Here is a 144,179-nt window from a genome sequence, read left to right as displayed (position 1 = left end):
ACATTTTTCATTGGGACAAAAAAGTGAGGTGAAATCTTCTGAAGAGGAGGAAAGACAGCAAAACAAATGTCACAGGGGTGATAACCCTTCCCTATGTTTTCCAAAAAGCTTAGAAAAGATTTTTTGGCTGGAGCTAAACACGTTAAAAATGTTCAAAATTACAAACAGATTCTACTTAACAACAAACCTACAGTCCCTGTCTTGTTTGCACCGCCTGTATACTGCTGTTCAGAGTATATAGGGCCTGGTGGCCCCACACCTTTCCTTATTTTAATTTGGGTGCGGGGTTCCCCTTAATATCCATACAAGACCCAAAGGGACTGGTAATGGACTGGGGGGTACCCATGCCGTTTGTCTCACTGATTTTCATCCATATTGCCATGACCCGACATGACATTAAACCCGCAAGCAGTTTTAAATGAGATTTTTTCCTTTAAAAATGACATTTGGTGCAGGGACTGTTCTAAACATGGGAAACACGCGTCACTTTACAGGCATACTATAGACACCCCCCAGGTACGATATTTAAAGGAATATTTCACTTTTTTTTTTTTACTTTAAGCATCATTAAAATCACTGCTCCCGAAAAAACGGCCGTTTTTAAAAGTTTTTTTTGCATTGATACATGTCCCCTGGGGTAGGACCCGGGTCCCCAAACCCTTTTTAGGACAATACCATGCAAATTAGCCTTTAAAATGAGCACTTTTGATTTCGAACGTTCGAGTCCCATAGACGTCAATGGGGTTCTAACGTTCGTGCGAACTTTCGGTCCGTTCGCGGGTTCTGGTGCGAACCGAACCGGGGGGTGTTCGGCTCATCCCTATTCCTGACTACCTATCACACTGTTGAAGGCCCTGGAGCACCAGCATAGATCCCAACTGTCCCTGATTTCGAGGGATTGTCCCTGATTTTGAACAAAGTCCCTCTGTCCTTCTTTCCTCCTCACCTGTCTCTCATTTTGGATGGTGGGTGGTGTGTCCTACCAGATACGGCACCTCATCCCGAGTCGAAGATCTCAAAAAATGGGGGAAACAGGGGATGATGGGATTATTGCGGTGCCACCAAAATTCAAAATTACTAGAATGATATTTTATATAAAATCATTTATTTTATTGATATCAAAAACATCTAAAATGTTTACATGAAAGAGTACAAAAAATATACAAAGCAAAAACAAAAACAGAAATACAGTGCAAATAAATGACCGTCACCAAAGATGTTGAGGGGTGATCATAGTCTTATGTTCCCAACTAGTTTCGCCAAAACATTGGCTTCATCAGGGGAATGTAGAGATGTACTTCAGAGACTAAAACCACTATAATAAAGAAAAAATGCATTATTGGATCAACATAATCTTGTAATGCTGGAGGCAAGCCAATCGCATCGCATAGTGGTCAAGTTGCCGCCCCCCCATATCCCATGGTCTTCCCACCCCCCACACACCTAAAACATACCATGCGGGCTCCAAAACGCAAGGGGGACACCACCAAGACACTGAGAATGGAAGTTGCACTCAGCCCAGTATTTGGCTACAGGGGAATTAAAGGGCGCCTAAAAAGAGAAGTATAGCATATAAGTATTGAAAATTCTTTTAATTTTATTTAACAAAAGGGACCTAAGCCTCAATTACATACCCTAATTATATGCAAAACCAAGTCAGTTCATGTAAAAAATCGCATGAGTGCAATCAAAAGGACTGTAAAATATATTCAAGAGAGGGGAAAAAAAGGTATGGGAAAAATGATATTGATACACATAAATATATCAGTGAATTTCAAATTTGAAGGACATAGTGAAACATGTAGGATATAGTGAGTAGGGCTTACCGAATACGCATTAAATTAGAAAAAATGCATCCTATGAATAAGGTTCCGCCAATATCTTGGCTAAACGTTGGAACATTCAACGTCTAAGGCAACTAGCCACGTATTGGGAGGGACCTGCTTTCCATCAATATGGCGTAACATGTCTATGGTATCCTGAACATAAGAGAATAAAGCTGTCACATGGGGTATTAGGTATTTATCCACCAAGGCACTGGCGTTCTCTGTTAGACTTTGACATCCCGAAACAGTCGGTCATCCAGGGGGTTTCTTCACTGATTTATGCACTTTGGGTAGTGAATAAAAAGTAGGAATTTTGGGATCTGGATTAGTTTGATGTATATAAAAAACAAAAAATAATAAAATATAATATAAAAAAATAATTATTGATAATATGGTGACCTAAGTTCATGTAGAGACATGTTATAAATCAAATGCAATGTTTAATTTTGGACTACCATATCGATTTTATTAATGCAATTTTGTCATCTAATTTATACTTGTGTTGTTGCAGGCATTTTCCTCCGTTATCGCATGGCGGCCATTGCGGTGATACCATCTGTCCACCGCCAGGGCCACTCCACCTATGTCCCCGATCTGTCTGAATTATCAGACTTCCCTTTGTTCCTTCCGCCCTCCCCCCCTCCTGGGGCGTGCCATGGTGGGCCCAATGCACTGGGTGTTTTTACCCCCCATTCATCTGGGAACTTGTTTCACTACAGCCTTTGGCTGCATGGACGCCCAAGGGCTGGCTTTATTGTCAGCCCGCCCCTTCGGCCGGGACCATCGCGGTGTTCCAACGCCTGTTCATGCCTCCTCTCCCCTCTGTATCCCTTGGATGATGTGGGGTTCTCCCCCTTCTTCCTCTGGAGCCTTCCGTTGCACTTTCCCATCTGTCGATCATGTCGCTGGCAGTAGCTGCCATGTGACCGGACCGACGCTCGGACTTATGGGATATGTAGGCAAATGAGACTGGCAACTGCGCATGTGCCCCGCCCGCCTGTTGTCCGCTCCTGATCAGCTGATTTATAACATGCTGATCAGGTGGGGGTTTTAAAAGGCAGCCTTGCTCTCAGTGTGTTTTTTATCTCCTTGCTGTGGGACCATCCTGGGGAGCTGGCTACATATGTAAAAGGTAATAGATTCAACAAACTTTTTTTCATCACAGCAAGCATCTGTCATTATATTGCCACATATGGCTATACTGGCTGAACTTTCTTGCTAACAGTCCCTTTGTTATATGCATTGACTTTCAGACCATCTACAATAACCGGTGTTACCAGAAAGACTCATTGTGGAGGTTCCAACGTTTAGCCAAGATATTGGCGGAACCTTATTCATAGGATGCATTTTTTCTAATTTAATGCGTATTCGGTAAGCCCTACTCACTATATCCTACATGTTTCACTATGTCCTTCAAATTTGAAATTCACTGATATATTTATGTGTATCAATATCATTTTTCCCATACCTTTTTTTTTTTCCCCTCTCTTGAATCTATTTTACAGTCCTTTTGATCGCACTCATGCGATTTTTTTACATGAACTGACTGCGCTGTGAATCTCCCTTGTGCAACATTGAGTGCCTTGGTTTTGCATATAATTAGGGTATGTAATTGAGGCTTAGGTCCCTTTTGTTAAATAAAATTAAAAGAATTTTCAATACTTATATGCTATACTTCTCTTTTTAGGCGCCCTTTAATTCCCCTGTAGCCAAATACTGGGCTGAGTGCAACTTCCATTCTCAGTGTCTTGGTGGTGTCCCCCTTGCGTTTTGGAGCCTGCATGGTATGTTTTAGGTGTGTGTGGGGGTGGGAAGACCGTGGGATATGGGGGGGCGGCAACTTGACCACTATGCGATGCGATTGGCTTGCCTCCAGCATTACAAGATTATGATGATCCAATAATGCATTTTTTCTTTATTATAGTGGTTTTACTCTCTCCAGTACATCTCTACATTCCCCTGATGAAGCCAATGTTTTGGCGAAACTAGTTGGGAACATAAGACTATGATCACCCCTCAACATCTTTGGTGACGGTCATTTATTTGCACTGTATTTCTGTTTTTGTTTTTGCTTTGTATATTTTTTGTACTCTTTCATGTAAACATTTTAGATGTTTTTGATATTAATAAAATAAATGATTTTATATAAAATATCATTCTAGTAATTTTGAATTTTGGTGGCACCGCAATAATCCCATCATCCCCTGTTTCCCCCATTTTTTGTCTCTCATTTTGATCTGATCCATATAGTTGTATATAAAATGCACTATTTATCTGTCATACAGTGTTTCTCAGTGCTAAACCTTTCATGCGTTTTCTAAATTGCTGCCTTTGTAAATTCCAGAAGCCAATATAAGGGAATAGTAGTGGTAAAAAAGCACTTGTGGGTTTAACCAATAATTTTTTTTGTACAATTCTCCCTTAATGGGGAGCGTGGCAGGGGGTGTGTCCTATGCCTATATACTTTTGCTAAAAGGTGTCCCTCGTTCCTATCTCAGAAAGTTGGGAGGTATGCACCAGGCCAGTGGAAACATCCACAAAATGACCCCATTTTAGAAAGCAAACACTCTAAGGTATTTCACAAAGTCATTTATACAAGTTATTTCTCATGCACAGCATAGATATACTTAGAATTACACCTCAAAGCACATTGTGCTATACCTCCTGAGTTTGCGGTTGTGTGAGACTTTTTCACAGCCAAGTCACACAGAGGGGCCCAAAATCCAATATACATTGTTTGGGCGGAAAGTGGTTAAATTTGCAATTTTCATTAAAATAATTTGAATGCCCCGTACACACGGTCGGACATTGATCGGACATTCCGACAACAAAATCCTAGGATTTTTTCCGACGGATGTTGGCTCAAACTTGTCTTGCATACACACGGTCACACAAAGTTGTCGGAAAATCCGATCGTTCTGAACGCGGTGGCGTAAAACACATACGTCGGGACTATAAACGGGGCAGTAGCCAATAGCTTTCATCTCTTTATTTATTCTGAGCATGCGTGGCACTTTGTGCGTCGGATTTGTGTACACACGATCGGAAATTCCGACAACGGATTTTGTTGTCGGAAAATTTTATAGCCTGCTCTCAAACTTTGTGTGTCAGAAAATCCGATGGAAAATGTGAGATGGAGCCTACACACGGTCGGAATTTCTGACAACAAGGTCCTATCACACATTTTCCGTCGGAAAATCCGACCGTGTGTACGGGGCATTAGTGATCCTGCCATTAAGGTCCTTGTTCCTGTTATAGGTGACAACCTTCTCCCAGTTGCTGTTTTCAACGTGAATCCATAGTGGAGATTACAAGCGGTCCTGCCAACACACAATAAATAGGCATGGTCCACTGTCCTCATCATCAGGAAGCCTATCCAAAGCAATGATGTGCATAGTTGCCAACATCTTTGTCCAGTCCCTTGAGCACGGTCATCCTAACCCACTGCCCACACATATAAGGTCTTCCTTGTGGGCAGTCCCATCCAGATTATACTCCCTAATTGTGTGGGAACTGCCCACCCAGCCACATTCTCCTTAAAAAATGTCTGTGTGAGTTACTGCCCATGCTCAGTAATTTAAATAGGGTAATGATGTGATCTAGAAGACACTGCTGGGGACACAGCATTATCAGGATAGAGCACATAAATGTGGGATTGTCCCAGAAACTCTGGGACAGTTGGCTCCTATGGATGTGCAGTGGATGATGGGGGGAGTACATGTAGACAGGAAGTGACTGAATGATGCCGAAGGAGATCAGCAGCACTATGATGGGAAAAGGATACAAAAAAGCTGAAAAAGGTATTTTGTTAGAAAAAGGCAATTGTTCATTTTACATGGTGCACATAGCAAACTAAATATTACTCAGTGAGGATTTAATCCTTTTAAGGTTCACTTTAACATGAGTGTGTTAAGGCCGAAGCAGTGTGTAAGCAGGTTGAAAATAGCTAGTTAGGTGCTGTCCCAGATGGGAGGGTAGGAATTAATGCTTTCCCAGTTCCTTGGTCTTTTGGCAGGTTTTTCTCTGGGTCCAAATCACTGATCCTGTGTTATATAAGAGAGACAGTGGTCTGGGGCAGAGAGTTGGAGGTCGGGGAAGATCCATAGAGTTCTGGGGCCCATAGTGGGCCAGAGAGAGAGAAAGAGAGAGAGAGAGAGAGAGAGAGAGAGAGAGAGAGTGATCAAGTATCTGGAAGGGAATGAGGTGGAGAACAAAACTTGTGAGGAGAAGAAGGATGTTGCTCATTACCACCTTGATGTAAAGTCGTCAGAACTTGGGGTTCCCTGAAGGCACCAGCTGTTGGGGAGTGCCTCTGATGGACCCTGTAATTAAATGATTACATGTAATAAAAAATCGCCGGAGAGACGTCCACCTCTGAGCCTCCTGCAAGGATTCTTTACACAAGCAATGACCAGCCTCCAGGAAGGGCCTTCCCCAAAGGACCCGGGGTTGAGCTGCCATCCCACAGCACTCCTGTGATCTCTGCACCCGCACAGGAAGGACCAAGCTGTCCAGTGTAAGCCGTCATCAAGGAGTTCCTGCCTCCACCGTCTCCCATCATTGACCCTGGAGAAGAAGATGAGGGACCAGACAGTGTTGACCCATTGCTGGACCTGCCGCTACTGGATCTAATGATAGTACCTCTGCGGGAACAGAAGCCCCCCTCAGCAGACCCCACTTGCTCCTAAGACGACACCCTCCTGGAGCCACCCAAGAGGGATTTTTTGGGAGAGACTGATCTTTGACCTAACAGACTTGGGGGGCACACCCTAAAAATGCGTTTACATTCAAGATGGTGCTGCTATAAGACCGCAAACAAAACAAAATAGATTATAGCGCACACATACAAAAATGACATTTAAATCCTGCAAGGCTATTTAAAAACACCTGAACATATCTTTGACCTAGATGAGGAGTTTCCATCGTCCCCAGAACCCAAGGGCCCTCACCCATGTCCCCCTCTCCCACAAGTACCACAGACTGCTGTCTTGGCCCTGATGGAGCGTATGGGGTACAAGTATTTCTGGCTACCCGAGGCCTATCTGCCACAAGGGTTGCTTCACTACAAGACTTGTATTACCCATCTCGCTAAGTTGCAGAGATATATGGAAAAATATGGGAAAAGCTCTCTGGGTCAGGTGATTCTGATCCCACCCAGACCATAACCTATGTTGTGACTGAATCAATATTCCATGCTGGGCTTCTCGGGGTGATGTTGGCTCCTTGTGGTCACGTTGTGCTGCTTGATTATGTTTTTTATCCAATGGAGTGTGCTATAAGCAACTGACTGCTGCAATTGTAAGTGTTGAATGTTACAAATACATATATGATAATTGTATTGTTAATAACTTGTATAGGCATTGATTGTTTGTACTTATCTTCGTAGAGTTTCCTATATCCTATCTACCCCTGAGGAAGGAGTATCTCTAGTAAACTCCAAAATGCGTCGGGTGAAGGATTCTATTTTACATCATCTATTTGTAACTATTGCAACATCAGCATTAGCTGCCATGTATACTCCATTACATACTTTTTATCTGTGTATCTATAATAACATTTATAAAATTTTTTCTACGCTATTGTTTTTTCTATGCAAGTGCCGCTACAGTCCTACCCCAAGGGGACCCACTTTTCTTTTTGTACCCAATATGGGAGAAACATTTCCTTATGTCCCTAAACAATCGTTCTTACAATTTGAAGAAGAAAGACCCAAAATATATAGTATATCTGTGTGGGAGAAGATGCTTGTGCCAGAACACATGTGGAGCTTTGCTAAGCAGAGTGAGTACGTAGAGGTAGAGTTCCACAGGTTCTGCAAGCACTACAACACAGGATGATGTACTGACATAGACCAGGTGGAGATCATGAGACCTGATGAATACTTGGCGCTCGCTTGCCTATTTAAAGTGGCTCCAGAGACCAGAGGATTGCTTATGTACCTGCAATAGGGGTACATAATTGGTATATTGGTACAATAAGCTGGATTTTTTTTAAAAAGGTGAATTTAGCCTTTAAAGTGGATGTAAACCCGAATTTTTTTTTTTTTTTGATGTCACAATGTAGAGTATAAGATTTCCTATCGTTTGAGCCCAGTCTTGCCGCAAAGAGTTAATCCAGCTCTAAGCAATCCTCTTTTATTGTTCAGTGAGATAAAACTTGACAAACAGAGAGAAACGTTGTCAAATCCTCCCCCTTGCTGTGAGTGACAGGTGATTTACATATCTCGTGCATGCAAGACATGCATTATTTTTTAATTCCCACCCCTACTCCTTTCTTCAGCAGCTCTGCAAGGATTGGCTGTGCTGATGATTTGGCATGCTGAAGTCATGTGGTTACTTTCCTGTCTTTTCACTGGATGTTAGAGATCATAGCAGAAGTTCAGTGTAAGAAATACACAGGAGAAAATGCATATTGACAAGGGGAGTGTAGAGGTGGGCGGGGAGTCTACTGACATCACGACTCCACCCACCGAGCTCCAGACAACAGACCCGCCCACAGAATCTGCAGTTTTTCGGGTCTAATAACAGACAGAGGGGAGACATTAGACAGGTAAAGATACATGCAGGAGACATGTATATCCTTATAGATAAACCCTATGGCAGTAGATTAGAAAGGATGACATTGGGTTTACATCCACTTTTTACGTAAAGATTTTAAAGACTTAAAGATTTTAGGATTATACTTAGAAAAGTGTGATTTAGCTGGTGTTGATCATAAAATTCCATTGTAAACAGAGAATTGCTATTATAATGGTAACAGACAAATGTATTTACAATTTACCAGCAAGCCGAGGTTCTTAATGCACCTCTTGAGGCCTTTTTAGCTAACTAGTTTATGTTTTCCATGGAAGGGACTGTAAGCCATTTATGCTGGGAGTTGTTTTTCTGCAGCTAGGTCACAAGCTAAGCGAGAACTCAATGAGGGTTTAACACTTTTAAATAAACAAGGAAATCGTTAGCTGGTGGATCTTTTCACCATCTACGGAATAAACTGCATCCTGCATCTGTGATAGATGTTGAATTGTGTCTCTTTCAAGGTCTGCTATAGCTCCTTGCTGTTCTTGAGATGAGCAATTTTCATTTGATAGGTATTTTTGGCTTAGTATCAACAATCATACATTAAAAAAACATGCAATTAGTTTTAGAGCAAGTTCCCACCAGATGCAGTTCCGTTTTGTACAGTTGGGAGCTATGCACACATTAAAGCAGAACATATGTGTTTGTACTAGTTCACACCAGATGCAGTTCCGTGCGCTTTTTTCTGAACTAAAAATGCATACACAGTGTTTTCCATGTATTCCAATGGCTCTAGTTCACACCAAGGCAGTCAGTTCTAGGTCAGTTTCCGGTGCAGAAGCTGTCTGGAACTGACTGTTCTGGTTTGAACTAGAGCCATTGGAATACATGGAAAACACTGTGCATGCATTTTTAGTTCAGAAAAAAGTGCACGGAACTGCATCTGGTGTGAACTAGCACTTAGGCTGGATTCACACCTATGCAGTTTTAGTGCTTTTTGCATTTTGAAGATTTGCACTACAGAACGTGCCTAATAGGAAACCATGTTAAATAGACTGTAGTTCAAATCTACAAAATTCAAACAGCACTAAAAATGCATAGGTGTGAATCAAGCCTAAGGCTCGATTCACACCTATGCATGTTGCTTTTGAGCGTTTTTGGAGGTTTTTTTTTCATGCTTGGCACGTTTTTGAGCAGCGTTTTTGTAGCGTTTTTGTAGCGTTTTTGCGGCGTTTTTGCCGTGATTTGCGTTTTTTTTTTTTTTTTTTCATTTTTTTTTACAGTCTTAAAAAAAAATTACAAAAAAAAAAAAAAACGGCAAAAACGCACCAAAAACGCTGCAAAAACGGTGCACTTGCGTTTTTGATGCTTGTCCATTGAAATCCATTACATGCAAAACGCTGCTTTTTGCATGAAAAAAAGTCCCCGACCCTTTCCAAAAACGCAGAGATACAAAAAAGCATTGATGTGAACATGTTCCATAGGAACCCATGTTAAAAAATTCCCATGCATTTCTGCAAAATGCATCAAAAAACGCGCTAGTGTGAATGGAGCCTTAAAATGCATAGGTGTGAATCAAGCCTAACACATATGTTCTGCTTTAATGTGTGCATAGCTCCCAACTGTCCCTGATTTCGAGGGACAGTCCCTGATTTGGAGCAATGTCCCTCTGTCCCTCTTTCCTCCTCATGTGTCCCTCATTTTGGTCTGATCTATATAGTTGTATGAAAAATGCACTTTTTATCTATCAAAAAGTGTTTTCCAGCACTAAACCTTTCATCTGATTTCTAAATTGCTGCATTCGTAAATTCCAAAAGCCAATATAAGGCTAGATTCACACCTCTGCATTTTTAGTGCTTTTTGCATTTTGCAGATTTGCACTACAGTCCATTTAACATTGTTTACTATGGAACACGTTCTGTAGTGCAAATCTGCAGAAATGCAAAAAGCACTAAAAATGCCTAGGTGTGAATCCAGCCTAAAATAGTAGTGGTAAAAAAAGGACTTGTGGGTTTAACCAATCTTGGTTTTTTTTTGTACAATTCTCCATTAAGAGGGCGTGGCAAAGGGTGTGTCCTATGCCTGAATACTTTTTCTGATAGGTGTCCCTCATTCCCATCTCAAAAAATTGGGAGGTATGGTATTGTACAGTTGCACTTTTTATCTTTCAAGAAGTGTTCTAAATTTAGAAATTGTTGCATTTGTAAATTTCAAAAGTCAATATAAAGGAATAGTAGTGGTAAAAAAGCACTTGTGGATTTAACTAATCATTTTTTTTTTATAATTCTGCTTTAAAGGGTGTGTATTGGGGTGTGTCCTACATACTTTTGCTGATAGGTGTCTCTCATTCCCATCTCAAAAAGTTGGGAGGTATGATGTGCGTTTCTAGTGTTAATGTGATATCTTATAAGACATGGCACAGATCCAGTGTAGTAGATTATGACTACATAGTGGAGACTCAGGATGTTTACATGATATAAGACACTAAAAGGGTACAAGCAGAACCTATAAACTAATTTAAGCGGTAGCAATCAATACCAAAACATTCCTGTCAAAATAATTCTATCCACATTCAGATATAGGCAATACATAATTAGATCAAGCAATGTAACTGTAACTTAATATTAGCAGTAATTGACTTACAATTTAACTAAAATGCAAAGGAAAATGTAAAAACATGATTAGGAAAAAAAATTATTGGGTGAAAATCCCTCTTGAGTCTCCCCAGTGCTGAAGAAGCATTAGGTGGGTATTTAGTATAGACCAGTTTTTCCCAAAGTGGGTAATGCCTTCCCTTGGGGGCACTGGAATGATCCAGGGGGGCAGCAGTAACCTTAAGTACAATTGGATGACATTGAATAACATTAAGGAGGTGATGGAAGAGAAATGGAAGAGAAGAGAAGGGAAGGGAAAATGAAAGTTATAACAATTCTGTGGTCAAGTCCACTGACAGGTGGAAAGCCTACTTCTGGGCAGAAAAAAAAATTATCCCTTGCAGTGTGGCTGCACCCGCATTTGCAAGGGTTAAGTGCTTGTTTTGTCCAGAGGAGAAGAGAAACCTTTAGGCCCGGTTCACACTGGTGTGACAATCGGTCTGCACAAGTCGCATGACATGTAAAAATCAATTTTTCCCTATAAGAGCTGTCTTAACTGGTCCGACTTGTATCGGTCTGACTTTTGAAAAGGTCCCTTGGTCCAAATTGAGTCCGATTTTTAATTTAATTGAAGTCGCATCCAAGTCGGATCGGCATCTTAACTGTGCTCAGATGCAATGTTGGCAATGCAAAATGTCTTAGGAAAAAAAAAAAAAAGGCACGGGGGTCCCTCCCCAATCCATACCAGGCCCTTTGCGTCTGGTATGGAATTGAGGGGAAACCCCACACCAAAATTATCGTTGTGATTGATGTTGGAGCTACCACAGGGGACATTAGTCATTTTTAATTAAGGACTTGTCAAAAACCGTCTAATGTTCTTATTACACTACACAGTTTTTTTTTTTTTTTTGGGTGAATGGGTATGGGTACTATGTACCTCATACTCGTTCACATGGGGGGCTGGATCTGGAGGCCCCCTTGTTAAAGGGGGCTTCCAGATTCAGATAAGCCCCCCCCATCCGCAGGCCCCCACAACCACAGCCCAGGGTTGTGGGGAAGAAGCCCTTGTCCCCATTAACATGGCAGAGCCACCCACCCCCCCATGTTGAGGGCATATGGCCTGGTATGGTTCAGGAGGGGGGATGCTCACTCGCCCCTCCCCCTTCCTGACCTGCCAGGCTGCATGCTCCAATAAGGGTCTGGTATGGATTTATGGGGGGGAGGGTGCACACCGATTTTTTGCCAAAGGCCGGTATGGATTTGGGGAGGACCCCAGGCCATTTTTTTTTTTTTTTTTTTTTTTTTTTATAGTTTTTGGCGTGAGGTTTTTATTCATACCAGAACCAAAGGAATTGTTTTTAATGGTCAAAGGACAAGTCGCACTCATCTCAAAGTCAAATCAAAGTCAGATCCTGTTCATTAAAGTCACATGAAAGTCACATGGAAGTCGGACAGAAGTCACAGGGCAAAGTCGGATCGAAAGTCGTGTGAACTACTGTGAACCGGGCCTTATACTTACCCGAACTTCCACTCCCCAGGCAAATGATGCTCCATCATGATCCAGTGGTGGACTGTTCCTGCCGTCCTCACATCCAGAGCAGGGCTGAGTATGCTGTTCTAGGCTTATTAATGTCAGTACTCAAGACCACTAGAGTGCGGGGGTGCAGGAGCTACAGGGATCGGTCCTCTGTGGAGAGGAGCAGAGGATCGGTCAAGTATATCTGCTTTCAACCTTCCCCTAGGATGTAGGGAGACCTTTAGCTACATAAAATAACACAAATTTGTCATTGCATCTTTCTGTTTGTTGGCATAAGGAAGGTAGATATCCAGGGGGTGCTGAGTATTTTTTTTTTCTAAAAGGGGGGCAATAGGCCAAGTAAGTTTGGAAACCTCTGGAGTATGCATTTATTAAAATGTAACACTGAAAGGTCCACAGAAATATACTGTAGATAATATTTGCAGCAGGCAGACTGGTGGACTGGCAGGTGCGGGTACACGATAAGTGCAGAACAGCAGGCAGCCAAAAAGCTGGCGAGCAGACGGATGCAGGATTCTGGATGGTCAGGCAGGCAGAAGTCAGTAGCGGCCAAGCAGCAACGGTACGGAATTGGATCCAGAGTACAGTCAGGGATAAGCTAGGGTTGGTATCAGGTTGGCAGAGGAGGCACTGGAATGGTAGGCAAAAGACAGAGTCAGGTCACAAGCCGTGTCAGCAACAAGGAATCAAACGGGTAGAGTCAAACAGGTCAGGTAGCTGCAGGAACAAACACAGGATCAGGTCACAGGCGGTAGAAGCTGACAACCACTCAGCAATCCTCTGGTCTCTGGAGTAGCTTTAAATTTGCAAGTGAGGGCAAAGTATTCACACGCACTCACGCTAATGCATGTCTAGTTGTCATTCGAGAATTATTATGAGCAGGCGCGCGAGATAGGGGACGTCTAGTCGTCACTCGAGAATTTAATATGAGCATGTGCACATCTTCACACACGTCTTTGTGCATGAACATGTATACGATTTCTCTAACAAGTATGCATCCACATGCTATGTGTGGTTTTGTCCTATTCCCAACATTGTTATACAGTATGTGATACTATTAAACTATATATTATGTTACAGCCACTTCATTTGCATGTGCATGTGCATGTGTCCGTGTCCCTGCGTGTCTTCCAAACGTCTTCTAGGTCCTTACGCTGAATTGTTTTTATTCATCCTTGGCTGATAAGTATAGGACTCTCATAGCTAAGTAAGTTTTTCACACAATCTCTCCAGGTTCCTATATATAATATATCTATCTTCAGTTTACGCCTAGTTTCCATTGTATATTATTGTGTTGCTATGGCTATTTTTGTGATTTTTATAGCATAAATATATGCAACAACATTTGTTTTTAGAAGCTAGGCTACCCCTAGTCGTAAGCTAATTAACCTGTTAGGCTGGTTCATGGAGCTCATGCAACAGGAAGTGATGTTGGCAGGAAGTAGGGAGAGGGAACAAAGAAATTGAACATAGCCATTTGCTGTATTGAAACTTAAAAAAACGTACTTTAAAAACACACATATATATATATATATATATATATATATATATATATATATATATATATATATATATATATATATATATATATATATATATATATATATATATATGTGTGTGTGTTTTGCATTTTTTTTATATATATATATATATATATATATATATATATATATGTACCTTTAAAGTCCATGATTTTTCAAGTTTTCAGTACAATGCATTAAATTTAGGACGTGGCACGGTCAATATGCAGGGTACCCATGGGCCCCCAAATGGGTACTAGATTGATTCATTCAAACAATAGCCATGTGGTGGAGAGAAAGAAACTGGTAGTTTTTTGGCAGGACTCCAAGTATAAAGTTGTAGTCTGGAGAGATCCTGGATAAAAGGAAGAAGACTCCATCAACAGGAACAACCAAGTTAAGTTACTTTAAGTTCCCCTTTTTCTCTAGACAAGCAGCGGCTGAGTTGGGAGCAGGGCGAGACTTGATGTTTCAAATTGGTGAAAGGTAATAACACTCAGACATTGGTGGGAACTACTAGGACTGGATGTTAGCAGATTAGGTATGAATGTCTCCTCTTTTCTGTTTTGTTTGGCTGTCCATTAGGGTATTTGACCACTGGGAAAAATCAACCCTCAGATCTACTAACCGTTTGGAAGTATTACCTGCTATGATACCATCCAGTACCATAAGTTGGTTCCCATATCTGTTTTCTGAGGTTCGAATATATTTATCTTTTATGGTCAGAAAGATACTTTTGTTGATTTTTTGATTCTTGTCAGTCTAAATTCATCATCTATTACCCTTTTTTAGATAACCCTCAGCCTTACGGGGCCTGTATGTCCTTCTCTGTGATACACCAGATATCCCCGCTTATTTCAATGTCCTTGAGACACCAGGGTCGTGATCTCCATGACATGTTCCACAGTTCAGGTGGGGATACAGCGGGGGGGTATTCTTGGTCTAACTGTATCAGCAAGTTTATTTCATTTCTATTTTTGATGTGTTTTAAATATTGTTCCGATTATTAAATAGTGATTTTAATATACTGTTTTTCACCTATAGTTACCATGCTATGCAGTGGTTGTTGGAAGTCTCCTGAGGAAGCCATTGCATGGTGAAACATGTAGAGCAAGAAGTCACTGCTGGTTACTCATATTATGGTTATTGTATGCTGATACTGTGATGTTTTATACATTTTGTATAAATAAATGTATGTTTTTATGTATTTGATGAAGTTATTTCTTGGCACCCTAAAGCTCCCATATGCCCTCTTCTACCTATACAAGTTAAGTTACTGTTTAGTTTATACTTATCACATACATTGCCCATTCTCATTTGCTACAAAGGATAGATAGCTTCTGCACATGTATATTGGATGCATATTTTGTGATACTTTGTATGTTGTGTATTGTTTTCCTTAAAATTGTACACAGTTTGTGTATGTATAACATTTTGTGTAGTAAAATACAATTTAACACTGAAACAAGAAAAGCCGCTCCAGGTGAGTGAGTCTCTGGTAGTGAGTGAGTCTCCGAACGGCTGCAGACGTCCAGAATTATTTCTTTATGTTACAATTATACACTACAGAGGTTTTTAATGCTTCCTTGCTTTACCACAAAGTGACCTGAAGGCCACTTTCACACTGAGGCGCTTCTAAACTGTCAGTAAAAACACTGAGCGCTTTTGAAGAGCTTTCCATTCATTTCAATGGAGAGGGGAGTTTTTCACAGCCCTGCCAGCCCACTGCCCCAGTGTGAAAGCATTAATTGATTTTAATGGAAATAAGTTTTTGTGAGCTTTTTAGGCGCTGTTTTTAGCGTGAAAGTGCCTGAAAAGCGCCTCAGTGTGAAAGTGGTCTTAAAGACACAAAGCAAAACAATTATATAGACATGATAAAGATCTGATAAAGATCTTTTTGAAATGTGTTGGGTTTGAATATCTGCTTGGAAAAATCAGACGGACACTATTGCTATATACATCTTGCATATATTGAGGTGGACATGTAGATAAGAGTTTTTAAAAAGTATTTAATCTATGTTTTTTACTTTTTTAAATTTAAATTTTTTTAATGTTTTTTTTTTTTTTTTCTAACATAATATATTGTTTACTTTACTGTGTAGATATGGGTGCCTAAAAAGTCCCAGTTACCCAAAGTTTATCATATATTCTATGTAAAGTATTTAGCTATGCTTCATGTAGGTAAGAGCAAGGAAGATTTCAGGTGCCCATAATGCTCACACAAACATTGAGTGAAAAAAATATATATATATATAACACTACATTATATTAGTTTTTTGTTTTTTCCTGTATATGTTTTATACAATAATGCTTTATAAATGTGCAATAAACACTGAGATATTCTATAATTGGATCTTTAAGTAAGAAGTGTGACACTTAAAAAGTCCTGTAAAATATGTGTATATATATATATATATATATATATATGTGTATATATATATATGTGTGTATATATATATATATGTATATATATATATATATATATATATATATATGTATGTATATATATATATATGTATATATATATATATATATATGTATATGTATATATATATATATATATATATATATATATATATATATATATATATATATATATATATAATTTATGAGAACATCATCTTATATATTATCCCCATCCACTTGCTTATTCATATTGATTGAACATTTAAGATTGTTAGATCCTTTTAAGCAGAAAGATGCAGATTAACGTACAGCAGACAGTATTGCATTATGTCAGTTCAGCTAACTTCAAGAATATGCTTCCTATGAATTCACATGCCCTCTTTATTTTCACAGCTGTTACCAGCCTTGTTCACTGCCTTATTACGTGGGTGTCAAAGTAATAGTCAAAAATAAGCTTCAAAATGGAAGAATAATAGTTTTTTTTAATAGCTCCCATTATATGATTATCCTATTTTCAGATTATAGCATTTAATATGTGCCATATTATATAAAAGTGAAAATTTTCATGATGTTTTTCTTCCATTTTTTTTTTTCAGATACCAATAAACAGGACATATTATACGAAATCTAACTATTAATATATAAATGAAAAGGTTGAACAGGAAGACAGATAACATTGAAATCAATGCTGCTGTAAATATGAAAGTGGGTAATACAGAGACAGACATGTAACACAATGCATGCATGAATAATAAAGGTGAATCTAAGTTCCCAGTCAAATGTATTCTTTCTTCATATGTTGGCAGCAATTTATCGTTCCATATTTATATCCTGCTGTGTTTAAAGGCAGTTAAGTTGAGCAACCTGAGAATTATCCCTAAATGCATTTAATATATGTATTTCGCCATCGCCTGTTCTAAGAATCTCTGAATATGCTCATGAGCAAACTGACATTATTATTTTTTTTCCAGTTGCTCGGATGTGGACTAGGTTGGAGCCCTATGATTGCTCCAGCACAGCAAAACAATTTAGCTTGTACAGTGCAGTTCATCGACAGCTCTCAACATTGTAAAAACTTTACAAGAATAATTGAGGCTGGTCATTATGTTCGTTTGATTTCAGCTTCATGTTATTTCCCACCTGGGAATGTCACAAAGAAGGTTTTGAAAAGGTTAACGGTACTACATTAGAAACTATTTGGAATAGCTATAGGATGCCGTTGTCTGATGAACTGATTGATGAGGATTTCATTCCTGTACCCCAGTAACCCTCTCTGTTTCTTTTAGGGCCGGTTCATACTGAATCCCACAGGAATAGGTACAGTTTACACAGAAACCCACAGGAATAGGGCCGGATCACGCAGAATCCTACAGGAATAGGGCTGGTTCAATCCCATAGGAATAGGGCCGGTTTACATGTAATCCCACAGGAATAGGAACGGTTCACATGGAATCCCACAGGAATAGGACGGGTTCACACGGAATCCCACAGGAATAGGGCTGGTTCACGCAGAATCCCACAGGAATAGGACGGGTTCACACGGAATCCCACAGGAATAGGACGGGTTCACACGGAATCCCACAGGAATAGGGCTGGTTCACGCAGAATCCCACAGGAATAAGGACGGTTCACACGGAATCCCACAGGAATAGGGCTGGTTCAATCCCATAGGAATAGCTCCGGTTCACACAGAATCCCACAGGAATAGGTACAGTTCACATGGAAACCCACGTGAATAGGGCCGGCTTACACGGAATCCCACAGGAATAGGGCTGGTTCAATCCCACAGGAATAGGGCCAGTTCACATGGAATCCCACAGGAATTTACACGGAATCCAAAAGGAATAGGACGTGTTTACATGGAATCCCACAGTAATAGGAATGGTTCACATGGAACCCCGCATGAATAGGGTGGGTTCACACTGAATCCCACAGGAATAGGGTGGGTCCACATGGAATTCCTTAGAATTAGGACCGGTTCATACAGAATCCCACAGGAATAGGGGTGGTCCACATGGAATTCCTTAGGAATAGGGCCAGTTCACACAGAATCCCACAAGAATAGGGCAGATTCACATGGAATTCCATAGTTTTGCAGCCCATTAATTTGAATTAATGGCATGAGTAGAGGCATACCAGAAGTGACGCAATTGTGAAACGAGCTTGGAGCTCGTGGATATACGCCTTACTCGGCTTTTTAATGTGAGTGCACTGTATGTTGTTATGATTTTCATAAATTCATTCTAAGTTACTACACTACGAGAGAGCTCTTCTTCCTTTATATATACCCCTTTGAGAGGACATTAGAGGTGTAGCGATATAGTTGTCATCATCCCCCCAAACTTGGCAAAACAGGCAAAGTCCCCCCTTGGCTTTTAACGGTTGCTAGGGGCTATGGCCAGCAGGTTAACTGTGAAGGCGGATCTTGGTGGGACCTCCAAATGTAGCGGTGTAGTTGCCACTAGTAACAAACATCCACCATATCACCTGCCAGACTCCCATATATCACTTGCAGAGACAGTGAAAAGTCATTTGCTGTTTTTGTTTATTTTGTTTATTGGGGGGTACAACTTGGTTGGGGAAAGGGGTATATGGGATGCCCATAGAATAGATCACTTTGCCATCATATTTAGAAATGTCATAGATTAGCACATAATTTGAGCCTGAAGGAATTATGCGCATGTGTAACAGCTACAGTCTTTTTCCTGCATCACCATGCAGACCATTGCTCCTCCTCTGCGTAACTCCTGCAGACTATTGCTTCCAGTACACCCAGTAACGTCCAATTGGTTTATGCACTGAGGTCACTTTATATTTATATTTATTTTGATGGATATTTATTAGGAGTGATTACCTAGGTTTACCTATCACAAGAGTTCACGTCACATATTAGTTAGATTTAGTTAACTGTCAGCGGTTCACACGGAATCCCACAGGAATAGGGCCGGATCACACAGAATCCCACAGGAATAGGGCTGGTTCACTCAGAATCCCACAGGAATAGGGCTGGTTCACTCAGAATCCCACAGAAATAGGGCTGGTTCACTCAGAATCCCACAGGAATAGGGCCGGTTCTCACGGAATCCCACAGGAATAGGGCCGGTTCTCACGGAATCCCACAGGAATAGGGCCGGTTCACACGGAATCCCACAGGAATAGGGCCGGTTCTCACGGAATCCCACAGGAATAGGTCCGGTTCACATGGAATCTCACAGGAATAGGGCCAGTTCACATAAAATCCCACAGGAATAGGGCCGGTTCACATGGAATCCCACAGGAATAGGGGCGGTTCACACAAAATCCCACAGGAAAAAGGTTGATTTCCACAGAATCACACAGAAATATGGCCAGATGACACGGAATCCCACAGGAATAGGACCGGTTCATGTGGAATCCCACAGGAATAGGGCCGGTTCATGCGGAATCCCACAGGAATAGGGCCGGTTCATGCGGAATCCCACAGGAATAGGGCCGGTTAACGCGGAATCCCACAGGAATAGGGCCGGTTCATGCGGAATCCCACAGGAATAGGGCCGGTTAACGCGGAATCCCACAGGAATAGGGCCGGTTCATGCGGAATCCCACAGGAATAGGGCCGGTTAACGCAGATTCCCACAGGAATAGGGCCGGTTCATGCGGAATCCCACAGGAATAGGGCCGGTTAACGCGGAATCCCACAGGAATAGGGCCGGTTCATGCGGAATCCCACAGGAATAAGGCGGGTCCATGCGGAATCCCACAGGAATAGGGATGGTTCACACGGAATCCCACAGGAATAGGGCCGGTTCACGCGGAATCCCACAGGAATAGGACCGGTTCACACGGAATCCCACAGGAATAGGGCCGGTTCATGTGGAATCCCACAGGAATAGGGCCGGTTCATGCGGAATCCCACAGGAATAGGGCCAGTTCATGCGGAATCCCACAGGAATAGGGCCGGTTCATGCGGAATCCCACAGGAATAGGGCCGGTTAACGCGGAATCCCACAGGAATATGGCCGGTTCATGAGGAATCCCACAGGAATAGGGCCGGTTAACGCAGATTCCCACAGGAACAGGGCCGGTTCATGCGGAATCCCACAGGAATAGGGCCGGTTAACGCGGAATCCCACAGGAATAGGGCCGGTTCATGCGGAATCCCACAGGAATAAGGCGGGTTCATGCGGAATCCCACAGGAATAGGGATGGTTCACACGGAATCCCACAGGAATAGGGTCGGTTCACGCGGAACCCCACAGGAATAGGACCGGTTCACGCGGAATCCCACAGGAATAGGGCCGGTTCACGCAGAATCCCACAGGAATAGGGCCGGTTAACGCGGAATCCCACAGGAATAGGGCGGGTTCATGCGGAATCCCACAGGAATAGGGCCGGTTCATGCGGAATCCCACAGGAATAGGGATGGTTCACACGGAATCCCACAGGAATAGGGCCGGTTCACACAGAATCCCACAGGAATAGGGCCGGTTCTCACGGAATCCCACAGGAATAGGGACGGTACACGCGGAAGCCCACAGGAATATGGACGGTTCACACGGAATCCCACAGGAATAGGGCCGGTTCTCACGGAATCCCACAGGAATAGGGCCGGTTCACACGGAATCCCACAGGAATAGGGCCGGTTCACATGGAATCCCACAGGAATAGGGCCGGTTCACACGGAATCCCACAGGAATAGGGCCGGTTCACACGGAATCCCACAGGAATAGGGCCGGTTCACACGGAATCCCACAGGAATAGGGACGGTTCACATGCAATCCCACAGGAATAGGGACGGTTCACATGGAATTCAAGAGGAATTGTAACCCTAACCCTCCCTGTTTCTTTTAGGTCTGGTTCACACGGAATCCCACAGGAATAGGGCCGGTTCACACGGAATCCCACAGGAATAGAGACGGTTCACATGGAATCCCACAAGAATAGAGACGGTTCACACGGAATCCCACAAGAATAGAGACGGTTCACACGGAATCCCACAAGAATAGAGACGGTTCACACGGAATCCCACAAGAATAGGGCCGATGCACATGAAATCCCACAGGAATAAGGCGGGTTTCCACAGAATCCCACAGGAGTATGTCCAGTTCACACGGAAACCTATAGGAATGCTGTAATAAAATCAGAAGGTGCTTCAACAAAGTATTCGTTTAAGGGTGTGCACACTTATACAACCATATTATTTTATTTTTTTATTTTTACTTCCCTCCACCTAAAAGATTTCCGTTTGTTGTTCAACTGAGTTGTACAGTTTATAGGTCACATTAAAGATGGAAAAAGTTCTGAAATTATTTATCTTTGTCTCATTTTTTTACATCATAGAAACCTGACATTTTAACAGGGGTGTGTAGACTTTTTATATACACTGTATATACTATATATACACATTCAGAGGAACGCTTGACAGCTGTTCCAGAAGAGCTGTAAAATCTTTGTGAACAACATAATATAGGTAGCTGAAGAATGACACAGTCGAGATTAAACCTGCAGCAACAGATTGGCCATAAAATACAATATATTGCTTATATAATAATATACAATTGGCACATACCAACACCCCCTCAAGCTGCTCTATAGAGATCTCAAGAAACATCACCTGCAGCCAACACCATCATTTTTAATCATAATCTTTCTTTCTTCTATTTTCATGTGGTGATCCAGCCAGTAAGTCTGGTCCAGTCAGTGATGTTTTTCAAAAGAACAAGCTCTCCAGCAGAATGTATCTGTTACAGAGATGAGACAAACCATTTACCGCTGACAGGGGTGCTTAAAATTATCAGCTTTTATTTAGTTATGTAAAACCTAAAGGCGCCTCTAAGTGCAGCATTTACAGGTTATTCATAAAACAAAATGGGAGTAAAAACACTTACAAGATCATCATGCAGATCAGGCACATTATTAATGGTCGACATGCATTTGGGCATGCGTGATGGTGTGTGTGCGTAGCTCCGCCCTATGCGTTTTGTCACATCTGACTTCATCAGGGTTTTTTTGATGACATGTGAGTGTAACGTTTTAACTTATTAATAGAATACTGGTTTTAGAAATATTGCGCTATTGGAGTGTTTTTGCTTTTTGGACCGGTTTGTGGAACCAATGTATGTTTGCACTGCCATGGCCTGAGTACTGGAGCTTGCAGGATTTCCCCCCCAGAGGGACCCTCCTGCCTGTGTGACGCAGGATTGGTTATGCCTAAAGAGTGTGTGTTGACCACTCTTATTAGGAGGTCACATTCTAAGCATGAGAGTGAAGGGTGTCACCTGGCTTTCCTTAGGATTTCTGCTTTCATCATGGCTGTAGGACCTCTGAAGTTTCTATCTTTTTCAGCACTTATATTGTTTTATTTCACTGATTTTTAATTTTTTATTTTTTTTTTTCTTTACTCATAATATTGGAGTGCTGCACTATTTGCTTTATTATTTGGCAAGTGTTTTGTATCAGAACACAGTGCACAGCAGCTATATTTTGGTTGTTATCAATTTACGCTAGCGCAGGTTTCCTGCACATTTTTTAAATTCTCGTCAGGGCCGGGCCCCTCCTATTTATGAGCAGCTCTTTTCTTTCAGTGCACAGAGGCTGCTCAGCTGTCGGTTAATTACCAGCCACTCATTGTTTCCACAGTGACTCATCTGGTCACAATTACCTGCCTCATTAGGCCAGCCTACAGCCAGCCCCTTTTGGCTATTTAACCACTTACCGACCTCCCCACGTACATTTACTGCGGGGCGGCAGCTCCTACAGGCGAAATCAAGTACCTGTACATAATCGCCTCTTCCTGGTTTGCGGGATAGGACACAGCGGGAGCCAATCAACGAGTCCGCGCAGACCCAATGTCCATCTGGACCCGCTGATCGTTCAAGGCACAGGCAGAACGGCGATCTGCCTATGTAAACAAGGCAGATCACCATTCTGTGACAAGGGAAGACAGAGATCCTGTGTTTCTGCTAAGCAGGAACACAGATCTCTGTCTTTCCACAGTACAAGCACCTCCCGCACAGTTAGAAAGCACTCCCTAGAGACACATCTAACCCTTTGATCGCCCCTGGTGTTAACCCCTTCCCTGCCAGTGTCATTAGTACAGTGACAGTGCATATTTTTTTAGCACTGATCACTGTATTGGTGTCACTGGTCCCCAAAAAGTGTTACTTAGTGTCCCATTTGTCCGCCGCAATATCGCAGTCCCACTATAAGTCGCTGATTGCTGCCATTACTAGTAAAAAAATAAAATAAATAAAAATTCCATAAAAATATCCCATAGTTTGTAGACGCTATAACTTTTGCTTACACCAATCAATATACGCTTATTGGGATTTTTTTTCTTTTTTTACCAAAAACATGTAGCAGAATACATATTGGGCTAAATTGATGAAGATATTTGATTTGAGTTGAAGTGGTTAAACAGCTTTGCTCATTTCCTCCGTGCCCTTGCGTGGTCTATGATCTCCAGTGTGTTCCTGTGTACGACTTGGCCTGGCTGACTTCTCTTCCGATACCTGTTCCTGTTTTTGCTCCTTACTACGCTGACTTCTGGCTTCTTGTCCCTGCCTTGTCTGATTACCCTCATCTAAACCCTGGCTTCAGTTTTTGACTATGTTCCTGAACTGTGTTATTTGTGATTTTAACTGAATTTTCTGTCTCCGCTTGGTTTATGGTTCCTGACAATTATGCAGCTAAATACCTTATTTCACATCACTGATTTGCGGTCATGTGAGGGGACAGAGTAAGAACTGACTTTACAACTACTTTACGTCTAGAAAAACAAGAGAAGAAGATTTACTTACCCAATCCTCCGCTACTTCGTGCAGCTTATTCTAACCCACGCTCAAGCGGTCTAGGGTCCTGACATCATTAAGATCACAGCAGGGTCCATAGCCCTGAATTGGACGTAAGGACGCCGGGGTACAATCCACCACTGGAAAACCAGGGAAGTGGTAGATCAGGTAAGTAAATTTGCTCCTTCTTTCCCCTAGACCAAGGGTCTCCAAACTATCTAAACTAAGGCCCAGTTTATTGCCCTTTAGATTTTAAAGGAACTGGACTTTGACCAGTGGGAGTAGAAAATCTTCCAATCAGTGAAACAATGCCTCATGCTTGGTGGTTATTTTGAGTAAAAATATTAAAAAATGGTTAGTAGGAGGAGGAATAGTGCCCCATCTATGTCAGTGAAAGGAATGGTTTAATCAGTGTCATTAGGAGGAATTGTGCCCCATCATTAATGTCAGTGGATGGAATAATGCCCAATTGTTGACATCAGTGGGAGGTATAGTGCCCGTCATTGATATCAGTGGGAGGAATAGTGCCCCATCATTGGTGTCAGTGGGAGGAATAGTGCCCCATCATTGGTGTCAGTGGGAGGAATAATTCCCCATTGTTGGTATCAATGGGAGGTATAGTGCCCCATTGTTGATGTCGGTGGGAGGAATAGTGCCCCATCATTGGTGTCAGGGGAAGGAATAATGCCCCATTATCGGTATCACTGGGAGGAATAGTGCCCCATCATTGGTATCAGTGGAAGGAATAGTGGCTTTGACCAGTGGTAGTAGAAAATCTTCCAATCAGTGAAACAATGCCTCATGCTGGGTGGTTATTAGGAGTAAAAATATGAAATGTGGTTAGTAGGAGGAGGAATAGTGCCCCATCTATGTCAGTGAAAGGAATAGTTTTGCAGTGTCATTAGGAGGAATAGGGGCTCATCATTGGTGTCAGTGGATGGAATAATGCCCCATTGTTTATAAAAGAAAAAACAGTGCAGCGCTGAAAACAAAAAATCATAACACTAAAAATACATTAGGATAATATCTGGCACAGGAGAGACATATAAATAGTCCCAGTTCATATAATATGAGAGCAAAGGATGACGTAAAAAGATGACACCAAAAGGTAAAGATATTCTCCTCACTAGTGATCAGGGTGCTCGGAAAACATTGCAAATTACGTGCGTCCTCATTAGTGCCTCCACCACTGTATACAGGCTGCTCACCTCACACTGTAGACCTCTGAATTAACAGATAGGTCAATCAAGCATTTCCCACAAGGGTAATCAAGGATGAAAAAATGCCTCTAAGAGCTACAAGGATCGAAATCCAGCCCCTTCACAGCAGCAGCAGGATGACACTCTCATAGACAGTAGATAGGAACGTGGTGACCATGTAAAATCAATAAAACATAAATAGTGCTCTCTGATTGACTAAAAGCATCTTTTATTAATGTTGAATTGTTACTCACAAACAAAGCACTGCAATCCCACTGCTAGGATCCATAGAGTGTATCGAACGTCATATCGAGACAGAGAAGGCTGCAATGACTCCATGGAGTCCTACCGATACGTATTATATGAACTGGGACTATTTATATGGCTCTCCTTTTGTTTTTAGCTCTGCACTGTTTTTTCTTAAATGTACTCACCCAAGCATTGCTATATATTGACCTTGAGTGTTCAGCTGCTTACGTTAGGATTGTTCTTTGGTTTTGGGCTGACTGAAATCACATTTTTTTACTTTGATTAATGCCCCAATTGTTGACATCAATGGGAGGTATCGTGCCCAATTGTTGTTATCAGTATAAAAGACACCTGTCCACAACCTCAAACAGTCACACTCCAAACTCCACTATGGTGAAAACCAAAGAGCTGTCGAAGGACACCAGAAACAAAATTGTAGAACTGCACCAGGCTGGGAAGACTGAATCTGCAATAGGCAAGTAGCTTAGTGTGAATAAATCAACTGTGGGAGCAATAATTAGAAAATTAGAATTAGAATAAAAATAGAAAATAGAAAATGGAACACATACAAGACCACTGATAATCTCTCGATCTGGGGCTCCACGCAAGATCTCACCCTGTGGGGTCAAAATGATCACAAGAACGGTGAGCAAAAATCCCAGAACCACACGGGGGGACCTAGTGAATGACCTGCAGAGAGCTGGGACCAACGTAACAAAAGCTACCATCAGTAACACACTACGCCGCCAGGGACTCAGATCCTGCAGTGCCAGACGTGTCCCCCTGCTAAGGCTAGTACGTGTCCGGGCCCGTCTGAGGTTTGCTAGAGAGCATTTAGATGATCCAGAAGAGGATTGGGAGAATGTCATATGGTCAGATGAAACCAAAGTAGAACTGTTTGGTAGAAACACAACTCGTTGTGTTTGGAGGAGAGAGAATGCTGAGTTGCAACCAAAGAACACCATACCTACCATGAAGGATGGGGGTGATAACATAATGCTTTGGGGCTGTTTCTCTGAAAAGGGAAAAGGACAACTGATCCATGTGAAAGAATGAATGGGGCCATGTATCGTGAGATTTTGAGTGCAAACCTCCTCCCATCAGCAAGGGCATTGAAGATGAAACGTGGCTGGGTCTTTCAGCATGACAATGATTCCAAACACACCACCCAGGCAACGAAGGAGTGGCTTCGTAAGAAGCATTTCAAGGTCCTGGAGTGGCCTAGCCAGTCTCCAGATCTCAACCCCATAGAAAACCTTTGGAGGGAGTTGAAAGTCCATGTTGCCCAGCGACAGCCCCAAAACATCACTGCTCTAGAAGAGATCTGCATGGAGGAATGGGCCAACATACCAGTAACAGTGTGTGACAACCTTGTACAGAAAACGTTTGACCTCTGTCATTGCCAACAAAGGATGTATAACAAAGTATTGAGATGAACTTTTGATATTGACCAAATACTTATTTTCCACCATAATTTGCAAATAAATTCTTTCAAAAAACAGACAATATGATTGTCTGGATTTGTTTCCACATTTTGTCTCTCATAGTTGAGGTATACCTATGATGACAATTACAGGCCTCTCTCATCTTTTTAAGTGGGAGAACTTGCACAATTGGTGGCTGACTAAATACCTTTTTGCCCTACTGTATATAAACCTCGGTATATACAATCTCCTCTTCTCCTCCTGCACTTCCTTGCTTTCAGATTATCACTCCTCACTCCTCCAGCACATCACTTGCTGCATTTTCTGGACCAGCTAGCACTGCAGGCCTGACACCGGCTCAGCCAAGCCTAAGCAGGTGCCCTTTACAGGCAGGGACCGCGGGCCCCTATAGTGTAGTGAAATAGAAAATTCCTGTGCTAGCTGTCCTTGTGGCTACTGCTCCCATTACCACCTCTTCAGGCACTGCCAGACCTCCGGGCTGCAGCTGCCCCTTTCGTCTGCCTGGGCAACCCCAATCCTCCAGACTGGCTCTGCACCCATCCCAGACTGCTGCATCTCAGTCCTCTCAGGCGTGCTTCCCAGTCCACCTGACTGTGTGGCCACTCACCAACCCTCCTGGCTGCCTCTGTGGAACACCTGGAGACTTGCCAGGCTGTGCTCTCTTGCCCCTCCTGTGTCTCCTGGCCAGGACAGCTCTGTGGGTTGTAAGAGGACTAGAACCTGAGCCCAGGCCCAAGGTCACCCTTCCCCCCCCCCAGACTGGGGAGCTCCCTCAAAGGACTGGACAGCCTAACACTCCATCTCCTTCTTCCACCCGATCAACTCCTCCCCAGCTGGGCTGACCCTGAGTGTTTAAGGAGGCCTGCCCCCTGCCAATCCAGGTTAGGGATTGGTCAGGGCTCCTCAGAATACCCCAAGTGGCTCCACCTCCCCTTCCAGAAAGCACTAGAAGATTCTATAAACAAGTGGGAGGTCCTAGTGACACCTGTGAGTCACCAAGCTTTATTCTAAGTCACTCCCAACCCAGATCACAGAAACACACCCAGGCTTGGCTCCAGCCAAGCCTGGAAATTTACATATTCTCAAAGAAAAACTGCACTCCTCTTCTAGCACACTAGAGGGTGCTACACATCATTGGTATCAGTGGGAGGAATAGTGCCCCATCATTGGTGTCAGTGGGAGGAAAAATTCCCCATTGTTGGTATCAATGGGGGGTATAGTGCCCCATTGTTGATGTCGGTAGAAGGAATAGTGCCCCATCATTGGTGTCAGGGGAAGGAATAATGCCTCATTATTGGTATCACTGTGAGGAATAGTGCCCCATCATTGGTATCAGTGGAAGGAATAGTGTCTTTGACCAGTGGGAGTAGAAAATCTTCCAATCAGTGAAACAATGCCTCATGCTTGGTGGTTATTGGGAGTAAAAATATTAAAAGTGGATAGTAGGAAGAATAGTGCCCCATCTATGTCAGTGAAAGGAATAGTTTCGTCTGTGTCATTAGGAGGAATAGTGCCCCATCATTGGCATCAGTGGGAGAAATGGTGCACATTATTGGTGTCAGTGAAAGGACTAGTGCCCCATCATTGGTGTCAGTGGGAGGAATAGTGCCCCATCATTGGTGTCAGTGGGAGGAATAGTGCCCCATCATTGGTGTCAGTGGGAGGAATAGTGCCCCATCATTGGTGTCAGTGGGAGGAATAGTGCCCCATCATTGGCATCAGTAGGAGAAATAGTGGCCCGATCATCTCTATGCCCTAAGAAACCAGAAGCGACTATTTCATCACTTCTGGTTTCACTGGATGCGAACAAGCCATCACTGGCCTGTGAAAGCATCAGATCACACTGACCTTGGTTTGATCTGATGCTTTTAAAGGCAGAGGAGAGATCGGGGGACTAATAGACCTCAGATCTCTCAGTAAAGAGTACCTGTCTCTGCACATGCTATCACAAAGGATGTTGTTCATCTCTTCTGATAGCAATAAAGTTGATAAAAAAATTTTTTAAAGAGACAGTGTAAAAAAAAAACTACCATCCCCCATGCTTGCGCGCAAAGGCGAATGCACCCATCAGTCCCGCACAAATATGTAAACAGCAATCGCACCATACAGGTAACATCGCAAACATAATATCAAAAGCAATAATTCTAGAAGCATACTTCCTCCTAAAGTGGTAACCTGTAAAGGCTTTTAAAAATGTCCCCATGGATAATTCAATGTGCTGTAGTTTGCTGTCATTCCACAGGCGTGCGCAATTTTAAAGTGTGTCATGTGTAGTATCTATTTACTTGACATAACATCATCTTTTATACTTTATGAAAAAAAAGGGTATTATTATGTCTTTGTGTGCGCTAAAATTCATTAAAGTGTATATTTTCACCAAAAATTGCATATGAAAAACCGCTGCACAGCATGACATATAAGATTGCAACACCCACCATTTTATTCTCTAGGGCCTCTGCTTAAAAAATATATATAGAATGTTTGGGGTTCTAAGTAATTTTTTAGCACAAAAATGCAGATTTTTACATATATGTGATAAGTGTCAGAATTGGCCTGGTCTTAAAGTAGTTCGATTTTTGAGGGGCTGGACTGTGACCAGTGGGATTAGAAAATGCCCCAGTATCAGTGGGAGTACACAGTGCCTCATGCTGGGTGGTCATTGGGAGTAAAAAAATACTTAGCGCCTGCGGTCAGTAGGAATAGTGCCCCATCATTGGTGTCAGTGGAAGGAATAGTTTCCCATTGTTGGTGTCACTGGAAGGACTTTTGCCCCATTGTTGGTATCAATGTGTAGACACTGTGTACTGTTGTGATTAGCTGTGATTGGCCACATCTAATTGCATGGTACAAATGTGCTGTTATTGGCCCTGTCTGTATCATGTGATCACTGTGATTAATCACAGCTAGCAACACAATTGTTTACAATACATGGCATGAAAGGAAGCCACCCATTGTTTACAACTGTTAAGTGATCTGCTGTGATTGGTCACAGTAATCACATACTTTTTAAAAAAATGTTTTACTAGTAATGGAGGCGATCAGTGACTTAATAAATCACTTTTTTCTTTTTTACATACTGCCACAAGTGCAGTACAGAGTCATCATATAACTGGTTAAGTTATTTTTTATTTATTTTTTTATTTTCTTACATTTGTTTTTTTTTTTTTTTTTAACACACTGTGACCAGAACAATATAATGCTACCATAGTAAAATTACTACTCTGGGGAAGTGATCAATATATATATATATATATATATATATATATATATATATATATATATATATATATATTTACACATTTACACATTTTACAGAATTTCATTGCTATAAGCAAGCATTTTAGTGAATGAAATCAGTTAATTCAGTTTGTTTTGTTGTAATTAGCTGTGATTGGCCACAGCTAATCACATGGTACAGATGGGCTTTGATTGGCCCCGTCTGTACCATGTAATCACTGTGACCAATCACAGCTAGTGACACAATTGTATACAATACATGGCATAAAAGGAAGCTGTAATGACACCCTGAGTACGATAGGGGTTAAAGTCGTTTAGGACATTCCCTTCCCGAACACCAGGGCAGCTACCGAACATTTCCATCAGCCGAACAAGATACCCCTACGAATAACTCTCCCCCCAAATACGAGACAAAGCTCTGTCTTGAGGCTCAACCAGGAATCAACTCATTTGTTTTCACACATGGACACAACAGATAAAATAACTCAAGAGACTCTTTCCCCCCCACCCTTGGAAAAGAGGCGGGTTAAACTGTCCAATGACAATAGACACACAGGTCAGGTGTGTTCAAACTTCTTATTAGCACACAGTCTTATCAGCAAGAAGAGCTGCTGGAGGAACCCCCCCCCCCTCCATAGAAATACACATCCTGTGATCCAAGGCAGGCGGACACAATAGAACATTGGAATACAGCCCCACCCCAAACTAGCACAGCAAACAGTACACAACAGCATGAGACAACACACAATATATACACACAACATTGTGAAGCAGTCACTATTTATAATATAGCACATACAGGGTTCCCAGAGTTTTGTGTTTTGGGGGGACATGGACTTGAATCCAAAGTAACTTTAGTTCAGGGTCCCCAGGCATACACCTCACAAAGAGTATTGTTCCCTTAAAATCCAGGGCACATAGTCGAAAGGCAAGAGGTCTGCATTCAGTCCTCTCCAAAAGCCTCTGTCCCGGCTAGGTCTGTCACAGAAGCCACCCATTGTTTACAACTGTTAAGTGATCTGCTGTGATTGGTCACAGTAATCACATACTTTTAAAAAAAAAGTTTTACTGGTAATGGTGGTGATCAGCGACTTATAGCGGGACTGCCATATTGCATCGGACAAATCAGACACCTAGCTGACACTTTTTGGGAACCAGTGACACTAATACAGTGATCAGTGCTAAAAAATATGCACTGTCACTGTACTAATGACACTGGCAGGAAAGGGGTTAACATCAGGGGCAATCAAAGGGTTAACTGTATGCCGAAGTTGTGCTTAGTCACTGTAGGGGGAGGTGCTTTGACTGGAGGAATGTAAAGATCTGTGTTCCTTGTACACGGGATCAGCACATTCCTCTCGCAGACCTCCGCCTTGCCTTTCTCCTGAACAATCGGACGGGTCCAGACGGACATCGCATCCGCCGGACCCGCTGATTGGCTCCTGCTGTGTCCAATCATAGCGGGAGCAGGCCTCTGGCGGAGCGTCCCCCAGAAGTGTCAGGTCACGTGCCAGGTACGTGATCTGGCGCAGAGCGGTCCGCCCCGCCGCAGTAAATCTATGGTGAGTGGTCTGCAAAGGGGCAAACCCGAAACCAAAAATGTAATATATAGTAGCTTACCAATCATTAGATGTGGTGGTTCCATGGAGCCAAGCTCCATCTAAGGCCGGGTTCACACCTATACATTTCAAGTGCTTTTTGCATTTTGCAGATTTGCACTACAGTCCACTTAACATTGTTTCCTATGGAACACGTTCTGTAGAGCAAATCTGCAAAATGCAAAAAGCACTAAAAATGCCTCGGTGTGAATCAGGCCTTACACTTTATAATTTGTTTACAGCAAATAGATTTGTCCCTTTTGGGATAAAGGTTTTACATAACTAGAAAAAAAAAGCAGATCATTGTAAGCACCCCTGTCGGTGGTAGATGGTTTGTCTGTACCTGTAATGGATACACTCTGCTGGAGAGTTTGTTCTTTTGAAAAAAAAAAAAAACAGTTTTGCTGGCCAGATCACCAGATGAGAATAAAGGAAAAAAGGAAAAGGAATGCAGCCATCACATCTAAGAATTGGTTAAGCTGCAATATTATAAATGTTGGCTTTTGGGTTTAATACTTTAGGAATATATATTTGTAGCTGAAGCTCTTCACCACACCTGTATGATATTTGTAGAGATTTTTTTTTTTTTTTTTTGTTAAGCCAGAGTATACTGTCACTTTAAAGTGTAAACTTTATAGGATGTGTTTCTGTATACAGGAATGATAATCTCAGGGGAATGAGGGATCAGGGAGGCGCCTGGAAGTGACTCTATTCTGAACACTAAACACTTCAACACAACAGTTGTCACTGTGCGCTTTGGGATGCATGTACTGCGCATGCGTATCTGAACCTTCTGCCAGTACACTGCACGGATGTACAGACCACGCATGCGCCGGAAATACGTTCCCTGCCAATGAAGAGCGCTGTTTGGGTCAGTCACGGCCAGAGTTCAGTGCGCATGCGTGGTGCGGAATGTGGAGAGTTGCCGGTGTCCCGGGTGTTGGCGGACGGGAATAACGCGTTACCGTCTGATTCCTGTGAGTACGGAGCGGGGTTTTCCTGTTGGTGTACGGGGGGCGGTGTTTATATGTTGGGGGTGTGAGAGTTCTCTGTCACCAGAAGTCTGTGTACCACAGAGGTCTTCTTCACCCCCCTCCCCCACACAGAGGTCTTCTCCCCCCCCCTCCCCCACACAGAGGTCTTCTCCCCCCCCTCCCCCACACAGAGGTCTTCTCCCCCCCCCCCTCCCCCACACAGAGGTCTTCTCCCCCCCTCCCCCACACAGAGGTCTTCTTCACCCCCCCCCCCCCACACAGAGGTCTTCTTCACCCCCCCCTCCCCCACACAGAGGTCTTCTTCACCCCCCCCCCCTCCCCCACACAGAGGTCTTCTTCACCCCCCCTCCCCCACACAGAGGTCTTCTTCACCCCCCCCTCCCCCACACAGAGGTCTTCTCCCCCCCCTCCCCCACACAGAGGTCTTCTCCCCCCCCCTCCCCCACACAGAGGTCTTCTTCACCCCCCCTCCCCCACACAGAGGTCTTCTTCACCCCCCCCTCCCCCACACAGAGGTCTTCTTCACCCCCCCCTCCCCCACACAGAGGTCTTCTTCACCCCCCCCTCCCCCACACAGAGGTCTTCTTCACCCCCCCCTCCCCCACACAGAGGTCTTCTTCACCCCCCCCTCCCCCACACAGAGGTCTTCTTCACCCCCCCCTCCCCCACACAGAGGTCTTCTTCACCCCCCCCTCCCCCACACAGAGGTCTTCTTCACCCCCCCCTCCCCCACACAGAGGTCTTCTTCACCCCCCCCTCCCCCACACAGAGGTCTTCTTCACCCCCCCCTCCCCCACACAGAGGTCTTCTTCACCCCCCCCTCCCCCACACAGAGGTCTTCTTCACCCCCCCCTCCCCCACACAGAGGTCTTCTTCACCCCCCCCTCCCCCACACAGAGGTCTTCTTCACCCCCCCCTCCCCCACACAGAGGTCTTCTTCACCCCCCCCCTCCCCCACACAGAGGTCTTCTTCACCCCCCCCTCCCCCACACAGAGGTCTTCTTCACCCCCCCCTCCCCCACACAGAGGTCTTCTTCACCCCCCCCTCCCCCACACAGAGGTCTTCTTCACCCCCCCCCTCCCCCACACAGAGGTCTTCTTCACCCCCCCCCTCCCCCACACAGAGGTCTTCTTCACCCCCCCCCTCCCCCACACAGAGGTCTTCTTCACCCCCCCCCCCTCCCCCACACAGAGGTCTTCTTCACCCCCCCCTCCCCCACACAGAGGTCTTCTTCACCCCCCCCTCCCCCACACAGAGGTCTTCTTCACCCCCCCCTCCCCCACACAGAGGTCTTCTTCACCCCCCCCTCCCCCACACAGAGGTCTTCTTCACCCCCCCCTCCCCCACACAGAGGTCTTCTTCACCCCCCCCCTCCCCCACACAGAGGTCTTCTTCACCCCCCCTCCCCCACAGAGGTCTTCTCCCCCCCCTCCCCCACACAGAGGTCTTCTTCACCCCCCCCTCCCCCACACAGAGGTCTTCTTCACCCCCCCCTCCCCCACACAGAGGTCTTCTTCACCCCCCCCTCCCCCACACAGAGGTCTTCTTCACCCCCCCCTCCCCCACACAGAGGTCTTCTTCACCCCCCCCTCCCCCACACAGAGGTCTTCTTCACCCCCCCCTCCCCCACACAGAGGTCTTCTTCACCCCCCCTCCCCCACACAGAGGTCTTCTTCACCCCCCCCTCCCCCACACAGAGGTCTTCTTCAACCCCCCCCTCCCCCACACAGAGGTCTTCTTCACCCCCCCCTCCCCCACACAGAGGTCTTCTTCACCCCCCCTCCCCCACACAGAGGTCTTCTTCACCCCCCCTCCCCCACACAGAGGTCTTCTTCACCCCCCCCTCCCCCACACAGAGGTCTTCTTCACCCCCCCCTCCCCCACACAGAGGTCTTCTTCACCCCCCCCTCCCCCACACAGAGGTCTTCTTCACCCCCCCCTCCCCCACACAGAGGTCTTCTTCACCCCCCCTCCCCCACACAGAGGTCTTCTTCACCCCCCCCTCCCCCACACAGAGGTCTTCTTCACCCCCCCCTCCCCCACACAGAGGTCTTCTTCACCCCCCCCTCCCCCACACAGAGGTCTTCTTCACCCCCCCTCCCCACACAGAGGTCTTCTTCACCCCCCCCTCCCCCACACAGAGGTCTTCTTCACCCCCCCCTCCCCCACACAGAGGTCTTCTTCACCCCCCCCTCCCCCACACAGAGGTCTTCTTCACCCCCCCCTCCCCCACACAGAGGTCTTCTTCACCCCCCCCTCCCCCACACAGAGGTCTTCTTCACCCCCCCCTCCCCCACACAGAGGTCTTCTTCACCCCCCCCCTCCCCCACACAGAGGTCTTCTTCACCCCCCCTCCCCCACACAGAGGTCTTCTTCACCCCCCCCCCTCCCCCACACAGAGTCTTCTCCCCCCCCCTCCCCCACACAGAGGTCTTCTTCACCCCCCCTCCCCCACACAGAGGTCTTCTTCACCCCCCCTCCCCCACACAGAGGTCTTCTTCACCCCCCCTCCCCCACACAGAGGTCTTCTTCACCCCCCCCTCCCCCACACAGAGGTCTTCTTCACCCCCCCCTCCCCCCACACAGAGGTCTTCTTCACCCCCCCTCCCCCACACAGAGGTCTTCTTCACCCCCCCCCCTCCCCCCACACAGAGGTCTTCTTCACCCCCCCCCCTCCCCCACACAGAGGTCTTCTTCACCCCCCCCTCCCCCACACAGAGGTCTTCTTCACACCCCCCCCTCCCCCCACACAGAGGTCTTCCTTCACCCCCCCCTCCCCACACAGAGGTCTTCTTCACCCCCCCTCCCCCACACAGAGGTCTTCTTCACCCCCCCTCCCCCACACAGAGGTCTTCTTCACCCCCCTCCCCCACACAGAGGTCCTTCTTCACCCCCCCCTCCCCCACACAGAGGTCTTCTTCACCCCCCCCTCCCCCACACAGAGGTCTTCTTCACCCCCCCCTCCCCCACACAGAGGTCCTTCTTCACCCCCCCTCCCCCACACAGAGGTCTTCTTCACCCCCCTCCCCCACACAGAGGTCTTCTCCCCCCCCTCCCCCACACAGAGGTCTTCTTCACCCCCCCCCTCCCCCACACAGAGGTCTTCTTCACCCCCACTATACAGCAAAGTGCTACAGGAAGGACTGGTGTCCCCTGGGGTAGGGAGCGTATCCGGGGGTCCTGGGGATGGGGGAGCGTATCCGGGAGTGACGGGATGGGGGAGCGTATCCGGGAGGGACAGGGGAGCGTATCCGCGGGTGATGGGGGAGCGTATCCGGGGGTCACGGGATGGGGGAGCGTATCCGGGCTCGAGGGAGCGTATCTGGGGGTCACAGGGATAGGGGTGCGTATCCGGGAGGGACAGGGGAGCGTATCCGGGGGGTCACGGGATGGGGGGAGCGCATCCGGGGGTGATGGGGGAGCGTATCCGGGGGTCTCGGGATGGGGGGAGCGTATCGGGGACGAGGGAGCGTATCTGGGGGTCACAGGGATAGGGGAGCGTATCCGGGAGGGACAGGGGAGCGTATCCGGGGGTCACGGGATGGGGGAGCGTATCCGCGGGTGATGGGGGAGCGTATCCGGGGGTCACGGGATGGGGGGAGCGTATCCGCGGGTGATGGGGGAGCGTATCCGGGGGTCACGGGATGGGGGAGCGTATCGGGGACCGAGGGAGCGTATCTGGGGGTCACAGGGATAGGGGAGCGTATCCGGGAGGGACAGGGGAGCGTATCCGCGGGTGATGGGGGAGCGTATCCGGGGGTCACGGGATGGGGGAGCGTATCTGGGGGTCACAGGGATAGGGGGAGCGTATCCGCGGGTGATGGGGGAGGCGTATCCGGGGGTCACGGGATGGGGGGGAGCGCATCCGGGGTCACGGGACGGGGAGTGTGACCGGATAGGGGAGCGTCACTGGGGGTCATGGGGTGGGCACAATATGCGGGGAAGTGAGGAGTCTGAGAGATCAGAGCTGACTGATGTGTGCCTGACCCCATGTGACAGTGCTGGGCCAATCCCATCACAGGACAGGATATGGGAGAGGACGTGCTCCATACCTGGAAGTACTGGGAATTCACCACCATGTGACAACAATGAGCCAATCCCGTCACAGGAGAGGAACCAGAGTGAGTCACATCTTCCTTACCTGGAAGTACTGATCACTTACCTCTGTGTGACAGTGCTGGGCTGATCTGTCACAGGAGATGATCAGAATGAGTACATTCTCCTTACCTGGAAGTACTGGGCATTTATCCCATGGATGGAGTGATCCCCGTCACAAGAGGTGAGCGGTGTGAGTACATACTCCTTACCTGGAAGAACTGGGTGTTTTCCCATGAGTGTAGTTGCATCCTTCTTACCTGGAAGTACTAAGTATTCTTACCCAGTGCTGGGCCAATCCCTGAAAAAGATGTACATCTATGGAAGGAGCACCAGACCAAAAGATAGGAGTCCAAATTAATTTATTGATATTGTATTAAAAGACAGCCGATGCATTTCGGGAGTCAAAGGAACTCCCCCTTCATCTGGGTTTCAGTTAAGAATTAGAACCCTGAGTGGATTTAAAGTGAGGCTTTCCTGTTTGAATCTGTGCAGGGAAGCTGATTGCTGGATGAGGATTCCTGACAAGCAGAATCTGCAGTCAAAATAAGCAGCAGAAGTAGTCTTGGTTTGTAGATCCCTTGGCACTCCATCTGTTGTGAAACTACAAGTCCCATGAGGCATTGCAGGACTCTGACAGCCACAGGCATGACACCCAGTGACATGTTGGTATTTATAGTTTCATCACAGCCCTAGTACATCCCATTTTATATTTGCAAATGCTTACCCAATCTAAAAAAAAAAATATCACTAAACACACAATGAGTGCATACAAACGCCATATAATATGATACTGAGTTAATAAATAACACAGGGCTAGACAGATTTGTTTTGAATCTACGAGCCAGCTAAAAAAATGTTAGGAGCCAGTTTTTTTTTTGTTTTTTTTTTTTGTTTTTTTTTAAACTATACGGGTAGAACATGTAATATGTTCCTGAAGGTGAACTTCTCCTTTAACCCTTTCACAGCCAGAGCCGTGTACTTTTGTTGTTTTTTTTTTTTTTTGCACACGTTTAAAACAAAAATCATTTTAGACCGAAGATTACTTAAAATCTCCAAACGTTCTATATTTTCTAAAAGCAGACACCCTAGCTAAAGAATAAAATAGCGATAGTTACAATTTTTTTTTGTCGCACAATATTATCGCAAAGGTCTAGGAAACACAGCATTTCAGTAAAAAAAAACACAAATTTTAGGGAACACAAAAATGCAATAAATGACCAAATTTTTTGGTAAATTATAAAAGCCAAGGTTGCACCAAGTAAATAGATACCCAACATGTCAAACCTAAAATCAGTATTTTTTGCTAGAAAATTACTTAGAACCCCCAAACATTCTATATATATATATATATATTTTTTTTTAGCAGAGACCCTAGAGAATAAAATGGCGATTGTTGCAATAGTTGATGTCACACTGTATTTGCGCAGCGTTCTTTCAAGTGCAAATTTTTTGGAAGAAATACACTTTCATGAATTAAAAAAAAAACAAAACAACAGTAAAGTTAGCCCATTTTTTTTTTGTATTATGTGAAAGATGATGTTACGCTGAGTAAATAGATTCCTAAGGCGTGGAATGGCGACAAACTTTGGTACTTAAAAATTTCTACAGGTTACCAGTTTAGAGTTACAGAGGAGGTCTAGCACTAGAATTATTGTTCTCACTCTAACGATTGCGGCGACACCTCACATGTGTGGGTTGAACACTGTTTACATTTGTGGGTGCAACTTGCGTATGTGTTTGCTTCTGTGCGCCAGCACGGAGGAATGGGGCGCTTTTGTATTTTTTTTTTTTTTTTCTTATGTTTTTTATTTTTATTTTTTACACTGTCCCTTTTGAAAAAATAAAATTTCTGATTGCTTTTATTGCTGTCACAAGGAATGTAAACATCCCATGTGACAACAATAGTCAGTGACAGGTACTCTTTATGGAGGGATCTGCGGTCTATAAGACTCCAACTCTCTTCTTTTCACTTAAAAGCATTCAAAACGCCAAGTTGTTTTGAATGCTGTAATTTTTTAAAAATTTGGCACATTTTAGGTCTTTAGTAATCCGGAGGTGATGTCATGGCATTGCTTCCGGGCTGCTAGATCCGAGACCTGATCGAAGCCAATTCCGGCTTTGTTCGGGTCTCCAGCCAGCCAGCGGATGTGCCGGCTGGTCGCTCGGGCCTCCTGGGGGAGGACGGGAGAGCCCGGGCAAGCCGCGGGAGTGTGGGCGTTCCCTCCCGCTGCTTGTGATAACAGCCGAGCGGCTGCTTGGCCGCATTGGTTGTTATCACAAGAAAGCCGACCGTCTGCTCTAAAAAAAACTGTATCACCGTTACAACCACTTCCAGCCGAAGGCCGTATATTTGCGTTACGTCGGCATGAAGAGGTAAACATGTCGGTACCCTATGTGTTTTCTTTATCCGACACTTTAAAAGCCCCCCCCCCCTTAGGTCATCATTTTAGCTTTACATAAGTCTTGTGTTAGAATTATAGCTCTCATTCTGGTGTGCGCAGCGATATATATTGCAATTGATGTTTGCAGGCGCCTGTGCGTTTACGTTTGTATGTGCGTATATGTGGGGTTGGGGGACCCCAATTTTTTTTGGGAGGGGGGGGGGATTTTATGTGCTTGGGTGTATCTTTAATTTTTTTACAATTTGAAAAGTTTTTATTTGTTGACAGGCTTTCTTGAATGAGACATCCGGGGTCTAAAAGACCCGCATGTCTCCCCTGTGCTCCAGTGAATGTAATGTAATGCACATCACATTACATTCATTCACTTGATGGCCGGGGAAACTCTGAATAGAGACCTGGAAGTGACACACGTCACTTCCGGGTCAACGCCTAGAAGGGGAGGAGAGCAGTTGTGTGTGTGCGCTCTCCTCCCTCCCCTCTTCTTGGCGACACCCGCAGATGAGCAGGCGGAGCCTGGGATACATAGCAAGGGGGAGGGGGGAAGGGGGGGGCGCACGCATGGGGTTTGTGGAGATATCAGGCGGCACAAAACTTCTAGTTTCGATGGCAACCTGGTGCCTGGGGTTTGTCGAGCCCTGAAATAACGCATACATTAAAGCATATCTAAACCTAAAAACAATAAATATATTGCTGTATGCCAATTTGGTGGCTGCATTGATCATCTTCTTTTATCAGGCTTTTTTTTCCCTCCTTCATTTTCACCTGGTGACCCTGCAAATAACAGACTTTCTGGCTGAGGGTGGATACAGTCACTCGCTCTACTGTATCTGTGGAGGGAGCCGTGGTTGTCACCTGAGCTGGATCTCAAACATGTCCTTCTCTCCTCATCTCCATTAGAGGGTGGTGGGGAAGTTGGCATTTTACAAAAGGAAGATAACCTAGGGCTGGGAAAAAAAATCGACTTGAATCGAGTTGAGAGGTCAAATCGATTCAAAATTTAAGCAGATCGATTTTTTTTTTTTTTCACCAGGACCGGCGCTAACACCGCGCTGGTCCTGGAGCCGCGGGCAGGAGTTTTTAGGTGAGGCCACGGCTTTGGCTTATTCCGCGAGGCCGGACGCCGCGGACTAGGCCCGAAGCCGTGGCCTCGCCTAAAAACTCCTGCCCGCAGCTCCTCAGGACCGGCGCGGTGTCCAAAAAAACTCGATTTGGATCAAGTTTTTTTTTTTTTTTTTTTTTTTTGAGAAAATCACCCAGCTCTAAGATAACCTTGTGCGCTCTTACAGGAAGCGATAAGATTGATGCATTTTTATTTCTGTACTTGCTCAAAAGGTTCTTGAAAAGTGAAAACAAATGTAGTCGCCACATTTAAGGCCCCTTTTCACACAGGAGCGATCCAATCAGGTCTGCCTGTCAGTTTTTCATGGGGCCCCCATAGCAAGCAGCTTGTATGTACAGTATATTGATGGATTTTCTTTTATGCATAGTTACAGTAGGTAAAGAAAAGAATCACCCCCCCCCCGTTTTTTTTTTTTTTTTAAATAATCACATTTTGTTGCTTTGTAGTCTGAAACGAAGACGGACACCGTTTTTGTTTTTATCCAGCTGTAATTACTCAGTGCAACTTGTAACATCCAAGTGAAAGATATAACGCCAACATGTCAGAAAAAAACAAACAAATCAAAAACAGAATCATGGAGTTGGAAAAAGGATCACCCCCTTATGTCAGTATTTTGTTGGACCACCTTTTGCTTTCATTACAGCCTTTAGTCTGTTGGGATTTGTCTCTACTAACTTTGCACATCTAATCTTTTAAATATTTGCCCCCTCTTCTTTGCAGAACTGCTCAAGTTCAGTTAAATTTGATGGTGACCATTTGTGGACTGCAGTCTTCAAGTCATTCTATAGATTTTCAATGGGGTTTAAGTCTGGGCTCTGACTAGGCCATGCAAGGACATTCACCTTTTTCTCCTTCAACCACTGTGTGGTCATTTTTGCTGTGTGCTGGTAGGGGGCAGCAGATTTTCCTCAAGAATTTGATGGAATTTTGCCCCATCCATTTTTTCCTTCTATCCTGACCGTCCCTGCTGTGGAAAACACCCCCTCCCCCCATAACAGGATATTACCACCTCCATGACTTACTGTAGGAATGGTGTTATTTGGATGACGAGCTGTATTGGATTTCCTCCAGACATATCGATTGGTGTTGATACCAAATTTTATTCTCATCTGACCATAACACCCTTTTCCATGTGACCTTGGAATCTTCAGGGTGTGTTTTTGGCTAAGCTCAGTAGTGGCTGCATGTGGCCTTTCTTGAGGAGTGGCTTTTTTCTTGCACCCCTCCCATACAAGCCACATTTGTGAAATTCTTGTCACATGCACACAATGACCACTCTTTGTCATAAATTCCTGCAACTGCTTCAGAGTTGCTATAGGCCTCTTGGTAGCCTCTCTGACCAGTTTTCTTCCTGGCTCTTACATCCAGTTTGGAGCGATGTCCTGATCCAGGGAGGGTCTGTGTTGTACCAAATACCTTCCACTTCTTAATAATAGACTTCACTGTACTTCTAGGCATTGGTAAGGCCCTTGACATTTTTTTTGTATCTATCTCCTGACTTCTGCCTGTCCACAACTTTATCCCGGTGACTGTGCCTTGCCACCCATAGTTGATTGTTTGCTTCAGTTGCACTACCAGGGACTGAAATGCTCCAGGAAAGCTCTTTTCATGCTGAGCTAATCAAATGATCACAGTTGAAAGTCAAATGGCTTTGTGCACCATTGAGAAGGTAATTAGCTACACCTGATTGAGTTTCCAAGTCATTTTTTTTGAGGGGGGGGGGGATCCTTTTTCCACCTGTGATTCTGTTTTTTAATTTTTAAAAATTAAATTCTGACATGTTGGTGTTATATCTTTCACTAGGATGTTCTAAGTAGCACTGAGTAAATACAGCTGGATAAAAACAAAAACTGTATCTGTCTTCATTTGAGGCTGCAAAGCAACAAAATGTGATTATTTTAAGGGGGGGGGGGGTGATTATTTTCCATACCCATTGTACATTTGCATACTTAGGGAATGGACATGTATACTTACATTGCTTTCTGATCCCTCTGTAAGCTGAACATCACTGTATTAGGTGCTGCAATGTCAGTGATGCCACGATCTGCACCTTGCTCAACTAAAGAACATTGAGAAAAGTGTTAAGTGAATGGTACGAATGTCAACTTCCTGTGTTCACTAAGCAGAAAGGCAGTCGCTCAGCACAGGATCCAGAAGCTAGCAGTGATCACTGTGTTAGTGTTGCATATATTTTCATGTGACAACACTGAAGAAATGACACTTTACTACAATGTAAAGTAGTGAGTGTACAACTTGTATAACAGTGTCAATTTTCTGTCCCCTCAAAATAACTCAACATACAGCCATTAATGTCTAAACCGCTGGCAACAAGAGTGAGTACACCCCAAAGTGAAAATGTCCAAATGGCTCAATTGGCCATTTTCCCTCCCCAGTGTCCTGTGACTCGTTAGTGTTACAAGGTCTCAGGTGTGAATGAGGGGCAGGTGTGTTAAATTTGATGTTATTGCTCTCATTCTGGTCACTGAAAGTTCAACATGGCACCTCATGGCAAAGAACTATCTGAGGATCTGAAAAAAATAATTGTTGCTCTACATAAAGATGGCCTAGGCTATAAGAAGATTGCCAAGACCCTGAAACTGAGCTGCAACATGGTGGCCAAGACCATACAGCGGTTTAACAGGACAGGTTCCACTCAGAACAGGCCTCTCCATGGTCAGCCAAAGTAGTTGAGTGCACGTGCTCAGTGTCATATCCAGAGGTTGTCTTTGGGAAATAGACGTATGAGTGCTGCCAGCATTGCTGCAGAGGTTGAAGGGGTGGGGGGACAGCCTGCCAGTGCTCAGACCATACACCGCACACTGCATCAAATTGGTTTGCATGGCTGTCATCCCAGAAAGAAGCCTCTTCTAAAGATGATGCACAAGAAAGCCCGCAAACAGTTTGCTGAAGACAAGCAGACTAAGGACATGGATTACTGGAACCATGTCCTGTGGTCTGATGAGACCAAGATAAACTTATTTGGTTCAGATGGTGTTAAGTGTGTGTGGCGGCAACCAGGTGAGGAGTACAAAGACAAGTGTGTCTTATCTACAGTCAAGCAAAGTGGTGGGGGTGTCATGGTCTGGGGCTGCATGAGTGCTGCCGGCACTGGGGAGCTACAGTTCATTGAGGGAACCATGAATGCCAACATGTACTGTGACATACTGAAGCAGAGCATCATCTCCCTCCTTTCAGAGACTGGGTCACAGGGTAAACCCCAAACACACCTCCAAGATGACCACTGCCTTGCTAAAGAAGCTGAGGGTAAAGGTGATGGACTGGCCAAGCATGTCTCCAGACCTAAACCTGATTGAGCATCTGTGGGACATCCTCAAATGGAAGGTGGCGGAGCGCAAGGTCTCTAACATCCACCAGCTCCGTGATGTTGTCATGGAGGAGTGGAAGAGGACTGCAGTGGCAACCTGTGAAGTTCTGGTGAACTCCATGCCCAAGAGGGTAGCTGGAAAATAATGGGGGCCACACAAAATATTGACACTTTGGGCCCAATTTGGACATTTTCACTTAGGGAGTGTACTCACTTTTGTTGCCAGCGTTTAGACATTAATGGCTGTGTGTTGAGTTATTTTGAGGGGACAGCAAATTTACACTGTTATACAAGCTGTACACTCACTACTTTACATTGTAGCAAAGTGTCATTTCTTCAGTGTTGTCACATGAAAAGATAGAATAAAATATTTACAAAAATGTGAGGGGTGTTCTCACTTTTGGGAGATACTGTGTATATAACCTGGTTGATCCCCAGGAAAAAATATTTAATAAAAAGGTATAAATATCTTTTGCATAGTTAGAGATAGATATATCTATCTCTAACTATGCAAAAGATATTTATACATGGAATTCAGCTTTAACACACAGGGATTGATTGACTAAAACTAGCCACTTCAGCCCTGGAAGGATTTACCCCCTTCCTGACCAGGCCATTTTTGCGATATGGCACTGCGTTGCTTTAACTGACAATTGCGACGTTGTACCCAAATAATTTACACCCTTTTTTTTCCCCCCACAAATAGAGCTTTCTTTTGGTGATATTTGATCACCTCCTGCGGTTTTTATTCTTTGCGCTATAAACAAAAGAAGAGCGACAATTTTGAATAAAAAACAATATCTTTTACCTTTTTCAAACCTGCATTTCAGTGTGAATTCAGGGGTGATTTGAAAGACATCTGTACGGGTTCCTTTACAGATGTCTATTGAAACTGCCCCCCAAAGTTGCCAAAAGTAGTGCAGGAACTACTTTTGGAAATCAGTGCGGCGTGGCAAAGTCAGCGTTGCACTGTTTGGAGCAGTGTTGTTGCCAGCAATAGGCTCCGATTTGGCATGTCGAATCGCTCCGATGTAAACGGGGGCTCATTGTCAAAGCTTAATTGAACAAGCTGAAGTTAGAAGCTGATTTGTTACTATGCAGAGCTACACCAGATTCTGAGTGCTCTGGTTTTAGTAAATCTCCCCCAATGTAACCTTTTTAGTTTAGCCAGAATCTGGCTTTTTTTTTTTTGTTCGGTTAGGGCGGAGATGGATAAGGCTACACTTAACTTGCCTAAACCTCGCACTGGCCCAGGCCCAGAGTGCATGAAATATAACACTGATGACAGCTGCAGCTTTATTCATTGTTTCCATCACCCCAGCTGGGCTTTTTCTTTATTAATCCGATTGTTGTCTGATTTAATTAGAATAAACATACTGTGATTGAAGCCAGCATTTAAAAGGGCATATTTCAATTAATATATTTATGTACTAAACGGGGGTTTCTTCAATGATATTGTTTTTTAAATAAATGACATAATACTAAATAATCGTTATTGTTTTGATACTGTTTCGTCACCAGAAATACCTGATGTGATCTTGCGTTGCCATACTGCTGCTTCCACCTTTGTTTTGTTTTTGATGGTGCTCACTGTCCTAAACACAGTGCCTAAGACTCCTTTCACACCGAGTCGCTTTTCATACGCTTTCACGCTAAAAAAAGCATCTGAAAAGCTCAGGAAAACCTATTTCCATTAAAATCAATGTATTCTTTCACACTGGGGCAGTGGGCTGGCAGGGCGGTGAAAAAACGCCCCTCTCCATTGAAATTAATGGAAAGCTCTTCAAAAGCATTCAAATGTTTTACTGGCAGTTTAGAAGCGCCTCAGTGTGAAAGGGGCCTAAGTGTTTCGCACTTCTGCCTGGCAGCACTAGGGTCGTCCATTTTGAATGCCAACCATGACACTACCTGACTGGATTGTGCATGTTCTCCTTGTGCCGGTTTCCTCCCACACTCCAAAGACATGCTGGTAGGTGAACCACTTAAGGACCTGCGACGTACCCATACATTGCTAGACCTTCTGTGGTTATCCCGGCATGATGCCATACTGTTTTTACTCTCCCCGCCTTCCAGAGCTTGCTCGGGCTCTTCCGTCCCATTGGCTGACTCGAGCGACCAGACGGCATGTCTGCCGGCTGGTCGGACAGCCGAACAAAGCCAGAACCGGCTTTGATTGGCTCTCCACTATTGTAACCCAGAAGCGATGACCTGACATCGCTTCTGGTTTACACGGATGTCAACGGCGCCATTTTTAAAGAAATCAAAAGCATTCAAAAACACAGATAATTGGTGTTTTAAATGCTTTTAAGTGCAGAGGAGAGATTTGGGGTCTTGTAGACCCCAGATCTCTCCATAAATATTACCTGTCACATGGATATTGCTGTCAGCAGGATGTTTACATTCCTTGTGATTATGTAAAAAATGTGATTTTAAAAAAAAAAAAAAAAAAAAAAGAAAAAAAATAATAATTTAGAAATTTTTTTTTTTTTTAAAGTGCCCCTATCTTTTCTTGTTCACGCTTAAAGGCAAACGTATGCGTCACTCAAACAGCGATCATCCTGCCCATGTGAGGTATCACCGTAAATGTCAGATCATGGGCAGTAATTCTAGCTCTAGACCTCCTCTGTAAATATATAGTGGTAACCTGTAAAGGCTTTTAAAGCGCGCTTATGGATAGCAAAATGTACGTTGTTTATCGTGCGTAGTTTTAAAGAGTGACATGTTTAATATCTATTTTACTCAGTGTAACATCATATTTTATATTTTACTAAATAATTGAGTTCTGTATTGTGTTTTTTTTGCATTAAAATTAAAAAAAGTGTTTTTTTTTGTTTTGTTTTTGTTTCCAAAAAATTGCATTTGAAAAATCTCTGCGCAAATACCGTGTGGCATAAAAAATTGCTAAACCCACCAATTTATTCTGTAGGGCTTCTGCTTAAAATAAAAAAATATAATGTTTGAGGTTTCCAAGGGTACTCTCACACTGATGCGCTTTTCAGGCGCTTTAGTGCTAAAAATAACACCTGAAAAGCGCCTCTCATGCTGCCCAAGTGCTTTCACACTGGGCGGTGCACTTGCGGGACAGGAAAAAAAAAAAGTCCTGCAAGCAGCATCTCTGGGGCAGTTTGGGAGCGGTGTATAGACCACTCCCAAAACGTCTTGCCCATTGAAATGAATGGGCAGCGCTGCCGAATTACCTGCAAAGCGCTTTGTTAGCGCTTTTAACCCTTCGGCTGCTAGAAGGGGTTAAAAGCGCCTCGCTAGGGGCCGAAAAGCGCCGCTAAAACTAGCCGTGCTTTGCCGCCGATGTCCAGTGCTTTCAGTGTGAAAGTAGCCTTAGTAAATTTTCTAGTAAAAAATACTGATTTTTACATGTAAACAAGTGTCAGAAGACTCCTGTATCAATTGGTCCTAGTATTTGTGAGTTAGGGACCTTGGATTGTAAGCTCCTTGAGGGTAGGGACTGATGTGAATGTACAATATATATGTAAAGCACTGCGTAAATTGACGGTGCTATAGAAGTACCCACAATAAATAACGATAAAATAAATTTGTGCTTCTTTTTCAGTAAGATGAAGTTATGTTTATGATGGATCATGACATTCCTACAATAAGACCTAGGAGAATCCAGAACCAAAATGTAATTCACCGTCTGGAGCGTAGGAAAATCAGTTCTGGGAAGCCAGGGTCCCATTGGCACCAAGTTCGTATTTTCCACCAGAACGTCTTTCCCAATTTTACAGTCGTCAATGTGGAAAAACCACCTTGTTTCCTTCGCAAATTCTCCCCCGATGGCAGATATTTTATTGCGTTTTCTTCAGACCAGACCTCCTTGGAGATCTACGAGTACCAAGGCTGCCAGGCAGCAGAAGATCTTCTGAACGGGTATGAAGGAGAAATTTTGGCAAATTCGAATGACCAGAGGTCAGTGAACATTAGGGGACGCTTGTTTGAGCGGTTCTTTGTACTTCTCCATATCACTAACGTGGCTTCTAATGGGGAGCACTTGAATCGCGAATGCAGTTTATTTACGGACGACTGTCGCTATGTCATTGTGGGATCGGCGGCCTATCTTCCCGAAGAGCCCTATCCGCCTTTTTATGAAATCTACCGTAACAGCGAGTCCGTCACCCCCAATCCCAGATCCCCACTGGAGGACTATTCTCTTCATATAATAGACCTTCATACCGGCAAACTTTGTGACTCAAGGACCTTTAAATGTGATAAAATCATTCTGTCACACAATCAGGGCCTCTATTTGTACAAAAACATATTGGCAATCCTTTCTGTGCAACAGCAAACAATTCATGTTTTTCAGGTGACCTCAGAGGGGACTTTCATTGATGTACGCACAATAGGTCGTTTCTGCTATGAGGATGACCTTTTAATATTGTCAGCTGTTTACCCCGAAGTGCAACGCGAAACTCAAACCGGAATGGCAAACTTGTACAAAGAGCCGTTTATTAACTCTTTGAAGCACAGACTGCTGGTGTATTTGTGGAGGAGAGCAGAACAAGATGGCAGCGCTATAGCTAAAAGACGTTTCTTCCAGTACTTTGATCAGTTGCGGCAGCTCCGTATGTGGAAGATGCAGCTACTGGATGAAAGTCATTTGTTTATCAAATATACTAGTGAAGACGTGGTCACACTGAGAGTCAACGACCCATCGCAGGTACAGGTATAAAGAAATTCTTTCATTATTTCAATTGGGTGGCATTAATGGAAGCAGAGCAAAGTAATGTCTTACAGGTTGTCTGTGAATGTGATGGAGAATATACAGTATAGCACTTCTAAATGATAGATTTGGTCTCTTGTATGTTGAAATGACAGCACTGGCATCCAGCTCAGTAATTTATAAAGGAGAATTTCACAAACCACAGTTGAATATTGTGGACTGGAGGAATCAAAAGAGACAGGTGGTGGGTTTAATAAAGCCAGAGGTCACATGAGTTATTTCACAACAGCCACCAATTAGATTTAGACGTTTGGGCAGGTTTGAATCTGATTGGTGGCTGTGGTTAACAGCTTGCTGACTGCCCTATAGATTTACTGCTACAGGGTAGCTGCACCGTGCAGAATCGTGTGTGTGTGTATATATATTCATGAAGTAAAAATGTGTAAAGTCAATCAAATAATAAGTGACAGTAAATCAATTAGCAGCTTCTTTCTTATTCTAATTGTATTTCTATCACTCACAGTTTTTTCTCTTCACTCAAATAATCAAAATACATAAACAGTGCTGCGCTACTAAAAATATACAGTGTGCATAAAGAATACAATAAAGACATGAACTCAATCAACATTCCAGTCCATGAAACAAATAAGTGACACAAACAGAAACAATCCACCATTCTTGTGAAATGATCCAAATAAAATGTGCTTGTGATCTCCTCCACTCGGGTATTGAGCTGCTCACCTCACAGTTTGACCCCTGTTTCACCAGAGGGTCAAAGAAGTTCCCCTCTGGGGATATCACAAGGAACTGACGTGAAGCTGACACCGGAAGTCATCTATTTCATACACCTCCTCTATCTGGTTGGCAAACTCTCCGTGTGTGCAACAATCTATAGATATATAGATATAATCTAAAATAAATATATATATACACGCACAGAATGGCCCGATCTAGTGCGCTCCGTTTTTAATAGGGTTGTCCCGATACCACTTTTTTAGGACCGAGTACAAGTACCGATACTTTTTTTCAAGTACTCGCCGATACCGATTACCGATACTTTTTTTTTAATGTCACGTGACAGTCCCTTTCTCTGCAGCGTCAGCTGCACTGAGAATGAATGGAGAGGAGACAGCGGCTTCTCTCCATTCATAAACTGACACATTGTAATCACAGGAGATTACAATGTTTCAGTTATGTGAATGGACAGAGTCAGCTGACTCTCTCCATACACAAAGGAAGGAGGAGGGGGACAGAGGAACTGAGGGGGAGAATGGAGGGGACAGATAAGGAGAGCAGAACGGAGGGGACAGATAAGAAGAGCAGAACGGAGGGGACAGCTGAGAGGGACAGATAAGGAGAGAGGAATGCAGGGGACAGCGGAGAGGCACAGAGGAAAGGAGGGGGCACGGAGGAAGATGCAGTGACAGTCAGCTGTGACCGATCACAGCTGTATGTCACTAAAGCAGCTGAAAGCCGCTGGGGGAGAATCTTTGTATCTCCCCCATGCGCCGATCACAGCTGACTTCCAGGTATCGGTGGAAGCATCGGGAGCATTTGCCCGAGTACAAGTACTTGGGCAAATGCTCGGTATCGGTGCCGATACCGATACTAGTATCGGTATCGGGACATCCCTAGTTTTTAAAATCAATTTATTCCCATAAAAAAACTTTCAAGGTTCAACATAACAGTAGACATACTAACAAACGAGGCACTGAGAGCCATGCTAGTTGTACAGGCATAGATGCAAGTAAGACGGGATGGCCGCAGTGTGACGTTAGCATGTGGGCCCTGCTGACGTCACAATGCGGCCATATATGCTGGTCGTTGCATACACCAGATAGAGGAGGTGTATGGAATAGAGGACTTCCAGTGTCAGCTTCACGTCAGTCCCTTGTGATATCCCCAAGGTGAGCAGCCTAATACACAAGTGGAGGAGAGCACAAGCACATTTTATTTGGATTATTTCACAAGATTGGTGGATTGTTTCTGTTTGTGTCACTGATTTGATTCATCACCATTTCATGGACTGGAATGTTGATTGAGTTCATGTCTTTATTGTATTCTTTATGCACACTGTATATTTTTAATAGGGTGGAGCACCACTGTTATATATATATATATATATATATGTATGTATGTATGTATGTATGTATGTGTGTGTGTGTGTGTGTGTGTGTGTGTGTGTGTGTGTGTGTGTAATATAAATAAATATATATATATATATATATATATATATATATATATATATATTATATACACATGATTTTGTACTTTCGGATACGGGGCGCGCGCTGCTGCTGTGCATTGTCACAGCAGTAGCCTATCTGCGGGTGCAGGGCACTGGATGTCCACCGGCACCCACCGATCGTCGGGGAAAACATACAGAATGGAGCTCTGCACGTGTAAACAAGGCAGAGCTCCGTCCTGACGGAAATAGTGATGGATTTCCTTTTCCTGCTAGGGGTCAGAGACCCTAGCCCCCCCCCCCCTTTTTTTTCCTCTCATGGATCATAACCTAGGTAACTCTTGACTTTGGTTTTGGCAAAGGAAAAAGTAGAGGCTTTCCATAATTTCCCAATTTCCCAAAAGTCTGCTGTGAAGATCTGGATCATTAGATGAAACTGGACCTTGAGAAGGCTGGGCAGCTTTATATGCAAGAGCATGTATTTGGAGAGGGGAGAGATCCTGGTCCCGGGTAGTTTGGTCAGTAGACAGAACACAAGACAACTTTTTGGGACAGAACTCACAGTAGCCCACCATATCCTAAATATAACCAAAAACACTTTCCAACAGGTAAAACCTGAAAGAATCAAATTAAAGGATTTTAAAGATGGGTGGTCTCTCGTAATGATATTGCAACCAACTTTTAAAAACAATCAGCTTTAAATACTAAAGTGATATTAAAGTCTTGTTTTTTGCCTCCTCTGTGTAGTGGTTTTGCACAGAGCAGCCCCAATCCTCCTCTTCTCGTGTCCCTCGCCGGCCCTCCTGGCCCCTCCCTGCTGCTGAGTGCCCTCACAGCAAGCAGCTTGCTATGGGGGCACCCAAGCTGCTGCTCTGTGTGTACAAACATGGAGCCGCGGCTTGGCCCTGCCCCGCCCCATCTCTCCTCTGATGGCTCACTGACTTTGATAGCAGCGGGAGCCGTTGTGTGTCTCGGCCATTCCGGAGGGAGAGTCCCGGACATCGGAGTTTCTCGTGTAACATCGCTGGATCGAGATGGGGCTCAGCTAAGTATTGGGGGGCTGCTGCACACAGGTTTTTTATCTTATCTTATAGTATGCATTAAGATGAGAAAACTTTCTGCCTTTACAACCACTTTAAAGCGGTAGTAAACCTCCGAACTCCCCCCCACTCAAAAAAAAAAAAAAAAAAAAAAAAACCTGCAAGACAATAGCATTATGTGCTAGCATATCATGAAATACCTTTAGAACGAAGCTCCCACAGCTCGCCCGGTCACTGCCAATGGGAGCTGACATTGACCCTCTGCGTTTCTTACAGGTTTGCGGGCTTCGGTGCTGTGAGTCACCGGAGCCACGCAGAGGTCCCTACCATGCATGCGTGTGGGAGTCCTCCGTTTCTGCAAGTTTCGGCACGAGCCGCCGGACCTTCAGCGCACATTCGCCGCTGTCGCCAGCACCTGCATGAAGGCTGAATACCTCCTAATCATGCAAGTTTAGGAGATATTCATCTTACCTACAGGTAAGCCTTATTATAGGCTTACCTGTAGGTAAAAAATGACCAAGTGGGCAATACAACCATTTTAAGGCTGGGTTCACACTTGTGCGATGACAGACATCGCATGTGATTCGCACCACATTGCTGTGCCGATCACATGCAATGTCTGTGTGGCACGAATTCAGCCATCCAAACTGGCTGAAATCAAATCGCATTCGCACTGAAATGGTGCAGGACCCTTTTTTTTTTTTTTTTTTTTGGTCCGTGCTGGAATCGGATGGCGTGGGTGGTTTTACCCCCCCCAGCGTCCGAGAAAGGGTTAAAAACCACCGCAAAGTGCCTCTGCAGAGGCGCTTTGCCGGCGGTATAGCCGCGCTGTCCCATTGATATCAGTGGGCAGGAGCGGTATACACTCTGCTCCTTCACCGCTCCGAAGACTTCTTTTCCCGTCCTGAAAATCAATTGTTCCGCGCTTAGGACAAAAAAAAGGAACTGCAGCCCCCCCAAAAAACAGAAAATCACCTAGGTGAAATTCAAAATAACCGAGATACTCTAATAGGGGAATTGGCGCTGTTCAAAAAAAAAAAAAAATGTGCAAATATATATAAAATAATGGGTATTAAATATATATACGTGAAAATACACCAAAATTTAATGATATACTATAAAGTGCTAGATGCTAGAAAAAAGTGTATATCAATGAAATGCAATACACTAACAATAATACTAACAGTGTAATAAAACATCAGATAACATATACTCTCAACCACTGTGAAAAAGTGACAAAAATACCAAAATAGTGATAATAGGTGTAAAAAGTTTTTTTAAAAAATGTATATTGATAAAAAGTAAAAAATAGAAAAAATATTTTGACAGTGTCCTAAAAAATATAAAGTCTGAAAAAAGGCTGTAATGTATCAATCCAAAAAAGCCACTGAAAAATCTTGATGTAATGCTGTGACAAGTGCTCCCCTTCTTCTGTTGCACCCCCAATCGTGCCCTCACTCACCAGAGCGCCTAAACCCTGCAGGGGTAATAGGCATGTAGATTGGGATCCAGCAATGTTGTTCCTTAGCGATCACCGTGGTGAGGACCACCGATCGCTAAGGAACATCATTGCTGGATCCCAATCCTGTCACATACAGCCCCTCCCCCTTGTCCAGGCACTTTGATAGACAGATCACCCGTCCTATGGGATATAGATATAGATAGATATATCTATATCTATATCTATATATATATATAAAATATTCTCTCTGTTATGATGATGCTGTACTGCATTGGTGACCGTATGTAAAATAAAAAAAAATAACTTGTGGAAAAAAAAAAAAGATTTTTTTTTTTTTTTTACATTTTCTTAGTTTTCCAAACAAATGTTACAAAAATTACAACTTCAAAAAACTTGCAATGCCTCTTACTAAATACCTTGGACTAGCTACTTTCCAAAAGTATTGGGAGGTATTTGTACCATCCTGACATTTTTGGGCCTCGAGAAATGAGATACAGTCTGTGAGAACATCAGGATTGATTGATTTTTCAGATATATACCATAGTTTGTAGATGCTATTACTTTTCTACACACTAAATAATATACACTGATTATGGGTATTTTCATCAAAGAAATGTAGCAGTAAAAAATTGTTTGCCTAAATTTATGCAGAAAGATTATTTATTTGTATATTTTATAACAAGAAAAAGACACGCCCCTCCTTCTTTTTTTTTTTTTTTTTTTTTCTACATTTTTGGTCTTATTTTGTTTAGCAAAAAATAAAAATCCCAGTGGTGATTAATTACCACCAAAAGAAAGCTCTTTTTGTGTGAAAAAAATGCTAACAATTTCATATGGGTACAGTGCTGCATGACTGCGCAATTGTCAGTCAAAGTGTGACAGCGCTGAAAGCTGAAAAATGGCCTGGGCAGGAAGGGGGTAAAAGTGTCTGATATTAAAGTGATTAACCAGTTCAATACAGGGCATTTTCACCCCCTTCCTTCCCAGGCCAATTTTTAGTTTTCAGCGTTGTCGCACTTTAAACCACAATTGTGCGGTCGTGCGACGTTGTACCCAAAAAAAAATTGACGTCCTTTTTTTCCCCACAAATAGAGCTGTCTTTTGGTGGTATTTGATCGCCTCTGCGGTTTTTATTTTTTGCGCTATAAACAAAAGAAGAGCAACAATTTTGAAAAAAACACAATATTTTTTACTTTTTGCTATAATAAATATTCCAAACTTTTTTTAAAAAAACAAATTTTTTTCCTCAGTTTCGGACGATACGTATTCTTCTACATATTGTTGGTAAAAAAAAATTGCAATAAGCGTATATTGATTGGTTTGCGCAAAAGTTATAGCGTCTACAAAATACGGGATAGATTTATGGCATTTAAAAAAAAAAAAATATTTATTTATTTTTTTTTACTAGTAATAGCGGCGATCTTGATTTTTTTTTTCCGTGACTCTGACATTATGGCGGACACATCGGACACTTTTGACACATTTTTGGGACCATTCACATTTATACAGCGATCAATGCTATAAAATTGCATTAATTACTGTGTAAATGTGACAGGCAGTGAAGGGGTTAACCACTAGGGGGACACAAGGGGTTAAATATGTTTCCTAGGGAATGATTCTAACTGTAGGGGGCGGGGACGTACAAGGGGAGGAGACCGATCGGTGTTCCTCTGTACTGGGAACACAGATCGCTCTCCTCTCACCTGACAGCACGTGGATCTGTGTGTTTACACACACAGATCCACGGTCCGGCCCGGTTAACGGGCAATCGCGGGTGCCCGGCGGACATCGCGGCCGCCGGGCACATGCACTGAGTCCCGAGCAACGCGGCGGGCGTGCACGCGCCCCCTAGGCGGTCGGGAAGCCCAGGCCGTCATATGACGTCCACCCAGGATGGGAGATCCCATCTGTGGTCGTCATTTGACAATAGCCGGGTAGGGAAGTGGTTAAAGAATTAACTTTTTTGTTCCCTCCAAGGCAGTGAACTATGTTGCTTGAAGCATTTCCGTGGTGAGAGCAAAGGTGTTTCATTAATCGCTTTTACGTTCAAACTCCTCCGCTATTAGATTAGTGGCAGCGGCACAAATTATATTCCAAATATCTAATTAGAAAAAGAAAATATGAAAACATGGATGGAATCTGCCGGACGTTGTCACACGTCCCTAATACAATTTCTGTTACACACTTAACTTTGTTAGTAAGAAGGTTGTTTATGGTGTCTAGCTGGGCTTGCAGGAAAAGTTATCAATTATTGGACTTTTTCCGATTGCTTTGGTGGTGCCACTTTTGAAGCTATTAATTTGCTTTACTCCCGCTCTGCCTTTTTTGTGCCTCAATCATACCATGTGAAGTATACATTATAAGCTCTTAGCAACTTTTAACATTTTCTAAAGGGCGTGAATGCTGAGGGTCTGTAGATTTGGTAAGTGGAAATCTGTAAAGCTGGAAGTGTGTAATCAAAATGAGTGTCAGAATGAAAATGGAGAAATGGAAAAGAAATCATGTAGTTTTACATCCGCATTATGGCTGCAAATTAGACGCAAAACTGGGATATTACTGAGTAGGCTATAACGGTATGGTGACATGTATTGGCTTGTTTCTTTGGGGTGTGAGGGTGATATTATTATACAGGAATTGCCATTTTCATTCGAGCATTCCTGACCTCTCTTCAGCTCCCTCTCCCACTGCTGACACTGAAGAAATGAACTATGCCTTTACCTTCAATTCATAATTCATTGTTTAGAAAAGTTTACTTTTGGTAGGAATGCATAAGTCCACCCTACCTGTCTCCATAACTGAACTTTTTTTTATTTTTTTTTTTTTCAATTGTAATATATTTATTGAGTTACATGTCATTTGCTGGTGCTGTGTGATGCCTTTTGATGCGCTTTCTTCAGCTTGGTAGACACAACGTCCTCCATTTACTTTTCTTGTTTAAGGTTTTCTCTTAAGGATGCACTGATACCATTATATTATTTTTTTTTATTTTTTTTTTTACGAGTACCAATGCTTTTTTTTTTTTTTTTGGGTACTCGCCAATACCAATTACTGATACCTTGATACCTACCGCAACTGTTTTTGTTTATACTTCAGCTGTCAGCAATAGTACAAAGCATTGAAACGTTATTTACAAATGAAATCCATTTATTCTCTTTTAATTCTGCACTTTTTCCAATGTGAAACGTGTAAATATATGTTGAAGGTGTAAAAAAAATATCAACACAAGGCAAAAAAAAAAAAAAAGTTTTTAATTTAATAATGGTTTATAAAATGTAAAAAAATCAGCAGGAAAATTAATAATTAAATCTAAGAGAATGAGTTAATTAAGGCTGATTAGAGTCAAAGTGGTTGGACTTTTGCAACCACATGAAGATAAAAAGTTTTCTGTTATGCAGCAGTCCCCTAATACTTACCTGAGCCCCCTCTCTCTATCCAGCGATGTTGTAGGATTGTCTCGGCTGCCCAGGGCTCCCTTTCTCATTGGCTGAGACTGCAGCGCAGTGCCATTCACTCCCACTCCTGTCAATCAATGTCAGCCAGTCGATGAGGAGAGAAAGGGGGCCGGGCCGCAGCTCCGTGTCTAAATAGATACACGGACCCTCAGCTCGGGTGCCCCAATAGCAAGCTGCTTGCTGTGGGGGCACTCACCAGGAGAGCCGAAGAGGCACCCGAGAAAAGGAGGATCCGGGCTGCTCTGTGCAAAATCCACATGACATGTTTGTTATTTGTTTGTTATATATACCACACGTGTGAGACTTTTACACGGCCTGGCCACATAGAGAGGCCCAACATGAAGGGAGCACTGTCCGGTGTTCTAGGGGCATAAATGTCAAATCTAATTTGACTACCTATTACACTTTTGTGAGGCAAGGGTGAGAACTGATGTAGCATGGATGGGATGACTGAGCATGGATGGGATGGCTGAGCATGGATGGATGGCTGAGCATGGATGGATGGCTGAGTATTGCTGAGCATGGATGAGTATTCCTGATTAGGGATGGCTGAGCATGGATGGATTGATGAGGCTGGAATTGTCACATATCAGTGTTGTGGGCACTACAGATCCAGCCCACAGCGCTGCTGCACCCGATCTCTCCCCTCTCCGCTCACACTGTATTGATCGGTACAGAGAGGGGAGAGAGGAACTGGACATGACGCCGATTTGTTTACAAGTAAAGGCTCCGTCATTTCAGCAGCCATTTACCGTGATGCGCCGGGTCCTCTGGACCTGGCAGTCACGGATATTTCTGGGAGCGCGATTCTGGGAGGACGTCGGTGTACGCCCTCCCAGAGTTATCGAGCCGCGCTGTAGCCATCATTCGGCTATGGCGCGGTTGTTAAGTGGTTAAACTGACTTCATCTGCAGATCAAAGTTCATCTCTTTAATCTGTAGCTTAAGAAAAACGGTAAGATACAAAAAGAAAAGAGAAACCATTTCTTTTGATTGATCGGCTGACCAATGTTGTGTGTTTTGTTTTTGTTTTTTTTTTTATTACATTTCATTTCAGCTGTCAGTCGGGGAATCCTGCTGTCAGCTGAAAGAACCGAGCCTGAAAGTATCGGTTTCAGGTATCTGAGCATTTGCATGAGTACTGATGCTCGTGCAAATGCTTAGTATTGGCACAACTCTAGGGGTTTTCTTTTCTTTTATTTTTTTTGAGGCATTAACCACTTGACCTCCAAATGATTTACCCCTCTTCTCCCTTGTTCACACTGCCATGGCTCTCAATCCAACAAACATCCATGCGGCTTGCACACAAGTTATTTAACAGAAGTCAATGCAAGTAGTGTTAAAGCAGTGTTCGGCTGTCCAGAACTTTTCCACTTGTCTTCATCCTAAAGTAGTGTTAAAGTTGCCCCAAAATAACGCAGGAAGCTTTTTCTAAGTTGGAGCTACTTGAGTCGCACCGATTAGAACGGTTCAGTTGCCATTGGTGGGGCGCAACTTGTCATGCGACTTTGAACTGTCAAGTCACGGCAGTGTGAACCAGGGCGCCAGGACATTTTTTGTTATTGAGCGCTGCGCTGCTTTAACTGGAAATTGCACGGTCATGCAACGCTGTACACAAGTTACATAGTTGGTGGGATTGAAAAAAGACACAAGTCCATCGAGTCCAACCTGTGTGTGTGCTTTTATGTTAATAGTACATTGTATATCCCTGTATGTTGTGGTCGTTAAAGTGCCCATCTAATAGTTTTTTTAAATTTATCGATGCTCCCCACTGAGACCACCGCCTGTGGATGGGAATTCCACATCCTTACTGCTCTACAGTACAGTAAAGAACCCTCTACGTAGTTTAAGGTTAAGCCGCTTTTCTTCTAATTTTAGTGAATGGCCACGTGTCTTATTAAATTCCCTTGCACGGGAAAGTTTTATCTCTATTGTGGGGTCACCAGTACAGTATTTGTACATTGAAATCATATCCCCTCTCAAGCGTCTCTTCTCCAGAGAGAATAAGTTCAGTGCTCGCAGTCTTTCCCCATAGCTGAGATCCTCCATTCCCTTTATTAGCTTTGTTGCCCTTTATACTCACTCCATTTCCAGTACATCCTTCCTGAGGACAGAGAACTGGACAGCATACTCCAGGTGCGGCTGGACCAGAGTCTTGTAGAGCGGGAGAATTATCGTTTTATCTCTGGAGTTAATCCCCTTTTTAATGCATGACAATATTCTGTTGGCTTTGCTTGCAGCAGCTTGGCATTGCATGTCATTGCTGAGCCTACCATCTACTAGGACCCCCAGGTCCTTTTCCATCTTAGATTCCCCCAGAGGTTCTCCCCCCAATGAGTAGATTGCATTCATATTTTTGGCACCCAAATGCATTATTTTACATTTTTCAACATTAAACCTCATTTATCATGTAGTTGCCCACCCCATTAATTTTTTTAGATCTTCTTGTAAGGTTTCCACCTCCTGCGTAGAAATTATTGCCCTGCTTAGCTTAGTATCGTCCGCAAATACAGAGATTGATCTGTTTATCCCATCCTCCAGGTCGTTTATGAATAAATTAAATAGGATTGGTTCCAGCACAGAACACTGGGGGATATCATTTTAGATGACTTTTACCTCCTTGGCGATCTGATTTATGTCAGTATTTTTGAATGTCAAAGCGGTACAATTGTTTTGCATGGAAATTTGGCGTTTTATATTGTAGGCCTGTAATTCTCTGGAATAACTCACTTAAAGCGGAGTTCCGCCTAATTTTTTTTTTATTTTTTTTTTTAAGTCGGCAGCTACAAATACTGCAGCTGCTGAATTTTAAAATATGAACACTCTCACCTGTCCAGGGCGCCCGCAATGTCCTCACCCAAAGCAGATCTGTCCCTCGGCTCTCGGGTGGAGGCGCCGCCATCTTCGGTAAGGGAATCAGGAAGTGAAGCCTTGCGGCTTCACAGCCTGGTTCCCTACTGCGCATGTGCAAGTGGCGCTGCCCGTCCTCACTGTTTCCTGCTGTCTTCTGGGACCTGTGTGTCTCCCAGAGGACAGCGGGGGGGCGAAGGAGGGGCCAGACATGGCATAGATCACCGCGGAGCCTGCAGCGATATATGCCCGAAAGTGAGCAATTACCTGGATTAGGCAGGTATCTGCTCCCCCTCCCCCCTGAAAGGTGCCAAATGTGACACTGGAAGGGGGGAGGAATCCAATCAGCGGAAGTTCCAATTTTGGGTGGAACACCGCTTTAAATCTAAAATGGGTAGAATGTCATTGCTTGGTCAGCTCTGTCGACACCTTAGATGGTGTTATTGTAGTCTATCACTCAGAGTTCAGAAGTATAAAAGTTGTCGGTTGTTACGCAATGGCTAAAGAAGGAAGATGTTGCCTTTCCATAATTGCCTTTCCATAGTTGCTGTATTTTGGATTGAATTTTGTTCCTTTTCCACTGTATATGACTGAATTCCAAATGTAGACAGTTGACGATTCGCATATCATGTAGGATTTTACGCCAAATCATGCTCTTTGATGCAATGTATTGTATCCAGCTGAGCCTTCCCTTGTAGGTCATTAGACTTTCATCTATGCTGATATCTCTTTCTGACACATAGCTCTGTTGGAAATTCTTTACAATCATTTGAGATACTTTCCAAATTTTCTTTAGTTTTGGTGCAAGATGAGTAGTTTCATCAAATACTTTGTTGTTTTTTGAAGTGTAAGTATTTCATGATCAGGGAAAATCTGTACTCTGACATGACCGTGCCAAAGAATGGACTGGAAAGTAATTTATTATTTGTCCAATACCACTTCTGCAGGGGCTTCCCCACCACTCCCTGAAGTCCAGAAATTTCCAAATGTCATCTTTGGTCACTGGTTCTCACTTTCTGCTTCTTGGAAACTTCCGAAGCGTAGTAGCTAATTGTTGCTCTTTGTATCGGTTTGTCTCAGTAACTATTTTTTTCAATAACCTCATTGGTCAGAAATAATTCTAAGTATGCCAAGGGGTTGTCGCCTTCAACATCTACTTTCATACCAGATGCTCCAGTAAATGGGAATCTTGGAGGAGCTGCCTGATCTGTACCACAGTCAATAGAGCACCAAGTTCGCACATCACTGAGCTCAGTCGCAGAATCGTCGCTGTTGTCACTTTCAGTGTCTGAAGACGAATTTCCCCACAAATCTCTCAATTCTGCAAGTGATTCTAATTCACTCGCTGTTCTCTAGCTGGCCTAAAACAGATTTTGACCTAAAGGGACGCTTTTTGGATGCCATGGACGTTCGCAAGTTTCCAGGCAGAAAGAACAATAAAAGTGCAGGCAGTGCACTGGACAGAGCACTGCGGACAAACTGAGGTGAAATCGTTTGATACAGTAATGTAATCCTAACAGATTACAATGTAGTGTGTGTGTGTTACGTTTTGAACTTTTTTGAATTTCTCGCTGGCTCTGCCCCCCCCCGCATCGCGACGCCCGCAGGGATGGGAATGAACCCGGAAGACAGAAGACCAGGCCGGAGGACATTGGGGGATCGTAGGGACAAGGTAAGTAACAGTACAGGGACACTATGATGTAATCCCGAGTGTGGCTTGGGGTTACCTCTTTTGGTACTGAAAATGAACCCCCGAGCCACACTCTGGATTACCGCCAGGGAGGTTAAATTGGTTGTAAAGGCAGAAGGTTTTTTTTTATCTTCATTTTGTGCATTAAGATAAAAAGTCTTGTGTGCAGCAGCCCCCCTAATATTTAGCTGAGCCCCATCTCGATCCAGTGATGTTGCACGAAAGCTTCGACTGTCTGGGACTCTCCCTCCTGATTTCCTGAGACACAGTCAATCAAAGTCAGTGAGCCAATGAGGAGAGAGAGGGGGCAGGGCTGAACTGCGGCTCTGTGTCTGAATGAACACCTAGAGCAGCAGCTTGGTTTGGGTGCCCCCCATAGCAAGCTGCTACTGTGGGGGCACACGGCAGTAGGGAGGGGTGAGGGACCCGGGAAGAGGAGGATCTGGGCTTCTCTGTGCGAAATCACTACAACAGAGCAGGAATGAATAACATGTTTGTTATTTTAAACAAACAAAAAAAAACCTTTAATATAGATTGAATGCATAAAATATGTTAAGATAAAAGACCTTCAGCATTTACAATCACTTATGTTAACTAATGTTAATTTGGGCCAAAGTTGAGTCTCCTATGTACAACCTGGGTCTAGGAACCAAGGGGGCTTCACAGGGAGGCATGGATCAATGTACGGGTACATGTGACCACCACAAACTCCCCTCAGCTGTGTTGCCACCTTAGAAATCTTTTAGGGCACTTTCACATTTAGGCGGGGGAGCGTCGGCGGTAAAGCACCGCTAGTTTTAGCGGCGCTTTACTGATGTTTTAGAGGTGCTTTGCGGCCCCTAGCGTGCTGCTTTTAACCCCCGCTAGCGGCTGAATAAATGGTTGATAGCGCCCGTAATGCGACGCAGCGCTTTGGTGGCGCTGCCCATTGATTTCAATGGGCAGGGGTGCTTTAGGAGCGGTGTATACACCACTCCTACAGTGCCTCAAAAATGCTGCTTGCAGGACTTTTTTTAACGTCCTGCAAACGCACCTCCAGGCTTTCACACTGGAGTGACAGAGAGGTGCCTTGCCGGCGCTGTTTTTAGTGCTATACTGCCTGTAAAGCGCTTCAGTGTGAAAGTAGCCTAAGGATTAGTAGTCAGGCTCATTTTCATGTACTGCATGAAGAATAAAACTGAAAGAAGTTTGGGTGTATATATATATATAATATACTCTTTTACAGTGACGTGCCTTTTTTTTTTTTTTGCCGGCTGAATAAATTGTATCTTTAGGAATTGGTGGTTAGAATAAAAGGTGTAGTGAGATTGCCCGCAGCATATTTCTGCGTGGTCTTCTTACCATCCCCAGATCCATCCTCTGTGCAATTTGCTGATCTTATTTTTCACCTTTTCACATTACCAAGAAAGAATTATGTGATTGTGATGTAGCCTGAATATATGTATGTAAAACAGTAACCACATCATTAGGATTCTGCATAGATAGCGCGCTCCAGAACCCTGTACATACATATGTAGCGCACCTCAGATACAACCGGCTCTTTGAGGGCTACCATACTGCTGATGCAGCCCATGATAATATTGAGTTTGACACTCCTGTTTTAAAGTGATATGAAATCTTGGTTTAAAAAAATAAATGCATAGTGCTGTAGGCACTGTAGTTTGTAGCTCAGTTTTTCATGTGTTGTCTGCTTTAAAAAATCCTCTGTAGAAGCTTCCATCTCATTTTGCTGTCTTCGGGTGGCTCCATTTCGCTACATGGACCCATGGAGCCTCCTTTTGGCTCAGTGCCGACTCAGTGGATGAGTCTCCTTATGTCCACAGAACCTCATGCACCTGGCAGCAAACCATGCCCCTATTCCTTCCTCCAGCTGCTGGAGCCCACACTGTTCCTGCTCTACTGTGCCTGTGAAGGATACAAGGAGTGTGTTCAACTACCCAGAAGTTTGGGGAGGAGCAGCGCTGAAAACTTGGAACCAGTGGCCATGAGCGGGAAGCATAAAGAAATCTGTCAAGTGATGTACTGGGTAATGTTGCAAAATTACCCAGTATATTTAAAAAGACAAAGGTTTAATACCACTTTTAAGCTTTCAATTTTAACATGTACTGAAAGAGTAGAGGTGTGATCCCCTCCTCCAGTTTTTCTTAAATCAGACCCATGCATATTACTGTGTTCCAGTTTTTAGAATACGCCTGTAATTATTGGATAATAAAACCTATACTTCCTTTTTTTTTTTTTTTTTTTTTCTTTTTTGACAAACTTTATTACTTTTCCTTTACCCCTGTGTCAGCCAGTGGTGGCTGCAGGGGAGAGGAGAGAGCGCTCGGCAATGGCTGGAATGCCTGTGAGTGGTGATGTCGCTCATAGGCTCCCATGGCCCATCTGTTGTCAGCACTCCCTCCTCCACTGAGTGACACAGGTGTCCGTTTATGAAGCAGTGGAATATATCCACTGCTGAGTTCTCTGGCATTCACAGAGGAGATCGCTCTTCTCGGAGTGCCTGTTTATGAAGCGGTGTAGATCGCTTCTCCTTATGAGAACAGTGGAGAACACCCCCTGTTACTGTAATCTTGTGAGACATAGTGAGATTAAAGTACCACAATTTCAATGAAACACTCTGGTGTCCGGTTATTAAGCAGCGGTAAATTACCACTGCTCAGTACATAGACATTCTCAGAGACCCCCCACCTCATGTTAATAATTAGTTCCCCTACGCAGTATATATTCAGTATCTCACAAAAGTGAGTACACCCCTAACATTTTTGTAAATATTTTATTCTATCTTTTTCATGTGACAACACTGAAGAAATGACACTTTGCTACAATGTAAAGTAGTGAGTGTACAGCCTGTATAACAGTGTAGATTTGCTGTTCCCTCAAAATAACTCAACACACAGCCATTAATGTCTAAACCACTGACAACAAAAGTGAGTACACCCCTAAGTGAAAATGTCCAAATTGGGCCCAATAAAGCCATTTTCCCTCCCCGGTGTCATGTGACTCGTTAGTGTTACAAGGTCTCAGGTGTGAATGGGGAGCAGGTGTGTTAAATTTGGCGTTATCGCTTTCACTCTCTCATACTGGCCACTGGAAGTTCAACATGGCACCTTATGGTAAAGAACTCTCTAAGGATCTGAAAAAAAGAATTGTTGCTCTACATAAAGATGCAATTACACCTTTGTGTGGATTAGCCCCTTACCTTACCGCTGTAAGGTAACAGCGTGAGGAATTTGAATAGCAGCCAGAAAAATCCAGACACCTGTAGTAGATAAGTGGGGATTTCTCCTCTGTGCAGCTCAGCAATGCATGGGAAAAAAAGGGGAAGATTTCCAGATCCAGTAAAGATGTATACAGGGGAAGAAAGAAGGGGGCCCAGATCATTAAGTATGTTGAAACTTGAATTTATTTATTAAAAATAACAGCTGGTTTGGTACTCACATTAAAAAACATGCAAACAAACACAGCACCACGAGCGGCGGGCTCGCAACCTGACGTCACTGTTCCAACGCGTAGCATCACGTGACTTCATCAGGAACAAATATAGTCCAGAAATAAATTCTTCTGTGTATTCAAAGCAATTCCTGCGCTGAGTGTGCTTTGTTCAATCATACCTGATTTCTGGTGAATGGTTTGAACACAGCACACTCGGCACTGGAATTGCTTTTAATACACAGAAGATTTTTCACTCATATCATGGATTTATTTATATTTCAGGACTATATTTGTTCACTACTTAATAAGACACTATTTTTGTAAATTTATCTACGCAAAGCGTTGCACACCATTTTTTGTTTTATTGTCTATTAAAGGTTGTATATTCACTGTGTGCCAGCTGCTAACTAATCGTACAGCGCCCACTTCATTTTGTTTTTAATGCGGATATGACCGCATGTTTCCCAGCTGGCTGTCAAACTGCCTAAAGCCCGTTCCTCCACCCGCAAGTCCCACTGTCTCTTGTCCCCCACCCCCCTTTTTTATATGTCTCAAATTGCTCCGTTCACTAACCCCAGATCACCTAAACTAAACATCAGATGGACATGGCTCCCAGCCCATTCCTATTCCACCTCCCCATTCAAACCAACGGCCACCGCATAGCCACCACCCTCCCCCACCCCACCTCCATTCAGTCTCCAACCCCCACCCCATGCAACCCTGAACAATCTGAGGTCCCATCCATTTTTATCTTTTGACCCCTCCATCCTTCAGTTACTTTCCCTTTCGCCTCTCCACACTCAGACTCCTCCATCAAATAATATTCCTGGACACTTCCAGCCTTCCATTCCTATCCTCAGATTCTTCCATCCTTTCTTTCTTATTCATGGATTCCTCCTTCACTATCCCCTGACTCTTCCATTCTCTATCCATGGATATCACCCTCTTTCAATTCTTATCATTTGACCCCTCCATCCTTCAGTTCTATCCCTGAACTCTTCCATCCTTTAGTTCCTATCCAGACTCCTCCATCTTTCTTTTCCTTCTTCCTTTTTCTTTCCTTCTTCCTTTTTTCTTTCCTTCTTCCTTTTTTCTTTCCTTCTTCCTTTTTTCTTTCCTTCTTCCTTTTTTCTTTCCTTCTTCCTTTTTTCTTTCCTTCTTCCTTTTTCTTTCCTTCTTCCTTTTTCTTTCCTTCTTCCTTTTTCTTTCCTTCTTCCTTTTTCTTTCCTTCTTCCTTTCCTATCCCCAGACTCCTCCATCCTTCAGTTTGGACTGCTTGAATTTGTTGATGAAAACCATGAGCAGTAACAGTGATGCATCGCGGAATCGAATAGTTGACATGATAATCGTAATCAAATCAAGTTGGATGGTTTGCGCTTGTGAACAGCAATCTTTAAGTCTGACCACAGATTTTCTATTGGATTGAGATCTGGGCTTTGACTAGGCCATTCCAACACATTGACATGTTTCCCTGTAAACCACTCAAGTGTTTAGCACTGTGTTTGGGGTCATTGTCCTGCTGGAAGGTGAACCTCCATCCTATCCTCAAATCACACACAGAGTGGTACAGGTTTTGCTCAAGAATATCTCTGTATTTAGCACCATCCATCTTTCCCTCAACTCTGACCAGTTTCCTAGTCCTGACTGCTGAAAAACATCCCCACAGCATGATGCTGCCACCACCATGTTTCACTGTGGGGATGGTGTTCTTTGGGTGATTTGTTGGGTTTGCGCCAGACATAGCGATTACTTTGTTGGTCAATTTTAGTCTCATCAGACCAGAGCACCTTCCTCCATACATTTTGGGAATCTCCCACATGCCTTTTCGCAAACTCAAAACGTGCCATTTTGTTTTTTTGCTGAAAGTAATGTCTGTCTTCTGGCCACTCTGCCATAAAGCCCAACTCTATGGAGCGTACGGCTTATTGTCGTCCTATGTACAGATACTCCAGTCTCTGCTGTGGAACTCTGCAGCTCCTCCAGGGTTACCTTAGGTCTCTGTGGTGCCTCTCTGATTAATGCCCTCCTTGCCCGGTCCGTGAGTTTTGGTGTGCGGCCGTCTCTTGGCAGGTTTACTGTTGTGCCATGTTCTTTCCATTTTGGTTATGATAGATTTGATGGTGCTCCTAGGGATCATCAAAGATTCGGATATTTTTTTTATAACCTAACCCTGACTTGTACTTCTCAACAACATTGTCCCTTACTTGTAGTTCTTTGGTTATCATGGCAGTGTTTGGTTAGTGGTGCCCCATGCTTAGGTGTTGCAGCCTCTGGGGCCTTTCAAAAAGGTGTGTATATGTAATGACAGATCATGTGACACTTAGATTGCACACAGGTGGACATCATTTCACTAATTATGTGACTTCTGAAGGTAATTGGTTTCACCAGAGCTTTTTATGGGCTTCATAACAAAGGAGGTGAATACATACGCACATTTTTCTGAAAAATAGTTTTATGTATATATTTTTCTAACTTTACTTCACCAACTTAGACTATTTTGTTCCGATCCATCACATATAATTCAGATTAAAAAAAACATTGAACTTAAGGCTGTAATGTAACAAAATCAGTAAAAAGCCGGGGGGGTTGGGGGGGTTGGGTAGGCCTTTTGAGCTGGAGAATCGGGGAGGGTGAATTCTAACACAGATCGTCAGTGAAGTTCTCAGATCGCAGCTTCATAAACTGGCCATTTCTATCAATGACAGCTTCCCTGTGTACGGAGATGATCAGTGGAGAACATGTTCTCCCCCGATCATCTCTGTTTCATAAACCGTTAATGAACTAAGATCAGAGGCGATCCTCGGTATCGCCACTGTTCAGTTTCATAAATGGACACCACAGGGAAACTGGATCATATGGCCAGAGTGGCCTGAAAATAGGTACCGTATATACTCGAATATAAGTTGACCCGAATATAAGCCGAGGCACCTAACTTTACCACAAAAAATTGGGAAAACTTATTGACTCGAGTATAAGCCTAGGGTGAGAAATGCGCAACTATTGTATGTGGAAAAGAGGGTCAGCAATGCCCATTTGCAGCCTCATTGTGCCCATTTGCATGCCTCACTGTGCCCATTTTCAGCCATAGGTCCCCTGAACTTCAAACTCGGTAGTTAAGGGTTCCTAGATGCCCCCTAGCTGCAGCCAAAATTTGGGGTCTCTGGACCCAAAGGGTCCCGAAATGACATTGCTGCAGATGGACAGAGTTGACTGATTTTGGGGCTCCATATCCTGGGGCCTCTTGCTGCTAGGAACCCCAAATTTGGTCTGCAAACCCAGTGGAACCAGCACTACAGCATATCCAAAGTTGGGGTTCCTAGCACCAAGTGGCCACAAGATACAGGTCCCCAAAGTCGGTTCGGAAAATGTCAAGCACTTTTCTGCAGCAGAGAATGACATTTTCTGAACCGACTTTGGGGCCCCATATCTCGGGGCCACTTGGTGCTAGGAACCCCAGCTTTGGTTATGTTATAGTGCTAGTTCCACTGGGTTTGCACACATTTGGGGTTCTTAGCACCAAGTGGTCCCAAGAAACGGGGCCTCAAATTCGGTTCGGAAAATGTCATTCTTTGCACCAGAAAAGTGCTTGACTCGAGTATAAGCTGAGGGGGGCACTTTCAGCATAAAAAAAGTGCTAGAAAACACGGCTTATACTCGAGTATATACGGTATGTTTTTCTTTCTTTCTTTCTTTTTCTTTCTTTTTCTTTCTTTCTTTCTTTCTTTTTCTTTCTTTTCTTTCTTTCTTTCTTTCTTTCTTTCTTTCTTTCTTTCTTTCTTTCTTTCTTTCTTTTTCTTTCTTTCTTTTTCTTTCTTTCTTTTTCTTTCTTTCTTTTTCTTTCTTTCTTTTTCTTTTCTTTTTCTTTTCTTTTTCTTTTCTTTTTCTTTTCTTTTTCTTTTCTTTTCTTTTCTTTTCTTTTCTTTTCTTTCTTTCCCCAGATCCTCCTCTTCTTGGGTCCTTCTTCTGCACTCCTGGCCCCTCCCTTCTGTTTATTGCCCCCACAGCAAGCGGCTTGCTATGGGGGCACCGGAGTCGGGTCGCAGCTCTAACCTGGAATTCTACTTTAATGTAGTGGATGTCACAAACACCAGTTTCCTGCTCCATTATACTGGTTTGGGAAGCTTTGTTAATCCCTCTGAATGAACTTATCTTTTTAGCAGAGCAGAATTTCAGTGTTGCTAACAATTACAATGGCTTCTGTGAGAACTATTTACTTGTTAAGGCTCAACTTGAAAGCTACAATGATCGCTATTTGCCCACCAACTGTTATTTTCAGCATTGGGAGATAATGATAAGTTACGGGGCTGTATGAAACCCCTTTATACACGAGCTTAGAGTGTTTACTGTGTGGAACCTGAAGGAACGGTCACTTTGGATGGAGTAGGAACATTTATATATGGGTACTGTAGGACTTAATATATGATTTGTGGTTGGAGGGTGGGGGCAGAGATCTGTAATTGTGGCTGCTGGGGAAGCAAAAACCGTACAAACAGATCCCTTTTGGCTCCCTGTACAGTTGCTGTTGTGGGTGAAAACTGTCAGATCAAAGCCGTCGTGTTGCTGCCATCCAGCTTTTTGGAGCCGGTGCATAGATTTTGGGAAGATTTGTCCAGACCTGTATTAAAGCACCTATACATGACAGTTGATTATTGTAACTTTTCACACGTTCTCTGAGTCGGCAGATAGAAGTGTGTGTGTGTGTGGGGGTCAACTTGTCATCTAAGAGCAGAGCTGCGCACATTCTTTTCTTTCTCTGCCTATGAGGAGAGGGGGTGTGTGCCTTTCTTCTAATCGGCTTTCTTGGCTGTATGTCAATAATCCATTCCCAGTGCTAACCAGGAAGAGCACTTTCTAAAGGATATACAGTATCTCACAAAAGTGAGTACACCCCTCACATTTTTTTAATATTTTATTATATCTTTTCATGTGACAACACTGAAGAAATGACACTTTGCTACAATGTAAAGTAGTGAGTGTACAGCTTGTATAACAGTGTAAATTTACTGTCCCCTCAAAATAACTCAACACACAGCCATTAATGTCTAAACTGCTGGCAACAAAAGTGAGTACAACCCTAAGTGGAAATGTCCAAATTGGGCCCAATTAGCCATTTTCCCTCCCCGTGTAATGTGACTCGTTAGTGTTACAAGATCTCAGGTGTGAATGGGGAGCAGGTGTGTTAAATTTAGTGTTATCGCTCTCACTCTCTCATACTGGTCACTGGAAGTTCAACATGGCACCTCATGGCAAAGAACTCTCTGAGGATGTGAAAAAAAGAATTGTAGCTTTACATAAAGATGGCCTAGGCTATAAGAAGATTGCCAAGACCCTTCAACTGAGCTGCAGCACAGTGGCCATACAGCGGTTTAACAGGACAGGTTCCACTCAGAATAGGCCTCCCCATGGTCGACCAAAGGAGTTGAGTGCGCTCAGCGTCATATCCAGAAGTTGTCTTTGGGAAATAGACGTATTAGTGCTGCCAGCATTGCTGCAGAGGTTGAAGGGGTGGTGGGGCCTGCCAGTGCTCAGACCATACGCCACACACTGCACCAAAATGGTCTGCATGGCTGTCGTCCCAGAATGAAGCCTCTTCTAAAGATGATGCACAAGAAAGCTTGCAAACAGTTTGCTGAAGACAAGCAGACTAAGGACATGTATTACTGGAACCATATCCTGTGGTCTGATGAGATAAACTTATTTGGTTCAGATTGCCTACAATCAAGCATGATGGTGGGAGTGTCATGGTCTGGGGCTGCATGAGTGTTGCCAGCACTGGGGAGCTACAGTTCATTGAGGGAACCATGAATGCCAACATGTACTGTGACATACTGAAGCAGAACAAGATCCCCTCCCTTCGGAGACTGGGCTGCAGGGCAGTATTCAAACATAACGACCCCAAACACACCTCCAAGACGGCCACTGCCTTGCTAAAGAAGCTGAGGGTAAAAGTGATTGACTGGCCAAGAATGTCTCCAGACCTAAACCCTATTGAGCATCTGTGGGGCATCCAAGAGGACTCCAGTGGCAACCTGTGAAGCTCTAGTGAAATCCATGCCCAAGAGGGTTAAGGCAGTGCTGGACAATAATGCTGGCCACACAAAATATTGACACTTTGGGCCCAATTTGGACATTTTCACTTAGGGGTGTGCTCACTTTTGTTGCCAGCGGTTTAGACATTAATGGCTGTGTGTTGAGTTATTTTGAGGGGACAGCAATTTTTACACGGTTATACAAGCTGTACACTCACTACTTTACATTGTAGCAAAGTGTCATTTCTTCAGTGTTGTCACATAAAAAGATATAATAAAACATTAACAAAAATGTGAGGGGTATACTGTATACAGCTGAAGACCGCAGATATACATGTGTAACTTTTATATAGAAATAATTGTTTCATCTCTGTGTATCATCTGGGGCTGTTCACTTCACTGGGTATAGAAGAGGGTTTACATCCAACTTAAGGTTTCTTGGCTGTCTCTTAACAACTAGAAGTTTCAGCTCCCTCCATAAATTTTCTATAGGATTAAGGTCTGGAGACTGGCTAGGCCACTCCATGACCCTTATGTGCTTCTTCTTGAGCCACTTTCTTCCTCCAAACACAGTGAGTCGAGTTAATGTCAAAGAGCTAAATTTTGGTCTCATCTGACCACGCCACTTTCTCTCAGTCCTCCTCTAAATCATTTAGATGTTCATTGGCATGACTGTGCCTTCTTGAGGAGGGGGACTTGCTGTGTTTGCAGAATAAAAAATGACTATGACCCTAAGAACACCATCCCTACAGGGAGTGCTTCTAATCTCGGCTTATTACTTGTATAAAAGACACCTGTCCACAGAAGCAATCAATCAGATTCCAGTTTCTCCACCATGGCCAAGACCAAAGAACTGTCCAAGGATGTCAGGGACAAGATTGTAGACCTACACAAGGCTGGAATGGGCTACAAAACCATCGCCAAGCAGCTTGGTGAGAGGATGACAACAGTTGGTGTGATTTTATTTGCAAATGGAAGAAACACAAAATCACTGTCAATCTCCCTCCGTCTGGGGCTCCATGCAAGATCTCACCTTGTGGAGTTTCAATGATCATGAGAACAGTGAGGAATCAGCCCAGAACTACAGGGGAGAATCTTTTCAATGATCTCAAGGCAGCTGGGACCATAGTCACCAAGAAAACAATTGGTAAGACACTACATCATGAAGGACTGAAATCCTGCAGTGCCCGCAAGGTTCCCCTACTCAAAAAAACAAGTACAGGCCAATCTGAAGTTTGCTAATGAACATCTGAATGATTCAGAGGAGAACTGGGTGAAAGTGTTGTGGTCAGATGAGACCAAAATCAAGCTCTTTGGCATCAGCTCAACTCGCCTTGTTTGGAGGAGGAGGTATGCTGCCTATGACCCCAAGAACACCATCCCCACCGTCAAACATGGAGGTGGAAACATTATGCTTTGGGGTGTTCTGCTAAGGGGACAGGACAACTTCACTGCATTAAAGGGACGATGGACGGGGCCATGTAGGGTCAAATCTTGGGTGAGAACCTCCTTCTCTCAGCCAGGGCATTGAAAATGAGTCGTAGGTGGGTATTCCAGCATCCAAAACACACAACCAAGGCAACTAAGGAGTGACTCAAAAAGAAGCACATTAAAATCCTGGCATGGCCTTGCCAGTGTCCAGACCTTAATCCCATAGAAAATATGTGGAGGGAGCTGAAGGTTTGAGTTACCAAAGTCAGCCTCGAAACCTTAAAGTGTAAAGTGAACTTACACTGGACCCCCCCCCCCTCCCCAGTCCTGCTGACCTTGAGTCCCGTGATCAACAGCTGGGACACATCGTATAGCCGCTTTCCCAGTCTGGGAACTTGAAATCCCCTGCTGACAGGAAGCGCTATGCGGGTTCTGATTAGTCGGCTCCGTCCATGTGACGGCACTGATCAGTTAGAATGCCTCCTATACGTACCATTCACAAGGTATGTTTAGGAGATTAAGCCATGGGAATTAAGTGGTTACATGATGTGTCACAGCGGGAGATCAAGGAACTTGAGGTCAGCGGGACCTGGGTGGGGGGAATGGGGAGAGGGTCACCTTTTACAGATTTTCTGTAAAGATGAACTTACCCTTTAATGACTCAGAGAGGTTCTGCAAATGGGAGTGGAACAAAATCCCTCCAGAGATGTGTGCAAACCTGGTGGCCAACTACAAGTCTGACCTTTGGGATTGCCAACAAGGATTTTGCCACCAGTGCGTTTTTCTGGATTATTTTTGTTGTTCTGTCTCTCACTGTTAAAATAAATCTACCATTAAAATTGTAGGCTGATCATTTCTTTGTCAGTGGGCAAACGTACAAAATCAGCAGGGGATCAAATGCCTTTTTCCCTCACTGTATATGGCTACCTGCCAGTGCACCCAGTGCCAGCATGTATAACCTCTTTCATTTGTAAAATAAGTAAAATAGACCTATACATCTCAGTGCCAACCATAGGTGTGCGCAGGGGATGCCCCTCACCACAGTGCTGCTGCCTCCCCCCCCAAAGGGGATGTTTCAGGATGGAGACGGGGGCCAATCACAATGTCCTTTACCAGTCCCTTCCTTTTCTAAATGAACACTGTGTTCAATCACAATGGAAGCATAGTAAACTGTTTACTATGCTTCGATTTTTTTAATTTTTATTTTTTTTTAATGAACAGGAAGCCGCTCATCACATACATGTGTGTTTTTGAGCTTTGAGGTGCACGCCCTAATGCAATAGGCTGCGCACACCTATGGCGCTACCCATGAAGCACAACCCACGGGCTACCTGACTTATAGCAGGACCAACAAATAATGTTGGCAGATGTAGTAGTGTGAGGCAAGCTGTGCATGTGACCATAATATACACGCACTGTTCATACCTCAGTATCAGTGCTACCGTGGTTAGTAGGGTAAACCTTGAATCCAGATTCTGAAAATGTCATTAAAGATTTTCCAGTGAATCCAGTCTTTAGGTGTTAGTTAATATTATGTAGGATTGGCAGATTGTTTGTTTTTTATATGGGAGGTTTAGTGTCACTTTAAAGTGTTTTTCTGAATGTTTTATCCTGGGTTTGTTTTTGTTTTTTTTATTTTTTTTTTTATTTTTTTAGCCTTCGTTCTTTGTGGTATACAACATGGTGACAACAGAAGTCATCGCTGTGTTTGAAAACACATCAAATGAGCTTTTAGAACTATTTGAAAACTTCTGCGACCTGTTCAGGAACGCGACTCTGCACAGCGAAGCCGTTCAGTTTCCCTGCTCTGCATCCAGCAACAACTTTGCCAGGCAGATACAACGGAGGTAAGATTTGCCACTAGTAGCGATCCGAAATACAAAGCGGTATAATAAATCCAGAACAAAAAATAGAAAATAATGGAATGTAGCGGCATCATTTTTGGTCAAAATTTATCAAGAGAAATTACTTATTTGCAAAATTTGATAACAGAAACTAAGAAAAATGCATTTTTGTTGGAAAATTTTCGTTCTTTTTTTTTTTTTTTATTTGTAGCGTTAAAAACCCCAGTGGTGATTAAATGCCACCAAAAAAAAGCTCTATTTGTGTGAAAAAAATGATAAAAATTTCACTTGAGTGCAGTGTTACATGACCGCGCAATTGTCATTCAAAGTGTGTCAGCGCTGAAAGCTGAAAATTAGTCTGGGAAGGAAGGGGGTGAAAGTGCCCGGTATTGAAGTGGTTAAATCGAGTTGATTTAAATCAAGCATTTTTACTAGTGATTTAAATCAAATCCACCCTGTTATTTATGGTATTAAAGTGGTTGTAAACCCTTTTATAACCACTTTTTGCTACAGGTAAGCCTAAGGCTTACCTGTAGCTACACTGGATATTTCCTAAACCTGAGGGAGATATCCCCTGTATTTGCGTGTGTCTACGTCATCGGCACATGCGCACTAAAGCAATGGATGTACGTGCCGTTGCTTCAGTTAGACTGTGCCGTTACCGGCGGCTCCCATGCGCATGCGCGTGAGTAACGTCATCGCAGCTTCGGCCAATCGCAGCGTAAGAGCCCGCAATGCCTGGAAGTAACTCCGGGAGAGATGGCGCTGGCCAGAGCTGTGTACGAGGATGGCTGCGGGGGGCTTCAATCTCTGGTAATTGATGCATAATGAGCTAATGTGCTATGCATACTAGCTCATTATGCCTTTTGTATTGCAGGTTTTTTTATAGGGTTTACAACCACTTTAAATGTTTGAACAAACTCACAGATACAGATTTAGCGCTGGATGGTGAGGAGGCCTGTAATGCACAGTGCTGTGGTTTGGCCGCAGTGGTGGTGTACTCTGTTTGTTTGTTTTTTTGCATGTTATTCCTGGTTATAGCTGCAGTCCCATAGACTAATATTGGGTTGCACTTTTTTTAGGGTTTTCTGAAAACACATCAAAGATGCAGGACTTTTGGTGCGCTTTCAGAATATGTGGCAAAAATGTGCAACCTCATAGTAGTCTTTAGGACTGCGGCTATAACCAGGAGAAACATGCAGGAAAATTGCGAGTACATCACCACTGCGGCCAAACCACAGCATACCAGTGTGACCCCAAAGGGTTGTTCACACTTTCAGCAGGCACTGTCCCTCCACTGACAAGTGATCCATGCTTAGGTCACTTTTCAGAGGCATTTGACAGGCAGTGAGGAGGTGATATCACCTTTTGCTCACTTTCTGTTTTAACCTCTTAAATGGCAATCCCTCGAGGTAATGGAATGGAGAGCATACTTTAATGCACATAGAAACAAGTACTATTATAGTCTGAAGAAAGAAAGCTCTTTGCTTGCAGTTAAGGAAAGGTTCTAGTGGGGACAACATAAAAAAAGAGGAGGAGGGAGAGAGATGTCAGGAAGGGATTCAAGGGGAAGTGGGAGAGTACGGTCACAGTGCTGGACTTCTCACTCGCCAAGTCCCCGGCTTCATATTACAGCTGCTTGATTGAAACTTTCCTGCCCACACATCCTCTTCACCTACACAGTGCATGGATGGGCTGCACAGAGGGGGTGACGGGCATCACTGTAAAAATACCATTAACAAAAACGTTTTCATTGACAAATTAGCACTGCTTTGGAGTCACTCTGCACGTGCTCAGTTTGGTGTGTATTGCTAGAGAGTTTTTTTTTTTCTTGGGGGGGGGGGGGGGGGTCAGCACTGTGATCAGCACTGTCCAGACAGAGGGTCAGGGGTCCTGCTGCCTCATAAGACAGGGGAGAATGAAAACTACAAGCTTTAACCCGACATTGGTGGAAGTCACAAGACTGCTATATACTGCTGATGAGAAAAGGTATTTAGCAGTTTATATTTACTAAAATAATTGCATTTCCATGTTCTGTGTACTGTGGGAGACCAGATATAGTGAATGCAGAGTCCTGGGTGTAGTAACTCTTTAAATGATTATGAATTTATTGTCGGCCATTATCGACCCCTTTTAGAGCAAGAAAAGCTTAAGAAAAATTAATCCCTTTAAATTCTTAAAATGCATGCGTTTAAATTCACACTGGTCCTCTGCTCTTCCGTTGTGGTATTAAAAATCTTGTTTGCTGCATTTTTTGGTCAAGAAAAAAAAAAAAAAAACGCACCAAAAATGCACCTACCCATTGAAATGCAGTAAAAACGCAGCAAGAACGCATCCATAACGCACACCCGTGTTACTTTTTTGATGCAGTTTTTTGAGTCGCGTGACCTAGGAAAAACGCACTGCAAGCACTGTAAAATCACAGCAAAATCGCATGCGTTTTCGGAGCCATTATCAGCACTTCTTTTTTTTTTTTTTTTTTATCGCCAAAATGACAAACGCCATTTTTGGACAATATGTTTCGACTGCCGATATTTCGGTGCATCTTTAGTAAATGAGATTGGAATGTGAATTCATGTAAGCAGTTTTAGGAAAGGTTACATTTTGCAAAGCACCCTTCTCAATAATGGTTTGTTTTCTATTACAGTATAAATAGTTTATTGCACTGATGTTTGATCTTCAAGGGTAAATTGTGAATCCTTGTTTTGTAGGTTTAAAGACACAATTGTGAATGCCAAGTATGGAGGCCACACAGAGGCAGTGAGGAGGCTTCTCAGTCAGCTTCCTATCAGCGCCCAGTCATACAGTGGAAGCCCTTACCTTGACCTTTCTCTCTTCAGCTATGACGATAAGTGGGTCTCTGTTATGGAGCGGCCTAAAACATGCGGCGATCACCCAATAAGGTATAAACATACAAGTCTCTCACAAAACCACAGTGTTTACAATAGGCTTTTGTACATTCCCTGATGTGTTGCCTATTATACTTGTGTATTTCAGTAATAATAAGCCATGTTAAGCTTAGCTAAATTGATTCCTCCACTCCACAAAAGTAATTTAGTTTGTTTAGTTATATTTCTGTACTAAAGAAAATGCGTTTTCATTAGAGCAGAAATAAACTCGCTCAGTCAACATATATTTTTTTTTTTTTTATCCTTAGGCCTCATGCACACTGGACAATAAAATAACATTATAAAAACTGCAGTAGCTTTTCAGTGAGTTTTTCAAAGTTGAACATTTTTGCAATAGTGTTTTAGTAGCGTTTTTCCGCGTTTAGCGGTTTTTAGCTTTCTTTTTTTTTGTTCTTTTTAATGGATCAAAAATGTTAAAGGGGTTGTAAAGGTAAAAGTTTTTTCACCTTAATGCATTCTATGTTTTTTTTTGCATTCTATGTTTTTTTTATCTTTAAAGATTTTTATTAATATATATTATATTGGACTTCTAAATACATAAGAGGTACGTGACGACGAGTATCTACTTTTAATTAACTTTAATCAAGCTGAGAACTATTAGGATATATAACTGTAAACAAGGGAACGTTCCTTAACATAATAGAAAAGAGGAGAAGAAAGAGTAAGTGGAAGTTACTTTTTACGAATTACAAAACCTTGGAAGAATTTGCAATGCAAAAACAAATTTAGTAGTTTTTAGGATCTTTCAGATATTTTGAAGATCTGGGATGTGAGATCCAAGCTAGCCAAACTTTTACAAACTTAGCTGTGCAACAATTTTTGTGCGCTAACATTAGCTCGTAGCGAGCCTGAGAGTTCAGTCTCAAGGTCGGGTGCATTTTTGATGCGTGTATGTGCAATCCGGTACAGTTCTTACAGAAAAAATGCAACATGGTTTTTTTTTTTTTTTTACTTTTTTTTTTTTTTTCCCCCTGGAACGCACTGGTGTGAACTGTGCCATAGAAAACCATGTAGGGGGAAAACGTAATCCCTGTTTTAAAGGACAAGGAGGAAGTAGTGGCTATTTCTATGACAGAGAACGTAACCTATTGGGTGATAAAAAGTATAGTTTAATAATATCAAAAGTTATTCCAATCCAAAAAAAACCCTGACAGGGAAAATACTTGAAATCGCATTAACTGTGCATGTCATGGATGCTTACATGTAACAAGACAAGACAAACATGGAACAAAATAATGACAAAACCGTCTGGATGCCAAGTATTTCACCACACAGGGCTCTATGACGACTAAACCCCATATAAGGATAACAATGGAATTGCCAAAAATGGTTCTCCTGTGTGTGAACCCTTTGGGAGCTGGAGCTGTAGGTGGATGATATCTCATACAGTGCTGGGTGTATATGTCTGCAATTGGACTCTCCAGCTATGACCCGATTGGTGATGATGGTCCCAACACGATAAGGGTTTTCCAAACCCGTGCCAAATCGTATGCGATAGGACAAAATTATGAGGCTTATTTACCAATGCTAGAAATCTAGCTAACAAAATGGGAGAACTGGAGCTGCTAATGTTCGAGGATAATTTCGATTTTTTGTTAATTTCAGAAACTTGGTTTGAAAGCTCACATGATTGGCTGGCAACCATTCAGGGGTATTTCCTATATCAAAGAGATAGGGAGGGTAGGAAAGGGGGAGTGGTATGCCTGTATATCAAGAATGATGTGCAGGTGAATGTGGGGGACGACATTACTAATGGAGCTAGGGAGGAGGTGGAATTTTTGTCGGTGGAGCTCCAAAGGGAGGAACAAAATGGGAAAGTAATAGTGGGCATATGTTACAGGTCCCCTAATGTGAGGGATGAGGGGGAGATGGACCTCCTATCAAAGCTCGGATTGGCAGCAAGGCTGGGAAATGTTATCCAGATATAGACTGGGCAGAAGGAACCACGCATCCATCTAAGGCTCGCCATTTCCTAAATATCTTGCAGGATAATTTCATGGGTCAGTTGGTAAATGCACCAACAAGAGAGAACGCATTACTAGACCTACTGATCATTAACAATACAGACCTAATCGCATATGTGGAAATTTGGGGCAGCTTAGGAAACATCGACCACAGGTCCATTTGTTTCAGTATAAATCACAGAAGCACAAGGGGAATACAAGGACACTAAATTTCAAAAGAGCCAACTTCCCTAAACTGTACTCTTTGCTAGACGATATTAAATGGGATAAAATCCTAGGAACAAAGAACACGGAGGAAGAATGGGAGTGCTTAAAGAACATAGTAAATAAAGGTATTGGCCAGTGCATTCCAATGGGAAATAAGTATAAAAGACCTAAATTTAATCTGGGTGGCTAAACTCTAACGTAAAAAATGCATATGAAAGCAAAAGAAAGGCCTTTAAAAAATACAAGGCTGAGGGGTCATTGTCAGCATTCCAACAATACAAAGAATATAATAAGAAATGTTTGTTTTCAAGGCAGCTAAAATTGTCCATGAAAGGCACATAGCGGAGGTGAGTAAAAAAAAAAACAAGATTCTTTAACTCTATAAACGGTAAGAAAGTGAGGCCGGAATTTGGTTACAATAGACAGAGAAGGCAAAGGTTTTAAATGCATTCTTCTCCTAAGTTTTCACAAAGGAAAAGGGGGGGTATAGTAACCAAGACTGTAATGTTAAAAAAAAAAAACATTGCAGAAAGCACCCTCATTGCTAACAGAAGACAGTATCAGAAATAGACTTGAAAAACTTAGCATAAATAAGTCGCCAGGACCAGATGGCTTGAACCCATTGAAGACCATTGTTCCTAATTCCTGTGTATGTACAGTTGTGCTCATACGTTTACATACATGGCAGAATTTATGATTTCTTGGCTATTTTTCGGAGAATATGAATGATAACACAAAAACTTTTCTTTCACTCATGGTTCGTGTTTGGCTGAAGCCATTTATTATCAATCAACTGTGTTTACGCTTTTTAAATCATAATGACCAAAGAAACTACCCAAATGACCCTGATCAAAAGTTTACATACCCTGGTGATTTTGGCCTGATAATATGCACACAAGTTGACACAAAGTGGTTTGAATGGTTATTAAAGGTAACCATCCTCACCTGTGATCTGTTTGCTTGTAATTAGTGTGTGGACTCCTGGCAGACCCTTGCATCTTTCATCCAGTGCTGCACTGACGTTTCTGGATTCTGAGTCATGGGGAAAGCAAAAGAATTGTCACAGGATCTGTGGGCAAAGGTAGTTGAACTGTATAAAACAGGAAAGGGATATAAAAAGAGATCCAAGGAATTGAGAATGCCAATCGGCAGTATTCAAACTCTAATCAATAAGTGCAAAATGAGGGGTTCTGTTGAAACCAAACCATGGTCGGGTAGACCAACTAAAATTTCAGCCACAACTGCCAGAAAAGTTGTTCGGGATGCAAAGAAAAACCCACAAATAACTTCAGGTGAAATTCAGGACTCTCTGAAAACATGTGGTGTGGCTGTTTCAAGATGCACAATAAGGAGGCACTTGAAGAAAGATGGGCTTCATGGTCAAATCGCCAGAAGAAAGCCATTACTACGTAAATGCCACAAAGTATCCCTGCTTACAATACGCCAAACAGCACAGAGACAAGCCTCAAACCTTCTGACACAGTCATTTGGAGTGATAAGACCAAAATTGAGCTTTTTGGCCACAACCATAAACACTACATTTGGAGAGGAGTCAACAAGGCCTACGATGAAAGGTACACCATTCCTACTCTGAAACACAAAGGTGGATCGCTGATGTTTTGGGGATGTGTGAGCTACTAAAACACAGGAAATTTGGTCAAAATTGATGGCAAGATGAATGAAGTATGTTATCAAAAAATACTGGAGGAACATTTGCATTCATCAGCCAGGAAGCTGCGCATGGGACGTACTTGGACATTCCAACATGACAATGATCTAAAACACAAGGCCAAGTCTCCTGTCATTGGCTATAGCAGAATAAAATGAAGCTTCTGGAGTGGCCATCTCAGTCTCCTGACCTCAATATCATTGATCCACTCTGGGGAGATCTCAAACGTGCAGTTCATGCAAGACAGCCCAAGAATTTACAGGAACTGGAGGCTTTTTGCCCAGAGGAATGGCTAGCTATACCATCTGAGAAGATGAAGAGCCTCATCCACAAATACCATAAAAGACTTCAAGCTGTCATTAATGTTAAAGGGGGCAATACATGGTATTAAGAACTGGGGTATGTAAACTTTTGATCAGGGTCATTTGGGTAGTTTGTTGTCATTATGATTTAAAGAGTAAACACAGTTGATTGATAATAAATTACTTCAGCCGAACACTAACCATGAGTGAAAGAAAAGTTTTTGTGTTGTTATTGATATTCTCTGAAAAATGGCCAAGAAATCATAAATTCTGCCAGGGTATGTAAACTTATGAGCGCAACTGTGTGTATGTGATCTATCTATCTAAATAAATATATATATATATATATATATATATATATATACTCATTTATGGTGAGCAATTTAGAATATAATTATAAATATATATATATATATATATATATATATATATATATATATATATTTATATTCTAAATTGCTCACAGTGCTCACCATAAATGAGTTACACCCCTTTTGAAAAGTAAGATTTTAACCGCTTGCCGACCAACCACCGCAGTTTTACGGCTGCGCAAATCGCCGTAGGTGTACTTCAGGCTCGTACATTGCTTTCTGTGGGCATGCGCGCTCCCATTGACCAGCGGGGGAGCCAATGAGTGGGTCACCCACGATCAATTCCCTCAGTGACAGAACGGGGATCTGCCTGTGTAAACAAGGCAGATTTCCGTTCTGACAGGAGAGATCAAACAGATCCTGTCTTTCTGCTACGCATGCTGTGTGTTTCAGGCAGCCTATCCCCCATATAGTTGGAACACACGGTGAGGGAACATATTTATCCCCTTGATCACCCCTGATGTTAACCCCTTCCCTGCCAGTGCCATAAGTACAATGTCAGTGCATATTTTTAGCACTGATCACTGTAATTAAGTCAATGGTTCCCAAGAAAGTGTAAAAAATGTCAGGTGTCTGATCTGTCCGCCGCAATGTCGCAGTCCCGCTAAAAATCGCAGTTCAGCACCATTAGTAGTAAAAAAAAATAATAAAAATGCCATAAATCTATCCCCTATTTTGTAGACGCTATAACTTTTGTGCAAACCAATCAATATACGCTTATTGTTGTTTGTTTTTTTTTTTTTTAACCAAAAATATGTAGCACAATGCAAATTGGCCTAAACTGATGAAGAAATTTTGATTTTTTTAAAAAATTGTGTGTGTTTTAGAGCAGAAAATAACGTTTTTTTTGTTTAAAGCGCAATGGCCTGGTCAGGAAGAGGGTAAATCCTTCTGGGGCTGAAGTGGTTAATCAATATCTGAATGAACACAATAATAATTTCCAATATTTTAACAAAACTGAGTTTTATAGAAAATTTGTTTAGCTCATTAAATGAAAGTAAGGTTAAATGGCGAGTACTAGGAATGGTCCAGTGTGGTAAGTGGGGTCCCCTAAGAATCTGTCCTGGGACGAATTCTGTTTAATTTTTTTCATAAATGATATAGAGGATGGGATAAGCAGCTCAATCTCCGTTTTTGCGGACGACACAAAGCTAAGCAGGGCAATAACTCCACTTAGCACTGTGGTTGATAGTTTCAGAATCAGAAAATGTATTTTTAATTAAGTTCATAAAATAAAATTCAACCCCCTCACAATAAAATACATCACTTACCTCACATGAAACGCCATCTTCTTAAAAATAACACATACATCGCATAATAATACGTGCTGCGCATTTAATTTAACCTTAAAAAGAATTCTAGCATTCAAAAACTGTACAGTTTGCGGAAAGAAGCTGTTTTGTAGCTTGTCGGTACGAGAGGAAAATACTCCTATGTCGTCTGCCAGAAGGCAACACCGTAAACAAGGCAGGATGGGAGCTATCCTTCGGAATAGTAATAGCAACTCCCCTCCCCCAGTTCTTCAGTGCTAATTAAAGTGAAACTAAAAATGGGCTAACGGGCACCGTTTTTCAGTGCAATCGGGGAGCCTGTGACTGCTGCCCACCTGTCTGACCTGGTAAACACAAAGGGGAGAAAGGTGCAGACAGTGTAAATAAATGAACCACTTTAAGACTAGGCCTTTTCTGACAATGTTTGCAAGTAAAAATCAATATTTTCTGCTTGAAAAACTATGTGTGTGTGTGTGTGTGTGTGTGTGTGTGTGTATGTATATATAATTTTTTTTCAGAGACCCCGGAGAATAAAATGATGATTGTTGCAATTTCCCATGTCACATGCTATTTGCGAGCGTTTTTCTTTTTTTTTGGTAAAAATACACTTTAACCACTTCAGCCCCGGAAGATTTGACTGCTGAATGACGGGGCCATTTTTTGCGATTCGGCACTGCGTCGCTTTGCCTGATAATTGCGCGGTCGTGCGACGCTGTACCCAAATAAAATTGACGTCCTTTTTTAAATTTTTTTTACTAGTAATGGCGGCAATCTGCGATTTTTATCGTGACCACGACGTTATGGCAGACACATCGGACAATTTTGACACATTTTTGGGACCATTGTCATTTTATACAGCGATCAGTGCTATAAAAATGCACTGATTACTGTAAAAATGTCACTGGCAGTGAAGGGTTTAACACTAGGGGGCGATCAAGGGGTTAAATGTGTTCCCTGGGAGGTGATTCTAACTCAAGGGGGAGGGGACTGACTAGAGGAAGTGATGGATCGTGGCTCCTAGCTAATAGGAACACACGAACTGTCACTGCTCTCAGAACAGAACATGGATTTGTGTGTTTACACACACTTCTGTGTTCTGTCCCTTGTCAGGGCCGGATTTCCCACAAGGCCACCGAGGCCAGGCCTCGGGGCGGCAGTGGTACAGGGGCGGCGCCGCGGCCGCCCACAGACTATTTTTTTTTTTCTCGGAGGATGGGGCACGGCCGCAGCGGGGTGTGTTATCAGAAAGCCACTACGCTGTGGCATTCTGGGAGCTGTAGTCCTAGTCCATGCGAGCGCCCTCTGATTGGCCGAACAGGGTCATGTGAGGGCGGCCGTCATGGGCACCTTTGATTGGCCCAGGGGAGCTGGTCACTGTGGAGGCGGGGCTGGTCTGTGTGTAAACGCGACCACTTGCTGCGGGAATCCCGCCTCTCTGTCTGGCGTGCTGTATGTCTTCTGAGGTGTCTCTCTCTCTCATCTACCCCCTCACAGTCAGTGTACCCTCTCTCTATCAGCCCGTCCCTCTCTCTATGCCCCGCCCCTCTCGGTCAGCCCATCCCTCTCTCTATGCCCCGCCCCTCTCAGCCCGTCCCTCTCTGTCAGTGCCCCCCCTCTATCAGCCCCCCCTCTCAGTGCCCCCCTCTCTGTCAGTGCCCCCCCCCTCTGTCAGTGCCCCCCCCTCTGTCAGTGCCCCCCCCTCTGTCAGTGCCCCTCCCCTCTGTCAGTGCCCTCCCTCTGTCAGTGCCCTCCCCTCTGTCAGTGCCCTCCCCTCTGTCAGTGCCCTCCCCTCTGTCAGTGCCCTCCCCTCTCTGTCAGTGCCCTCCTCTCTGTCAGTGCCCCCCCCCTCTGTCAGTGCCCTCCCCTCTCTGTCAGTGCCCTCCCCTCTCTGTCAGTGCCCTCCCCTCTCTGTCAGTGCCCTCCCCTCTCTGTCAGTGCCCTCCCCTCTCTGTCAGTGCCCTCCCCTCTCTGTCAGTGCCCTCCCCTCTCTGTCAGTGCCCAGCCCTCTCTGTCAGTGCCCAGCCCTCTCTGTCAGTGCCCAGCCCTCTCTGTCAGTGCCCAGCCCTCTCTGTCAGTGCCCTCCCCTCTCTGTCAGTGCCCTCCCTCTGTCAGTGCCCCTCTCTCTGTCAGCCGCAGCAGAGTGCACCATGCCAGCCAGCCACCCACTGACCTACAGCAGGGAGCCAGGCCAGCCTCCCGCAGCAGTGTGCACCGTGCCAGCCACCCACCCACCCACTGACCCACAGCAGAAAAACAGCCAGCCACAACAGGAGCCACCCACGGTGACCCACCCACACCAGGGAGCCAGCCAGCCAGCCACAGCAGGGTGCTGACCAGCCACCCACTGGAACCAGCCACAGAGGACGTGGGAGTCAGACACCAACAGGAGCCAGCCAGCCACCAACAGCAGCCAGCCACAGAGGACACGGGAGCCAGCCAGCCACAAAGGACACAGGAGCCAGCCAGCCTCCAAAAGGAGCCAGCCAGCCACAGAGGAACGCGGGAGCCAGCCAGCCACAGAGGAACGCGGGAGCCAGCCAGCCACAGAGGAACGCGGGAGCCAGCCAGCCACAGAGGAACGCGGGAGCCAGCCAGCCACAGAGGAACGCGGGAGCCAGCCAGCCACAGAGGAACGCGGGAGCCAGCCAGCCACCAACAGGAGCCAGCCACAGAGGATGCGGGAGTCAGCAACATCTGCAGTACCCATAGTTGAGGTAGGAGGAGCGCTACACAGTGCCAATTTTATTTTTACTCTGTGAGAGGTTGGGGCAGGGGTGAGAGTCATGGCACAAGGAGGGTGTCCCATGAGGAACAGAGTGAATGAAGGTGTTCACTGTACACTCTGTTAGATAGAGGCCCCCTCCAGGTCCCATTATACTCCTTTTCAGTCTCTAATGGGACCTGGTGGGGACTCTTTCTAACAGATTCTATAATGGACACTGAATGGGCCTCTGTTAGAGAGACCCCCCCTCCAGGTCCCATTAGACTCCTTTTGAAGTCTCCAATGGGTCCTGGAGGGGGTCTCTCTCTAACAGAGACTTTCTAATGGACACTGTTAGAGAGAGACCCCCCCTCCAGGTCCCATTAGACTCTGTTGTAGTCTCTAATGGGGCCTGGAAGGGACACTTTCTAACAGCAGGGAGCCAGGCCAGCCACCTGCAGCAGTGTGCACTGTGCCTGCCAGCCACCCACCCACTGACCCACAGCAGGGAGCCTACTGGCCGCTAGCCATGGCCTGTGCGTTCCGCTGGCCTGTGGGTCTTGCTGGCCATGGCCAGCTCCCAGCAGGATCAAGAGGCCATGACCAGCTCACAGCAGGACCCACAGTGTTGAGGGCTATATTTAGACTACTAGGTGGGCACTGGCCTGGGGCAGGGTAAATAGGGTGTATGGGGGGGTAGATGGTATGTGGAGTTCAGCTGCGGGTGTCAGAGTCTCTCACCCCAGCGATGGCAGCTGCCTGTGCCAGCTCAGCAGGTCCCTGCGCTGATGGGCACTGGTGAGGCTGCGCTGAAGGGCACTGGTGATGGTGAGCTGATTCGGTGGTTCAGTGGGCCACTTGACTGGACTTGCCCCCCAGGCATAAGGCTGCCAGCCCTGCCCTGTCGGCCGCCCCCCTCTCCGCACTAACATAGCAGCATGGCAGGTCCATGCCTTCTCTAATATCACTGCACTGCCCCCTCCCCATACTGCCTTTCTTATTCACACAAAACATGAAGCGCGGCCGCTCTAGACAAAGGGCAGGACTCCATGTCTTGTGTGAATAAGGTAGGGTTCTTTGGGGAGGGGGGAGTGCTGTGCTGTAAAGAAGTTTGATATTGAGAGAGGACTGTGATGGGGGTCAGTCTGTGATAGAAGGGGTCAGTCTGTGATTTGGGGGGTCAGTCTTTGATAGGGAGTCTGTGATGGGTCAGGACCAGTTTGTGATGGGGGTCAGTCTGTGATGGGGGGGTCAGTCTATGATGGGGGCTCTGCTATGGGTCAGGTCAGTCTGTGATGGGGGGTCAGTCTGTAATGAGGGGTCTGTGATTTGGGGGGTCAGTCTGTGATAGGAGAGGTCAGTCTGTAATGGGGGTCTGTGATGGGGGTCAGTCTGTAATGAGGGGTCTGTGATTTGGGGGGTCAGTCTATGATGGGGGCGTCAGCCTGTGATGGGTCAGTCTGTAATGAGGGTCTGTGACGGGGGTTTGTGTTGAGGCAGGGGGGATGTGATGTAAGGGGGGGGGGCTGAGGACACTGATGTAAAAGGGGGTTGTGATGTAAAAGGGGGTATGTGATGTAAAGGGGGGACTGAGGACACTGATGCAAAAGGGGGTCTGCTGTGATGTGAAGGGGGGGGGACTGAAGACACTGATGTAAAAGGGGGTCTGTGATTTCTGCACTAGCAAAACACAGGTCTCTCCAAGGGCAATAGAAAACAATTGTTTTCTATGTGTCCTGTTCACACTGCAACAGCGCCACTGCGTGCTGAGCAGTGTGGTGCAAAATGCATACTGTTTCTATGCACTGCAACTGAGCTGTGGTGCATAAAAATGAATGAAATGTATTTGCATAAAGAACTATTTACGATCATCTTTGGGTCAAGAAAGACTGAACAGTTTAGCTTCACTTGCCAGTGAGTCAGAACTTTTAAATACTTTGTCCTACGAAGATATTATCGATGAGTTTGCCAAAAGAAAAGTTAGAACTAAAAAAATTGTAGGGAGTTTCTTACTGCTCTAATCTTTAAAAGGCATTTTCTGCATTACAGAGTATTTTCAGTCTGTACAATTAAAGCAAGTTATTTTCAGTGTTCTCGTGTGTGGAGATATGTTTTTAATTGATCTATTGTAGCAGTCATCGATAAAGGACGAGAATGGTGGTGTGGGTGTGTGTGGGGGGGGCGGCATTGAAGGACCCGGCCTTGGGGCGGCAAAGGGAGTAAATCCGGGCCTGTCCCTTGTTGCTCGTTGGCCATGAGCATCGGCACCCCCGTTGTGCAGCGGGCGCGCGCCTGCTATCCTGATGCCGCGAAATCCGCTGATCAGCTCCGGAAGGATTTGCCCCCTTAATGACCAGGCCATTTTTTTGTGATATGGCACTGCGTCGCTTTAACTGACAATTGCGTGGTCGTGCGATGCTGTACCCAATCAAAATGTACATCCTTTTTTTTTCCCCACAAATAGAGCATTCTTTTGGTGGTATTTGATCAAACCAACAAATAGCGATTCATTTTTTTTTAACTTTTTGCTATGATACATATCCAAAAAAAATATACATGAAAAAAAAAAAAAAAAACGTATTCATCAGTTTAGGCCGTTATATATTCTACATATTTTTGGTAAAAAAAAAATGGCAATAGGCATATATTGATTGGTTTGCACAGAAGTTATCGCGTCTACAAACTATGGGATAGATTTAGGGACTTTTATTTTTTTATTGTTTTACTATTAATGGCAGCAATCTGCGATTTTTAGCAGGACTGCGACAAATCTGACCCCAAATTACACTTTTTGGGGACCAGTGACATTTATTACCTTGATCAGTGCTATAAAAGTGACACTGGCAGGGAAGGGGTTAACACTAGGGGGGCGATCAGGGGGTTAACTGTTCCCTCAGCATGTTCTAACTGTAGGGGGGATGGGCTACCAAGGACATGAGAGAGATCACTGTTCCTGATCACTGGGAACAGTAGATCTGACATGTCCCCCTGTCAGAACTGGGAATCGCCTTGTTTACAAAGGCAGTTCCCCATTCTGCCTCTATAATAGAAAAAAAAAAAATATAGCTATATATATAATTTTTTTTTTTTTTTTTTTTTTGGATTCATTTCTATTTCATTCCTATCATAAGAAATGTAATCATCCTTTGTGATAGAAATAAGGGATGACTAGTCATCTTTATGGAGACATCTGGGGTCTATAAGACCCCAGATCTCTTTTCTAACCTTGAAAGTATCAGATTTAAAAAAAAAAAAATTGCTCTGATGCATAAAATTTTTTTTTACATCTGTCCTTAACCAGAATTGACATCATGACGTCATTCCTGGCCTCCTGGATCATAGGGGTGGGGAGAGACGGATCGTTTCCCTGGCTCACCGGTGAGAACAGTTAGGCCTGGTTGACACCTAATGAGGTTTTTTTTTTTTTCGGAAACGCACTACAGTCCATTTAACGTGATTTCCTATAGGACACATTCACATCCTATGCTTTTTTTCAGCCACTGCGTTTTTGGAAAGGGTCGGGGACTTATTTTAAATGCAAAATGGTGCTTTTTTTTGGTTCAATAGACTTCAATGGAGAAGCTGCAGAAAAGCATGTAGTGTGTTTTTGCCACAATTTTACTGTGATTTTGCCACGATTTGCGTTTTTGCATTTTTTTAAATTTACCCAACCACCAATTAGCAAAAAAAGGATAGAGGATGTAAAACACAAAATCGCTGTAGAATTGTGTATGCAAAAAGCACCGCAGAAACGTATCAAAAGCAAACTGCATAGGTGTAAACCGACCCTAAACCCAAGAAGCCCCAGCGAGCATCGTAAGAGGGGGACAGACGACGACCCCTCCCACTGCTTCTAAATGCATTCCAGGAACTAATCAGCTGCTTGGATCGCTTTTATCAGAAAGAGAATCCACGGCTGAAAAAAAAATTATTGGGATTATGGCTCATGGCTTCAGCCATAGCCCCACTAAATCACTTCAAAGCCATCACATATACTCTATATATTACCAAAAGTATTGGGGCGCCTGCCTTTACACACACATGAACTTTACTGGCATCCCAGTCTTAGTCCCTAGGGTTCAATATTGAGTTGGCCCACCTTTTTCAGCTATAACAGCTTCCACTCTTCTGGGAAGGCTGTCCACAAGGTTTAGGAGTGTGTCTATGGGAATGTTTGACCATTCTTCCAGAAGTGCATTTGTGAGGTCAGGCACTGATGTGGATGAGAAGGCCTGGCTCGCAGTCTCTGCTCTAATTCATTCCAAAAGGTGTTCTATTGGGTTGAGGTCAGGACTCTGTGCAGGCCAGTCAAGTTCCTCCACCCCAAACTCGCTCATCCATGTCTTTATGGACCTTGCTTTGTGCACTGGTGCGCAGTCATGTTGGAACAGGAAGGGGCCATCTCCAAACTTTTCCCACAAAGTTGGGAGCATGAAATTCTCCTAAATATCTTGGTATGCTGACGCCTTAAGAGTTCCGTTCACTTGAACTAAGAGGCCAAGCCCAACCCCTGAAAAACAGCCCCACATCATAATCTCCCCTCCACCAAATGGTTTTGACCAGTGCACGAAGCAAGGTCCATAAAGACATGGATGAGCGAATTTGGGGTGGAGGAACTTGACTGGCCTGCACAGAGTCCTGACCTAAACCTTTGTTTCATCAGACAATAACACATTTTCCCACGTGCTTTTGAGAGACTTCAGATGTGTTTTTGCTTGACTGTTTTTCTTTGTAAGAAAAGACTTCCATCTTGCCACTCTACCCCATAGCCCAGACATATGAAGAATACGGGAGATTGTTGTCGCATGTACCACACAGCCAGTACCTGCCAGATATTCCTGTAGATCCTTTTAATGTTGCTGTAGGGCTCTTGGCAGCCTCCCTGACCAGTTTTCTTCTCGTCTTTTCATCAATTTGGGAGGGACGTCCAGTTGTTGGTAATTTCACTGTTGTGCCATATTGTCTCCACTTGATGATGACTCTTCACTGTGTTCCATGGTATATCTAATGCCTTGGAAATACTTTGGTACCCTTTTCCTAACTGATACCTTTTTTAAGGCCCCTTTCACGCGGGCTTTCTGATCAGGTCCGCCTGTCAGTTTTTCAGGTGGACCTGGTAAGACCCTCTATTCACTCCTATGGAGCGGCAGATGTCAGCTGTGACCTGTCCGCTGCTATCCGATCCTGTCCGTGAAATCCAGACGATGGAGACCCTATTTTCCATCCGTCCGTCTCCGATCAGATGAAAACGAACAGGCGGTCCTTTCTCATCCGACCTCCCCATAGAGGAGAGCGGGGTTCTGACAGGTGCATTTCTGCACAGTGAGCGGAGATGGACCTGTCATCCGCCTGCTCAGCGGGAAAAAAAATAAAAAAACAAAACAGGAAAGGGATATAAAAAGGAATCCAAGGATGAGAATGCCAATCGGCAGTGTTCAAACTCAAATCAAGAAGTGGAAAATGAGGGGTTCTGTTGAAACCAAACCACGGTCAGGTAGACCAACTAAAATTTTAGCCACAACTGCCAGAAAAGTTGTTCGGGATGCAAAGAAAAACCCACAAATACCTTCAGGTGAAATACAGGACTTTCTGAAAACATGTGGTGTGGCTGTTTCAAGATGCACAATAAGGAGGCACTTGAAGAAAGATGGGCTGCATGGTCAAGTCGCCAGAAGAAAGCCATTACTACGCAAATGCCACAAAGTATCCTACTTACAATACGCCAAACAGCACAGAGACAAGCCTCAAACTTTCTGGCACAAAGTCATTTGGAGTGGTGAGACCAAAATTGAGCTTTTTGGCCACAACCATAAACTCTACATTTGGAGAGGAGTCAACAAGGCCTATGATGATAGGTACACCATTCCTACTGTGAAACACAAAGGTGGATCGCTGATGTTTTGGGGGTGTGTGAGCTACAAAAACACAGGAAATTTGATCAAAATTTATGGCAAGATGAATGCAGTATGTTATCAAAAAAAATCAGTATGATATCAAAAAATACTGGAGAAACATTTGCATTCATCAGCCAGGAAGCTGCGCATGGGACGTACTTGGACATTCCAACATGACAATGATCCAAAACACAAGGCCAAGTCGACCTGTCATTGGCTACAGCAGAATAAAGTGAAGGTTCTGGAGTGGCCATCTCAGTCTCCTGACCTCAATATCATTGAGCCACTCTGGGGAGATCTCAATTGTGCAGTTCATACAAGACAGCCCAAGAATTTACAGGAAATGGAGGCTTTTTGCCCAGAGGAATGGGCAGCTTTACCATCTGAGAAGATAAAGAGCCTCATCCACAAATACCACAAAAGACTTCAAGCTGTCATTGATGTTAAAGGGGTCAATACACGGTATTAACCCTTTCATGACTAAGCCTATTTTTGAAATTTGGTGTTTACAAGTTAAAATCTGTATTTTTTGCTAGAAAATTACTTAGAACCCCCAAACATTATATATATATTTTTTAGCAGAGAATCTAGAGAATAAAATGGAGATTGTTGCAATAGTTTATATCGCACGGTATTTGTGCAGCGGTGTTTTAAACGCAAATTTTTGGAAAAGGGACACTTTCATGAATTTTAAAAAATCCAAACAGTAAAGTTACCCCATTTTTTTGTATAATGTGAAAGATGATGTTACGCCGAGTAAATAGATACCAAACATGTCACGCTTTATAATTGCACGCACTCGTGGAATGGCGACAAACGACAGTACCTAAGAATTTCCATAGGCGATGCTTTAAATATTTTTACGGTTACCAGGTTACAGTTACAGAGGAGGCCTAGTGCTAGAATTATTGCTCTCGCTCTGACAATCATGGCGATACCTCACATGTGTGATTTGAACACCGTTTACATATGCGTGACTTCCGTATGCGTTTTCTTTGCTGCGCGAGCTCGCGGGGACGTGGGGGCTTTAAACATTTTTTTTTTTCTTATGCATTTTATTTATTTTTATAAAATGCGTTTAAAAAAATTTTTTTTTTTGATCACTTTTATTGCTGTCACAAGGAATGTAAACATCCCTTGTGACAGTAATAGGTGGTGACAGGTACTCTTTATGGAGGGATCGGGGGTCTAAAAGACCCCCAATCCCTCCTTTGCACTTCACAGTATTCAGATCGCCGAAAACGGCGATTCTGAATACTGTGTATCTTTTTAAAACCAGCGCCATTGGCAGCTGAGTAAACAGGAAGTGACGTCATGACGTCGCTTCCACGTTTACAATGAGAAGGCTGGAACAAAGCCGCCCACAGCTTCGTTCCAGCCCGCCCCCAGCCGCCGGAGGCACACGATTGGTCACCGGGCCTCCCGATGGCACGGTAAGAGCGGCGGGGGGCGTCCCCTCCCGCTGCTCCGGTATAACAGCCGAGCAGCTTTTAGCCACATCGATTGTTATATCTGGATAGCCGATCGCCGTCTCTAAACAACGGTACCAGGATGATGCCTGCAGCCAAGTACGCACATCTGCGTACGCTCGGCGGGAAGGGGTTAAGAACTGGGATATGTAAACTTTTGATCAGGGTCATTTTAGTAGTTTCTGTTGTCATTATGATTTAAAAAGAGTAAACACAGTTGATAATGAATGGCTTCAGCCAAACCCTAATCATGAGTGAAAGAAAAGTTTTAGTGTTCTCATTCATGCTCTCTGAAAAATGACCAAGAAATTATAAATAATTCTGCCAGGGTATGTAAACTTATGAGCACGTGTGTGTGTGTGTGTATGTGTATATGTGTGTGTGTGTATATATATATATATATATATATATATATATATATATATATATATATATATATATATATATATATATATATATATATATATATATATATATATATTTTGCTTTAAGAAAAGTGATGAATATATAATCTCTCCATAAAGAGGACCTGTCATGCTGTATTGTTATCGCAAGGCATACCAATAAAAGTGATCAAAACATTTTTTTTTTTTTTAAAGGGACAGTGAAAAAATGTGTATATGCGTGTATGTATATGTATATATATATATATATATATATATATATATATATATATATATATATATATATATATATATATATATATAATTTTTTTTTTTTTAAAAGCACCTGCGTGCTTGTGCGCATACGTAGGTCACACCCACATATGTAAACAGTGTTTGCAGCACATGTGAGAAATCACCACGAACATCTGAGCGAGAGCAATAATTCTAGCACTAGACCTCCTGTGTATTTAACTGGTAACCTGTAGAAATTTTTAAACCGTCACCTAAGGAGATTTTTAAGTCCCGTCATTTGGCCCCATTCCATGAGTGCACGCAATTTTAGAGCATGACATGTTGGGTATCTATTTACTTGCTGTAACATGATCTTTCAAATTATACAAAAAAAATCGGGGTATAGATTGTTTTTTTGGGTTTTTTTTTTTAATTCATTGAAGTGTATTTTTTCCAAAAAAATTATGTTTGAAAAAACGCTTCACAAATACCGCGTGACATTAAAAATTGCATTGACCGCCATTTTATTCTTTATGGTCTTTGCTAAAAAAAAAAAATATGATGTTTGGAGGTTCTAAAGTCATTTTCTAGCAAAAAATACAGATTTTTACTTGTAAACAACAAATGTCAGAAGAAGGCTGGGTCCTTAAGTGGTTAAATTCCATGCAGTGATGTGCACAGTAAGTCACCTGACCAAGATACCTAGTAGCATTGACTGGGACATATCAGCCCTACATAAGTTTTTATCATACTCCTCACTTTCCTCTTGAAAGTTTCATCATTATATCTGTAGATTTGGATAGAATTTTGTGTTATTTCAGATAAGAACCTTTTTTTTTTTTTTTATACTTTGTTTTTTTTTTTTTCTTTTTTTTTTTTCTAACTTGTGGCACCTAGAAAAAAATAAGATGCAATATGCCAACATGTAATTCTTCTCTCCACCTGTATTGTAAAAAATCATGTTTTAAAGGAAATTGAGACGCCCCATGCTTGTAAATACATTCCCTGCGTGGTGCCCAGTAAATCCTTCTTGTCACACAGTTACTGGCTGGATACTTCTGTAGAATGAAAGAAGCCAAGATAGCTTGAGAGTTTTCTGAGCCATAGGTACCTGTACTGGTAATTTTACATAATCTTGCATTTTGGACCGCACATAATGTTGGTAAATGAGAGGAACTGCCTTGAAAGTGGCCCTTGATTCAGAGCTATTTAAGTTTTTTTTTTTATATTTTTAGTTTCAGATAATATAGTCAGAAATTGCAGTGAATTGCCTTTGTGTGTGGTAAATTGCTTGCATCTGTTATTTACAAACACCATTTTGGTTATACTTTGGAAAAAAAAAAAAAAAGTTCTCTTCAGACCTGGAAAATGAATGCAATCCGTTGTCTGAATTAAAACAACATTTTTTTTAAGCTGTAGGGTCTTTCACATGGGCAGTAACAAACACAGGCAGTTGAGTCATGGTTTTACTGCCCCCAGGCCACCCACCTAAAAGATTACATGCAGCTGCTCTGGGTCTTGCACATGCTGCTTTGCTTAGCTTCATGGATACAGCTAAGATTATATCGCAGTGTCAGGTTTGGTGGGCAGTACCGCCACGAAATATGACTTGTTCACACAAATGGGGCCATACCGTTTGCAGCACAGTATTCACAAAGACCGTCCCTGTTTAAATGCCTCCTGAATGCCTGGCTGCTCTACTGTACTGGTCTTCGAAAAGCGATCCACTGCAGGGACGTGCGGTGAGGCACTGGCTAGTATCGGAGCCAGATACACACGGGTTACATACGGCGCGATCATTACAGTGAGAGCAATAATTCTAGCATTAGACCTCCTCTGTAACTCTAAACATGTAACCTGTAAAAAAAAAAATTAAAGCATCGCCTATGGAGATTTTTAAGTTTGGCACAATTCCACAAGGGTGTGCAATTTTAAAACGTGACATGTTGGGTATCTATTTACTCTGCGTAACATCTTTCATAGTATACAAAAATCAGGCTAACTGTAGCGTTTTTTTTTTTTTTTTTTTTCTTTTTTTGTTTGTTTTTTTTTATTCATGAAACAGTTTCTTTCCCCCAAAAAAGCATTTGAAAAATTGCTGCGCAAATACCGTGTAACATAAAAAGTTGCAATGACTACCATTTTATTCCCTAGGGTGTCTGCTAAAACAATATAATGTTTTGGGGTTCTGAGTAATTTTTCTCGCAAAAAAAGATGATTTTTACAAGTAGGAGAGAAGTGTCAGAATTGGCCTGGGTAGCAAGGGGTTAATTACCATAAGTAATATACAAATAATTATTATATTTGTTTTTAAGGTAATTTACTAAATTTTCAAAATCTGTACTCAAGCAGGTGGCTTAACGGACAAATTACTAATGTTTGATGTTATAACTTCAAGCCAGTAATTTCACAGTAAATAGATAATAAATTATCTTATACCATATAGTAGAGCTGCACAATTAATCGTTAAAAAATCATGATCTCGATTCACCTCCCCTGAAGATCTCTCCTGCTGAGCTTGCCGATTCTTTCATATAAACAAGTGGAGAGATTATCTGCTCACTCAGCTGTCAAAAGAAAACATCAGGCAGTCTGCCAAGTTTAGAAGTTGAAACATTGTAACTAACCTCTTTCTTAGATCAAAGGGATAGAACTTCTCTGTGTAAACAAATAACGGGCAGTCTGCCAAGTTTTAAACAACGTGTAAATGCAGGAAGTTTAACCACTTAAAGTCTAAATCTTTTTCTGACACTTCTTTCTCAAGTTAAAATCAATATTTTTTGCTAAAAAAAATTACTTGGAACCCCCAAATATTATATATATATATATATATATATATATATATATATATATATATATATATATATATATATATATATATATATATATATATATATATATATATAAAAAATATTGCAGCAATTGCCATTTTATTCCCTAGGGTCAAAAAAAATAATATTATAAATTTATTTATTTATTTATTTGACCCTAGGGAATAAAATGACAATTGCTGCAATATTTTATGTCGCACTGTATTTGCCCAGCTTTCAAATGCAATTTTTTGGGAAAAAATACACTTCAATAAAAAAAAAAAAAAAACGAAACAGTAAAGTTAGCACAATTTTTTTTTTTTGTTTTAATGTGAAAGATGATGTTACGCCGCGAGAATCGTGATCTATCCTCTAAGCAAAAAAAATCGTGATTCTCATTTTAGCAAGAATCGTGCAGCTCTACCATATAGCATAATATTATATGATTTAGCTTCTACCTTTTCAGCAGCAGCAGATTCTCATTCTCCCTCTTAACTGTGTGAGAAAAACATGGGATTATGGGTAAATCTTATACACATAAATACATGTTTTTTCCTTCTAGTTAAGAGGGTTGGGCTGGAAGGAAGTATTTGTCCTTTAGACACAGGCCGCCTTCTATGACACTGCAGTGGGAGGCGTGCCTCCACTGCAGCATTTTTATTGGACAGTTTGGGCCAATGGTACATTACCATTGGTTGAAAACTCTAAGCTGTTCATTGAGCTCAGTGCCTCTGACAAGAAGTGAGGAGAGGCACTGTGAGATCATCCTCTCAGTCTGCTGCAAACAGAGTGTGCCAGCTTGTATTTAAACTGGCTGTGCTGTATTTGACTTCTGACAGGCTGCGCAAGGAGGCCCGTATCTCCAGAACCATAGATGATAGGAGCCTCAATTTTTTGACCACTTCAGCTACATACCCCCCAAATTTGGGGTCTCTGTGACCCCTGGTCACCGAGATATGACCCTCCAAAGTAGATTTTTTTTTTTTTTTTTTAATGCTCATGGCAGTTGAGGCTCTGCCTCCCCTGTCTGCACGTCTCTGATCCACTGCAGATCGCTTTTCAGAGGGGAGGTAGACTGCCGCAGGTGCAAATGAGCCTTAAGGGCCAATGTGCGCTTTTTTATTTTTAACCACTTCAATTGCCAATTACTGTCACGCAACGCTGTACCCATATGAAATTTGTATCATTTTTTGAGACCGATCTTTCTTTTGGTGGTATTTAATCACCATTATGGTGTTTTTTGATTATTATTTACTATATAAATGGGAAAAAAATACCGATAATTTGTTTTTTTTTCTTTTTCTGTTATAAAATTTTGCAAATAATCTTTCTTCATAAATTTAGGCCAAAATGTATTCTTCTACATATCTTTGGTAAAAAAAAAAAATATATATATATATATATATATATATATATATATATATATAATTTGAAAATAGATCAATCCTGATATACTGACATTTCTTAAGGCCCTAAAATCTCAGGACAGTACAAATGACCCCTTTTTGGACAGTAGACAACACCCCAAGGTATTTACTAAGAGGCATGGTGAGTTTTTAGAAGTTGTAATTTTTGTTTCTCGATTTTTATTTTTTGCATACGGTCAGCAGAGTAGTACAGAGTCACCATATGACTGGTGTGGCAGTGATTAGGGACACTGACTGGTAACAGCATGTAATAATTTTTTTTTTTTTTTTTTTTACAGTTCTTTTTTTATCTTTTACAAAGTGTTTGTTTTTTTTTTTTTTTTCAATACGGTCACCAGAGCAGTACAGTGTCCCTGACATCCAAGGATGTCAGGGATAAGATTGTAGACCTACACAAGACTGGAATGGGCTACAAGACCATCGCAAAACAACTCGGTGAGAGGGTGACAACAGTTGGTGGGATTATTAGCAAATGGAAGAAAAAAAAATAATCTCCCTCGGTCTGGGGCTCTATGCAAGATCTCGCCTCATGGAGTTTTAATGATCATGATCATAAGCACAGTGAGGAATCGGCACAGAACTACATGGGAGAATCTTGTCAATGATCTTAAGGCAGCTGGGACCATAGTCACCAAGAAAACAATTGGTATCCCACTACGCCGTGAAGGACTGAAATCCTGCAGCTCCCGCAATGTCTCCCTGTTCAAGAAAGCACATGTACAGGCCCTTCTGAAGATTGCTAATGAAAATCCGAATGATTGAGGAGAACTGGGTGAAAATGTTGTGGTCAGATGAGACCAACATCAAGCTCTTTGGCATAAACAGAACTCGCCCTGTTTGGAAGAGAAGGAATGCTGCCTATGACCCCAAGAACACCACCCCCACCTTCAATCATGGAGCATTATGCTTTGGGGGATGTTTTTCTGCTAATGGGACAGGACAACATCACTGCATCAAAGGGATGATGGACAGGGCCATGTACCATCAAATCTTGGGTGAGATCCTCCTTCCCTCCGACAGGGCATTAAAAATGTTATGCTGGAATACCAATCCACGACCCAATGACCCAAAACGCACAGCCAAGGCAACAAAGGAATGGATCAAGAAGAAGCATATTAAGGTCCTGGTGTGGCCTAGCCAGTCTCCAGACCTTAATCCCATAGAAAATATGTGGAGGGAGCTGAAGGTTTACGTTGCCAAATGTCAGCCTCAAAACCTTAAAGACTTGGGGAGGGTCTGCAAGGAGGAGTGGGACAAAATCCCTCCTGAGATGTGTGCAAACCTGGTGGCCAAGTACAAGAAACATCTGACCTCTGTGACTGCCAACAAGGGTTTTGCCACCAAGTACTAAGTCCTGTTTTGCGAAGGGGTCAAATGCTTATTTCACTCTTTTATAAATTGATTTGCATTTTAATCTTTTTTGAAATTCGTTTTTCTGGATTTTTTTTGTTGTTCTGTCTCTCACTGTTAAAATTAACCTACCATTGAAATTTATAGACTGATCATTTCGTCGTCAGTGGGCAAACATACAAAATCAGCCGGGGATCAAATACTTCTCCCTCACTGTACCTGCCCAGGGATCCAGCAGTGTCCTCACCAGAGCCGATTCTACAATTGGCTTAAGGTGCAGGTGCCAGCACAATGCACCAGCATCATAAGTAAGGCAAACAGGCCTTGTGGCTTGCAGCAGGTTTCCTACTGCTCATGCGCAAGTCGCACTGTGCTTTGTGGATGGTCCTCTGAGACCTGTGATGTGTCCCAGTTAGGCTGCATGTGCAAGCAAAAATTCTGACTTTTTTCCATTCATGTGATTGGGTATTCATGAAGCTTTACCTCATTTACTAAGCCCTGGAGCAACTGCACTTGCATTGCACAGTATATTTGCCTTTAGTAAATCAACCTTATTGATTCTGTGTGCTCTTGCTTGCCATGATGGGGAAACCAAGGTATGCAGCATGGGGTCTTCTAAATTGCCTATATCTGCTAAGATTTTCCCAGTCCACTAGCTGGTTGCGTCCTTCCCATATGGGGACTTGCCTAATCTGGAGATGATTTTTACTTTTCCAAAATGCTTCACTCAGCAGTGTCCCGTTCAAGAGCATTCTTTACAAAGTGGGCAGTTCCTGTTTATCCTGTCATTTCTCATCTTAACATGACACCCATGGAGAATAACTCTGTGTTCAAGGATGCAGTATACAAGAGGTCTTCTTTTATAGTTTCTTGCTCTGAAAGATGCCAAGATATTTTCTCCCAATGGTCTTGACGTGGTACACACTGAGAGTTTACCTCTCAGCTACTGCATCTTTTGGGTTGTTGAATCCCCTCTTTATACTTTCCACGGGTTTCTGCAGGGGTATCCCTGCTTTTAGCTCCACCATTGCTAGAGGTGGATCAGATGAGTTATCATTCGAGCCTATAGATTAAAGATAGGGTTTCTCCTTTCCTTTTAAAGGCACTCTCTACCAAAGCTGTGTGTGCTTCATAGACTTTTTTGCATCAGGCATCTGTATCTCAGATTTGCAAGGCTGCTATCTTGGCTTGTGTTCACATGCTTCTTATGTTCTACCAGGTAGATGTTCAATTTTCCTCCGATGCCGTTTTCGTGGCAGAAGGTGCTATAATTTGCTGAGTCTAACCGGCCTTTTTTTTTTTTTTTATGCGTGAGCCTTCGACTTTGGTTGCTGTGTTGCCCACCCCTCAGTTGGACTACTTTTGGAATCCCGTTGTTTAGAAGTGAAAATAATAAATACCCCCCGGTACTGTTGGGACTTTAAAGGCAACTGATGAGAACACAGTTTTATAAAATGTCATTGTATTGATACAAATATAAAAAGGTGTATACATCGCCAGTAAAACGTATATATTGTCAAAAAACATGTGATGACTTGTAGCATTTGTGGTCTTTCTTCTATGTACCCAACACGTTTCGGGACAAGATAGGTCCCTTCATCAGGGGCGTATATGCATAGAAGATCACAAAAGATATTGCATTCTATAATAGAGCATTGATATTAATCAGGACATATGATAGGGAAAAGAGCATAATACAATGGGAGCAACGGAGAAGATAACATACCAACAGAACGATCAGCAAGAGATCAGCAGTATTTTAAAAACAAGATTTTGCTGTGCCATAAATGAGTCCCATTAACCCCCAAAGGGAAAGAGAGAACCTGTGGCCCCCAAAATTCTACACAAGGATCCCTGCGATATAGTTGATATGATGTAGCTCAGCAGTCAGTGGTCAGACAGTCTATGGATAGAAGATTATAGTCAGTCAGCCAATGGGCCTAAAGCATGGAGAAGACAAGTATAGAATACATAGGAAGACACCTTATGAGGCCACAAAAATGCCACAGTGTCCTCCAAAGAAGGGCCGTCAGCAAATGAAAGCTGAAAACAGCCCAAATCCTGTGTAGAGATTTGGTATAATTATCCATACCGTGACAAAAAATTGTGACAGGGCAGTCTGTCCAAGGATCCCGGCAGCAGCACCCAGTCAGATCGGGTCCGCTGCCTTAAATAGAGTCACAGCCATCAACAGGAATGTGTCACTCATTACGCTCGTGCATGCGCATCCCGCGCCAGCACGTCGGACCGCACTTGCACCATATATATGAAGGAGTCACGCCGTGACATCCTCTCCACATTGCAATCAAACGCTGATGTCTAGCACCGCCGCATGTGCGCTGCAGTACGGGAGCGAGCCCTCAGACCGGAAATGCACGGCCCCCTCCCATGTAAACATGGGCAGGGCATCATGCAAAAACAGCTCATCCCATTGTTTAAGACTAAGATTCTGTACGTTGTATTGTGCGATTGGAAAGTAGGGTTTTCAGTTTACCAGTAGCATCCACAGGTCCCTCGCCTCTGGCCTTATGATTTCCCCATTGCGTGCTACAAAGGATAGATGAGGATAGCTGAAAGCGGCTGGGCTATTTAAGCAGATATCCATGAAGTTTTCTTTCTCGACAGTTTCCATTCAGCTGAAGATAGCTTACAGAAGTATTGAACACGTCACCATTTTTTAGGTAAATATACTTCTAAAGTTGCTATTGCCATGCCACTTTCACCACATGTCAGTAACAACCCATGCAATCCAAACATACAAAGAAACCAACACAAATAATTTCAGAAATTAAGTTTTTTATGTGTAATAAAATGGAATGACACAGGGAAAAAGTATTAAAAACGTAAAGAAAGGGAGGTGCAAAAAAGGCATGAAAAGCCAAGACACCAGCTGAAATCAATCAGTAATTAGGACACAGTCCTGCCCCTTCACATGCAAATTGATATCAGTTGGTTCAGTCTAAACTGATGGCATAAAAATGTGTCTTATTACCAAGATGTCACACAGGAAACATCTTTTGATGGGTAAAAGCAAAGACCTTATTGTTGCAAAACATACTGATGGCATTTGGTTACAGAAGGATTTCTAAACTTCTAAATGTTCCCATAAACTGTTGGGGCCATAGTGGAAAGAACAACATTTCACCATAAACTGGCCACGACCAGGTGCTCCTCGCAAGATTTCTGACAGGAGTGAAACGAATTATCAGAAGAGTTGTCCAAGAGCCAAGGACCACTTGTGGAGAGCTTCAGAAAGACCTGGAATTAGCAGGTACAATTGTTTCAAAGAAAACCGTAAGACCCCTTTCTCACTCGGGTGCTTTTCAGGCGTTTTAGCGCTAAAAACACCTGTAAAGCTCCTGTCATGCGTTCCCAGTGTGAAAGCCCCGAGTGCTTTCACATTGGGGCGGTGCGCTTGCAGGACGGGAAAAAAAGTCCTGCAAGCAGCATCTTTGGGGCGGGACAGGAGCGGTGTATACAACGATCCCAAAACCCCCTGCCCATTGAAATGAATGGGCAACGCTGCTGAAGCGCCTGCAAAGCGTTTCGGCTGCCCCGTCACATGGGCGCTCTAACCCTTTCTTCGGCCATTAGCGAGGGTTGAATATGCCCCTGTTTGCGGCCGAAAAGCGCAGCTATAACAAATGACGCTGTCACCGCCCCAGTGAGAAAGTGCCCTAAGTAATGCACTCAACCACCATGGCCTGTATGCACGCTCTCCCCTCACAAGACTCCATGTTGAAGTTTGTTTAAATATTGCTACACAACATTTAGACAAGCCTGTGAAATACTGGGAGAATGAAGTCTGGTCGGATGAGACCAAAAATTAACTCTTTTGATGCCATAATACACACCATGTTTGGAGGTCAAAGGGCACTGCACATCACCCCAAAAACACCTCCATACCAACAGTGAGGTTTATAGGTGGGAACATCATGGTGTGGGGCTGTTTTTTTAGCATACGGTACTGGCAAACTTCGTGTTGTTGAAGGAAGGATGAATGGAAAAATGTACCAAGACATTCTTGATAAAAATCTGCTGCCATCTACAAGGATGATAAAGATAAAACGAGGATGGACATTTCAGCAAGACAATGATCCCAAAAACACAAAGCCAAGGAAACTCTCAATCGAGAGTTCAAAGAAAGAGAAAATAAAGCTACTAGAATGGCCCAGCCAATCACCTGACTTGAATCCAATAGAAAATTTATAGAAAGAACTAAAGATCAGAGCTCATAGAAGAGGCCCACGAAACCTTCAAGATTTGAAGACTGTTTGTGTGGACAAATGGGCCAAAATCACACTTGAGCAATGCATGCAACTAGTTAATCCATACAGAAGGCGTCTTGAAGCTGTCATTGCCAACAAAGGATTCTGTACGAAGTAATAAATTAATTTCAGTTAGCGTGTTCAATACTTTTACGTGTAATAAAATAGAATGATACAGGGAAACTTATTTGTTTTCTTAGTACGTATGGATTGCATGGGTTGTTATCGATGTGTGGTGAAAATTTCATGTCAATCTCCCCTTTTGGATATATAATTACCTTAAAAAAAAAAATGGTGACATGTTCAATGCTTATTTTACCCCCCCCATATAACCATGGTGTAAGACCAAGATCCTGTGTCCTATTCTGTACTCCTGGAAATTGATTTCAACAGTGAGTCAAAAATCCCATTTTTCTCTAAATTATCCATCGGTAAATTTAACATGACGCAATCACATTTATTCTGAAGTTGTCAAGCAGTGTTCCAATAATGTTGGTTTGGAAAATGCAAAAGTAACAGTCCCAAATGTTTTAATTACATCCTCACTGTCTCTTGTAATTAACAAGGATTATATAAATGTTATTCATTTATTTGGATGTGCATTAGTAGTTGTAAATCTTGATTTTGTTGGATTCCCCAAAAGTGAATTCAAATCCTATTCACGCTTGCCAGGAAACCCATCCTTGTTGCTAGGCAACACATCGTATTAAAATCAGCGCTAACGCAGGCATGCTAGTTCACTGTTTTGAAAGAATGAAAACAAGGTACATATTTTTTATTGAATTTTTCATGGGGAGGAAAGGGTTTTTTTTTTTTTTTTTTCCCTTCTCTGTATTTTATTTGTAGCATTTCTTTCTTTAGATTTAAAAGCGTCCCACTGCTAATGAAGATTCAAATAGTAGTTATATTGATGGAAACCAATGTATAGACGAGTTGGAATTTCAAAAGTCCATTTTTTTTTCATGTTTTTTGTTGACAATCCGTGGCACTGCTCTAAAGAACCAAATTGTTTCTTTCAAATCGTCCTTTTTGAGCATTTGAAAAGTCAGGAAAAGCGGCACGGAACACAGTCACAAACATACCTTTTATGTTTTGTAGTTCAATGTGGAATTCTTAGCTATAGACAGGCCAGGTCACGGCAGTGCTGAAATTCCAAAAGATAAATCAAAATGTAATGTTTTATGATTCCATAAATTGGTCCTTTTTTATTTCTGAACTTACAGAAACTGGTCAAAAATTCTGACAGTAATTTGGCAGAAACTGGTTAATTCCAACTGCTTCAGATTTGAGACTTGTCTACATTGTTTTATGTATACTGAATATCTATCTATCTTGGCTATAAAAAGTCTACACAACCCTGTAAAACAATGCCAGGATTTTGAGAAATAAAAAATTAGACCAAGACAAATCACTTCTGATTTTTTTTTTTTTCAACCACTTGAAGACCAGGCCTATTCTGACGGTTCCCTCCTATGTGTACAAATCATCAGTATATTCTTGCTAGAAAATAACTTGTGTGTGTATATATATTTTTTAATCACTGTTATTGCTTTCACAAGGAATGTAGACATCCCTTGTGACAGTATTAGGCATGTGAGAGGTATTATTTATGGAGAAATAAGGGGTCTTTAAGACCCTGAACCCCAAGGTATTCAAAACTTTAAGATCGGCATTTTTGAATGCTTTATTTTTTTAAACTGGTGCCTTTAAGATGCCAGTAATCCGGGAAGTGATGTCATGACATCACTTCCGGATTGCTAGATTCAATATCCGAACAAAGCATTGGCTTTGTTCGGGTCTCTGGCCAGCTGGTGGATGTGCCGGCTGGTTGCTCGGGCCTTCCGGCGGGATGGGAGAGCCCGGGCAAGCGGTGGAGGGGGATGTCCCCTCCCGCTGCTTGTAATAACAGCCGAGCAGCTGCTGAGTTGCATCGGTTGTTATTACAATAAAGCCGACCGTCCGCTCTAAAGAACGGTATCGGAGTGATGCATGCATTACCCCGGTAAAACCCCTTGAAGCAATATCAGTAATATCGGTCAGTTTTTTTTTTTTACCCATACTTCTAAAAAAAAAAAAAAGTGAATATCCGCCACACCGATAATCGATCGATCCCTAATATATATAAATTTATTTACAGTGCTTGACATAAATGAGTACACTCTTTTTGAAAAGGTAAGATTTTAACTGAGTTTTATAGAACATTTGTTTAGCTCATTACATAAAAGTAAGGTTAATATAACTTAGATTACACAATTTTACGCAAATTAGTTGATGCAAAAATGAATACACCCCACAACAAAAATGACTACATCTAGTATTTTGTATGACCTCCATGGTTTGTAAGGACAGCTCCAAGGTCTTCTAGGCATGGAATAAACAAGTTGGCGACATATTACAACATCTTTCTTTGTAAACGTGCACAACGACCGAGGGCACGGAGCGATGGTAGCACCTTCTCTTTCAATATAGAGCAGTACATCTGTGAATTCATGATACCATCAATGAAATGCAACTCCCCAACACCAGCAGCACTCGTGCAGCCCCACAGAAGGACATTGCCATCACCATGTTTCACTGTAGGCACCATGCATTTTTCTTTGTACTCCTCACCTTTGCGACGCCATACAGTTTTGAAGCCATCAGTTCCAAAAACATTTATCTTGGTCTCATCACTCCAGAGTACAGACTCCCAGTAGTCTTCTTTTTCAGCATGGTCCCTGGCAAATTCTAGACAGGCTTTTCTGTGTATGGGCTTTAGGAGAAGCTTCCTTTGCGGACAACAACCATGCATGCCATTCCTCTGCAGGGTATGCCGTATTGTGTCATGGGAAACCATCACCCCAGTTTGGCTTTCTACTTCTTTAGCTAACTGCAATGAACTTGCATGGTGATTTTCTTCAACCCTTCTCAGCAGAAGATGCTCGTGTCGAGGTGTTAACTTCCATGGACGGCTTGTCTCTATGAGATGGTTGCAGTTCCATCTTTGTTCAAAAAAACCTCGGCACCCTCCTTAGCCTTATGGTGAAAAAGGCTCTCCCATTTTACAGTAGAGGAGTACCTCAGAGGTTTGAGGCAGATGGATTAATTCTCCTCTCACCGTTTCTGTTTAATTTATGTGTGGTATAATGTACGTCTTTCATGCTATTTTCCTGTTTAAGGCCATTTGTTCGCTGTTGAATAGTATTGCCAATTTTAACCAGTTAAGGACCGCCCTACAGCAGATTTACTGCTACAAGACAGTCCTCATGTGCAGAGTCTTATGTATATATGTGATTCTGCACTTCCCCCTAGGGGGCACACGCGCAGACCACCTCTGCTGTGATTACTCACAGCAGAAGCTAATCTGCAGGTGCCGGGCACTGGATGTCCGCCGGGACTCACCGTTCATCAGGTAGAGATGCAGAACAGAGCTTTGCCTATGTGAACAGCGCAGATCTCCATTCTGACTGGGGGTAAAGGATGTTTTTTTTGTCCCTGGACAGGGAGCAATAAAGCAGGGAATAAAATCCAGCACATCCCTTAGTAAAAGCAGCACTTAGTAAAAACACTGGGTAGGCACACAGTTAACTCTTTGATTGAACTAGATGTTTAACCCTTTCTCAGCCACTGTTATGACTCTCCACAATATCGCAGTCACTAATTGCCGCCATTACTAGTATTGAAAGAAAAAATCCATTATATATCCCATAATCTGTAGACTCTCAAACTTGTGCACAAACCAATCAGTATGTTCTTATTGGGATTTATTACCAAAAATATGTAGCAGAATACATATTGGCCAAAATTCATGAAGCAATTTTTTTTTTTTAAATGGATATGATTTATAGCAGAAAGTAAAGATATATATATATATTTTTTCAAAATGGTCAGCCAAAAAACCACCAGAAGAAAGCTCTATGTGTGGTTAAAAAAAATTACATTAATTTTATTTGGGTACAGCGTTGCATGACCGCGCAATTGTCCCCTTAATGACCAGGCTGTTTTTTTGCGATACGGCACTGCGTTGCTTTAACTGACAATTACGCAGTCGTGCGACGTAGCCAAATTAAATTGACGTCCTTTTTTTCCCACAAACAGGGCTTTCTTTTGATGGTATTTAATCACCTCTGCGGTTTTTATTTTTTGCGCTATAAACAAAAAGTGACAATTTTGAAAAAATTTTACTTTTTCCATACATATCCCAAAAAAAAAAAAAAAAATGTATTCATCTGTTTAGGCCGATATATATTCTACATACTTTTTGTAAAAAGAAAAAAAATCCTAATAGGCATATATTGATTGGTTTGCGCAAGTTATCACATCTACAAACTATAGGATAGATTAATGGACTTATTTTTCTTTATTGTTTTTACTGGTAATGGCGGCGATCTGCGATATTTTTTTTTTTTTTTTTTTCTTTTTTCTTTTTTCTGACCCCAAATGACACTCTTTGGGGACCAGTGACATTACTACATTGATCAGTGCTATAAAAATGCAGTGATCAATGTAAAACCGACACCGGGAGGGAAGGGGTTAACACTAGGGGCGATCGAGGGGGTTAACTGTGTTCCCTAGGTGTGTTCTAACTAGAGGGGATGGGCTGCCAGGGACATGACAGAGATCACTGTTCTTGATCACTGGGACCAGTAGATCTCTGTCATGCCCCCTGTCAGAATGAGGATTCGCCTTGTTTACAAAGGCACATCCCCATTCTGCCTCTGTACTAGGCAATCGCGGGTCGCCGGCAGACATAGAGTCCGCTCGACCCACGGGCACGCTCCTGCACCATGGGGCGGGCACCTGCCCACCCGCAACTGCGCCTTTACAAGCCAACGTACACCTCCGGCGATTCGCACAGGAGAGCCAACCTGCCACCATATAACGACGGCGGCTGGTCGGCAAGCAGTTGAAGCAACGCAATGCTCTATCGCAAAAAATGGCCTGGTCATGAAGGGGGTAAATTTTCCGGTCAATCGGTGTGACCGCCTTTCGACCTTTTATTACTGAAAAGACGCGTGGAATTTTTTGTTTAGTTAGCTTTGCATGTCACACGTTGGGAGTTTCCGTATCCTAGGTCGGAGTTTAGGGTGAAGGGAATGCTGTATTAGTCATAGGTGTGGTTCTTGTTATTTTGTGTACTGTTGACTGTTAACTGTTCTCTTGTAGACTGTTAGGCCACTGTCTTGTAATGTTCTCATGCAAAATTTGAATGAATAATTAAAAAAAAAAAATACATGCAGTTCTTCTCCTCCTCGACTGCGACCAAACGCCTAGCCATGCTGAATGAACAAAACTCCTTGAGGCGCATGGTTTGTCTGCCCCTCCCACTCCTATTGGCCAAGGAGACGTCTCTTCATAATATGTCGATTGAAATGTGGGGAGGTGAGAGGAAGTTGGCAAAACTCCAACACTACCCAGAAGTGTTGGAACTTCGCCTGTTCAGAATAGTCCCCATTTGGCCATTGCAGAGAGGAATGAAAGCTGCTACAGAGCAATTTGTAATTGCTTGCAAACCAACCCTTTTTTTTTTTTTCCCCCTCATTTGCCGACCGGCCCAGAGTAAAAATACATCATTATTTTGACGTTCAATACCGGTGTTAACCCCGGTATTGTTTCTTTATTATGGGCGATTCTGCGTCGGATAAAAGTGGTTCTACGGACGCATTTACTGCGGGATCACTTTTGGGGCGTTGGGAGAGGTGCCACCCCCCTCCCGCTGCTTTCTTGATGTTTCCAGGCTTACCACAGCCGTCGGTAAAGCCCGTAAGTGATCCGATGTGGCCGTTTCCTGGTCATGAAGTCGTGTGAGGGCAAGATGGCCCCCAATCGTGTCTATGCCCTTGGAGGACCGGAGTGACCTTTGAAGTCCCTTCCGGTTCTTGGACAAAAACAAATTGATTTAATAAAGTTAAATAAATTCTGAATTTTTTTTTATTTTAAAGCGCCCCGTCCCTCCGAGGTCGCGTGCAGAAGCAAACGCATACGCAAGTCGTGCCCACATATGTAAACGGTGTTCAAACCACACGTGTGAGGTATCGCCGCAATCGTTTCTAGCAAGCGCAATCATTCTAGCACTAGACCTCCTCTGTAACGCTAAACGTGGTAATCTGTAATGGTGCCGATATTGGCCGAAAATACATTTAAATTCATGATATATATTAAAAAGTTGAATATAATACAAATAAAGAAAAAAACATCATTTTGATTTCGGTTTTTGGCCAAGTACATCCTGAATTTTCGGCTTCGGTCCAGAATTTTCATTTTGGTGCATCAATATTCAGCATTGCTTACATTATATTTCTACATATTGAAAAAGCCTCAAGTGTTTTGAAAAGAGGATCATTCATTGCACCATTGCGGGGTAATGGCATACCTGACCATCTATGATGTATAATGGGGTTTTTTCTGCATCTTTTGCCTTCCAGTAGCTAACGCCATATACTGTGTGTGTGTGTGTATATATATATATATATATATATATATATATATATATATATATATATATATATATTTATTATTAAATAGGATTTATATAGCAACAGTTTGCGTATCTATCTATCTATATATTTTTATATCTCTCTATCCAAACTCTACATTGCATAGGGTAGTAACTATAGGGAGACAAGGAAAAAATAGTCTGTTCTTTGGAAGCTCTGCTTTATTCCCCTAAAATTCTAATAAAAGTACAGTCTTCTTACAAAAGCAAAACACACAAATTGTTCAGCATGTCTTTTTTTTTTTTTTTTTTTTTATGGGAATTACTGAATTTAATTGTCTCTAATCATTGGATTCCTCTATTAAGACATAAACTAGAAGCAACATTATTGACACAAATATAAAGAGATGTAGTCTATTTTTACAGCTGTTGTAATGCGCCAAAACACCCTTGTCACTGCTGTATGGCTCCTTCACCCGCTATTCTCTTCTCATGAATATAAGGAAACCGGTTGCCATGGAAACATTTGCTTTTATGGTACTTATGGTGAATAGGCTACACTTCACGCCTGCCTCTCTCATCTAAACAGAATCCTACTTGTAGCCAAGCCTTGCCCATCTGCTGTAGCCCTGCAATGGAAAATATGAGCACGGTCATTGTACTGTACTATGCCACCGTATACAACTGTACACGGAATATTATGTCATGTCAACACTTACAACTTTTATAGTATCATTTTCTGTTGCCATGTGTTCCAGAGTAATGTTTCTAAATATAACAGAAGGAATATATATACACATTTGTTTGGTCCTATGGGTTAAATAAAGTATTTTAATGTTTTCAATTATTTACTATAGCTTTTACTGGGTTAAATACACCTGATGCTTTTTTAATTAAATGAAAATGAATTGAAATGCAATACTAAGGTTTATTATTCGAAAGTGCACTTTTACCAAAAGAACGTTTTCACTTGAAAATACTTTTAAGGTTTCTAAATATTTTCTTGATAAATAATAGTTATATAAAAAAAATGTTCATGGCTAAATTTTAAAAAGCTACCTTTTTCTAAGGCAATGGCATGTTTACATTTTCCCAGGGGGTCACTGACTAATGTCAAGATGACTTCTTAATCATGCCTTCTTTTTAGTTTTAGTTTTGAATGTATTTATGTTATTTGTATTCCTATTTAAAAACAAAATATACATATACATTTTTGCATCCATTAGTATAATGCCGTGTAACCCTGCCATGAATGTCCTTGTTTAGGCTGTTCGACTCCATGCACGCTGGAGTAAAAAACTTTGCTTCTACTTTGCTTTGTGTTCTGCTTGTAGAAGCAACTCAATGTTATCCTATGTGTCCATGCACATTAGAAGGTTTACAGGCATATTTTGAGATCAACAATTTAGAGGCAGGAAATAAAAACGTTCTCGTTCACGTTTCTGATTGGAGCTCACTGGCGGAAAACCGTAAAACTCTCCTAAACTTGTCTAATCTTTGTACAAACAATGCCCTATATGACCGTTTTTTACTCCAGGCTTTTTTTGTGCATGGAGCCTTAGAGTGGCAATGCTCTGTCCCTGTCTTCAATCGTTCTCCTGTGTTATCACTAAAAACACAGTTTTTTTTGCTAGAAAATTACTTAGAACCCCCAAACATTATATTTTTTTCTAACACCCTAGAGAATAAAATGGCGGTCGTTGCAATACTTTCTGTCACACCGTATTTTCGCAGTGGTCTTGCAAGCGCATTTTCTTGGGGAAAAAATACATTTTTTTGCATTAAAAAAATAAGACAACAGAAAAGCTAGCCATAATGTTTATAATATTGTGAAAGATAATGTTACACTGAGTAAATTGATACCCAACATGTCACACTTCAAAATTGCGCCCGCTGCTTGAATAACGACAAACTTTTACCCTTAAAAATCTCCATGGCGAAGTTTAAAGAATTCTACAGGTTGCGTGTTTTGAGTTATAGACGAGGTCTAGGGCTTGAATTATTGCTCTCACGCTAACGATCACGGCGATACCTCACATGTGTGGTTTCAACACTGTTTTCATATGCAGGTGCTACTCACATATGCATTCGCTTCTGCAAGCGAGCTCGGCGAGAGGGGGCGCGTTGAAATCTTTTTATTTTTTTTCTTTAATTATTTTACTTTTTTATTTTTACACTGTTCTTTTTAAAAAAAAAAAAAAATTGTGTCACTTTTATTCCTATTACAAGGAATGTACAAGGAACTTCCCTTGTAATAGAAAAAAAAGCATGACAGGACCTCTTAAATATGAGATCTGGGGTCAAAAAGACCTCAGATCTCATATTTACACTAAAATGCAATAAAAAAAAAAAAAGTTTTGTCGTTTGGAAAAAAAAATAAAAAAATGTCCCTTTTAAGAGCTAAGGGCGGAAGCGACATTTGACGTTGACGTTTGACGCTTCTGCCCTGCATTGTTATGGAGACAGGTGGGGGCCATCTTTCCCTCACTCATCTCCATTCCTAACAGAAGGATCCGTTCGCCTCCGCCACTGCCGGCCGCCGCCGATAAAAGCAATCTCGTGGCAAATCTGCCGCTAAGACCACTTTTATCTGAAACTGAACTGCTCACTAAAGAAGAGGATACTGGGGCATATGGTAGCTAGCTGCTGCCATAACAATGATATCTTTCTTCAAAGTGCCGACGTATATCGTCGTGAGCCGGTCTGGAAGTGGTTAAAAATTTTGCTTGCTGCATTTTTGGTCAGTTAAAATAAAACCCGCACCCCCCATTGAAATACATTGAAAATGCAGCAAGAACACATCAGTAACGCACCCGTGTTACATTTTTGATGCGGTTTTTGAGTCACATGACCTATGAAAAACACCATAAGCACAGTAAAATCGTGGAAAAAATTCGGCAAAATGCCAAAAACACAATTTTTCGCCGATATGTTTCGGCCGCCAAAATTTTGGTGCATCTCTATACAAAAAGATTACAAATGTGCATTTGCCAATTTTAAATGTCCATTGAGCTTGCATGTCCCCTCCGTGCCCACATATTTTGTGCCACCGCCATCACATTTCTTAGCAGTTAAAGCTGGATACACACTATATACAATTTTCTGTAGATTTTTTTTCCTTTAGATTTACCAAAACCATATACTATGAGGTCATACCTAAACCCTTTCAATTTGTATGCATACAGGCAAGCCCTTACACTACATGGTTTTGGTGAAGACAAAAATCAGCAGAAAATCTGATGGTGTGTATGGGGCATAAGAATGCACATGGGAGGTTAAAGATATTTGGGCACCGGGGCCTTTTTGAAAGAAACCAATTATAAAGATGTTATACTTGTTTTGTGCCTATACCTACATAAAGGGATTTCTGAAAATATAAAATATTGACTTTACGATTGTTATAGTGTACTTTCAAGCTTATGGTTTTTTTTTTGTTTTTTTTTTTGTTTTTTTTTTCTTAGGTTCTATGCCAGAGATTCTGGACTTCTAAAGTTTAAGATTCAGGCTGGCCTTCTTGGACGACCCATCAACCACACAGTGCGCAGGCTTGTGGCTTTTACCTTTCATCCGTTTGAACCATTTGCAATTTCTGTACAGAGGACTAATGCAGAATATGTAGTGAACTTTCACATGAGACATATATGTACATAGCAAAAGTACGGACTTTAAGCCTTTCTGCCTTAACTTTTTTTTTTTTTTTTTTTTTTTTTTTTTTAATCACCTTTGTTAAAAACTAAATGCGAATGTGGAGCTCCAAAACATTTCCACAATACTCCAAGGTTTCCAAATGTACCACTATAGTGACCTGCACAAAAACATACTCTGGTAACTTGCATAATGTTTATGGAAAGCTTTAGAGGACTTATTCAAAATGTGTCCTTCTAAATAGAAATTGTCCAGCAAAGAGAATGCAGCAAAATGCTGTCATTGGTTATATTTCTTAAAAATCACTGTCACTTTCATGCACTTTAAAGAAGGCTTCTACCCAGAATAATTTAGTTTTAGGATGCATAGGGAAAGAACTCGGGGCCAACTTATTCTTACCTGCAGCCTCCAATATGAACACGCTGCTTTTCATGTCTTGTTATTTTATTTTGTTTCCCCAAAGAAGTCATTGATGCTTGCATTATATTCCATTATTTGGCAGCATTAGAAAAAAAAGGGGGTAAGGCTCAATGAGCTGGATCATATATTTAGATCTATTAAAGTGTTACTAAACTCACAACAGTAAAATCAGTCTGTATATGCAGTAAAGCATGCTTGTTATACTCACTGTGGAACCTAAGGGGTTAATCCTCTGCATTGTGTAAAAAGGCTGTTTGATCCTGTCTTCTCTGATCGTCCCCTTCTTCCACTGTCCCCAATCCATCTCCTGATAAGGCAGTTCATTTTGGTGTCTATTGCCAGAGTTTTTTTTTTTTTTTTTTTTTTTTTTGGGATGGTGCATGTAATCAGCACATGGCCAATCAGCACTGTCCATTTAAAGGGTCAGGGGTCATGCAGCTTCATAAGACAATTGGGAGAATAAAAACTCCTACAAGCTTTAACCAGAAGCTGATATAAGTCACACGACTTATGCTATATACTGCTAATGTCACAATGTTACTATGCTATATACTGCTGATGAGAAAATAGTTTTGGCAGTTTATATTTACTAACATCTGATGTATTTCCATGTTCTGTGTACTGTGGGAGAGCAGATATAGTGAATGCAGAGTCCTGGGTTTAGTAACATTTTGGGGGTTATTTACTAAAGGAAAATCCACTTTGCACTGCAAGTGCACTTGGAAGTAAAGTCGCTGTAGATCCGAGGGGGACATGCAAAGAGAAGAAAAAACAGCATTTTAGCTTGTACTTGATTGGATGATAAAATCAGCAGAGCTTCCCCTCATTTCAGATCTACCCCTTAGATTTAGAGCGACTGCACTTTCAGTGCAAAGTGGAATTGCCTTTCGTAAATAACCCCCTTTACGTTACCGAATTGCACCTTTACTCTTCAACCTAAAATATAATTGTTTTCGGTAGAGGTCTTTTTTCACGAATAGGTTCTCAGTGCTGTCTGTAGTATGTTTTTAGGCATGTGCATACATGTGTGCTTCTCCTGTTCCTTGGATGGTGAATAATGATGTAAGTTGGCTTGAATATTGGAGCTCAGTCAGCAATGTAGAGTTGGTATCATGCTTTATTGCCTTTGGTGCCCAGGATTTACTGTCTTCTTCTTTTTTTTTTTTTTTCTTTTTAGGTTACACTACTGGCATACACAATTATAACATTTCCTTTCTGTACTCAGATCCTCAACTTAACGCTCTAAGTTTTTAGTGCAGCAGCCATGCAGCCTTTTTTTTATTAAAAGATTTATATTTATAAAATTTGAACGTGTGTGTGTGTGTGTATATATGTGTGTGTGTAATAAATATAAATAAATATATATATATATATATATATATATATATATATATATATATATATATATATATATATATATATATATATATATATATATATATATATATATATACTGTGTATGCAAGACTAACAGATGGGTTGTAGCACCACATCCCATTTATACTAAATAACTACTTTACTTTAGTTGTGCTTAAACACACCTGGGAACTTTTTTTTTTTTTTTCCAATAACTTAACACAGGCATACATTTTTTTTTATAATTTTCATTTGATAATGCTTTTATATGTATAGGTATTAAAGTATGGCCTTTTTTGTGTAAAAGGAATTTTATTCATTTTAGTGTTGTTAATTATCAAATAAAAATTATAACTTTTATCAATGTGTTAAAAGTGGTTGTAAACCCTTTACAACCACTTCATACTAATTATAGGCTTACCTGTAGCTACACTGGATACCTCCTAAACCTGCACGGTTTAGGAGATATTCCCGTATGTGCCGGCGTCATTGGCACATGCGCAGTTAAGCAAACTGAAGCAATGGCACGTGCCGTTGCTTCAGTTGTACTGTGCCGTTACCGGCGGCTCCCGCGTGCATGCGTGTGAGTGACGTCATCGCGGCTTCAGCCAATCACAGCGCCGGAGCCACGGTACCCGGAAGTAACACCCCCCCCCCCCCCCGGGGAGATGTTGGCCGCCGGAGCGGTGAACGAGGAGCGCTGCGGCGGTTTTGATCTCAGGTAAGTAATTCATAATGAACTAGTATGCTATGCATACTAGCTCATTATGCCTTTGTCTTGCAGGTATTTTTTTTTTTTTTTTTAAACGGGTTTACAACCACTTTAACCGCTTGCCGACCAGCCACCGTCCTTTTACTGCGGCAGGTTGGCACGATCCCCCGAACCGTCGTAGCTATACATCGGCTTGCAGGATCGGGATAGCAGGTGCGCGCGCCCGACGGTCGCGATGACCGCCGGCCACGAGAGACAGAACAGGGACGTGTGTATGTAAATGCACACTTCCCTGTTCTGTGACAGATTGTGTGTTCCTATTAGCTAGGAACCGAGATCCGTCACTTCCCCTAGTCAGTCCCCTCCCCCTTCAGTTAGAATCACTTCCCAGGGAACACAATTAACCCCTTGATCGTCCCCTAGGTTAACCCCTTCACTGCCAGTGACATTTTTACAGTAATCAGTGCATTTTTATAGCCCTGATCGCTGTATTAATGCCAGTGGTCCCAAAAATGTGTCAAAATTGTCCGATGTGTCCGCCATAATGTCGCAGTCACGATAAAAATCGCAGATCGCCGCCATTACTAGTAAAAAAAAAAAAAAATAATAAAAATGCTATAAATCTATCCCCTATTTTGTAGATGCTATAACTTTTGCGCAAACCAATTAATATATGCTTATTGCGATATTTTTGGTTTAAAAAAAAAATGTAGAAGAATTCATATTGGCCTAAACTGAGAAAAAATTTGCGCTTAAAAAAAAAAAATGGGGATATTTATTATAGCAAAAAGTACAAAATATTGTGTGTTTTCTTTTCAAAATTGTCGCTCTTTTTTTGTTTATAGCGCAAAAAATAAAAACTGCAGAGGTGATCAAATACCACCAAAAGAAAGCTCTATTTGTGGGGAAAAAAAGGACATCAATTTTACTTGGGTGCAATGTCGCACGACCGCGCAATTGTCAGTTAAAGCGACGCAGTGCCGTATCGCAAAAAATGGCCCTGTCATTGAACAGCCAAATCTTCCGGCACTGAAGTGGTTAAATCTATTGTTTGGCACCTGAAGTCCCCGGGTGTGTTTAAGCTCAACCAAAGTAGGTATTTACAGGCAGTCCCTGGGTAACAAACAAGATCGGTTCTTTAGGTTTGTTCTTAAAGGGTAACTCCACCTTCGTGGGGAAAAAAAAAAATCAAAGAAAAAAATATAGCGTGCACAATTGTGAGTCAAGTCATACTGTAATTGAATGTTATTAAAAATTACCTTTCCTTTTCAATCTGCAGCCTCTGTAGCGTATGTTGCAGCATATGTTTCTATAAATGCAATACACTACGGCTACATGGAGTTGTTCTGTACACAGAATGTTTACTGACCCCTCTCCAGAAACATAATTTCCTGCTTGTGTGATTGACTCACCAATTTTTCCAGAAGTCTGCCTAAGATACAAGTCAGATTTCAGGCATCTCTTGCAACAAAAATGTAATTTTTTGAGAGATACTTTCAATAGGAATGCGTCTAAAGCTTGGTTTCTCAATTCCAGTCCTCAAGGCGCCCCAACAGGTCATGTTTTCAGGCTTGCCATTATTTTGCACGGGTGATTTGATCAGTTTCACTGCCTTAGTAATTACCACAGCTGTTTGATGAGGGAAATCCTGAAAACATGACCTGTTGGGGCGCCTTGAGGGCTGGAGTTGAGAAACACTGGTCTAAAGGGATGCAGGCCCAGCAGATTTCCTCATTAGTGCCCTGTAGCTCCACACCTGACAGTTAATTATGAAACCACTTCCATTAGACCTACTCAGAACAGAGGCAATGACAAACACACATGGATTTCTTCAGAATAACAAAAGGTAGGAATCTGCAACAACGTTTGTTATAATCCTTGCAATGTACATAGATCACCCGGGGGGAATGTTTTTTTTCTCAACAAAAGTGGAGTTACGCTTTAAGTTGAATTTGTATGCAAGTTTGAACAGGTACATTTTTAAAGTGTAATTCCAACCAAAAACATCATTTTTTAAAGTTTGTTTTGCTGTCTGTGCCCCTGTTCAGAAGATTTCCTTCTGACAATTGAAAATTGTGGGTTGTTGTGGAAGCCAGAATTGGTGATAAAGCTTCAGTGGAACAATTCGGAGCCACACAGGGCCCCTTCGTCAGGCTGATTTGTGTTGTGATCATGCAATAAAATCCATTTGGACGCTATGTTGTCGATCCATGGTGTGCTGGCACTATCTCCTTTGTGACTTTCTGAACCAGTTCCCAGCTGGTTGTTGCTGCAGCACCCAAACCTGCTAGAGCTTATCCAGGAACGCGTGTGATGGGAATATGGAGTATTAAAGCTTCAGCTGAGACACCTTTTTCCCATAACCACTCACTCAACTTACAGGAGTGAATTTCCCTTCCTAGGGGTAGAATTCTTCTCACTTCCTGTTTTCTCCCTCCTTTTGTAAGTTTTATGTTTGTAACTCGGGGACTGCCTGTATATTAGAGCTGCACGATTCGAAAAAAAATGAGAATCTCATTCGTGGCGTAACATCATCTTTCACATTATACAAAAAAATTGAGCTAACTTTACTGCTTTTTTTTTTTTTTTTTTTAATCGAAGTGTATTTTTCACAAAAAATTGCATTTGAAAGACCGCTGCGCAAATACAGTGTGAAATAAAATATTGCAACGACCTCCATTTTATTCTGTAGAGTCGCTGCTAAAAAAATATATATAATGTTTGAGGGTCCTAAGTAAATTTCTAGCAGAAAATACTGATTTTAACTTCTAAGCAACAAATATCAGAAAAAGGCCTCGGCTCCATTCATACTTGAGCGTATCGATTACAGGCATTTTTTTAAGCTTTTTTTTTTTTTTTTTTTTTTTGCAGCTTTTTATAAGCTTTTTAGAAGTGTATTACAAGCATTTTATAGCTTCAGGCGTTTTTATTTAGCCAATAGAAAGCACTAGGGGGAGGAGAGGGAATTTGGGGTGGACAGCTGCTATTTGTTTTACAAGTGTTTACTAGCATTTTTCTGCTCAAGTCAGACAGTTCTATTGAAGTCTATGGTGCTTGTAATCTGTCAAAAAGCTTTTTTGAGCTTCAGGCGACAAAACGCTCAGATGTGAGCAGGGCCATTAAAATGAATGGGATTTTGCTTGTTGGGCGTTTTGGAACTTTAGAGATCAGGGTTTTACAAGCTGAAAAATTCTCTGCGTCTGAATTGATACACAAAGTTGCAGCTCGATTAGGGTTCCCCCATAGCAAGCTGCTTGCTGTGGGGGCACTTGACAGGAGGGAGGGACTAGTAGCAGCAAAGAGGGACCCGAGAAGAGGAGGATCTGGGCTGCTCTGTGCAAATCCACTGCACAGAGGAGGTAAGTATAACATGTTTGTTATTTAAAAAAAAAACAAAAAAAAAACAAGACTTTACAATCACTTTAACCTCTTTCAGAAAGATTGTTTCCCTCTGTCATTTCCACTAGTTTCCTGTTCCACCATCTTTAATTGGCTCAGACAGACCATCATCCAAACTTGTAGTTTTAAGGATCAGGGTCAACCCCTTCCCGTCAGGGCATACACTACTAGATCTGTGCGTTTTTCTTTGGCTTTTCAGCATCAAGCTACTAGTACATCCTTTTCTTGTCGAGGCGCATACTACCAGATATGTTGTTGCTTCATGAGTTTTTCAACATCAAGCAACTGTTTCCCAGATTTGTAAGGCCAGATTTGTTGCCCATCACCTAAGTTGGGTTGCTTTTAGACATCTTTTAAAGACTTCCTGTGTGTCTCAATTCATGGAAAAAAAATAAATTTTGTAAATTTTATAAGATCCTTTTCTTCAAGTCCACTGAGAGATGCTGGTCCCACTCTGTTTATGATCATGTTCTGGGTACTGTTTTGCTACAAAAGTGAGACAGTCTGGTAGTCAAAGGTGTTATCCTGTGATGTGATGGCCTACAGATTATTTTTTTTTTTTTTTTTAATTGTTTGCCAGTTTCCCACTTCCGGGTTATTGTTCCGTCCCTCGGATTGACAGTGGGTAGTGCAGTGGTAGTGACAGTGGTAGTGTAGACAGTTTCGCACAGTACTGCGGAGAGGGGTGAGTCTCCCTCCCAACGCTGAAGCACTGGAGTCATCTCCCGGCGTGTGCGGCACATACGAGTGGACCTAGACGCCGGCATCCATCTGTCCCCGCAGAGGGCTATATCTGCAGGCTTGTATGACCTTGCTACACAGGAGGTCCGACGTGTCTGGTAAGGGTACATCTCTAACAGCCTTTTGGAGCCACTGGTGGTTTGGAAGTTTCCTCTAATCCTCCTACTTTCCTCTCTTCACCCATATGGGATACACCAAAGGAACTGTTCAATGCGTTTTTTCTTTTGGGACTTTGAACTGAATGCGTTTTCTGTGCGATTTGAGTCATTTTCTATTTTTATTTATTTTTTATATTTTGATTGAACTTTCTACACTTTTTTTTCTCACTCTCCTTCACGGATATATATTGTAAATGCAATACTGAATATAATCACTCTGCACTGTTTTGTCACATATATACATTGTGGGTTACAGTGTTTTTGTGAATCCTTATTTGTAAACTAAATTTAAAATTAATGGTACATAATTGATGCACATTTTTGGTATACATATTGTTTGCCAGTGTCCAATTCTCCTGTAGGTGATAGTAAAACCTGAAGGTTAAAGTGGAGTTCCACCCACTTTTACAACTCTTCAGCATCCCTCACTAAACTGTGCACTGTAAACGAATTGGATATTTTTTTATGTTTTTTCTCAGCACCTACTGTATATTTGCTGTATTCATTTTTCACTTCCTCCTCCCTGGCCGCGGCCCATCGCATCATTTCCTGTTTGAAATGCCTTCTGGGAAGGGGCGGCAACTTCCTCTGACACCGCCGTTGCTATGCAAACCTGACCTGAAACCTATTACACTGCTTGTGCTGCACTGAGCATGTGCGAGATCTGCAAGGATGAGATCCAGGAAAAAATACAGTCTGGCTTCAGATGCCCACACTTAAGATGGCCACGGCCTGCTGTAAGTTTATAAAATAACAAACTACTGCTATAAACTAACAAAACAGACCTTAGTTTACAGACTAACTTTACTAGAATACATTAAGCTTGTGTATTATAGGGGTATTTTTATTTAAAAAGTATCATTTCAGCCGGAACACCACTTTAAAGACTTCCTGTGTCCCACAGTAGACAAGAAAAAGATTTTTATGGTGAGTTCAAAAATTGGGATTTTCCATTTCAAGCTGTTTCTTCGCTTGGCAACGTTACTCTGTGTACTAGAATCCCTAAATATCCTATCCTACCTTTTCTGCAGAGGACTTGAGGTCAAAACACATGCATACCCTGTATACAGGATTTTCCTCTTTGGTTAAGTTTTTTTTCAGTCAGTACACACAGACGTTTGCAGCTGCAGCTTTTCTTACTGCAACACTGTGACTGATTTTGTCAGTATAATACATGCATCGCTTTTCCTTTTCAACTCCTTTACTGGCAAAAAAAAAAAAAAAAAAGTCTAACGGACCTCATGGGGATATTTGTACAGTGCCACATTCAATACAACTATCCAGAACACCCTTAGGAATCCAATGCCACATCCCATACAACTATCCAGAACAACCTTAGGAATCCAATGCCACATCCCATAGAACTATCCAGAACAACCTTAGGGATCCAATGCCACATCCCATACAACTATTCATAACAAACCTAGGAATCCAATGATTCAGTAAAAAAAGGGACTTTAAAAGCTTTTCACATAAGGCAACGACTACACAGTTAAGAAATCTAAAATATACAAAATTGTATTCATCACAATCCATTGGTGAAACCATAGGTAGTCACATTACTTCTGCAAGCTACATAGTCACAAAGATCAGGCACCATGTGGTGCTAAAAACAAACAATACGTAGTTCATATACTGATTCTCACGCATTCATTGCAAATTCCAAGTCCGGCATGTTTTGCAGCTTAGGTCGCTGTTTCTTTAGGAGCAGAATGTGGAAATATCACAACTTAAAACATAGAGATGTCAATATAATTGGTGCCCTGTATCCACATCAATTCACCGATGGCAACTTTGCCCTGACCAACAAGGATGGGAGATGACATCAAAAACACTGGACTATGCAAGAAAGAGACCAGGGCCGCGGCAGATCCAGAATCGGGCAGCAATGTAACTTGTTTCTAGTATGTTGCTAGGACAAGATAACAAATACCAACTCCAGGGCACCTTGTGGTTCCTGAAGAAGCAGAGGCCTAAGCTGCGAAACACGTCAGTTTGGAGTTTCCAATGAATGCGCGCTAATCAGTCTATGAACTATGTATAGTTCGTGTTTAGCACCATATGGTGCATGATCTTTGTGACTGTTTAATTGTGGAAGCAGAATCAATATGGTTTTTCCAATATATTGTGATGCATATATTTTGTATGTTTGTCTTTATTTCCTGTGTTGTCATTGCCTTATGTACAGAGCCTTTAAAGTCCATTTTTTTTACTGAATCATTGGATTCCTAAGGTAACTCCTTTACCGCCATTTGCCTAGGTATTGCAGTGTGACAGACCGAAAACAAGCTCACAGTCCTAAATAGCACCTGTGAGCTTATTTTTAAAATGAATCAGCTAGCTCTCCACTATTTAAATCTTTTTTTATTATAGAAAACGTAGTTAGAACGCGGTGTAACATTATCCCATTAAAATCTAGGTCCTGTATGCAAGAGGGCTATAAAGGGCCCATACTAATCTCTGAATGTAATAGATGTGAAAAAATGACTTCTGCATAAACATCACATAACACGCATTGGGGTTGATTTACTAAAACTGGAGAGTGCAAAATCTGCATAGAAACCAATCAGCTTCCATGTTTTTGTTGTGTGGTGTTTTTTTATTTTTTTTTTTGTTAAAGCTTAATTAACCCCCCTGGCGGTTTTCCCAAGTGCGGCTCGGGGTTAAAATTCAGCACCATTAGCGGTAACCCCGAGCCACACTCGGGATCGCATTGCAGGATCCTGGTGCAGCGTTACTTACCTTGTCCCCAGGATCCTGCAATGTCCCCCGCTGTGTCTGCGGGCTCCGTCCTCTGCCCGAAGCCTCTCCGTGCCAGGCTCCGTTCCCTGCGAGCGTCGCGACGCACGGGGGCAGAGCCTGGCGGCAAATTCAAAAAACTGTAAAAATCATAACACATACAGTACTGTAATCTTACAGATTACAGTACTGTATGAAATGATTTCACATCCCTTTTGTCCCCAGTGCTTTGTCCTATGCCCTGCATGCAGTTCTATATTATATATACTGTTCTTTCTGGCTGGAAACTGGAGATTGTCCATAGCAACCAAAAAGTGTCCCTTTACGTCAAAAATGGTTTTAGACCAGCTAGAAAACTGCGATAGTAAATTAGAACACTTGCAGAATTGAGCGATAGTGAATCGTGGGGAAATTTATTTTATTATTATTTTTATTTTTTTTATTATTTATTTTTATTTATTATATTATAATTTATGTTTTTGTGTTTCAAACTTTATCATACCCGTGATATCTACTAGACTCTTGTTTGGACAGATTTAAGTGTGTTATTGTTAAGAATTACAGACCTACAATATAAAACGCCAAATTTCCATGCAAAATAAATGTACCGCTTTCAGCACCTAAAATCCAAAAGAATCATACCGCCAGGGAGGTTAAACAAGCTAGAACAAGTTAGAAGCTGTTTGGCTACAGCTGCACCAGATTTTGCACTCTCCGATTTTAGTAAATCTCCCTATTGTCCGAAAGGTAGGGAAAATCCCAGTAAGCTCGTATGAGCTGTCCAAAATACATCATGTCTTAGGACCAGGAGTCTCAATTCTCTATTAATCTAGACTTTAACCACTTCAGCCCTGGAAGATTTTCCCCCCTTCCTGACCAGAGCACTTTTTAAAATTTAGCACTGCGTCGCTCTAACTGACAGTTACGTGGTCGTGCGACGCTGTACCCAAATGAAATTTGCATCAGTTTTTTTCCCACAAATAGAGCTTTCTTTTGGTGGTATTTGATCACCTCTGCAGGTTTTTATTTTTTCCGCTATAAACAAAAAAAGAGCGTCAATTTTGGGGGGGGGGACTATTTCTTTGCTGTAATACATATCCCTAATTATTATTTTTTTTTTTTTTAAACAAATGTCTTCATCAGTTTAAGCCAATCTGTATTCTTCTACATATTTTTGGTAAAAAAAAAAAAAAAATCGCAATAAGCGTATATTGATTGGTTTGCGCAAACGTTATAGTATCTACAAACTATGGGAAAGTTTTATGGCATTTTTATTATATATATATATATATATATATATATATATATATATATATATATATATATATATATATATATTATATTATTTTTATTTTTTTTACTAGTAATGGCGGTGATCTGTGATTTTTTAGCGGTATTGCGACGGACAGATCTGACATTTTTTACACATTTTTGGGACTAGTGACATTTATACAGCGATCAGTGCTATAAATATGCACTGATCACTGTATAAATGTCACTGGTAGGGAAGGGGTTAACACTAGGGGGCGATCTGTTAAATGTGTTCCCTCATGTGTGTGCTCTAACTGTATGGGGATAGGACTGACTAGGAGGAGACATATTGTTCCTACTTGGTAGGAACAAACGACATGTCTCCTCTCCTCTGACAGAACAGGGATTTGTGTGTTTACACACACAAATCCCCGTGCTGGCTTTCGTGCACGCGACCGCCGGCCACTCGAATCGGGTCCCTTGCTGTGCAGCGCGTGTTCTCTGGCGGCTCTTGAAGGGAACCACATATGAGGTTTCGCACAGGGGTGCCATTCCGCCCCCGTAAAAAGACGTGAGCCGGTCGGGAACCGGTTAAAGGGCAAGTATCAAAAGCAGTTCTTATTTGGATGGAATCCCTTATTGAGGTTTGCACATGATTGTTCAGTGTGTCATTACAGGATATACCAGTATCCAGAATGAATATACCTCTTAAAAGATCTCTGACACAATCATATTTCAACAGGTGTCTATATCAATATTCTTTTAAGAGGCCTTTGTACTTTGAGAGTGTTGTCATCACACAGAGTTCAATGATAACACATGGACTGTGTTAAACAAGTGCCTGCTTGGCTGCTTCAAAGAATCAATATATAAAATGCTGTCTCAAAGACTTCAATAGTGTCACCACACATCCTATAGTGTCATTTGATTTGAAATTAGATGGCGCCTCTCCATATCCTGTTCAGGCGCGTTCCCTACTATAATTGCAATCTTCCACTATTTGGTAGTGTCTCAATTATAAGGATGTGGTGTGTATGTGTGCGTGTGTATGTACAGAGCCTTGCAAAAGTATTCACCCCCCCTGGCATTTTTTGTGTTATGTTGCATCACAACGTGGAATTTAACATGGATTGTTTGATTACAGAACATGCCTACAACTTTGAAGATTTTTTTTTTTTTTTTTATTGTGAAGCAAACAACAACTAGGACAAAATAACAGAAAATGACAATGTGCATAACTATTCACCCCCCCCTAAAGTTAATACTTTGTAGAGCCACCTTTTGCAGCTATCGCAGCTCCAAGTCGCTTTGGATAAGTCTCTATGAGCTTGCCACATCTTGCCACTGGGATTTTTGCCCATTCCTCATTGCAAAACTGCTCCTGCTCCTTCAAGTTGGATGGTTTGCGCTTGTGAACAACAATCTTTAAGTCTGACCACAGGTTTTCTATTGGATTGAGGTCTGGGCTTTGACTAGGCCATTCCAACACATTTATATTTTTACCCTTAAACCACTCAAGTGTTGATTTAGCAGTGTGTTTGGGGTCATTGTCCTGCTGGAAGGAGAACCTCCGTCCTAGCCTCAAATCACACACAGAGTGGTAAAGGTTTTGCTCAAGAATATCCCTGTATTTGGCACCATCCATCTTTCCCTCAACTCTGACTAGTTTCCCAGTCCCGACTGCTGAAAAACATCCCCACAGCATGATGCTGCCACCACCATGTTTCACTGTGGGGATGGTGTTCTTTGGGTGATGTGATGTGTTGGGTTTGCGCCAGACATAGCGTTTTCTTTGTTGGTCAAAAAGTTCAATTTTAGTCTCATCAGACCAGAGCACCTTCCTCCATACATTTTGGGAGTCTCCCACATGCCTTTTCGCAAACTCAAAACGTGCCATTTTGTTTTTTGCTGAAAGTAATGGATTTCTTCTGGCCACTCTGCCATAAAGCCCATCTCTATGGAGCGTACGGCTTATTGTCGTCCTATGTACAGATACTCCAGTCTCTGCTGTGGAACTCTGCAGCTCCTCCAGGGTTACCTTAGGTCTCTGTGGTGCCTCTCTGATTAATGCCCTCCTTGCCCGGTCCGTGAGTTTTGGTGTGCGGCCGTCTTTTGGCAGGTTTGCTGTTGTGCCATGTTCTTTCCATTTTGGTTATGATAGATTTGATGGTGCTCCTAGGGATCATCAAAGATTTGGATATTCTTTTTTTATAACCTAACCCTGACTTGTACTTCTCAACAACATAGTCCCTTACTTGTTTGGAGAGTTCCTTGGTCTTCATGGCAGTGTTTGGTTAGTGGTACCTCTTGCTTAGGTGTTGAAGCCTCTGGGGCCTTTCAAAAAGGTGTGTATATGTAATGACAGATCATGTGACACTTAGATCATCATTTCACTAATTATGTGACTTCTGAAGGTAGTTGGTTGCACCAGAGCTTTTTATGGGCTTCATAACAAAGGGGGTGAATACATACGCACATGCCAATTATCAGTTTTTTATTTCTGAAAAATAGTTTTATATATATATTTTTCTAATTTTACTTCACCAACTTAGACTATTATGTTCTGATCCATCACATATAATTCAGATAAAAAAAAACATTGAACTAAAGGCTGTAATGTTACATAATAGGTAGGGGGGTGAATACTTTTGCAAGGCACTGTGTGTGTGTGTGTGTGTGTGTGTGTGTGTGTGTATATATATATATATATATATATATATATATATATATATATATATATATATATATATATATATATATATATATGTATGTATATACAGTGGGGACGGAAAGTATTCAGACCCCCTTAAATTTTTCACTCTTTGTTATATTGCAGCCATTTGCTAAAATCATTTTTCATTTTTTTTCCCTCATTAATGTATACACAGCACCCCATATTGACAGAAAAACACAGAATTGTTGACGTTTTTGCAGATTTATTAAAAAAGAAAAACCGAAATATCACATGGTCCTAAGTATTTAGACCCTTTGCTCAGTATTCAATAGAAGCATCCTTTTGATACAGCCATGAGTCTTTTTGGGAAAGATGCAACAAGTTTTTCACACCTGGATTTGGGGATCCTCTGCCATTCCTCCTTGCAGATCCTCTCCAGTTCTGTCAGGTTGGATGGTAAACGTTGGTAGACAGCCATTTTTAAGTCTCTCCAAAGATGCTTAATTGGGTTTAAGTCAGGTCTCTGGCTGGGCCATTCAAGAACAGTCACGGACTTGTTGTGAAGCCACTCCTTCGTTGTTTTAGCTGTGTGCTTAGGGTCATTGTCTTGTTGGAAGGTAAACCTCCGGCCCAGTCCGAGGTCCTGAGCACTGTGGAGAAGGTTTTCGTCCAGGATATCCCTGTACTTGGCCACATTCATCTTTCCCTCGATTGCAACCAGTCGTCCTGTCCCTGCAGCTGAAAAACACCCCCACAGCATGATGCTGCCATCACCATGCTTCACTGTTGGGACTGTATTGGACAGGTGATGAGCAGTGCCTGGTTTTCTCCACACATACTGCTTAGAATTAAGGCCAAAAAGTTCTATCTTGGTCTCATCAGACCAGAGAATCTTATTTCTCATCATCTTGGAGTCCTTCATGTGTTTTTTTAGCAAACTCCATGCAGGCTTTCATGTGTCTTGCACTGAGGAGAGGCTTCCGTCGGGCCACTCTGCCATAAACCCCCGACTGGTGGAAGGCTGCAGTGATGGTTGACTTTCTACAACTTTCTCCCATCTCCCGACTGCATCTCTGAAGCTCAGCCACAGTGATCTTTGGGTTCTTCTTTACCTCTCTCACCAAGGCTCTTCTCCCCCGATAGCTCAGTTTGGCCGGACGGCCAGCTCTAGGAAGGGTTCTGGTAGTCCCAAACGTTTTCCATTTAAGGACTATGGAGGCCACTGTGCTCTTAGGAACCTTAAGTGCAGCAGAAATTTTTTTGTGACCTTGGCCAGATTTGTGCCTTGCCACAATTATGTCTCTGAGCTCTTCAGGCAGTTCCTTTGACTTCATGATTCTCATTTGCTCTGACATGCACTGTGAGCTGTAAGGTCTTGTATAGACAGGTGTGTGGCTTTCCTAATCAAGTCCAATCAGTATAATCAAACACAGCTGGACTCAAATGAAGGTGTAGAACTATCTCAAGGATGATCAGAAGAAATGGACAGCACCTGAGTTAAATATGAGTGTCACAGCAAAGGGTCTGAATACTTAGGACCATGTGATATTTCAGTTTTTCTTTTTTAATAAATCTGCAAAAATGTCAACAATTCTGTGTTTTTCTGTCAATATGGGGTGCTGTGTGTACATTAATGAGGAAAAAAATGAACTTAAATGATTTTAGCAAATGGCTGCAATATAACAAAGAGTGAAAAATTTAAGGGGGTCTGAATACATTCCGTCCCCACTGTATATGTGTGTATAATATATATATATGTGTGTGTGTGTATATATATATCAGCACTGATTTCTGGCAGGGTCAACAGGTATTATTCTGTGTATTATTTTTTTTATTATTAATAAACAAAACATTGGAAAATGCATGATGTACCAATTTTTTTTTTTTTTTCTGCTTAACCACTTAAGGATAGCCCCACGTACATATACTGTGACATGGTGTCCCTTTAGCGCAAAATCACGTACCTGTACTAGATTTTTTTTTTTTTTTTTTCTTCTGGGTCTGGGGTGTGTGCGCCGCCGGCGACCTGCTTCCGCTGTGATTGGCTCCCGCTGTGGCCAATCAGCGGGTCCCGCTGGTCATTCCAGAGGCAGACAGAATGATGCTCTGCCTATGTTAACAAGGCAGAATCACCGTTCTGTGACAGGAGAAGACCGAGATCTTGTGTTTCTGCTAAGCAGGAACACAGGTCTCTGTCTTCTTACAGTACAAGCATCTACCCCACAGTTAGTAAGCACTCCCAGGGAACACATTTAACCCTTTGCTTGCCCCTGTGGTTAACCCCTTCCCTGCCAGTGTCATTAGTACAGTTACAGTACATATTATTTAGCTCTGGTCCCCAAATAAGTGTCACTTTGTGTCTCGATTTGTCCGCTGCAATGTCGCAGTCCCGCTAAAAATTGCCATCATTACTAGTAAAAATCAATCTATAAAAATTGCATCAACGTATCCCATAGTTTGTAGACGCTAAAACTTTTGTGCAAACCAATTTATGCTTACTGGGATTTTTTTTTTACCAAAAACATGTAGCAGAATACATATTGGTCTTAATTGATGAAGAAATTAGATTTTTTACATTTTTTTTTTTTTTTATTGGGTGTGTGTTTTGTTTTTTTACATTGTAGGCTTTTTTTGTTTATAGCGCAAAAAATATAAACTGCAGAGGTGATCAAATGCTACCAAAAGAAAGCTCTATTTTTGGGTACAGCGTCGCACGCCCGCGCAATTGTCAGTTAAAGGAACGCAGTGCCGTATCACAAAAAACGGCCTGGTTATGAAGGGGGGTAAACCTTTCTACGCTGAAGTGGTTAAATTTACACTTTATAGAACATTTTAAAACCAAACTCCACATAAAATAAAGAAAGAAAGAAGTTCACTTTTTCAAAATAAATAATAAATGCACATTTTTTTTTTTTTAAATGTGCATTTATTATTTTTTCATTGCAGGACCCTGGAAAGCATTGCACCAGTGATCCACAGATCGCTGATGCCATGCAGGTCTCCTGCAGACCTGTCAGTGTATCTGGTTACTCGTACATCCAGTACCGGAAATCTGATACTCCATGACAGGAACACTCAATGAACTACCACAGCGCTCCACAGTACCGTGGTAGTTAATTGAAAACTATAAGTCGACAGCCGCTGAGGATATCTGGGCTTATAGTTCATTCAGACACACAGAGCTGTTTTTCAAACGGTGGCAACTAGTTTGTCAAAGCTTAATTGAACAAGCTGAAGTTAGAAGCTGATTGGCTACCATGCACAGCGGGAACAGATTTTGCGCTCTCCAGTTTTAGTTAATCAACCCCATTGTGTTTTATATGCTAATTCCTGAGTTCTTTGTCCACAAAGTTTTTATACACAGTATGCTAGGGAGGAAAAAACTCCTATTTACTTTTGCAAGGCCAAGGTGGTTGACTGGACAGTAAAATCCAAGATGGGGTTCAACTCCAATCTCATTGCTATGATTGACTTGAATAGGGAAGCTCTCTGGTACACTCAACCATAAGGCAAAAATGTAACACCATTTTAAAGGCATATACATAACGTATTGGAATCCGGTATGTTCAGTTAACCGTTTGGCGACCGCCCACCGTAGATATACTGCGACAGGGCAGCCGCAATGCGCCAGATCATGTACCTGGTACGTGATCTGACATTTTCGTGCCTGGGGCGTGCACCGCTGGCGACCCACTTCTGCTGTGAGTGGACACAGCGGGAGCCAATTAGCAGGTCCTGCGAGACCCGCTGATTGTTCAGCAGAAATGCAGAACGACTGTTTGCCTATGTAAACAAGGCCAATCGCCGTTCTGTAAGAGGGGAATGTGCTGATTCTGTGTACCTGCTAAGCAGGAACAGGGATCTTTACATTCCCCCAGTCAAAGCACCTCCCCCACAGTTAGTAATCACTCCCAGGGAACACATTTAAACCTTTTGATCGCCCCTGATGTTAACCCCTTCCCTGCCAGTGACATTAGTACAGTAACAGTGCATATTTTTTAGCACTGTATTAGTGTCACTGGTCCCCAAAAGGTGTCAGGTGTCCAGTGTGTCTGCCACAATATCTCAGTCTCGCTATAAGTCGCTGATCGCTGCCATTACTAGTAAAAAATAAACAAAAATATCCCATAGTTTATAGACGCTGTAACTTTTGCGCAAACCAATTAATATACACGTATTGGGATTTTTTTTTGCCAAAAATATGTAGCAGAATACATATTGGCCTACATTGATTGATTAAGAAATTTTGATTTTTTTTAAATTTGTATTTTGGGAATGTTTTATAGCAGAAAGTAAAAAATATTGTTTTGTTTTTTTTCAAAATTGTCGATCCCTTTTTTTTTTTTTTTTTTTTGGGGGGGATATAGCGCAAAAAATAAAAACCGCAGAGGTGATCACATACCACCAAAAGAAAGCTCTATTTGTGGGGAAAAAAGGTAGAAAAATTGTATTTGGGTACAATGTTCCACACCCACGCAAATGTCAGTTAAAATAACGCAGTGAAGATGGTTTGGTCATGGAGGGGGTAAACCTTCCAGAGCTAAAGTGGTTATCAAAATGCATAAGGCAATGTAATCTATAACAAAGGTCCAAATAACAAATATTTGCCATCAGCCATTTGGTTTTGAACATTCCTTAAAGTACTAAATACCTCTATTGTAGATCTATATAAAATTTCAGCAGATAAAATATTAATGTAATAAGGCAATTAAATTGCATCAAACAGATTAGCTTGTTTTGAAAACTACTGTTCAATTTTCATTTACAATACTTAAAAACAGCTTAAATTGAATTGGCCGCAGACAGTCCTTTTGCGGAGGCAAATAGTCTCCTTGTAAAAAGAAAATTTAGCAATTAATAAATTCTCCATGGGAATTTGGAAGCATATATTGATGTGTCCCCAAGGTTGTTCAATTCTTGAATACAATACATTTTTTTATAAACCCTGACTGTGGGCGATTCAAATACTTAACTAATTTACAAAATGGAAAGATCTCACCATTAGACGAAAAAAAATTGTGAATGCTGGTATTTTTTATCTAGAGCTATTAGAAGAGAAAAAAAACATACAAGCAGTCCCCGAGTTGAAGTCATCCGACTTATATACGACTTATGCCCCGTACACACGATCGGACTTTCCGACAAAAAAAACATGGAATTTTGTTTGAAGGTTGTTGGCTCCAACTTGTCTTGCATACACACGGTCACACAAATGTTGGCCAACAATTACGAACGTAGTGACATACAAGACGTACGGCGAGCCGATAAAAAGGAAGTTCATTAGTCATGCGCCACCCTTTGGGCTCCTTCTGCTAATGTTGTGTTTGGTGAGCATTGATTCTGAGCATGCGTGTTTGTACGATCAGGAAGTCCGACAACACACATCTGTTGGCGGAAAATTTCTGAACATGCTAGCCAACATTTGTTAGCGGAAAGTCCGACAACAAATGTCCGATGGAGCATACACATGATCGGACTTTCCGCCAACAAGCTCACATCCAACATTTGTTGCCAGAAAATCCGATCATGTGTACAGGGCATTATACTTACAGAGGGAGACAACAGGAAGTGAGAGGAAATCTACCCCTAGGAAGGGAAATTCTCTCCTGTAAGTTATTTTTGGCTGGAGTTGCACTTAAAAATTGTACCTGGGGGCGTGGTTTGGTGCCAAACCCTGATGGCCACCTAAACCCCGAGCTCTTGTCTGCAGAGGGATTTTCTTTAGCTTCCCCAACCAGATCCCGCTCGCCCAGAGGCACCGGCACGCAGATAAGCCAGCGCATCCCAGATATCTTCCGGACCCAGCCACGCGAGTCCATGGCATCATCTCAGGCCTACACAGGCGCCTGCGAGATCCTCCAGCCTCAGCCCCTCAGGCAGGAATCGCTCACAATCATCGGTTAATTTCACCGCCGCTGCACAGCCCCTAAACCTCCAAGACCTCCAGGCGGTAGCAGAAGATATGAAAGCCACGCTGGCATCCGCCATCACAGATCTGAGGAGGACATTCAAGTTGTGGCTGCAAGGATGGATGAGCTGGAGGAGACAACAACCACCCACGAGACCTCCAACCAACAACTTCAAGCCTCCTCACAAGCCCACAATGTACAGCTCAGGGACCTCCACAGACATCTGGGATTTCCTCCCCCTCACACCCCCTCCCGTCACATTGTTGCACCATATATAAGTAGCATTAAACCCCTAGCGGATACTGAGGAGATTACGGCCCTATATCCCTCTCTCCCCATGCTCTCTCACCCTTTCCTCCCTCCGTGTTATTCCCCTACCCCCTTCCCCCTCACCCTTTCCTTGTTACCCACCTTAATCCGAGTAATTGGATCCCAATACAAATACTTGGGGCCAACCGGCTGAAATGCGCGGCCGGCAACTTGTGCCTCAAATTTCTTTACACTATCGTACAAACAGCTAAAGACCCAACCAAGTATATGGAATGTGCTCAGGGTTTTCCATTTTTTCTGGGTTTTTTTTGTTTTTTTTTTTCCTACCCTTAGCTTCAGACGGAAGAACGAATAATACTGTTTCGGTAGTTTTTGCTAATCATCACAGGCTTAAATGTCGATGTCCCGTTTGACTCATCTTTTACCTGATTGACCGTTAGATCTGAAGTTTAATAACTACTACATCTGCTGAAGATTGTGTACATTTCCTATATCTGCCTGATGCATATTTCAGAATGCAGATTACCATTTTATCACCTGTATGATACGGTTATAACTCTGATTATTTCTTTCAATAAAAACTTTTACTTTTACAATAAAAAAAATTGTATCTGTTCCAACTAACATACAAATTCAACATAAGAGTAAACCTACCAATCCTATCTTGTTTGTAACCTGGGGACTGCCTGAATAATTCTAGTATATGTAGTAAGTAATACATTTTACTAAACCATGCTTGTGAGCTCTACTTCATTAAACTAAGTTAACCACTTGAGGGATGTAAACGAAGGAGGTATGCCCTAAAAGACTTTAACATAGTTTTGAGGGGTGTATCACCTACGTTCAGCTTCCCCTCCCCCCCCACCTCTACTGCCACATCCTCACTGCGTTGACCAGCAATTATTGGCTGTCAAAACAGCCGAGAACAATATATGACACAGCAGACCAAAAAATAAACTTTTTTGTAAATAAAATGTATTTTTAACCCTTAGTTAACCCTAATCGACCCTCAACAATTCCATTCTTCCTTTACCTGTTGTGTTTTTTTTTTTGTTTTTTTTTGGGGGGGGGGGTCTTTTTTTTTTCACCATTGTTTCATTTTTTTCATTATCATTTGTTTTATTTTTTTCAGTGTCACATAAAGTGCACAATTGAACAGTTTTTTATTTGCAAATCACTTTGTCACGCTCTGCACCAGAAACATCATTTTAGTGTCACTTTGACAAATTATAGAATTATAGAATAAAATGTATGCTTTTTATTTACAGTAAAGTTACTTCTTTAAAAAGAAAACATTTTTTTTTTCATTCTTGTTAAATTTTTTTAGTTTTTTTCCCTCTATAGATTAAATAACATAATTAGAAAGCATAGTTTGTCCTCCAAAAAAATGTATGCATTACATTATATCAAGTTACTATAAACAGGTCCATAGTGAAAGTATATTTTGTATTTCACAGAAGATGGCTGGGAATGCTAGGAAGAAAGTTACAATGACAGGAATTTTGGGATGGTCCTGTTTATTTTACATGATAAAAGAAAATGAATTACATGTAAGGACCGGTACGCTGCAATATATTAAATGTATGTTTTTGGATTTAGGTATACTTTAAGATGGTGACAAACTGGCATTTTGACCACGTTTGTGTGAATGCAGGTACAGTGAATACAACTATTTACCAAAGTGATATTCAATGCATCTAAACTGCAGTGAATATAATTGTTCTGAATAGAGGTACCCATTTTCAGGAGGTATGGGCAGTATGATATATATAATTTTAATTTTTTTTTTTTTTTTTTTTAAAACCATGTACAGTATTCTCTAAGATGACTTGACAGAATGCACACAAGATAAGGTTGTTGTGAAACTGAAGCATATGATTTATTACTAGGATAAGGTATTGCTAAATATTTCAGAATATTCATCATTTTGGGTGTCAATCCTGCCTAAACCAAGAACTTTAAATAAAATGATCATCTTTAGTATTCGTAAAATGTTTTCCCCCTATTAGTTGGTATTCCACATTCATTTTACATAAGTGCCTTGTTCTGATTTAATGATGTGTCTCTGGCTAAAATGGAAAGCTCCGTTTTTAAATAAAGACAATTTTTTGGTAAATGGCTCTAATTTTCCTTTTGCCCTTTGCTAAGCTGGAGTTTTGATGTTTATGCTAACTTTTTTTTTTTTTAAACCGCTACATTGTTACTCCAGCAAACAATAACCATGTGCAGTTGACTATGTAGCCAAAGACAGGGGTAATGCCGTTACTTTTCTATTCTTTATGAAGGGTACTAAATTGGAAAATGCAACACCTTCAATTTGTATTGCTGCGAAAACTAAATACATTGTGGACTACAGAACACATTCCCTCTGTTAAAGAGATGAGTGGGATGTGTATTAGTCCAGATTAGGAGAGAGCAGCCAAGGGTGGTAGTGCTAATCCACCATAGACAGTATGGTGATTGAGCATTGTCACCCTAGGACATGTTACTAGCAGGATCACCAGAAAAATGAGAAGGAAAAAAGCCTGAAAAAAATAAAACAAATGCAGCTATAGCATCTTCAGCAGCCTTTCTCAACCTTTTTTTTTAACACAGAGGAACCCTTGAAATAATTTTCCAGTCTTGGGCAGTCTCTGCTAAAAACTACTATAACCATAGCACATGATACATTAGTGTGATGGTCAGTGGAAAGAATGACCCCCTTACAGATAGCGGAAAAGATCAATAGTGTCAGTGTGAACTTATTTGAGAGGAAGAAATTGCTCATTGCTCAGGGAACCCCAAGCGACCTCTGGAGGAACCCTAGAATTCCATAGAACCCTGCTTTACAGGCTGGCAGGCTGCAATATTTTACATATTTGTTTCTGGGTTTAAGTATACTTTGGTTTTACCGCTAAACTATAATGTTATCTAGGCTTATCTAAGTCATGTGTGGGCGACCCTATTGATATACATTGGGCTATATCCCTATGAGTATCAAAATGTGTAAGTAAGACTTTCCGCATGTACCCCAGAACAGGGGAGAGCTTGAAGAGGTAAAATGCCTGAAAAAGAAAAAAAATATATACATTTGTTAAAAACATGCATTTATTATATCAAAATCCATAAAAGCACATATTGGCAACTGCACATTACAATAATTGATATATCCAATAAGAATAACCATGACTGTATATTTTAAAGGGTCGGGATCAATGCATTTTGCCTATCTTGAGGCTAAATTCCAGCTTCCCTATGTACCAATATAGCATTCATGTACTTTTTTTTGCAAAACTATCAACGCTTTCTATTAAATCTACAGACACTTGCTTCACTTGTCCTCAAGGGACCACAATCATAGACCACCAAAGCCTGCATCGCTTAAATAGAGGAGAGTGTGCTCTCCTTGGTACTTTGAAAATTCAAAAGCTTAGCTTACAGTTATATAAGAATGGTCAGGATCGACGTGTTTTGCCCATCTTGAGGCTTCTTCAGGATCCCTTTATAGTTAGGCCCCTTTCACACTGGGGCGGTTTGCAGGCGTTATTGCGCTAAAAATAGCGCCTGCAAACCGCCCCAAAACAGCCTCCGCTGTTTGTTCAGTGTGAAAGCCCGAGGGCTTTCACGCTGAAGTGGTGCGCTGGCAAGAGAAGAAAAAAATCTGTCAGCCGCATCTTTGGAGCGGTGAAGGAGCGGTGTATTCACCGCTCCTAAACCGCTCCTGCCCATTGAAATCAATGGGACAGCGCGGCTATACCGCGGCAATACCGCGGCTATATCCGCGCTATACGAGTGGTTTTAACCCTTTTTCGGCCGCCAGCGGGGGGTTAAAACCGCACCGCTAGCGGCCGAATACCGCGGTAAAACAGCGCTAAAAATAGCGCTGTTTTACCGTCGACCCCCCACCGCCCCAGTGTGAAAGGGGCCTTAGTGATAAATCAAAGGAGCAGCAAATAATGCACAAAATATATATTAAAACTTGACATCAAAAAATACATAATAGATCACAAATGTATAAAAAAAATTAAGTATACTCTAGAAAATTTATTGCGTATAGTTAATTTTTTATACATTGTTATATATCATGTATTTTTGAATACTATGTATTTGATGATTGACCATTAAAGGATAAGTTCACCTTTTTTTTTTTTTTTTTCTAAATTCAAGCTCCCCTATGTACCAATATAGCATTCATGTACTTTTGCAAAAATATCAAAGCTTTCCATTAAATCTACAGACACTCACTTCACTCGTCCTCATCCATGTTTCCAAACGTATCCATTAGTAATGCCTTACTTCCTGGTCAGACTTTAGGTCATGACACAGGAAGGAGTTGACCAGCTGATCTCATTAGCACACACCCTGTATCATCCACCCTCCTACCTACCCACCCATTCCCAGCTGCGTGTTTTTTTTAAATGAAATGTGATCAGTGATCACCCTTCTCACTAAATACACAATATACAATCAGATTGCATAGTGTATGGCCATCTTTATACAAGTACATAGGAGGGAGTGGATAGAAACACTTAGCTGTCAACTCGCATTCCCACATGTGGTTTTTTTTTTTTGTTTTGTTTTTTTAGCGAGGTGGGGAGGCGTTTTGGAGCATTTTCACAGATCACACATAGGGCAGCCCATCCACCTGAATGGCCTGCCCTACACACAGCAATCACTGCAAAGAAGCTTCAGAACTATTTTTTAGAGCGGAGCTTGGTGCATTTTTTACTGCGATTTTTGGTACAGTGCATTTCTAAAATGCAAGGAAACACACAGATGTGAATGGAGCCTCATTGTTCTTGTGTTATCGACCAATTTTACGTTCAGGCACATCTACCATAGTGGGAGGAAACGTTTTGTGTTTCGTATTTCTTTTGACATGCATAGGGGGCAGCCTGTTGATTTGTGTAGGGCAGCCCATTCAGATGGGTGGGCTGCCCTATATGTGATGAGTGAAAATGCTCCAAAACGCCCCCCCCACTAAAAAAAAAAAAACACGTTTGGGAATGAGAGTTGCCGCTATGCAGAGTTGTGAATAGGGCTTGACTGCTGAGTGTTTCTGTCCACTCCCTTCTTTGTACCTGTAAAAAGATGGCCATACACTATGCAATCTGAGTGTATATTGTGTATTTAGTGAGAAGGGTGATCACTGATTGATTTGCACTTCATTTAAGAAACATACAGCTGGGAATGGGTGGGTAGATAGGAGGGTGGATGATGCAGGGTGTGTGCTAATGAGATCAGCTGGTCAACTCCTTCAGTGTCATGACCTATATTCTGTCCAGGAAGTAAGGCATTACTAATGGATACGTTTGGAAACATGGATGAGGACGAGTGAAGTGAGTGTCTGTAGATTTAATGGAAAGCTTTGATATTTTTGCAAAAGTACATGAATACTATATTGGTATATAGGGGAGCTGGAATTTAGAAAAAAAAAAAAAGGTGAACTTATCCTTTAATGGTCAATCATCAATCAATTACATAGTATTCAAAAATACATGCTATATCACAATGTATAAAAAATTAACTATACGCAATAAATTTTCTAGAGTATACTTAAATTTTTTTTATACATTTGTGATCTATTATGTATTTTTTGATGTCAAGTTTTAATATATATTTTGTTCATTATTTGCTGCTCCTTTGATTTATCACTACCTATAAAGGGATCCTGAAGAAGCCTCAAGATGGGCAAAACACGTTGATCCTGACCATTCTTATCTAACTGTAAGCTAAGCTTTTGAATATTCAAAGTACCAACGAGAGCACACTCTCCTCTATTTAAGCAATGCAGTCTTTGGTGGTCTATGATTGTGGTCCCTTTCAGTTGCATGGTTGGCGACCCTTTTAATTATATGGCTGGTGTCCCTTTTCAGTTCCATGGTTGGCACGTCCCTTTCGGGCTCCGTGGTTGGCGTCCCTATCAGTTCCAGTGATTATTTTAGTAATTAAACTGGTTATGTGGTGTTGGTAGCAGGGTAAGCTGAAAGCCTCACATGCTACATTGACACCCGACTAGGGACCCCAGCATTGGGACTTTTGTCACTATTGTACCCAAAGTTTTCATTTAGCTGGCTGCACCTCGTAAACTTAGAAAAGCTCCTCTGCATCTAGTGCAACCTTGTTTGACTATTTTTCAATGTATCCTGCTATAATCTTTCCAAATCCATAGATACTATAATGAGACTTGAATGTACCTTTGTTTTCTTCTTCACAGTAAAATTGTTCATGCCAGTTAAAGAGCTGTAGTGTTGTATGGAATAACCATTTGATTTTAAAAGTGCTTTAAAACCAAATAAAGAAGTCTCTTTAAATGACAAATATCTTTAGCACTAAAAAAAGAAAATGTATTTTCTGTAAAGCATATCCCATCAAGATACTCACTTCATGTCAGACACTTTAAGCCTCAAGTTTTAATAGGAACTCTGTCTTTTCAGCTTTTCTTTGTTTGAAGGTGAAATTTCTTTGTGGGTGTGTTTTTATTAAAAAATGTATTATGTATGTTTTTTTATTAAAAAAAAAAAAACACACCAGCTGTTAGAGGTTTCTAGCCTGATCATTTTGCCCTTACATTTTTATGGTTTTATTTCAAATCTGTTTTTATTAAAAAATAAAAAGAGGTAAAGGATGTTTTAGCTGTAAATTTCAAATACATCATGTGAAACGTTTTTTTTTTTTTTTTTTCCACATTATCTGTATAGATGACATTTTTTTAATACTATGCTATTGATTCATTAAATTGTAAAGTATGTATTTTTATACATGTGTATAGACCACCTTTGTATTTATGATTTTATTCAAATAAAGTTTTTTTTTTTTTTTTTTTAATGTGCTGTCTGATTTTATTTTATTTTTTTCTTTATTTTTTTCTTTGTTATTTTATACTGTAAATGAAAGCAATGCAGTAACTGGTACCAGCTACAGATTTCAGTCCATGGTCACCTAAACGGTGCCCTAAATCTGCTCTTGAAGTTGAACGTTAGGTTAAAAAAAAAAAAATGGCAAACAGGATTTTAAATGCAGAAAAGACATACTAAATCTCTTTTCTTCTGCATTATAGATCCAGTCCACCCTATTCTCTGGGCTGTGCACGTGCAACTCTATCTACAATTTTGGCAACTTCAAGATAAATGAGCTCCCGAACATGCATGGGAGTGATGTCATCTCAACTGGGTCAATAAAAATGGCCAAAAACCAGTGCCCAGAAGCCAACCAGTTAAAGATGTCAGTGACGGTGAGTTCCTGGGCATTGCAGTGCTGAAGAGAAGGTTTTTTATCCTAAGTACCCTAAGGTCCCTTTCACACAGGCTGTCAGTTTTTCAGGCAAACCTGATTGGACCTTCCAGTCTCTTCTATGGAACGGTGGATGTCAGTGGACACATGTCTGCTGATACCCGCCGCCATCCGATCCGATCCTGTCCACTAAAAACAGATAGATGGAAGGTGGTCCTATTCCCCATCCGTCCATCGGATCGCATGGCATTGGATGGAAACAGACTGGCGGTCCGAGTGCGGAGTGGATACGGACCTGTTGCCCGCTGGTTCAGCAGATCGATCACCCGCTGAGCAAGCGGATTTCCACCTAGCGGAGACGCCCGTGTGAAAGGGGCACTATTCCTGCAGCGCTGTTGTGTGGTCACATGATCTTTCCCTGTTCTTTGGCATCTGTAAGGAAAGATCCTTGGAGGGGCTTCTATTACTCTGCTGATGTATGTGCTCTACAGTGTAAGTATGTGCATTAATTTGGTGTAGGGGGAGTCAAAGATGATTGACACTAGCTTTCATTTTGTTGACATGGCATCTGCAGGCTCATGGACATTGAGGATAACTGAGGGAGGGGAGTGTAATTTACCACTGTGTATACGCCCACATGTGTGACTCTGTAATCACATGGGCTGTACAGATGAGAAAAAGGAGGAAATTAAGAGCTTAGAAAGGAAACTGAAACAGAGCATGCTTCGTAGAGGACATCATCTGGTCTACACAATCTCAACCTGCAATGGGGACACAGAGAAGATGGGAGGGACAACTGAAGGTAGGATCAACCAGGTATATATTCACTCTACACAAAACAAATTCTTTAGTGGCTTTGAGAGTATGCACACTTTGTTATATAGCAAGTAATGAGTTTTTCATAGTCTGAGATTAATGGCTCTTTAAGCGACTCTTATGTTGCCTCTTTTGATGATGGGAACTGGTGATTGCTTGTCGATCTCTCGATTGGTCTTGTTGTTGCTGATTTTGTGATATCACATGGCAGGTTCTTTAACACTAGGAGACTCAAGGGATTAATTCAATCTTCAGCCAGTAGGTAGGACCCATGCAGAAAGCAATGTGAGCACTGCAAGAGAGTCCTTTTGGAAGATGTAATGCTTTGAACTACTCTGCAGGAGATTGCTTCTATCCTTCATTTTATATATATCTTCTCCTTAGAACCATCCACAAAAGTCCTATGGAAAATAGAGCTGCCAGTCAACCCCAGTATAAAAATACATGGTGTTTTTGTAAACCTCCAGCACTCCTCCGCACCTAAAAAATTAAGCAATACCAATTATTGAGCAGTAGAAACCTAATGGTGGCTCTTAGCCCTTAAAATGCCATCAAAATCTGAAAAAAAAGTATTGCCTTAAGTTTTACACCCTCACCTAAGCCCTAAAACGTAACTGCTAAATTATATCTTACAGCTGAACTCCAGGCAAAGAGCAGGATTTGTAGTTCTGTCCATTCATGAGAGCAAAAAAGGCCTGGTAGACAGCATAGCCAGACTGGTGACTGGACACTTGCAAATGTATCAGCAGGGAAGGATGTAACTATTAGTGACCAGTTAAAAGGAGTGATAATAATTTATTTGGAAACCTTTTCAGCACAAGACCTAAAAACTTGAACAGTTCCAAATTTTATAGAATGCATTGAGGTGAAAAACGGCGAGGGTTTACAACCCCTTTAAGTGGTCCTGAAGCAAAAGCATAAAGATTTGCTATGTTAGGGGAAATCTACAAGTCCTAATTGTACCCATACACCTTGAAAGATCTTCCTTTTTTGTTTTGAATTTCTCCAGAAAAATAGCAGTGCACTTCCCAGGATGTGAGGGTACCTAGGTACTTTTGTGCCTACAGCTGCAGTATGAGATCATCTAAGTCAGGGTGCCTGTGCTGACCCGTGTCCACAGCCAAAAGCACCTACAATTGGCACGTGAGCTTTAGAGCTGGACCGCGGAGCAATGGGAGAAGGTGACCTGGTCTGATTAATCACATTTTCTTTAACATTATATAGATGGCTGGATGCGTGTGGGTCATTTACGTGGGGAAGAGATGGCACCAGGGTGCAGTAAGTGAAGAAGGCAAGCTGGTGGAAGCAGCGAGATGCTTTGAGCAATGTTCTGCTGAGAAACCTTGGGTCTTGCCATTCAAGTGGATTTTACCACCTACCTAAGAACTCTTGCTGACGAAATACACCCCTTCAGGGAAACTGTATTCCCCTCAAGTTAGTGGCCTCTTTCAGCAGCATAATGCATCCTGTGCAAAAATTGGTTCAAAAATGGTTTGAGGAACCCAACAAGTCTGAGGTTGTGACTTGGCCTCCAAATTCTCCAGTTCTCAATCCAATCAAGCATCTGTGGAATGTGCTGGAGAAACAAGGCCGATCCATGGAGACCCCACCTCACAGTGTACGGGACTTAAGATATGCAAGGAGATATCCAGCATTCAACTTCCTCCCCTACCCAACACATCAGGTCCAACACCACACTCAATACTCTCCTCCTTCTGCCCAGTTACCATTGACGAAATTGACAAACTCCTCTCCATGGCCCACCTCACCACCTGTCCCCTCACAATTACTGCGACCACCTTCCCACTCTATCGTAAACTCCCTAACCCACATCTTTAACCTCTCCTTCTCCTTCCCTGCTCAAACATGCACTGGTTGCCCCCATACTAAAAAAACCCTCACCTGACCCCACCTGTTTGAATAACTTAAGACCTATCTCCCTGCTCCCATTTGCCCCCAAGCTCATCGAACGCCTTGTCCATGACCGAATGAGTTGCTACCTCACAGACAACAACCTTCTTGACCCCCTACAGTCCGGCTTCCGCCCGCAACATTCCACTGAAACTGCCCTACTAAAACTCACCAATAACCTACTAACTGCTAAAACCAATGGCCATTACTCCATACTCATACTCTTAGACCTCTCTGCTGCCTTCAACACAGTTGACCACCTGCTCCTCCTCAGCAAACTACACTTCCTTGGCCTCTGTCATTCTGCTTTATCCTGGTTCTCCTCCTACCTATCTCAGCGCACTTTTAGTGTCACTTACAACTCCATCTCCTCTGCTCCTCTTCCTCTCTCTGTTGAGGTACCCCAAGGCTCTGTCCTTGGGCCCCTCCTATTCTCGCTCTATACCTCTTCCCTGGGCCAGTTGATAACCTCCCATGGCTTCCAAAACCACCTCTACGCCGATGACACCCAGATCTATCTCTCCACTCCTCAACTCACCCCCTCGGTCTCCTCACGGATCTCAAACTTACTGAATGACATATGGGTATGGATGTCACACTACTTTTTCAAACTCAATCTTTCTAAAACTGAGTTTGTAATATTTCCTCCTTCCCGGCCCCCCCCCCATGACTTTACCATTAAGATCAACAGCACAACCATTGGTCCCTCCACACATACCAGGATGCTGGGTGTAATCCTTGACTCTGACCTCTCCTTCAGCCCCCACATCCAATCACTGGCTAAATCCTGCCGTCTAAACCTCAGCAACATCTCCAGGATTCAACCCTTCCTGACTAATGACACCACAAAGCAACTTATTTACTCCTTGATTATGTCTTGCCTTGACTACTGCAACTCTCTCCTTAATGGCCTACCCTTACACAGGCTATCCCCCTTCCGTCTATTATGAATGCTGCTGCTAGACTAATACACCTCACTAATCAATCTGTGATGGCTGCCCCTCTCTGCTAATCCCTTCACTGGCTTCCCCTACCCCACCGTATAAAATTCAAAATGCTAGCCACAACATACAAGGCCATCCACAACATCGCCCCCAGCTATATCACCAACCTCATCTGCAGATATCGCCAAAATCATCCCCTCCGCTCCTCCCAGGACCTCCTGCTCTCTAGCTCCCTTGTTACCTCCTCTCATGCTTCTCCAGAGCCTCTCCCATCCTCTGGAACTCCCTGCCCCAGTATAGACGATCAGCCCCTAACCTGTCCACCTTTAGGAGATCCGTGAAAACTCACTTATTCAGGGAAGCCTATCCCACACCCACCTAACAACTGTCCCCGAGCAACCCCCCATCAAATCATTCCCTGCTTCTATTACCTTTTGTACCAACACCCCCTCC

General features: G+C 42.4%; 1 protein-coding gene across 3 annotated transcripts; it reads left to right on the top strand.

Moving 5' to 3' along the window:
* The first annotated feature begins 32,736 nt into the window (after positions 1 to 32,736).
* DET1 (DET1 partner of COP1 E3 ubiquitin ligase) lies at positions 32,737 to 114,953 on the top strand. 3 transcript variants are annotated; one of them, XM_073618435.1, is made up of 6 exons: positions 32,737 to 32,872; positions 47,405 to 48,514; positions 73,738 to 73,928; positions 76,637 to 76,828; positions 113,031 to 113,225; positions 114,812 to 114,953. In XM_073618435.1, exons 2-5 carry the CDS (start codon positions 47,417 to 47,419, stop codon positions 113,218 to 113,220), a joined length of 1,671 nt encoding a protein of 556 aa, XP_073474536.1. In that variant the 5' UTR covers positions 32,737 to 32,872; positions 47,405 to 47,416; the 3' UTR covers positions 113,221 to 113,225; positions 114,812 to 114,953. The 3 variants fall into 3 exon arrangements, with proteins under 3 accessions (XP_073474536.1, XP_073474537.1, XP_073474535.1); XM_073618436.1 differs by lacking the exon at positions 114,812 to 114,953 and having other exon boundaries at positions 47,405 to 48,508; positions 113,031 to 113,279; XM_073618434.1 differs by lacking the exon at positions 114,812 to 114,953 and having other exon boundaries at positions 113,031 to 113,279.
* The last annotated feature ends 29,226 nt before the right edge of the window (positions 114,954 to 144,179 follow it).

Source organism: Aquarana catesbeiana, linkage group LG03 (genome assembly GCF_042186555.1).
Source record: "Aquarana catesbeiana isolate 2022-GZ linkage group LG03, ASM4218655v1, whole genome shotgun sequence".
Lineage (NCBI taxonomy): Eukaryota > Metazoa > Chordata > Amphibia > Anura > Ranidae > Aquarana > Aquarana catesbeiana.
Note: the sequence above shows the minus strand (reverse complement) of the source record. Positions and strands in the feature narration are given on the sequence as shown.

Coding starts and splice junctions, on each gene's coding strand:
- DET1 (XM_073618435.1), top strand. CDS start 47,417: ATGTTTATGATGGATCATGACATTCCTACAATAAGACCTAGGAGAATC. Junction 48,515..73,737: donor ACGACCCATCGCAGGTACAG/GTATAAAGAAAT, acceptor TTATTTTTTTAG/CCTTCGTTCTTTGTGGTATA. Junction 76,829..113,030: donor TGCGGCGATCACCCAATAAG/GTATAAACATAC, acceptor TTTTTTTCTTAG/GTTCTATGCCAGAGATTCTG.